Below are 144,179 nucleotides of genomic sequence, written 5' to 3'. Positions count from 1 at the left end.
TTCTATTTCTTTGGAGGACATAGGGCTGTTTAGATCACTAACCTGATCTTAATTCAACTTTATTACCTGGTATCTGTCTAGAAAATTCTCCATTTCATTCAAGTTCTCCAGTTTTGTTGAGTATAGCCTTTTGTAGAAGGATCTGATGGTGTTTTGAATTTCTTCAGGATCTGTTGTTATGTCTCCATTTTCATTTCTGATTTTGTTAATTAGAATGCTTTCCCTGTGCCCTCTAGTGAGTCTGCCTATGGGTTTGTCTAGCTTGTTGATTTTCTCAAAGAACCAGCTCCTCGATTGGTTGATTCTTTGAATAGTTCTTCTTGTTTCTACTTGGTTGATTTTACCCCTGAGTTTGATTATTTCCTGCCCTCTACTCGTCTTGGGTGAATTTGCTTCCTTTCGTTCTAGAGCTTTTAGGTGTGTTGTCAAGCTGCTCATGTGTGCTCTCTCTAGTTTCTTTTTGGAGGCAATCAGAGCTATGAGTTTTCCTCTTAGAAATTCTTTCATTGTGTCCCATAAGTTTGGGTATGTTGTGTCTTCATTTTCATTGAACTCCAGAAAGTCCTTAATTTCTTTCTTTATTCCTTCCTTGACCAAGGTATCATTGAGAAGAGTATTGTTTAGTTTCCACGTGTGTGTTGGCTTTCTATTATTTATTTTGTTATTGAAGATCAGTCTTAGTCCATGGTGATCTGATAGGGTGCATGGGACATTTTTGTATATATTGAGGCTTGTTTTGTGACCAATTATGTGGTCAATTTTGGAGAAGGTACCTTGAGGTGCTGAGAAAAAGGTATATCCTTTCGTTTTAGGATAAAATGTTCTGTAGATATCTGTCAGATCCATTTGTTTCATAACCTCTGTTAGTTTCACTGTGTCCCTGTTTAGTTTCTGTTTCCATGATCTGTCCATTGGTGAAAGTGGTGTGTTGAAGTCTCCCACTATTATTGTGTGAGGTGCAATGTGTGCTTTGAGCTTTACTAAAGTATCTTTAATGAATGAGGCTGCCCTTTTATTTGGCGCATAGATATTCAGAATTGATAGTTCCTCTTGGAGGATTTTACCTTTGATGAGAATGAAGTGCCCTTCCTTGTCTTTTTTGATGACTTTGGGTTGGAAGTCAATCTTATCAGATATTATAATGGCTACTCCAGCTTGTTTCTTCCTACCATTTGGTTGGAAAATTGTTTTCCAGCCTTTTATTCTGAGGTAGTGTCTATCTTTTTCTCTGAGATGAGTTTCCTGTAAGCAGCAAAATGTTGGGTCCTGTTTCTGTAGCCAGTCTGTTAGTCTATGTCTTTTTATTGGGGAGTTGAGTCCATTGATATTAAGAGATATTAGGGAGAAGTAATTGTTGCTTCCTTTTATTTTTGTTGTTAGAGTTGGTGTTCTGTTTTTGTGGCTGTCTTCTTTTAGGTTTGTTGAGGGATTACCTTCTTGCTTTTTCTATGACGTGGTTTCCGTCCTTGTATTTTTTTTTTTTCTGTTAGTATCCTTTGAAGTGCTGGATTCGTGGAAAGATAATGTGTGAATTTGGTTTTGTCGTGGAATACTTTGGTTTCTCCATCTATGGTAATTGAGAGTTTCGCTGGGTATAGTAGCCTGGGCTGGAAATTGTGTTCTCTTAGTTTCTGTATAACATCTGTCCAGGCCCTTCTGGCTTTCATAGTCTCTGGTGAAAAATCCGGTGTAATTCTGATAGGCTTGCCTTTATATGTTACTTGACCTTTTTCCCTTACTGCTTTTAGTATTCTATCTTTATTTAGTGCATTTGTTGTTCTGATTATTATGTGTCGGGAGGAATTTCTTTTCTGGTCCAGTCTATTTGGAGTTCTGTAAGCTTCTTGTATGTTCATGGGCATCTCTTTCTTTAGGTTTGGGAAGTTTTCTTCTATAATTTTGTTGAATATATTTGCTGGTCCTTTGAGTTGAAAATCTTCATTCTCATCTACTCCTATTATCCGTAGGTTTGGTCTTCTCATTTTTCCTGGATTTCCTGGATATTTTGAGTTAGGATCTTTTTGGATTTTGTATTTTCTTTGATTGTCGTGCCGATGTTCTCTATGGAGTCTTCTACCTGAGATTCTCTCTTCCATCTCTTGTATTCTGTTGCTGATGCTGGTATCTATGGTTCCAGATTTCTTTCCTAGTGTTTCTATCTCCAGTGTTGCCTCAATTTGGGTTTTCTTCATTGTTTCTACTTCCCTTTTTAGGTCTTGGATGGTTTTATTCAATTCCATCACCTGTTTGGTCTGGTTTTCCTGCAATTCTTTAATGGATTTTTGTGCTTCCTCTTTAATGTCTTCTACCTGTTTAGCAGTGTTCTCCTGCAATTCTTTAAGGGATTTTTGTGCTTCCTCTTTAATGTCTTCTACCTGTTTAGCAGTGTTCTCCTGCAATTCTTTAATGGATTTTTGTACTTCCTCTTTAATGTCTTCTACCTATTTAGCAGTGTTCTCCTGCAATTCTTTAAGGGATTTTTGTGCTTCCTCTTTAATGTCTTCTACCTGTTTACCAGTGTTCTTTTGTATTTCTTTAAGTGTGTTATTAAAGTCCTTCTTGATGTCCTCTACCATCATCGCGAGATATGCTTTTAGAACCGGGTCTAGCTTTTCTGGTGTGTTGGGGTGCCCTGGACTGGGCGAAGTTGGAGTGCTGGGTTCTGATGATGGTGAGTGGTCTTGGTTTCTGTTAGTAAGATTCTTACGTTTACCTTTCGCCATCTGGTAATCTCTGGGATTAGTTGTTATTGTTGTCACTGTTTAAAGATTGGAGCAGACTCTGTGTTCCACTCACCAGAAGTCTTAAGATCCTGTGGCGGGTGTTGTGGGTAGCTGGCGAGTGTCAGCCGACCCTGCACCCTAGCTACCCTGGTGCTGGTCTGACCGGAAGAGGCTTGTGGCCCTACTCAGGCTGGATTTCTGCCTCCCCAACCAAAGCAGTCTCAGGTCCCGCGCGATTGGACTGGAGCAGAAGCTGTGTACCACTCACCACAAGTCTCAAAATCCTGTGGCGGGTGTTGTGGGTAGCTGGCGGGTGTCAGCGAACCCTGCGCTCTAGCTACCCAGGTGCTGGTCAGACCCAAAGAGGCTTGTGGCCCTACTCAGGCCGGTTTTCCGCTTCCCTAACTAATGCAGTCTCCCAGCATGATTCCTAACTGCATGCTAAATACTATTCCTATACACACAGATAGCTATGCACAAAGAAGCTTTCTTTTGCAGCAAAAGACTGTTATGGAAAGCTACAACTAGTCAAAGAACAAAGAACAGCTGACCGTGAGGTATCCAGCCCCATTGGACACAGTTAAAATACAACCCCTGCTCCCAAATTACAGTAGACTGCACAAAGAGATTGTAAGAGACAGGAGACCAGGGAATCTGCTGCAAGATAGTAGAAGACAGTAACTTCTAGCTATGACAAGGAAGTCACCTTCAAGGAATTCTAACAGCATGACTTCTTAAAAAAGATTTGAACATCTGGGCAGTGATGGTGCACGCCTTCAATCCCAGCACTTGGGAGACAGAGATAGGCAGATTTCTGAGTTTAAGGCCAGCCTGGTCTACAAAGTGAGTTCCAGGACAGCCAGGGTTATACAGAGAAACCCTGTCTCAAAAAACAAACAAACAAACAAACAAACAAACAAACAAACAGGTTTGAACAATTCCAACAGTTGGCACTCTAGTCAGATGCAGGGAATCTCACAGAAACCCATGCCAAGGGAAGAACTACAAGCCATCAGCATCTGTTGAGAGAGGAAAAATTCCTATTCCCCAGGGATGAGGCCCAGAATTGTTTGTCTAACACCAAGTAGGCAGTCCTGGAAGCATTCACACCCAGGCAACATGGAACAGAGTCAACATGCTGCATTTATGCTTTCTTTTCTCTTTTAAAAAGTTTTCTTTCTGAAAATTTCATATGATATATTTTAATCTTATTTCTTTCTCTCCCTTAACACCTGTCAGATACTGCCTACTACTCACCTAACATCAAATTTTTTTCTAGTTCTTAATAAAATAAAATAAAAATGCCAAAATGCAGTCTGTTTTATATTTTAGATTGTATTTTAGATTGTGCAACTAATCCTGAACATGAGGCCTTACCTAAAGTATGGTTGATATATCTAGTGTTACTCCACTGAAGAAAAGTCAGTTGAATAAAAATGATTCTCATGGGCTCATCTATTTGAATGCTCAGTTCCCAGCTGAGGGAACTGTTTAGGGAGAGTTTGGAGGTGTGCCTTGTTGCAGGACATGTGTCACTGGAGCTGGGTTTTTAGATTTAAAACCTCCATGACAGGCTTAGTCTCATTCTCTTTGCATATAACTTGAGGATCACTATGCATCTCTTAGCTATTGCTCCAACACCATTCCTGACTACCAGCTACCATGTTCTCCCCCATGATGGTCATGAACTAACCTTCTAGAACCATGAGCCCACCATTAAATACATACATGCATGCATACATACATACATACATACACACACACACACACACACACACACACAGAGAGAGAGAGAGAGAGAGAGAGAGAGAGAGAGAGAGAGAGAGAGAGAGAGAGAGAACAGTAACTAACATACTCTCCTGGAAACTATCACCTGCAATAGCTTCAAGGCCAGTGGATGAACTTTGTGTTTAGAGCTTCTGTTCTCAGAGCTTGAACGTGTGTAGATTTTGTGCATGCTATCTATCATAGTTTCTGTGAATTTTTATGTACAAAGGTCCTGTTGTGTCTGGAAGATTCTGTTTTCTTAAAGTCATCTACCACCTCTGGCTTTTACAATTTTTCTGCCCCTTTTCTCCATAGATACTCAAGGTTTGCAGGGAGAGATATGATAAAAACATTCCACTTAGAACTCGGTGCTCCAAAAATCACTCTTTATACATTGTACAGTTGTGAGTCTCTGTGCTAATCACCACATTCTTTGAGAAGAAGCTTTGCTGGGGAAGTTAACCAATGTACTGATCTGAAGTTCTGGTTGGAACTTTGAGCTCAGACATCAAGGAGTCCCAGATTGGCACCTATATCTATTCATTTAAATCTTTATATATCTACAATGGTTAAAGATGAGGAGGCTGTAAATGCAGGAGATCAGACTTTTATGGGAGGCATAGGAATGAAGAGAGGGAAGAGAGAAATTGTGTCATAATATTTTAATTAAATTTTTAAAAGACATTTACACCCTATAGTGTTATTTTTCAATATGAAGCACAAAGTAGTAGGTTTAGCACTCTTCATTTTGTAAGCTAGAAATAATACTAGTAGTTTCAAATTTAGTTTTTTTCCTATTTCCAAAATTCCCCTTATTATGTAAACATTGTTGTAAGGATGAGGTCATCCTTAGACACAGTGGAGAAGTTCTTATTCTGCCTCCAATGATATGTGTTCCCCAGTCATTCCTTTTTAAAAACACCCTCTTCCTTCCTCACAGGTTATGAATCAACTTGACAGATTTCTTTAAAAAATTTTTTTATTTCATGTATGTGAGTACATTCTTGCTGTCTTTAGACATACCAGGAGAGGGCGTTGGATCCCCATTATAGATTGTTGTGAGCCACCATGTGGTTACTGGAAATTGAACTCAGGACCTCTGGAAGAGCAGTCAGTGCTCTTAACTGCTGAGCCAACTCTGCAGCCCAAGTACAGTGAATTTCTATACTTGGATTTCAGTATTTTTTCATAGACGTCATCAACTTTTTAATGAAATATAAGTTTACCAATGTTGCAAGCTTAGAGAACATTTTGAGACCATCTTTAGCAGATGACACTTTCTTATTCATCCTGTGTCATCTTCTTTATTTTTGGTTCCATCTTCCTTTCCTTCATGTTTTTGTTTATCTCATCTTTTCATAAGTTTGAGATTGTGTTTATTCTGCTACTCAGTATGAGCTCTGAGTATCTGAAACTCTATGGAACAAAGCATCCAACTGACTGTGGTTTTTCAATGTTATTAATCTTTTAATTCTGGATATCTGACTTGTAAAACTAAGAGACCTCTTGTTGCTTTGATTCATACAGTGCAGCTATACTTATGGCTCTTGAAATCTATATGTTGTTCAAGAATATGAGTAGCAAATAAAACCCAAGATGATAAAGAGCTCATGCAGAAATCCTTAAGTATGTTTCTCTACCCATTGGCTTCTATATTATTTGAAGAAATTGGAGGAATAAAATAATAGATTCTTTCTACTGATCATTGAAATTAATAGAAATGGCTATAGTCATTATACCACAGAAAAGAATGTTCTTCTCAAAACTAGATGGACTGAAAGCCCCAAGACTCTAAGAATGCTCTCACTCATAAATCAAATGGTTATTTAATGATTCTGCTTAGGAAGAAAATCATTCCTTAACATAATACTTTAGTCTCTTACAAAACATTTATTTAAAATATTTCAAATAGTGTCATCCAACTGCCTTCTCTTTTCACTGACCTCCTACCCAGAACCTTTAAATTGGGCAGCAGGAAATGTTGTACTGAACATATTATCTTTATAATTTCACAGGCCCCTCAGCTGGAGTTCAGGATCAATTCTCGTACTTTAATCCTGTCTGCCAAAGAATTTTTAAACTATATAACTGACAAATAACTGGAACTGTAATTTATGGATCTTTCCTCCACAGGAAATAGTCAAAGCTGGTTCTTAAGACAAATCACCTTGCAATATTGTAAAAAAAAAAAATGCATAATCTTATTATGCACAATGATTTAAAAAACAACAAAATAACAAAAAATAAACAAGAAACACTACAAAGTAGCTGGCTAAATTTTAGTTCTAAAAAGCCTTGTCTGGAATTAGACCTACTACATCTATTTATCATCAGTCTAATTTTATGTTCCTTTTTGTAAAAAAAAAAAAAAAAAAATCTTTGCTAATTTTTACAGTTCCTCTCAGGAAAAATTTTCTGGCTCCATCACTGTCTTAGTTCCTTTTCTATTGCTGGTAAGAGAGATCATGACCAAGGCAACCTATAAAAGACAGCATTTAATTTGGGGGCTCATGGTTCTGGAGGGTTTCATTCCTTGAAATCATGGTGGACAACATTGCAACAGGCAGACAGGCATGGTGCTAGAGCCTTAGCTGAGACCTTCCTTCCTAACCTAAAGTTGGAGGCAGCCTAAGAGACTGAGCTTTGAGTGGACTGTTTAAACTTCACAGCACACTCCAAAAATCATACTGCTTCCAACAAGGCCATACCTCCTAATGCTTCCCATACTATTCTACCAACTGGGAACCACACATTCAGATATATCAGATTACGACGTGCACTCTCATTCAAATAACCACAATCACATATCTTTGATTACAACATTATTTCCTTAAGATGCATATGCTGTTTAAATTTTTATTGTTAACTTGATACAAACTAGAATCCCCTAAGAAAATGGAACCTAAATTGAGAAATTTTCATCCATCAGATTGACATGTGTAAATGTATGGAGAGAGCTGTTTTGATTGGTGGTTAATGTAGGAGAGGATCCATCCTACTATAGATAGGACCATGTTCAGGCAAGTGAGTTATATAAGAAAGCAATCTGAACATACCTGATGATCTAAGTCAGTAAGTAGCATTACTTTCTGGTCTCTCCTTCAGTTCCTGCTTCCAAGTTCCTGCCTTGAATTCCCTCAATGAAGAATTGTTGCTAGAACATGCAAGCTGAAATAAACTCTTTCCTTCTCAGCTGCTTCTTGTCTTTGTGTTTACAGGATCGATAGGAAACAAAGACAAGCCCTAAGTCGTAACACTCAGAGAGTGGTACTCACTCAGTTGCATATGTTTAGAAAGAATTACAAAATATTTTTCAGCTGTATACCAAACTCCATGATATCTACTCATATTTTCTGTGCATATACTTGCTTATCTAGAATCAAAAGGAATGAGTAAGCCACAACATTATGACAGTTTTTGAAATCATGAAGGTCTGAATCTAGATCCTGACATCCCTGAAAAAAGAAGGGGAAGGGGACTCTTGTCCATGTAACCCCAGTAGTGTGTAGAAAGGTTCACTGAGAGACCCTGTCTTCAAGGAATAAGTCACAGAGTAAAAATAAGGACAGTGACAGCACCCTTTGGCTTCATCATGTAAACATGAATCATGGGGAGGGGGCATTTATTTAAAAATATCCAGGTTTTACGATATATAGGGAATATATATAAAGTTATATTTGCCATTTTATGTTCCTACAATTGGTACTCTGCAAGTTCGTATATCAGCGAATTCCAGGACCACCGTGTTTTCGTTCACAGAGCTCCTTCAATCAGTTACCTCCTGAACTGCTCCCAATTCGTCTTGCCTACTTCCTCAGTGTGCTGTAGTTTCTCACTTAGAATAATAGCACAGAAGGACTGACTCCTTCTCCAGAATCTCCTCTTTTAGCCTTTGCATTTGTTCTCTAAGTGCAACCACATTGGTCATCCCAGAATGTCAATGTGATCTTGTTAGTCATGTGATAACCGTGAACCCATTCAGAACCCTTCTGGCTTTTACTTTATCCTTTATCCTTTCTGTTTTGAAGTCCTCAGCACTGTTTCAGGGCTGTTGCACAACTTTGGTCTCCTTCAGCTTCACCTTTCACTTTCTCAATCCCAATGTTCAAGTCATGGCGAGCATCTTCATATGTCCAGTGGGCTCTTTTGACTCACTGTCACATTCTGTTCAAAAAGATGTCCTATCCAAAGACCTCTTTGCCAAACCATGGGTTTTCTTGCTTCTGGGTACTCAGCTACAATAGCCTGTATTGCTTCTTGCATATAGCATTTTAATTGTTCAAGTGATCTCTTCATGTTTTCTACAGGATTGAAACAATCTGTGTCTTATTGGGAACACTCAGCACAATGTCAGTGTCTCTCATACTCAACTTTTTATATATTTTTCCAGGGAAATTTATGTTATAGTTCCATTGTTTAAATGATATTTACAATGCACATAATCATATTAATAGGTTTACTAAATATGGAAACGAAAATATACTAAATGACTTCTCAATTCTTTGGGGAAAACCCAGTGTAAAGGACACACATACAGAAAGCCTTTAATTTGTTAATCCATTTTTGTATTACTAAAAATCAATATCTTTTAATATCTGAAAGTATTTCTATATGCTAATATTTAATTTATTTTTTCTTTCTCAGAAAAAGTTTTTAAGTGGAAAAAAATCAAAGCAGCTATTACTAGTTTTATTTATATGTTAAAATTATAAAGTTTGTTTCTAACATTTTTCCAGAGATAAATCTATTTGCTCTCAGAACAACTTCAGGTGATATATTTCAAGAACAATATTCATGGGCATTCATTACAACTAATATTTATTCAATGACAGAATGCAGTTCCTTCCAAAATTTCACTTTGTCAATAGTGAATACAGTTAATATTGCAAGATACTGCAATGCGTTTTATTGTAGACTCCCAGATAACTTTGCTTAAATGCTGAAATATTTATGTATACATTCAGATGGCAAAGATAAAATATCAGTCACATTTTTCCATTTGGGGAACTTCAGTGTTTCTTTGAGCAACATGATAAAAATCTAAGTTTAACAAATAGAGTAAGTTTGTAGGTCACCCCCAGCTCTGTGACCCCTCGCTTGTCTTTTCCTGTTTAGTTTTTAGCTTACGTGGTTACATAACCATTGCTTTTGCTTAAAGGTCAGCCAAGAGTAAAGTTATATCTTGCTGGAGGTGAGATGTAAACAGTGTCTGATCTTGCCCTGCCATTCTTCTTAAATCTTCCACAGAGCTGGGTGAACTTGTGCCAGTATTCATAAAAGAAGATTATGTTTTAGAATCTGTATTGTATTATTCAATAAATATTTCAAAGTGTCTGCAAACAGGGATTAATGTGTATTATATTTCAGGAAACCAGAAAGGTATCAACCCAAAGAATTAAATAAAACACTCATGTTTGATGCTCCTATAAACTGTAACTTAAAATAAAATGTGTGTAAACTTCCCCTTTCTTTTGTTTCATTTTCTTGTCATAAAATACTACAGAATAAAATGAAATGAGACAAAAATGAGCAGGAATAAAAACAATTTAAAATTGACCTTCACTCAGAAAAGCTGGTCCCTTTTTTCAGTCACCAGTGTTAATAGCTAATGATTGTCTCTGCATGCAATTAAAACATCTGGATGAAAAACGTTTCCAGGTCACTAATACTGCACCACACAGTGGTACAATTGGAGACATCTGGACACAAGAGAACAGAGCTATAAGGCACTTCAAGTAAATTCTGTTATATCATGTATTCAAATCATGTAGGTGTGCTTAGTGCAGCCCTGTAACTCGGCACTTAGGATGGTGAGGCAAGAAGATTTCAAGTTCAAGGCCAGACTCGGTTCAGCAGTGAGTTAAGCCTAGCCTAGGCTGCACAATAAGACTGTCTCAAGAAAATGGGCAAACAGAACAAAATTGACTATTTAAAAACATTTCACTTATGTTATTGTTATCTAAACTTTATTCATCTCAAAAGGCTTAACTTATCATGTTTTCCTTAACCTGGTGTATGTAAAATGGTTACCACCTTCTGGTTTTTGAGTTTATAAATGTAGCAGACAGTAAGCAAGTTATTTACATACATTATCATTTTGAGAAATAAAATAAGCTGGAGATTTGAGACTACTAAAATTTGACCTATTTTGCCATTCTACTCAAAAAGAATTGAAAGCATATAAAAGTTAATCACATTTGGATTCCTGGATGAGATTATTTAAGACCTATGCTTGGGGAAAAATAGGCTAAAAGAATAAACAACCCAACAACCTAGGTCAACCTGTTCTCTCATTAATCACTTGAACAATATGCTAAAATCAGATTGCCTGGACTATTCTTTCTCTCCATTGGATTAAAACTGTTGGGAAAAAAGTTTGCCAGTCTATATTTTTAGTATTCTAAAATACCAAAATACACATGAGATTCATATTAGAAACCAAAACAACATATTCTTTGGATTATTGAGAATGGTTGTAAGAAATGGCAACATGAATAGCATCTTGGGGCACATCTCATACAACTAGACTGAGGATAGTGCCCATAAATATTCATTGGCAAGGAGTCCTGTGATCTGGATGTTTCCTCTGAATGGAACCTAAAAGGTAAAGGCCAAAAGATAGAAAGGTCACCAATGCTTTTACTTTGGCATTTCATTCCAAGTTCACTGAAAGGGTTACACACAAATAAAGCATTTTAAACATGGCAAAAGTATATATTCCAGGCTTCTTTCTTGGATTAGATTAAAAACATACTGGTTTTTGAAACATTGATGTGGCTTAAATGAGAACACAGGTCCGTTCACTTACTGTGCATGGGAACTTGGGTTTTCCCACTACTACTAAATCACACACACACAAAAAGCATGATTGACGATATTTCATGCATCTTTCCTGCTTTTGTATGAATCTAGATAGTTACATATAATTTCATTACAGTCTTCTAGAACAAACTTTAATTTAGAATTAGATAGAAAAGGCCATATTTTCTCTCCTGATAAACTATGAGACACAGAACATGAATGCTGGTTCAGTTTGAAATTGACAACAGGCCTTGGGACAAAGACTTATACATCCTTAGTTTATACCATGATCCAGCCAACGAAAAAGATAGAAATTCAATGAGATAGGCTGAGTTTTCATCTTGGTGAGTGTGAAACCAAAACTTGTTTAACCTGGAAAGACATTAATGAAGAACGAACTTTCACCAGCAGCACGGATATTACTTAAAAGCAATGCATTGCTTAAACTAACAAATTAAGGTGATTTTATTTGGAGAACCTATATATATATTCATTTAGGAAAGCACATTTTAAGGTGGGAGCATTCATGAACATTCATTCCTGAGTGTGACCAATTCAAGGTCTTAGCTCAAGAATAAAGATAGTGGACACATGTTTGGTTGGCTGTGTTCAGCTCATGGTAATGAATGAAGTGTACTACTTAAAGGTAAAAACTGTGGATGGGACCATAGGAGGGGATGCTTGGAATAGAGGTAGCCAGAAGGGATACCTCTGAGAATTCTCTGTACTAATAATCCACAAAGTCTCAGCAAAAGAGAGGGATAATTTAAATATGGATTGATATGAGTTTGACTATAGGGGTACCCATTTTACTTACTGTCTAAAGGAGCCATAGACATAGATAGATATCTTTCTGTTTTCTCTTCTGCTTATAGTACCAAGATCTCAACCAAGAAGGACTTTATAGGGTTAGTTTAAAACAAAGAGGCTACCAGAAACTTTTATTTAGAATTTATTTATGAATTTCAATAATAGTAGATGGATAGTGGTGGGCATTGATTGTCAAGGTCTTCCTTGATTGTCACAGTGTAGCTGTGTACATTTGCATACATTTCAACATTTCTGATTTTTCTCTGGAACTAAAACAGATGTGGCCAAGGCCATCAGAGGTGTCCCATCATGGCACCATGGTTCTCTTGTTTTGGAACTTTAATACAGTTTTTATGCTCCATTTGCACTATAAATATCAGGAGTGAAGGTCCTTCATCTTGTCTACCTTTAACCTCCTAGTTTCTTTAACCAAACTGTACAAGTGAATAAATGAATGCAGAAGCTTCTCATATCCTTATCTTCTTCTAACTGCTGGTGAGTATACAAACCAAGGAACTTCAGTGTGACATTGTCATACATGTACTTCAGAATACATTGTTCATACTTTCCCCCACAATACGCCCTCATTCATTTTCTTTCATTTCCTTTTATTCATCCCTTTTTTCCACCAAAGATTGACCTCATTGCATAATGCATTAGTTCCATTACTCATGATTGTTGATTTTGCCTCTCTCTCTCTCTCTCTCTCGCCCCCTGTGTTTGTGTGTGTGTGTGTGTGTGTGTGTGTGTGTGCGCACGCGTGTGTTTGTTTCCATGCATATTTATGCAGATACCAGGGATAGACATCAGGTATTTCAGGTATTTTCTTCTTCCAGGCAGTCTCCCATCTATTCTTTTGTTTGTTTTGTTTTGTTTTGTTTTGTTTTGTTTTGTTTTGTTTTGTTTTGTTTGGCTTTTCAAGACAGGGTTTCTCTGTGTAACCCTGGCTGTCCTGAAACTTACTCTATAGACCAGGCCTCAAACTCAGAAATCCACCTGTCTCTGCCTCCCAAGTTCTGGGCTTAAAAGGAGTGCACCACCACTGCCCGACCCATATATTCTTTTTTTAAATTATTGGGTATTTATTTCATTTACATTTCCAGTGCTATCCCAGAAGTCTCCCACCCCCTCCCACACCCACTCCCCCACCCACCCACTCCCACCTCTTGGCCCTGGCTTTCCCCTGTACTGAGGCATATAAGGTCTGCATGACCAATGAGCCTCTCTTTCCACTGATGGCCGATCAGGCCATCTTCTGATACATATGCAGCTAGAGACATGAGCTCTGGGGGTGGGGGTGGGGTACTGGTTAGTTCATATTATTGTTCCACCTATAGGATTGCAGATTCCCCCCCCCCCCCAGCTCCCTGGGTACTTCCTCCAGCTCCTCCATTGGGGGCCCTGTGATCCATCCAATAGCTGACTGTGAGCATCCACTTCTGTGTTTGCTAGGCCCCGGCATAGTCTCACAAGAGACAGCTATATCAGGGTCCTTTCAGCAAAATCTTGCTAGTGTATGCAATGGTGTCAGCTTTTGGAGACTGATTATGGGATGGATACCCATGTATGGCAGCCTCTAGATGGTCCATCCTTTCGTCTCAGCTGCAAACTCTGTCTCTGTAGCTCCTTCCATGGGTGCCTTGCTCCTAATTCTAAGAAGGGGCAAAGTATCCATCCCATAATCAGCCTCCAAACGATGACACCATTCCATACACTAGCAAGCGTCTGCTGAAAGGACCCTGATATAGCTATCTCTTGTGAGACTAGGCCGGGGTCTAGCAAAAACATAAGTGAATGCTCACAGTCAGCTATTGGATGGATCACAGGGCCCCAATGGAGGAGCTAGAGAAAGTATCCAAGGAGCTAAAGAGATCTGCAACCCTGTAGGTGTACACTATGCATTATTTAGTTTCTTGTCTCTGGGACAAAACACTTGATAAAAGTGACTTAAGGGAAGACATTTCCCTTGCTCTTAATAGTTCAGATATATCAGAGCCTCAAGGAAAGGGAAGGTTTACAACTGGAGTAGTCAAAGTGTCCTGGAAGTATGGAAATATTGATTAGGCTTGTGGCTTGGTTTACTTACATCTTGATGGGTCAGAGAATACAGAAAATTTGCTTGGGATCTGGGAATGATAAAAATAAAATACCTACTCTGTCCATCAATGTTCCATCTACTAAAGGTCTCACAGCCTTCTCAAAGTTCCACAAGGTAGGGACCAAATATTCAAACATAGGAGACCACGATGAACAGTTTACATCTAAACCATGGCATATCATATATACCCCTACAAATAAATATATCCCAAAATAATTTTGCAGTTAAGGTTTGGTACTTGCTAAAATTGTGTGACTGTGAAAGTCATAAGAGAGGTTTTTTTCAATATAAAATATATAGAAAAAATCCATGAAAATGTGGAAACGTTACATTTTCATTGCAATTTTATTTAGCAATTAACTATCCCTGAGATATTGTCAGAACAAGCAAAAAAATGTCATATAGACTTGCCTACAGGCCAATGGGATGGAGGCAGATCCTCAACTGACACATTCTCTTCATATATATATATATATATATATATATATATATATAGTCTCTTCATTATTTTATGGATTAACTTATTTTTCAGCATACCACTACACTATGTTCCACATTGTTGGGAAGCTACTTAGGTGACTTCATTTTGGGAACTTGAAGAACTTATTTATAGAAATTTTACTTATGGAATTTTATGCCTTTAGTTAAATATTGAAACTTGCGAGTTTATCAGTTTTCTATGCTGAAAAATAAATTATGGTTCTTTTTTCTATATTTACAGAAGAGAGTCTACTTATCATGTAGGGGAATTTCTGTTTCTCCTTTTGCTGAGACTCTTCCACCATATATCTTGTGTTATTTGTAAATTAAATGATTCTGCATGAGGGCTTAAAATCAAAGGAGCATGTTATTAAAAATCAAAAAAAAAAGAGAGACAAAAAAATAAAAGCATATCATACAAAAAAAAAAGCAATTGCTTATTTAAAGAAACTATGAAAGATTCACATAAGCCCTGTAGCAGTTGCTAGAAGAAAGAATTAGTTTTTTGTATGTTTTAGATAGTGTTTTCTCAGCTTCTTTCTTTCTCACTTCAATAGATAAGCTATAATAAATTTAGCCATGTATTTTCTTAATAAGAAATCAAATCAGGCATCTTGCTGTCAGAGATACATGTCTTTAAACACAAATTCCCAGTGACTAGTAAACTCATTGCTAACATTGTAGTCATCTAATAAAACTCAATCAAAATGTATTATGTCTAAAAGCACAATAAAAAATGGAATGAACAATGAAAAACTATTCTTTCTGGCTCTGAAATGGAGTTTTCCATGCGCAAGGTACACAACCTGGAGAAAATTACCAGAGAATATAAATATTCCATGGTCCCAGGGACTCTCTCATAGAGGTCACTAACCGGGATGACAATCATTAGCTCTCATTTACAAAATGCAAGCCTACTGTGCCCCCTGATTCAGATTTGGATCCAGGCTACAAAGTATTACATTAGAAGATATTATTACATTTGAACATTAGCCTAGTTTTGAGTCATCAGTTTCTTAAGGAAAAATAAAAATGTCCTAAGTGTGATAAAGGAATTCCTGCTTAGCCCCAGAGAGTAATGCACTGATTAATTGTAACACCTCCAGCAAAAGAACTCATAGGAAAAAAAAAATATCTGCCTATTAAATGACAATCTTAAAAGAGTAAAAGAGTTGCCAAGTAGTTTTAATATATGTTAAAATATGTTTCTTTCTTACAATGCATAAGACTCCTAACCTTTTTGTTGCTATAGGTTATACCTTTCCCATTTAGGGTGCCTTTCAAATCTTAGTTAGTGTTAACTTTGTCATTCATCACCATGGGACTTAGTTCACTGTTGTTTCGTCTATGAGAAACAGTTTTATGATGCATGTTTCCCATATTCTGATTATATACAACTTTAATTCACTAGTCAGTACTGCTTCCTAGTCACTGAATAGTCAGGCTTAACCTAAACTAAATCCGCCTTGTAGTTTATATTTACCATCATCTTTCTAAATTTTAAATAATATTGGCTATAATACTGGGAATTTGGTTTGTTCCTTACACACAAAGTATTAGCCATATCTCACTGATGTTGTGGTATCATTAGAAACAAGAATAAGTCCTCGAGAAGACTTTTCTCATCCTAGTCATTATTCAATACATCATTTGAACTGGATTTTCTTCTTAGTTATGCTTTCAGAAATTCTTTGTACAGTTCAATGGCAACAGGCTCCTTTCTATCTTTTATTGCCTGTTTCCTGTAACATACATTGTTGCCATTGAGTTCCTGTATCAACCATGACTAGTGGAACCGATGACTAAAAGCCCAACTCAGACTTGCTTAAGCAAAACGAGAATTTGTTGGCTCTGGCGTCTGAGACCTCAGAGATATTTCTTAGGTGAATTGAGTCTATATGCTTAAACCATCAACCCAGCTCATCTGTCAGTTTTATTCAAAGGCAGGCATTAGGCTCTTCCTGTCTTACTATGCTTTAGCTGGCACACAATATGACCACCTGAAGCCTCAGCATATTCTTACCATCTTGACTCAAAGAGAAGGAGACTATCTGTGAATGACTGTAACTGAGGTCAGTCTTTCTCCACTGAGTCCTGTGGCCAAGTCCACGTTCCCAAGGCTTTCTCAGGAGTATAATTTAGAATATGAAAATGTCAACATGATCTTTATGATGACTGGTCAAAATAAAAGATTTGGAATTTGGAAAAGAGTAGAGAGGAAGAGGCAGAGATGTTTCATGAGCCTGCTACCACCAGGCAAGGAGCAGAATGCCAGTGCAAAGACAGAAAACATCCTGGGCTAGAGAGAACCGAAACACAAGTGAATGAGCACAGTGAGATTGGGGGCTTAAATGACAGATTGAAGGGTTTGAAATCTATCTTGAATGAACCATTAGACAGGATAATACTAAATGGACTTGCCACACTTTGAAGTATCAAGAAGACTTAAGTATTTGATGCTCTAGTTGCTTGACAAAGGAAAAACACACAGGGAACCTCGACTAATGCAATAGTCAAAGTATTCAATAACAAGTGCTTGGCACTGGCTGGTAGAAGGGAGAATGAAAAAGAAACTATGTTCATTTATAGATCTGAGCTCTTGGGCAGCTTCTCTTTTCCTTCCTAGGAGGTGATAAGTCATAGATTACTCAAGACCATTGGGAAAGTCCATGACTCATATTCTTCCTCATTGTCAAATCAGTATGCTCTCTTGAAGTCAATTTCTTTTCACTTAACACTAAGAACTGAAAATTAAAAACTGGACAATTTTGCAATTTCATTGCCCATGACATCACATCAAAACCTATGGTATAAAACTTCCCTAGTGAGGTGATGTGACAGTGCCCAGTTTTGTGTTCATACCATCCTTACTGTCCAGTTTTACAAACTAGAGAATAGAGAACTCTGGGTTGCTTCCATTTGGATTTTTCAAACCTTTCTGCTCTTCCATGGCTCTTTGGTGAGGAAATAGGAAATAGATAAAGAGAACTGTGGGGTGTCATGGATCATTTGAATAATTTCTTATGAGGAAAAGAATCTGTAAAGATGGCATGTGCCTTGGGAAGGCACAGTACCAGTGTGGACTTGAATCATCTTCACTTGCCCTAGCAAAACTATGATCTTTCCTCAACTATTTTCTGATATTATTTATTTATTCAAGGATTACCCACATTTTGCTGTAGTTTTATTCCAAATTAACATTTCTCACATCGAGATCTGAGTTTTTAGAAAGGAGACATATACTAGAGCCCAGATGTTTATGGCAGCTTCTCAGATTCTCCTTTAGGAGAACGGTTAGAAGATAGGAGACAAAGAGAAAAGGGCCTGGTATGTAGGAGAAAGGATATATTATCAATATATCATTTATAAGTCTCTTTAGAAAAATAAGTTATCATCTTGTTTCATTTTGGGGTGCAGAATGGGACAAATCCTCATTATGTAGGCCATAAGTTCTTAAACTCGTGATAACATCCTCTTTTCTCCACCTCCAAGGGCTAACATTATGAATGTACTATGCTCCATTAATCTTTCTGTTGGCGATTAGCCATAGGCAGCATGAGGAGCTTCTCCCTGGAAGAATGTAAAGCAGATTAGCAGGAGTGAATCAGGTGACAAAATAAAACTCATTTTCTCTGAAACTAAATGATTGAGCCAAGAGACAATGGCAAGATGGAAAAAAGCGTTTGAGTAAAACATAGCTGCATCTCACAGCACAGCAGGCTCCCTGTTTTGTTTTTGCATGGTTGTTTCTGAGATATCTCAGTATGCTATATGCTTGCACAGACCATTTCATATTGTCAGCTTTATCTCTCTTACAACCCCTACTTCTGGTTAGTTTTAATTTATTGTTAAGATATTTAAGGCATAATCATCTTGTTTGAAATTCTACCTACTGCTTAGCTCTTTCCCCAAATTATAGCATGCATTTTTGTAGATGTTTAATGAATCAAGTTATTTGAATTAATGCTGTGTATAAATACATTTTATATGAAATAATGGAAACATATATTATGAAAGTTAAATTGTTTTCTGATTTTTAAAATCATGTTTTATGTGAAAACATTGGCTCAATACTAAAATAATTTTTAGAAATGACTGAAAGAAATTCAAAAGTCCTACTTACTCTTAAGAACTAACTTTCATGTCACATAATGTCGACCTGATCTTAATTCTCATTTGCCTGGTGGGTTTCAATTTTCAAAGACCATTTGTCTCTCTGTAGTTTTTAGAATGTCATCATTCTTCATTGAGAGGGGAAACTTGACAATTTTTAGGAGTTGGGAGACATGCTTCTCTCTCTTTGTCATTTCTACTTTCTTCCTTCCCTTTGTCTCTTCATCTCTGTTGAAAGGAAGAAGAAATTCAATGATATATTTAAATACTAAAATGACAAGAGAATGATGAAATCATAGGAAGCTATATGACTGGAATGTTTGTTTTGTGGGTCCACACAGCCAATACACATCAACACTGTGATTAGTTTGAAAAAAGTAGCTTGGGTATGTGTTTTATCATCAACTAAGAGAGACTTTGCAACATTTAAGGCTTGGCCATTATATAAATTTTATTATTAGAGAGAACTTTAGAGTTAAAGGATTCAGTATGGGGAGGTTTTCAGATTAGGTGATGCTGGCACAGTAGTGACAACATTCCAAGGTGAGGAGAGGACACTGAATTTGTTCTAAATTTGTGACTTCAATCTAGATAGGAAGCTTTGTCTGATACCATTCTTCTGGGAAAGAATTTATTCTACAGTTTTATTCTGAATGTGTATCTTTATTTTTACAGCTTTCCTAATATGTGAGATTATCTACACAAAGGGTAACATAATGAACACTTTAAGGACATTCACTGGTTTTCCAATCAAAAATGTTTAGTGTTTCTGTTACGGACCAGGTACCTTTCATGGAACAGAAATAACTCCAAGATGTAAGACCTGTATGGGTCCCAATCCCTAAAGGCTGACTAACTTGTGCCTTGTATTTCAGAGTGCTTCTTTAAGCCCTCCAGCTTCATAGATGGACAATGTAAAAAGCTGAAGTAGATTTCTGCAAATCAGTATGAAATGTCAAAAGAAGTTACTCTTTACTTACATTTTGTACCTAGCCTGGAAAAATATTTTATTTAAAGAAAAAGTCTAGAAATGGTCTAATAAAATTGAGTAACATATAGAATCAGAACATTTGGAGTAAAGAAAAAATATGTCACCAACCATTTGTAATTATGAACACTTTTCTTTAAAACACAAACTGAATACAAACCATTTCTTATTCTTTGTCTTTTTTTCTCCACATAATACACATGAGCATTTCAAATAATTTTGCAAGGAGTCAGATAGCTTGTTAAAGAAAGAGCTCCTTTCCTCGGATGTAAGTTTCCCTTAACAGAATCAGCATTTTCTCTTAGAATAATGTCATAGGTTTATTTCACATTGGTACCGTTTTACATTTGCATGAGAATTAAATATATAGTACTTCTATATTTCTTAATCACACGAATAATATGAATGACAACTAGTAATGAAAACTTGGTAGTGAAGTGACTTTAGAATGCAGTGATAGAGCACATGTGTAGTATAATTTATGCCCTGGGATCAATCACCAGCCCAAGGAAAGAAGACTAACAAGAAAAGGAAGAAGAAGGAGGAGGAGATAAAGAGGTAGGAAGAGTATAAGGAAGAGAAAGAGCAGGCAAGGACAATGAGGACTGTACACCGTAGAGTAGATGCTATTGAAATACTAATCATATTAACTCTAAGTCTTGAGTATAAAAGTCAGTGGTTTTTATTTCACTCAGTTGTAAAACTTGATTCAAATATGCCAATGGACCCTAGACACTCTGTTTTTCTAAAGAAGTTCTGTTTTTTTTTTAAAGATTTATTTATTTTTATTATATATAAGTACACTGTAGCTGTCTTCAGATACTCCAGAAGAGGGAGTCAGATCTCATTACGGATGGTTGTAAGCCACCATGTGGTTGCTGGGATTTGAACTTCGGACCTTCAGAAGAGCAGTCGGGTGTTCTTACCCACTGAGCCATCTCACCAGCCCCAGAAGTTCTGCTTTTAAAAATATGACAAAACCACAAAAATGAAAATCAAACAAATAGGCAAAAGAGCAGTAAGACAAAACAAACAAACAACAATGACAAAAAACCCAAAGTCCAAACACAGAAATAATCAAAGAAAACATTCACAAAAAGAATCATTAAGATCATTTGTACCAGCCAGCTATACCTAGGCATGGAGTGTGGTCTAGAGTGTGGTTGATAAACCCATAGAAATCCATTAGTAAAAATGGATTTATGTTCTCTCTGTCAGTGGGTATCAATTGCAGATAGCTTCTTGATTAGGAGGTCAAGCCCTCTGTCTACCTCCCCTTCTCAGTGCTGGGACCCTGTCTGGCTTAAAACTGTGCAGGACTTCTGCATGTTGCTGGAGTCAGAGACACTGCTGCATATCTTCATATCATACACATTTTGTTAATAGCTCTGTAATAATGCTAAAACATATAAAATAACACAAACTTCTGATTTTTTTAGTAAGAAACTGATCTGCATTATTTTTCTTAGAAAAATGTAGGATATGTTGTGTTCCCATTTGTGAGTTTAGATCATTTTGGATTCTCATAGTTGATGGAACTCTGATTCCATCTACTTGGTTAAATATCTAAAAATTCATTTATATCTTGCAGAACTTAGGAAATTTATTCTAGCTTTGACTAGAATAAAAAAATCTTTAACTCATACTGTGAATGTCTTTATTTAAAACTTTAATGTACACCCAGGAACTCTGCCCAACCAATGGCATGGTTTCCTTCTGATCTGGGCTGGTGCCTTGAGCAGACCTTAAGTGAACTCCACAGCCAGTCCCACAACACCCAGAGGAAGCTTCACTCCAAGGTGTTCTAACATGCCTAAGATCATAGGAACAGAGGTGCCCTGAGCAAACCTTGAGCACTAAATCAATAGCTAGTCCAAGAACAACCAAAAAACCTCTACTACCAGGCACTTTAACATGCCCAGGTTCACAGGATCACAGGGCCACAGGATCACAGGATCTTGGTCATACCAGGATCTCAGGATCCCAGAGGCAGATTGACTCCCAAGAGCTCTGACACACCCGGGATCTCAGAAACACAGGATCCCAGAATCACAGGATCACAGAGACAGCTGAACTCTGAGGAATTCCGACAACCAGGATCACAGGAAGGACAGGCTCCAGTCAGATATATCAAGGGCAGGTAGCACTAGAGATAAACAAATGTCAGGAGGCAAGCATAAGAACATAATCAACAGAAACCAAGATTACTTGGCATCATCAGAACACAACTCTCCCACCATAGCAAATTCAGGATACACCATCACACCAGAAAAGCAAGATTCAGATCTAAAATCACTTCTGATGATGGCAATAGAGGTCTTTAAGAAGGACATAAATAATTGCCTTAAATAAATACAGGAGAACACAGGTAAATAGCTAGAAGCCCTTAAAGAGGAAACACAAAAATCCCTTAAAGAATTACAGGAAAACACAGTCAAACATGCACAGGAAATGAACAAAATCATCCAAGAACTAAAAATAAGAATAGAAACAATAAAGAAATCACAAAGGGAAAAACCTGGATTTAGAAAACCTAGGAAAGAGATTAGGAGTCATAGATGCAAGCATCACCAACAGAATACAAGAGATAGAAGAGAGGATCTCAGGTGCAGAAGATACCATAGGAAACACGAATAAACTGTCAAAGAAAATGCAAAAAGCAAAAAACTTCTAACACAAAACATCCAGGAAAACCAGGACACAATGAGAAGACAAAGCATAAGGATGATAGGTATAGAAGAGAGCAAAGATTCTCAATTCAAAGGCCAGTAAATATCTTCAACAAAATTATGAAGAAAATTTCCCTAACCTAAAGAAATAGATGACCATGAATATAAAAGAAGCCTACAGAACTCCAAATAGACTGGACCAGAAAAGAAATTCCTCCTGTTATATAATAATCAAAACACTAAATGCACTAAACAAAGATAAAAATATCAAAAGCAGTAAGGGAAAAGGTCAAGTAACATATAAAGGCAGACATATCAGAATTATATTTGACTTCTCAACAAAGAGTATGAAACCTAGAAGATCTGGGGCAGATGTCATACAGACCCTAAGAGAACAAAAATGCCAGCCCAGGCTACTATACTCAGCAAAACTCTCAGTTACCATAGATGGAGAAACCAAGATATTCCATGACAAAACCAAATTTACACAATATCTTTCCATAAATACAGCTCTACAAAGGATAACAGATGGAAATCACCAACATAAGGAGGGAAACTACACCCTAGATAAAAAAGAACATAATCTTTCAAGAAAACCAAAAGAAGATAGCCACACAAACATAATTCCATCTCTAACAACAAAAATAACAGGAAGTAACAATCACTTTTCCTTAATATCTCTTAACATCAATGGACTCAATTCCCCAAAAACAGATGTATACTAACAGTCTGGATACATAAACAGAACCCAGCATTTTGCTGCCTACAGGAAACCCACCTCAGTGACAAAGGCAGACACTATCTCAGAGTAAAAGTTTGGAAAACAATTTTGCAAGCAAATGGTCCCAAGAAACAAGCTAGAGTAGCCATTTTAGTATTGAATAAAATCAACTGTCAATCAAAAGTTATCAAAAACAAACAAACAAACAAACAAACAAACAAACAAAGATAAGAAAGGACACTTCATACTGGTCAAAGGAAAAATTTACCAAGATGAACTCTCAATTCTGAACATCTGTGCTCCAAATGCAAGGGTACTCACCTTCATAAGAGAAACTTTACTAAAGCTCAAAGCCACATCGTACCCCACACAATAATAGTGGGAGACTTCAACACCCCACTATCAGCAGTTGACAGATCATGTAAACAGAAACTAAACAGAGACACAATGAAACTAACAGAAGTTATGAACCAAATGGTTCTAAAAGATATTTGTAGAACATTTCAGCCTAGCACTTCATGCTACCCCCTACAAAATTGAACATATAGTTGGTCACAAAACAAGCCTCAAGAATATTGAAATAATCTCAAGCACCCTATCAGATCACCACAATCTAAGACTGGTCTTAAATAGAATAAATAAATAAATAAATAAATAAATAAATAAATAAATAAATAAATAAATGGAAAGCACACATATACAAGGAAGCTGAACAGAACTCTACTCAATGATAACTTGGTCAAGGCACCAATAAAGAAAGAAATTAAAGGAATTTTAGAATGTAATGAAAATGAAGACACATCATACCAAAACTGATGGGACACAAAGAAAGCAGTGGTAGGAGGAAATCTCATAGCTCTAAGTGCCTCCAAGAAGAAACTGAAGAGAGATTAGACTAATAGAGTGATGGCACACCTCAAATCTCTAGAACAAAAAGAGGAAAATACTCCGTAGAGGAGTAGAAGGCAAGAAATAATCAAACCAAATAGAAACAAAAAGAACTATACAAAGATTCAACAAAACCAGGAACTGGTTCTTTCAGAAATCAGTAAGATAGATAAACCCTTAGCCAGACAAACCAGAGGGCACAGAGACATTATCCAAATTAACAAAATCAGAAATGAAAAGGGAGACATAACTAAGAAGTATATCTTAAAATAACTATTCTGATTGTTGAATATCAACAGCTGAAAATATTAAGATTATGCTCTACAAACGTCATGGAAATATTGATAATTTTTCTCACTGTTCTTGAAATTAGCATTTTCTTAATGGTTGACTTCAAAGAGTTTTTGCTATTTTGAAATTTTAAAAATATACTTATTGATAAAATAATTTCTCTCCAAGAAACACTGATAATCTTTTTAAAGTAAATTGATTGATAGACAATGGACACAGATATATAATCTGTTCTAAATACTCTCTCACTATGCCAGGTAGTATCATATAAGGGCTTTTGAATATACTTCTTAATGATTCATTTTTAATATTTTATGCTCTTTTTCTATGCTTAACTCCCAAAGAATATTTTGTATGTTTTCAAACAATTTAGTATTCACCATTAGATATAGGATCCTCAGTTACAGATAGCATTAAATATTCAATAATGATATTTTTATGGTATAAAAGAATATGAACATAAAATTTGAACAAATTTTTATGTATTATTTGATTCTCAAAATACTCAATATTATTAATATGTTTGAAGTATAAAATGCATTTAAATAATAAAAAATTTAAAGAAGAAAACCTTTAATGTAATTTAGCTTGTATTATGTGTATATATACAAATATGTATGCAGGTATCCATGGAGCTAAGAAGGGTGTGTCAGATATCCTGAGCTGTGGGGACAATTTAATTTAAAGTAGAAAGGTAAAACTCCAAGGGATCACATGGTCTTTCTAATTTGGGAACTCAGAACATAGGGCTCACAATGTTTTCCCATAATCTCCTAGAGGCCACCTTCCTGTCCTTTCTACTTGGACTATTATGTGGCTTCTTATAGAATCAAGAATTGATAGAATTAAGAGAAGAAACAAATAACTCCATCACTATGGAATAAAAATATAGTGTCTGTAATTTAACTTTCCCCCTCTACAGAACATTAAATTGCCAGATATTGTTTTTCCAAATGCTAGTTGAAAATATAGGATTCCTTGTTCAGATCAAAAGGACTTTATATTTCATAGCAAAGCCCACAAGGCATTGAATTCTTAAATTATTTCACCTTGCCCCAAGTCTCATAGACAGACCTTAAGGCATGAGTAAAGATATCAGAATATTGACTTTGAACAATCCCGTGTTTCTGTAACAAGTAGTGAACATGGAAATGCTGACTTTCTGGAGTCTAGGATCAGTACTTCTCCTCAAAAGTTTAACAATGGACCTAGCAATCAAAGAGACGACTAAGGTTTGTAAAAGGGACTTCAGAGTTGTGCTGCATCCAGCTAAGTATAGGAATATAGAAGAACTGCATTCACTAATGAGGGTAATGCTTCAGAAAAACTAAGCAAAAGACAAACACAACAATATTGGAAGAATAATGCAAATTTAAGCAACTGATAGTTTCAGAACATTATGTTAGAGAAAGTATATTTTTACCAAGGCAGTTATACAATATTCCATATGTTTAAAAAATGAATAATGTATAATTATTATAAGCTTAAAATAACAGACCTTGGAGGCTGATTATGGGATGGATCCCTCGGTATGGCAGTCTCTAGATGGTCCATCCTTTCGTCTCAGCTCCAAACTTTGTCTCTGTAACTCCTTCCATGGATGTTTTGTTCCCAATTCTAAGAAGGGGCAAAATGTCCACACTTTGGTCATCATTCTTGAGTTTCATGTGTTTTGCAAGTTGTATCTTGTGTATTCTAAGTTTCTGGGCTAATATCCACTTATCAGTGAGTATATATCATGTGAGTTCTTTTGTGATTGGGTTACCTCACTCAGGATGATGCCCTCCAGGTCCATCCATTTGCCTAGGAATTTCATAAATTCATTCCTTTTAATAGCTGAGTAGTACTCCATTGTGTAAATGTACCACATTTTCTGTATCCATTCCTCTGTTGAAGGATATCTGGGTTCTTTCCAGCTTCTGGTTATTATAAATAAGACTGCTATGAACATAGTGGAGCATGTGTCCTTCTTACCAGTTGGAACATCTTCTGGACATATGCCCAGGAGAGGTTATGCCGAGGCCTGGCAAACACAGAAGTGCATGCTCACAGTCAGTTATTGGATGGAACACAGGGCCCCCAATGGAGGAGCTAGAGAAAGTACCCAAGGAGCTAAAGGGGTCTGCAAACCTATAGGTGGAACAACAATATGAACTAACCAGTACCCCCAGAGCTCGTGTCTCTAGCTGCATATGTAGCAGAAGATGGCCTAGTTGGCCATCATTGGGAAGAGAGGCCCCTTGGTCTTGCAAACTTTATATGCCTCAGTACGGGGGAACACCAGGACCAAGAAGTGGGAGTGGGTGGGTAGGGGAGTGGGGGGTTTCTGGGGGACTTTTGGGATAGCATATGAAATGTAAATGAAGAAAATACCTAATTTAAAAAATAAATTAAAAAAATAGCATATCTTAGAGATAGTAAACATTGGTAATCCAACAGGTTACTATTAAATCATTTACACAATGATTGATTCATTTCAATATTCATTGAAATGAAAAGAGAAAATAAATTAACTGAATAATATATACATATATAATAAAAATAATATATACCATGATAAGAAGCTAAAGCAGAGTTTTGAGAAAAGGCAATTTCTTGGAGTGTTTATATGTATAAGAGGAGAACTTGAGGGCAGAGGAAGGAACAGGAATTTAAGGCAGGAGATCATGTTGGGGGAGGGAGAGAGAGAGAGTGAGGGGGGGGCAAAAATAAATGAAAGAATGAGTATAAAATAATAACAAAGAAGAAAGTTCTGAGGCATCAATGTAATTTAGAAACCTAGAAAAGTAGAGAAAAGTAACTCCAATATTCACAGAAAAAAAATACTAAAAATGACTCAATCAGACAAACATATATTTTAATGAAACATTGATTCTTTAAAAGCATAAAAATAACTCATATGATTTTAGATATATGGATCATGAAAAGCAAGACAGAAAATTAGTGATAGATTGTCAAAGCATATCTTCCAGGTATTAACAAAATAACAAAAAATTAAAAATATTCATATGTTTTATTAAAATACAATTTACTCAAAATTAACAGACAAAACGGAAAGTCTGTGATCTGGGTTAAGCAGAGATTTTTGTCAAAGGAATACACACAAAGCAACTCCATCACAATAAAGTTGTTAAGGTACAAATTTGGGAAACTTGTTACTGCTGTTTTCTAAAATCAGAGCTGCAGAGTCCTGAAGCATTGGCCAAAGGCAAATAGTGAAGGTGAAGAGTACCACATCCCTGTCACAACAGCTCAAACACACTCTCCACAAGCTTCTAAGGAGCCTCCCAGTCGACTCTGGAAGCTCACTCCCTGGGGTCTTTCATGGTCTCCAGGGCAGCATTGATCCACTAAAGTGATGATTCCACCAAACAGAGTACAGACTATTGTACTGTTGTAATTAGGTTCCATAAGACTATGCTCTCCTGAACTCTGTCCACCTGGCAGTCTCTGTTGTCCCCTTGCTGCCTGTTGGTTAGGCATCATACTATGACACAACTTACCGAGAGAGCCTCAGCCCCAGCACACACCAGGTACTGAAGTCACTTGTTTACACCTTGAGTTAGGAACTGAGTTCCGCCCTGCAGGGAGCGCCATCTTGGCTCCGGGACTCCACCGAACTTAGTCTGTACAGGTTAGAGTGAGGACCACAGAGGCAGACAGCTTCTGGGACAGGCGGGAGCCACAGAGCCGCTGAGGCAGCACCCTTTTGGGGCCACAGACATCCGGCACCCTCCTAGCTGGAAGACAGTGGTCTGCCCTGCACAGGAGCCCTCTGCCTCAGGAGCAGGGAGCACATCTTGGATCCAGGACTCCACTGAACTTAGGAAGTTAGTCTGCACAGCTGAGAGAGTGCACCACAGAAGCCTACAGCTTCTGTGACCTGACAAAGCAACACAGCATCTAGGAAAGGTCCTGTTTTCTGCCTTCTTCTTCGGCCAGGAGGAGGTCCAAACGCCAGATATCTGTACACCTTCCCTTTAAGAGGAAAGCTTGTCAGCAGGGAGTGCTCTAACCACTGAAACTCAGAGGAGAGAGCCTGTCTCCCAGGTCTGCTGACAGACGATACTCAGAATCACCAGAAGAACAACCTCTGAACAGAGACAACTATAACAACTCCAGAGATTACCAGATGGCGAGAGGTAAACGTAAGAATCCTACTAACAGAAACCAAGACCACTCACCATCATCAGGACCCAGCACTCCCACTTCCCCCAGTCCAGGGCACCCCAACACACCTGAAAAGCTAGACCTGGATTTAAAAGCATATCTCATGATGATGGTAGAGGACATCAAGAAGGACTTTAAAGAACTACAGGAGAACATGGCTAAAGAGTTACAAGTCCTTAAAGAAAAACAGGAAAACACAACCAAACTGGTAGAAGTCCTTAAAGAGAAGCAGGAAAACACATCCAATCAGATGATGGAAATGAACAAAACCATACTAGACCTAAAAAGGGAAGTAGACACAATAAAGAAAACCCAAAATGAGGCAACACTGGAGATAGAAACCCTAGGAAAGAAATCTGGAACCATAGATGCAAGCATCAGCAACAGAATACAAGAGATGGAAGAGAGAATCTCAGGTGCAGAAGATTCCATAGAGAACATCGGCACAACAATCAAGGAAAATGGAAAATGCAAAAAGATCCTAACTCAAAACATCCAGGAAATACAGGACACAATGAGAAGACCAAACCTACGGATAATAGGAGTGGATGAGAATGAAGATTTTCAACTCAAAGGACCAGCAAACATCTTCAACAAAATTATAGAAGAAAACTTCCCAAATCTAAAGAAAGAGATGCCCATAAACATACAAGAAGCCTACAGAACTCCAAATAGGCTGGACCAGAAAAGAAATACCTCCCGACACATAATAATCAGAACAACAAATGCACTAAATAAAGATAGAATACTAAAAGCAGTAAGAGAAAAAGGCCAAGTAACATATAAAGGCAAGCCTATCAGAATTACACCAGATTTTTCACCAGAGACTATGAAAGCCAGAAGATCCTGGACAGATGTTATACAGACAGAAAAGATCACAAATTCCAGCCCAGGCTACTATACCCAGCCAAACTCTCAATTAACATAGATGGGGAAACCAAAGTATTCCACGACAAAACCAAATTCACACATTATCTCTCCACGAACCCAGCCCTTCAAAGGATAATAACAGAAAAAAAACAATACAAGGACGGGAACCACGCCCTAGAAACAACAAGAAGGTAATCCCTCAACAAACCTAAAAGAAGACAGCCACAAGAACAGAATGCCAACTTTAACAACAAAAATAACAGGAAACAACAATTACTTTTCCTTAATATCTCTTAATATCAATGGACTCAACTCCCCAATAAAAAGACATAGACTAACAAACTGGCTACACAAACAAGACCAAACATTTTGCTGCTTGCAGGAAACTCATCTCAGAGAAAAAGATAGACACTACCTCAGAATGAAAGGCTGGAAAACAATTTTCCAAGCAAATGGTATGAAGAAACAAGCTGGAGTAGCCATTCTAATATCTGATAAGATTGACTTCCAACCCAAAGTCATCAAAATAGACAGGGAGGGGCACTTCATACTCATCAAAGGTAAAATCCTCCAAGAGGAACTATCAATCCTGAATATCTATGCTCCAAATACAAAGGCAGCCTCATTCATTAAAGAAACTTTAGTAAATCTCAAAGCACACATTGCACCTCATACAATAATAGTGGGAGACTTCAACACACCACTTTCACCAATGGACAGATCATGGAAACAGAAACTAAACAGGGACACAGTGAAACTAACAGAAGTTATGGATCAAATGGATCTGGCAGATATCTACAGAACATTTTACCCTAAAACAAAAGGATACACCTTCTTCTCAGCACCTCATGGTACCTTCTCCAAAATTGACCACGTAATTGGGCACAAAACAGGACTCAACAGATACAAAAATATTGAAATTGTCCCATGCATCCTATCAGATCACCATGGACTAAGGCTGATCTTCAATAACAAAATAAATAATAGAAAGCCAACCTTCACGTGGAAACTGAACAACACTCTTCTCAATGATACCTTGGTCAAGGAAGGAATAAAGAAAGAAATTAAGGACTTTTTAGAGTTCAATGAAAATGAAGCCACAACATACCCAAACTTATGGGACACAATGAAAGCATTTCTAAGAGGAAAACTCATAGCTCTGAGTGCCTCCAAAAAGAAACTAGAAAGAGCACACATTAGCAGCTTGACAACACACCTAAAAGCACTAGAACAAAAGGAAGCAAATTCACCCAAGAGGAGTAGACTGCAGGAAATAATCAAACTCAGGGGTGAAATCAATCAAGTGGAAACAAAAAGAACTATTCAAAGAATCAACCAATCAAGGAGCTGGTTCTTTGAGAAAATCAACAAGATAGATAAACCCTTAGCCATACTCACTAGAGGGTACAGGGAAAACATCCTAATTAACAAAATCAGAAATGAAAAAGGAGACATAACAACAGATCCTGAAGACATCCAAAACACCATCAGATCCTTCTACCAAAGGCTATACTCAACAAAACTGGAGAACCTGGATGAAATGGACAAGTTTCTAGACAGATACCAGGTACCAAAGTTGAACCAAGATCAGGTTAATGATCTAAACAGCCCTATATCCCCCAAAGAAATAGAAGCAGTCATTAATAGTCTCCCAACCAAAAAAAGCCCAGGACCAGATGGGTTTAGTGCAGAGTTCTATCAGACCTTCAAAGAAGATCTAATCCCAGTTCTTCACAAACTATTCCACAAAATAGAAACAGAAGGTACTCTACCCAACTCATTCTATGAAGCCACAATTACTCTGATACCTAAACCACAAAAAGACCCAACAAAGATAGAAAACTTCAGACCAATATCCCTTATGAATGTTGATGCAAAAATACTCAATAAAGTTCTTGCTAACCGAATCCAAGAACACATTAAAACAATCATCCATCCTGACCAAGTAGGTTTCATCCCAGGGATGCAGGAATGGTTCAATATACGGAAATCCATCAACGTAATCCAGTATATAAACAAACTCAAAGACAAAAACCACATGGTCATCTCGTTAGATGCAGAAAAAGCATTTGACAAAATCCAACACCCATTCATGATAAAAGTCTTGGAAAGATCAGGAATTCAAGGCCCATACCTAAACATGATAAAAGCAATCTACAGCAAACCAGTAGCCAACATCAAAGCAAATGGTGAGAAGCTTGAAGCAATCCCTCTAAAATCAGGGACTAGACAAGGCTGTCCACTTTCTCCATACCTATTCAACATAGTACTTGAAGTCCTAGCCAGAGCAATTAGACAACAAAAGGAGATCAAAGGGATACAAATTGGAAAAGATGAAGTCAAAATATCACTTTTTGCAGATGATATGATAGTATATATAAGTGACCCTAAAAATTCTACCAGAGAACTCCTAAACCTGATAAACAGCTTCAGTGAAGTAGCTGGATATAAAATTAACTCAAAAAAATCAATGGCCTTTCTCTACACAAAGAATAAACAGGCTGAGAAAGAAATTAGGGAAACAACACCCTTCTCAATAGTCACAAATAATATCAAATATCTTGGCATGACTCTAACTAAGGAAGTGAAAGATCTGTATAATAAGAACTTCAAGTCTCTGAAGAAAGAAATTCTAGAAGATCTCAGAAGATGGAAAGATCTTCCATGCTCATGGATTGGCAGGATCAACATTTTAAAAATGGCTTTCTTGCCAAAAGCAATCTTCAGATTCAATGCATCCCCATCAAAATTCCAACTCAATTCTTCAACGAATTAGAAAGTGCAATCTGCAATTTCATCTGGAATAACAAAAAACCTAGGATAGCAAAAACTCTTCTCAAGGATAAAAGAACCTCTGGTGGAATCACCATGCCAGACCTAAAGCTTTACTACAGAGCAATTGTGATAAAAACTGTGTGGTACTGGTATAGTGACAGACAAATAGACCAATGGAATAGAATTGAAGACCCAGAAATGAACCCACACACCTACGGTCACTTGATCTTCAACAAGGGAGCTAAAAACATCCAGTGGAAGAAAGACAGCATTTTCAACAAATGGTGCTGGCACAACTGGTTGTTAACATGTAGAAGAATGCGAATCGATCCATTCCTATCTCCTTGTACTAAGGTCAAGTCTAAGTGGATCAAGGAACTTCACATAAAACCAGAGACACTGAAACTTATAGAGGAGAAAGTGGGGAAAAGCCTTGAAGATATGGGCACAGGGGAAAAATTCTTGAATAGAACAGCAATGGCTTGTGCTGTAAGATGGAGAATTGACAAGTGGGACCTCATGAAACTGCAAAGCTTCTGCAAGGCAAAAGACACCATCAATAAGACAAAAAAACCACCAACAGATTGGGAAAGGATCTTTACCTATCCTAAATCAGATAAGGGTCTAATATCCAATATATATAAGGAACTCAAGAAGGTGGACTCCAGAAAGTCAAATAACCCCATTAAAAAATGGGGCTCAGAATTGAATAAAGAATTCTCACCTGAAGAATACAAAATGGCAGAGAAGCACCTGAAAAAATGTTCAACATCCTTAATCATCAGGGAAATGCAAATCAAAACAACCCTGAGATTCCACCTCACACCAGTCAGAATTGCTAAGATCAAAAATTCAGGTGACAGCAGATGCTGGCGGGGATGTGGAGAAAGAGGAACACTCCTCCATTGTTGGTGGGATTGCAAGCTTGTACAACCACTCTGGAAATCAGTCTGGCGGTTCCTCAGAAAATTGGACATAGTACTACCGGAGGATCCAGCAATACCTCTTCTGGGCATATATCCAGAAAATGTCCCAACCGGTAAGAAGGACACATGCTCCACTATGTTCATAGCAGCCCTATTTATAATAGCCAGAAGCTGGAAAGAACCCAGATGTCCCTCAATAGAGGAATGGATACAGAAATTATGGTACATTTACACAATGGAGTACTACTCAGCTATTAAAAAGAATGAATTTATGAAATTCCTAGCCAAATGGATGGACCTGGAGGGCATCATCTTGAGTGAGGTAACACAATCACAAAGGAACTCACACAATATGTATTCACTGATAAGTGGATATTAGCCCAAAACTTAGGATACCCAAGATATAAGATACAATTTGTTAAACGCATGAAACTCAAGAAGAATGAAGACCAAAATGTGGACACTGTGCCCCTTCTTAGAATTGGGAACAAAACACCCATGGAAGGAGTTACAGAGACAAAGTTTGGAGCTGTGATGAAAGGATGGACCATCTAGAGACTGCCATATCCAGGGATCCATCCCATAATCAGCTTCTAAAGGCTGACACCATTGCATACACTAGCAAGATTTTGCTGAAAGGACCCAAAGATAGCTGTCTCTTGTGAGACTATGCAGGGGCCTAGCAAACACAGGAGTGGATGCTCACAGTCAGCTATTGGATGTATCACAGGGCTCCCAATGGAGAAGCTAGAGAAAGTACCCAAGGAGCTAAAGGGATCTGCAAGCCTATAGTTGGAACAACATGATGAACTAACCAGTACCCCGGAGCTCTTGTCTCTAGCTGCATATGTATTGAAAGATGGCCTAGTCGGCCATCACTGGAAAGAGAGGCCCATTGGACTTGCAAACTTTATATGCCCCAATATAGGGGAATGCCAGGGCCAAAAGAATGGGAATGGGAGGGTAGGGAAGTGGGGGGCGCTATGGGGGACTTTTGGGATAGCATTGGAAATGTAATTGAGGAAAATATGTAATAAAAAAAAAAAAGGAACTGAGTTCCTTCCTTTGATCTCAGAGAGGATTGCTGACTGTTATCTTGGAAGAAACCTAGACACATGTGCATCACATGCTGTTTCTTAACCTACTGGCAAGATCTTTGTAAATGTTAATGTCTTTACATCATCAAAATTAGAATAATTGAGTCTATGTTAAAAAGTCGGGTAAATAGAAAAGTATGTAGACTCTGCTACAATAATCAAGAAATGAATGCCATCCATACGGAAACGAATAAATGACCAATAAACAAACTAACACTCCAATTTTTAAGAAACATTGAGGAGACTTGAGAAAAGAAAAAAGAATCTTATGAATTAAATTTGCATAGACAGTCAGGATCACGCCCATGATTTGTTCCGGGTGAAGTGATAAGGAAATAATAGGCATGAAATAAAAAAGCTCAATAAATATTACTAGTCAGATTTATTTTAGAAATGGCTAATGTGCAATTATTTAGTATTTATATATGGCTGGCACACCTCTTAGGTGTTAATACATTTATTTATAGTCATTTTCTGTTTCTTTTTCTCCCCCTTTCCATTATTCTTTCACTAAAGCGTTTTCTTGCCTATGATTCTTGCTGCCTAGAGTAACCAATGCCAGTAACTTGGACTATACATATCTGTGTTTTTACCTACATCCAGTCATACTTAAGTTTATTTTTATCTTTGTGTATATTTGGATCTGCGTTTACACCCCAAAGCACATCCCATCCGTGTTGCAAACAACTGCACAAGCATATCTCACTGGCATATTGTTAACTGTTTCCCTTGGGTAACTGGAGCCCCTGAAGTTACATAATACACAAGCATGAGCATTTACTCACATCTGTACCTAATATTCTCTTGTTTGTTTTGGTCTATGTTCTGTAAAATGCTATGCTAGATGCATGTCTTTGCATTTTGTTTTTGTAGCTTAACAACATCCATGGGAATTGTTTCAACTGAACTTTAATTCTTTTTCTTTAATGACTGCATACTAATATGTAATGTGGACTGTGATATAATACGTTTTACTGAATTATTAGCCACATTATTTCCAGTTCTGTTCTTTATGTACAATAGTGGCATAAACAACATGGTACATGTAACCTCATTTATTCATAGGAATTATATTTTGATAGAAAGTTATAGTTGGCAGAAAGTTATAAATAAAAGCATTCTAGTTCTAGAAGTTTCTACTTATTTCTGTTATGCTTAAAGTTACTGGACCGTCTTAGTTTGCAATCAAATGTTTACTTTTACATTTAAATTGCAGGCCATTACTGAACAAAGTCACAGCAGAAACTCAATTATGGAGGTAGTAGCTGATGCAGAAGCCATGGGGCAATGTTACTTAATAGATTGCTCCTGAAGATTTGCTCAACCTGCTTTCTTATACCACCCAGGACCACCAGGCCAGGTATAATGCTGTGCAATTGGGTTTGTCCCTCCCACGTACGTAGGTAAATTCACTACAGGCTTGCCCACAATCTTGGGGGGGGGGCATTTTCTCAGTTGTAGTTCCACTTCCCAAATGGCTCTAGCTTTTTTCTGTAGTTTAAAGAATAATATGTTTACTATTTTCCAGATGTAAAAATTTTCCTGTCTATTTTCTTAGTACTGTGATAAAATATTTTGAAAAAAGCAACTTCAGAGAGACAAGTTTTATATTGTGTGATGGCTGAGTGGGTAGCAATGACCACTGAGGGCAAATAGTAGTGACAGGGCCTGGAGGAAGCTGGTCTCAGTGCATCTGAGTCAGGAAGCAGTGGAGAGTTGCTCATTCAGAGCTTGCTTTCTGCTATCTATACAGTCCAGGACATGAGCTCAGGGGATGGTGCTGCTCACTTTTAATTTCCTTAATTTTTCAATACATTTTTTAAAGATTCTAGACTCATTTTATCACATATATATGATGATATGTAATATATACTATATTAACATTATATTAATTAATAACATATCAATATACATTATATTAATATATCATATTAAAAATAATATATTGATATTAATTAATAGTGATTGATTAATTAATATTTATGTGTTATATATTATATATATTACCTTTTGGAATTATATATTGCATAATTTTACCCACTTGCAATCCCATTTTGGAATTATCATATATTGCATAATTTCCCCCTTCCAATTCCTCTCATGTACTCTTACTTGTTTTTAATTTTATGGCCTCTTTTAAAAAATTGCTGTTATTTAAATATACAAACAACATTTATATTTATATTTGTATTAATACTCACATTTACAACCATATTAATTACATTTATGTTATTTAAATGTTTATATTTATATTCCTAAACACAATCTCCATTTGATACTGTATTTCTCTGTAGGAGGGGGTCATCCACATGACACAGCATGCACTTGTTTGTAGGACTAGTTTGGGGAGTCAGTTCATTCTTGCCACCACATGGGTTCTGTGAATTGGACTCGGGTTCCATTGCATGGCCTTGGTGGCAGGTGCCTTACTAACCCAGCCTTTTCACTTTCACTGGATCACCATACACTGTTAATGTGGGTTCTTCCAGGTTAATTCATTAAATCAAGATAATTCCTCACCGAAGGCTTGTCTTTTTGCCAACTCCAAGTCTTATCAAGTTGACAACTAATCATCACAATAGTTTATTACATCAGAATCATTTATTTAGTAAATAACTGTTTCAGATGGAAACACAAAGAGAAAACACTTGAAAATGCATATGTGCTTTTATATACACATAATTTCTTAAACTTTTGCATTTTTTCCTTGTCAATATTATGTTGATTTAATAAGTATGACTGTGAGAAATAGTCACTAACTAATGAGGCAGCTCAACATCAGTAAACACCAAAGTTATTTTTATCTTACACTTTTTGGAGTGAAGCAGGGGTTGACAGGTGCGGCTATTCTTAGGAAGTCCATCCGTCACATTAATTTACAGATGATTTTCCCCCAAACAAGAGAAAACGAAAAAACCTAAATTGTAAGTGTTACAACATTTAATGTAGTAATCACTTTTAACAGAAATGCTATTACCATAGTGTAACTTCTCATCTAAGGTCATAAACCCATTGCTAGATCACTTTATGACTTTTAAACAAAATTTCTTCCCAGGACACTTATATCATTGAGTTTATTTCTAGCAACTGAATAACCCTGGACACTCTAGAGGAAGGAGCAGAAATGCTCTTTGTGATAGCTTATCTTGATTTTCATCTTGACTAGATTTAGAACACCTAGGAGAGAGACCTCTGGATGTATCTCTGAGGATGTTGCCAGACCAGCAATGCTTACATATATATACATATACATATACATATACATATACATATACATATACATATACATATACATATACATATACATATACATATACATATACATATATTGGACGAGAAGTCAGTGCTCTTAACTGTGGAGTCATCTCTTCAGCCCCTCACCTTGGATTCTAATGGAACAGTTCCCTAGCCGGAATCTCAGACTGAATAAAAAGAAGAACAGGAAGAAATGAGCAGGCTGCAGAGTCTGTCTCTCTCTTATTCCTGACCCAGAATGAAATATGAAGGAATACCTTCAGTTCTCATTGCCACACCTTCCCATTGTCATGGCCTGTATTATTTTAAGCCGCAACCCAAACCAACCAACCAAACAAACAAACAAACAAACAACCAAACAACCCCTTTCTCCTCTAAGGTGCTATGGCCAGAGGTTGGCACAGAAAGGAGAAAAAGTAACTGAGGAACTGATATATTCTCATTTTCATTTCTAGTGTCTTATTGCCAATTTAGAGAAAAGTTACATATTAAAAAATTATCTTCTTCCCTTCAACATGACTGTGATGGAAACTACTGGGGTATGTGTTTTCTAGTTCCTCACGAACCACCTAATTAAAGTAAAAGAGGAGATTTTCACACTGACATAATGTGTGAAGTTATCCTTTAACTTCCATTTTATTACATTTGCTAGACTTCATGGTCATTAATAAACAATTATTTATATATTGGCTCAACTAGGTTTAGTGTTGGCTAGTTTGAGTCATATTTGTTTTTGAATTTTACTAAGAAGACTCGTACATCTCAATGTAGTTCTGTGAATTTTTGAAATCTAATAATACTGCACCACTTCATTTGAATTGTTTTTCATAGAGTTTATCAAGTCAATACACCTCCCAGTATGGATTCGTGTTTGGTCTATTAGAGCAGGAGCTGAAGGGGTTGCAGAGGAAGGACTCTGTGTCCCCAAAGGACCAAAATGGAGAAGGGCAATGGAGGACTCTGTGAGGCTACTTAGGTCCCTGCTGAGTATGGTGGCTCTTGTGTTCTGAGAAGAGAGCAGGTCTGGAGTCAGTAGGGAGTCATTGACATTGGTGGCATGACTGCCTGAGAAGGGCTACAGTGGAAAAAAGGAGGGAGGAGAATAATGAGTCACTTCATGTGTATGGATATATATAAGAATGCTTTAATCCCAGCGGCTATGGCTATTAGGGTGGTTTCCTTACCTGTTGCTCTGCTTGCAGTGGAACTCCTGGGAGGCCTTCAGACTGTGCTGTCTTCAGAGGGGAGACAAGGTGGTGTTCCCTCTTGGGAGGGAGAAAAAAAGCAATCACTAGGGTGCAGAGAGAGGGAGGGACCTGATGGTAAAGGGGAAGGGAGGAAAAGCAAGGAACATAATCAGGTATTGGGGGTGGGGAGGACAGGACTGAAGCCCTGAGGGCCAGCAGAAAGAAAGGAAAAAGGCAACCTCGAGAGGTAGGAGGTGGGGGAACCCTCTAGAATATACCCAAAACCTGGGAAGGCAGAGAGAATCTCAGGACTTAAAAGGGAGGGACCATAGATGAAGTGCTCTACAGTGGGGAGGGGCAAGTTGTAGAGTCCTTCTCCTATAGAAAGTCAGAACATAAAGTAGAGGAATGGGGTTGCCATTCCACAGTCAAAAGCTCTGACTCAGAATTGTTCCTGTCTGAAGGAATTTCAGGGACAAAAATGGAGAAGAACCTGAGGGAAAGGAGATCCAATGACTGGTCCAAATTGGGATCCAGCTCAAGTGGAGCCCCTGGGACCTGAATGATACTGTGGTGTGCTTGCAGACAGAAGCCTAACATGGCTGCCCAACAAGCAGTTGAAAAAGTCAGATGCATATACTTTCACCCAACCAATAGACAGAAGCTGGAGAAGGCTGTGGTTGAATTTGGGAAAACCTGGAAGAAGCTGAGGAGGAGGGTGACCCCATGGGAAGACCAGCAGTCTCAACTGACCTGGACCACCGAGATCTCTCAGACACTGAGCCACCAACTAGGCAGCATACACCAGTTAACATGAGGTCTCTGACACACATACAGCACAGGACTGCCTGGTCTGGCCTCAGTGAGAGAAGATGCACCTAACCCTCAAGAGACTTGAGGCCCCAGGGAGAGGGGAGGTTTGCTGTGGTGGGGGTGGGGGGTTATGAACATCCTCTTGGGGGGGTAGGAAGTATGGGAGGGGGAGCTGTCAAGGCACAGATCAGGAAGGGCATGAAGACTGGGGATTAAAGAATAAAAAAATAAAGTAAAATAAAAATAAAATAAAAAATACGCAAAATAAAAAAGAATGCTTTAATCCTAACATTGTTGATAACTTTATACAATGTTATAGAGAAATATAAAAAAATTAAATAAGCCTTCATCACATAAAGTATATGATATAAACACAGATTAAAAGTTGGACAAAAAAAACCCTAACTTTGTTATAGTTTTTAAAATCACTTTATAGAGCCTAACTCACAAATTATTTTTAAAATCACACAATTAAGATAGCTACTCAAACATTTTCATTAAATATTTACATTTGAACTATATTTTGTAAAATCGAATTCTAAAGAGAATATATCATAGCATTCATAAGGTTAATCTATTTTTTTTAACTAGCTGGTTTGTTTTCAGAAATAGCAGTCTGTACATGTTGTACATTAGTAGTTTATGTTTACAATGCATACCTGTAACTTAGTTACAGGAGCAATCCATTACTTGTTAGCTGGATATTTCAAGGAACAAAAAGACATACAAATGCCTAAAATGACTATTGAATTTTAAAGTTGTTTCTTTCCAACCATGAATGTGTAAAGGGGTCTGGAGGAAGATGCTCAGTGGTTCATCTGCAGTGTCAGCACATGGAAGGCTGTGTCTGGAGGACCACTAAGTGGAGGCTACATAAGGAGTTCAAAGGCAGCTGGATCACACCAGGAAAATGTCTTTAAAAAAACAGAAAAAAGAAAAGAAGGCAGACATTTTTAATTTACAAGGATTCATTTTAACCATACCCTTTTCTTACAGTCTTTGGTACTAATGGCCCCATTTTACCTAGTTTGGGGTATTTTATTTTTCCATTGTTCAATAGTTGAAACTTTAGAATCTCCAAACATATTCTTTTGCTTGCAAACTATCTTTCAATAGGGTTTCCACATTCCATTCTCTTGAGCATATAGCAACAGAGATGTTCTCTGCTCTTCAAAACCAATAAGATGAAGCCTAAAAAATGTAAAAGAGACAGCTGACACTAACCCTTGTGGCACTCTATCAAAACCATGTGACCTATGGAGTGAAGCAAGAGTCTGTGATACTGATGGCCCACCTCAAGTTGTAAGTATAAAGTTTGTTCTAAGAATTCTTCCTTCCGATTTCCCGTCCTTCCTTTCTCCCTTCTTTTTCAAGTGGGTTTGAGATAGGCGTTTAAGGCCATCAAATGGCTACTAGCTTCTTTATGTACATTTCAAATGGATAGTCTTGTTATAAATGATCATATTGTTAGAATGAAGAAAGGTTAGTCTAGAGAGTCCTCTAATAGAGCTCTGAGCTAATCCAAGCCTGTGGCTGTACACGCCATGCACAGAAGCTGTGAGACAGACCATGGGGTAGGCCTGAAGTCTGGGGGCTGCCAATGGGCTTTCTTTGAGAGTAGTGTCTTTGTCTATAATTATATGATCACATTATAGCATTATAGATTCATATTATTTTATCATTTTTCATCATACATCATTATTTCTACTTATATCTGTTTACCTGTATTTGCTTTATTATTATATGTACAAAGTCTAAGCTTTATAAGGCCAAGTGTTCATGTTTTTAATTTTCCATTTTATTTGATGTTCAGAAAATCATCTAACATCTTGTGTCCAAAACACAAATTGTATTTTTCCAGGAACTAACACGAGGTCTGATGTAGAATATACTCTTAATAATATCTGAATACTAATTAGCTAGCTACTAATTTCAGATAAAACCCAAGAGTTTTCAGACTTTTAGAATGTGGATAGCGATTCATTAATATCTAATATACAGTGATATACAGTGGTAAAATAAAAATATGAGTAGAAAAATACATGTACTTTAAAGCACATTATACATATCACTATAACTCATGTTAATAGCTGCTAAGGTGAGGGAAGGCACACGTCAGACTGGGAAAATGAGTTGGACTGGAAGTTTGAGGACCTTCACAAATTTAGCTTATAGCTTTTTTACTTTAATGATAAGAGAATAGCCAATTTTAAATAATTCAATTGAAATCAATAATTCAAACACACTTAACCCAAATAGCCTCAATTTAGTATTTCCAAAAACGTTTGTGTTTATTTCTTTGGCTACTGTAACAAATTACCCTCAAGTCAGTAGATTAAAACAACAATGTTTTACATCTCAATGTTTAAGGCCAGAGTTTAAAATGAAGGTGATGACAGGGCCTCACTGTATTTAGGGTCTCTAGGGACATCGGCCTCTGTCTTTTCTAGCTTCTGATGGTTGCCAGATTCCTTGGCTTGGGGCCATTTAGCTTCAGTCTCTATTCCCATCGTCACAATTTCTCCACTATCACTGTTATGTCTGTGTGTCTATTACAAGGATACTTGCCAATGAAATCTAGATCTGTGTGTCTTAGGGTTACTATGACGGTGATGGAACATCGCAACCAAAAGCAGCTTATGCATCCATATCACTATTCATCTCCAAAGAAAGTCAAGGCAAGAACTAGAACAGGGCAGGAACATGGAGGGAGGAACTGATACAAGGGGCATGGAGGGATGCTGCTTACAGGCTTGCTCTGTGTGGCATGCTTGGATTACTTTCTCACAGCATTCAGGACCGCAAGCAAGGGTTGAACCACCCACAAGAGGTTAGGTCCTCCCGCATCCATCACTAATTAAGACATTTTCCTTACAGGCCAGGCATATGAAATGATTTCTGAATTGAAGTTTCCTATTCTTGTATGACTCTACCTTGTATCAGATTGACATAAAGCTCCCTAGTATAACATGACTAATACAGGGTGTTCTCTACATCTCAACATAACCAACTTAGTTACACTTGCAAGGACTCTTACTAAATGATGTGATATGCACAGCTTCTAGCATTAAGAGGCCGGCTATCTTTTAAGGGGTACCATTCAGCTAGTTACAATGCTCTATATATCTTGGATAAGGGGAATTATGCCTTTTCATAGACCAGATCAATTTGAATGGTCTGCTGTTGCTGATCTAAGAGAAACAAAATATGTTATGATGATCTCTCTGGTAATTGTTGGGATGTGTATAAGGTACCTTCTCCCATATACCGTCACAATATCCTTTCTTCTTATAAACGTATTGCATTGTCTGAAACTGAAGAAATGTTCTTGTTGTGATTGTTATTAGTAGTAGTGTTAATATTAACACTGAAGTTAATAGTACATGTCCCATTGTGAGCTCAAATCATTTCGAAGGGGCCATGAGTACAGAGGTGAAATTGTGTCTCCCAGGGTAAAGAGGACTGCACTGATCATACCTGCAATGAATGTGTGCAGTCAAATTCATTTTATGTAAAGCTTGGCATGAATTTTCTCAGAGTTTGGAATGGAGAGCATAGGATAAGCCTCTATGGCTGTCAGTTCTCTCCTGTTGTGATACAATTCTGGAGCAAACAACTTTAAAAGGATTTGGTTCAGAGCTCATTGATTTAGAGGCCTCAAGCCAATATTGTCTGACTTCATAAGTTTGAGCCATGATGTAGTACCTCGTAGGGCCAAAAGGTATGGAGAAGCACCACTGCTCACCTCACTATGGGCAGAAAGCACAGAGAAAGGGCTTTTCTTATGTTGTTCTTCTATTACAGAGATAAAACACCATGACCAGGGCAGAACATATTTAATTTAGCCAAGGTTAGCATCCATGATGGTGGAGGAAAGGTGTCAGAACATGGTCCAAGAATGTAGTCCTATGAGGAGAATTCTGAGTGCTTGCAAGAGCAAGAAAACACCAAGAAAATAGACGGGTCTTATGACCTCAGTTTTTTCAAAAACCATGGAGGTGTTCTTAGATTGTGGTTTTGTGCTCCTTGAAGGAGTTGTTTGGATTGAATTTAGTTTAGATTATTCATGACACCTTGCTGTGGTTATTTCTTTACATGTCTCTATGAAAAAACAGATTTTTGCCAGTAGCCTGCCCTGGTGTACAGTTTACTTTGTACAGTTTACTTATGTGACTGCTCTTAATTCTCCAAGTATAAATTGTCTTATGCTCTGAGTAAAGTTGGCTATTGCATCTGACTCTTGTCCACCTCATTTAAGGGCTCCATTCTCCCCAGGTTCCACTGCCTCTAGAGAGGTACACAGAAAGGAACAGTGGAGAGCTCACACCGTAATTCACAAGCATGAGTCAGAGAGAGAGCATTGGAAATCACATAAATCTTTGGAAACCTTCAACCCCTCCCCCAGTGACATACCTCTTCCATATCTCCTAATCCTTTTCAAATTATGTCATCAATTGGGGACCAAGTATTCAAACATGGGAGAAAGGGGACTATTCTCACTCAAATTATCAAAGTCAAAACCAAGGGCATGTCTCCAAGCATCTGCTTCCTCCAGCCATCTACTTCCACACCAGTCTCTTCCCTGGCTCACTTTCTGTGTATGAATCAAAGATCTGTTTACTGTTCACTGCATCTATTAGGCCCATTTTTGTTTTTTGTCATTAATGTGACAAGTACCACCATAGGCTTCCTACCTCTTTCCAGGGGACACAAGCAAGAATGTAACGCAAGTAGAGACCATGAAAGCCAATGCTCCAATCCAGAGAAGTTACTCAGGGAAGAGACTGTAGCTGAGAGCCTAGTGTGCGAGGAGGACAAGTCAGGCTAGCTAACTAGAGAAGATTTTGTCTTCTGCAGTCTCTGCCCACGTAGTCACCATAACAACAACAAACTCTTTGAAACTCTGATCTATACTGTCAGGTGAGTGTTTGCTTCACCATTGCATGGAAATCATGGATTCATTTATGTGTGTTCTAGGAGAACAGGAGGAAGCCTGCATGGGGAGAAATGGGGCCTCTAGTTCTGGTATCTGAATGCCTTTGCTAAGTCATTCGGCTTCTCTGGGGCTTCCTCCTGTCTGTGCTTTTGGGCTGTTTTCTCTTCTAACTGGAATTCCCTGACCTCTTTGATAGGCACGTTTTACTCATCAGAAGTACTGGCTTGGTGTCTTTTCCTCTCAGACACATCCCCTGAGACCCCCCACCCACGGCTGAGCATTTAGGTGCCACTTTCTGTGACTTTCTGTGGTACCTTAATGACACGACTTTACTCTCCTTCTCTATTGCTTTCCCCTGCCTTTGCCTAGAAGTTCCAGGAAATAAATTAAAAAAAAAAAAAAAGGGGTTTTCTCTCTATATCTGCACCTGCTATGGGATCTCTGAATGAAGTTTGCATCTTCTATTGTTCTACTTGGGAAAAGAAAAAAATTGTCAACATTGGTGATTTTGATCTTTTAAAATCTGGAAAAAAGCATTACTTCTGTTTTTAATTTAAACTTTTGTTTTGTTCCAATGGATGATTTTCTCAAATATAAAAACAATGACCCGATTTCCTGAACAATGGAGTAAAACACTCCTCTCAGCGACTCCTTCCTTAATGACTCTGGGCCTCGTTAGGAGCTCTGCCTCCACCATGCTGAATTCACTAAGGCGTAGACATGACATGTTTATTTGCCTGTGTCTTCCCTGTCTGTCTGCTGCCATTCTTCCCGCTGTCATTTCACTGACCTAATAAATCCCTCAGCTACTCCCTCCTCAAAGTCCCCACATCCTAAATTTCCCTCTTCCAAAATACTGGGAGTGAGTGAAAACGGTAGATAATAAAGTTGGTTTGATTGGTCTGTCCTCACAAAAGAAGCAGCAGAACTTGTGAATGTATGTGGCCTGTTCTGATAGTTTGTGACAGCTGTGAAAAGGATTGTGGGTGTTCATTTCTAGTTTCTACATCCTTAGGTTTGGAGATTTCTTAAGTCCTGGGTTTGCATAAACCTGATTCATACATTTTCTGAGCAAAACCACATTCGTACAATCTGGGGATAACTCACTGAGTGCTCCTGAAAGGATTTAAAATATTTAAGTCACTTATTTGAAAACATGTGTATGATAACAATAGTAATCATTATTATTTAACAGAGAGGGAGTCCACACACATGCCATGTCATGCATGTAGGATAAGAGATAATTTACAGGACTCACTTCTCTTTTGGTTGTAGAGATTGAATTCAGATCAATATGGCTGTGTAGCAGCATTACCTACTAAGTCATCTCGAGTGCCCCCAGTCATTTGATTTTAAAAAGCAACTCATGAAATACTAGAATGTGAACCCTTATTGTGTCTTCATTCATAAATTATACACAAGTGATTATAGTAGTTTATACATCTTGTACTCTTAATATTCAATATATTATCATGTGAAAACAAGCACACATGCAATATTTTAAGATCGTTCTGTTCATATTGCACTCCCCTGGAATACATATGCAAGTAAAACACCCTATTTACAGAACTCTGGTTTAGATAGATATGTGAGGTGTATAACTTAGATATGAGGGCAACAGACTAAACTCTGTGCCAGAACTGATTTTCAAACTGATTTCCAGAGTCTAACATATAACCTGGGTGTAGAGAAATGCCTCATACACATGTAAGGAATAAATGGCGAGGATTAAGTTGTCCATAGGAGGTTTTATAGTGCCATTGTCCTAACTCAAGAACACCTCTTCACATATATCTTTAGATGTTTGCATCACTCAGGGGGAATGGTTACGGAGCACACTGGGATGTCTATGGCAAAGGGCTTTGATCTAGGGTTAAAACATTCAATTCTACTGGAAGGCTGACTGCCACAGAATGCTTCTTCCCATTTAGATTACTGTGAAATACAAAAACTCTGGCATAAGGATCAACCTGAGATATTTAGAAGAGCAAGTGGGGCAGTGGTACCAGGGGTGCCTAGCTACTTATGGATTTCTAAGCCAGTCAATAAAGGGTGGAGGTGGGGATGGAGAAACAAACAAGCAAAACAGCAGGGACACAATTCAAATTGAAAGCACATCTCTGTAGGCCCTCTGGTATGAGTCTGCATAGTAATTTTGGGCACCCTTATAACTGTCCAGCTAGTAAAGCACCAAAGGTGTTCTGGAATTGCAGATGCACACCCAACAGCCCCCTGCAGAGTTCCCACTGAATGCCTTGTAGATCCTATGTTATTCATGTTCTTAACTGACTAAGTGCTTCTCTGGATAAGGTTTCATCTCTGTAGGTGTTGTGTTCCACCCCTTTCTCTTGGACACAGAAACCTTTGAATCCTCTAGTCTTCATCTTTACCTCTGATTCTTTGGCTCCATTCTTATTGCCTGCATCCCTTCTGATCTCCTAATTGAGCATTCCAGTGCTTCCAAACTATTTTATACAGCACACCAGGGTAGTTTTTCAAACACTCTAAGGCCAGTGAGAGGGCTCAGAAGCTAAAAGACCTTGACACCAAGTTTTGACACCTGAATTTCACTCCACAGCCCCACATGGTTGAACAGGTCCTCGGACCTCCACAAGGCTCTTTGAATATGTGAATGCACACACCACTACACCCCCAAACACAGAAATGTCATAAAGTCATAGTTTACATAGTGCAAGCCAGTGTGCTCTAGTCTGAATGCTTGTGTTATCCCCAGTTTCTTTTACTGAATGCTAATCATCAAGGCATTAGATGACGGGGTGGGGGTGGGGTGACTTGAGAAGGTGATTAGTTATTGCCATGACAAAACAAGCTGCCATGTCTTTTTATAAGGGCACTAATGTCATGACCTAATTGCTTCTGATAATACTGTCCTACTGGAAATTAGGATTTCAACACATGAACTGTAAGGGAAACATAAACACCCCATGACACAGAATGAAAGAATGAAATGTAGGCATTGGGTGGCTCACCAGGAGCCAAGCTAAGTAGTCAGAATGAGCCAATGCAGCAAGAAGAGGGAGATGGGATCCTAGGGACATCTCAGGAGCACACATCTAACTCCTATTCAGATACCAGGTTTATATATGCTTGGCCTAGCAAGTGGCACCATTAGAGGGTGTGGCCCTGTTGGAGTAGGTGTGTCTCTGATTTAAGACCTTTATCTGTTGCCTCCCCCAGCCTTGAGTAGGCTGGCTTTGACCTTGCTGCCACTGAGTATGAGACCACCCGGGTTTAACCTTCTGACTTAGATGGCTCTATTGTTCTGTCACTTGCTGCTGCTCTGAGCTTTGTATGGCTGTATGGCCACAGAGAGCTGTATTAGCACTCTCATAAGATGATTACTCTTATAATTATTCTAATTACAATATATAGGTGAATTAAAGATCTTAAATTTACAAAGCTGCAGTCAATGGAACATTGGCAATTTTAACTATAATTTAAGTTTTTTAATGCAACGTTAGAATATATATATATATATATATATATATATATATATATATATATATGTATGTATAACCTGCTCCTGGCTACAGTGCAGGGCAAATTAAGTCAGCATCTGCTGTGTAAACTGACTAAATCAAGAGATGGAAGGCCAGCAGATAAACTTTTAACCATTTTTCTTTTTCAACATGAAACATAAAACAACAGTCATCCATACAACGAAACAAAGGCAGACATGAATTGACACATGGACATATATTGGTGTACCAAACACAAACAACACAAAGAAGGTAGAGAACTTGACGTAACCAAATCTAAGAGTGTCTCCTGTAGGGGCCAGAGAGAAGGCCAGACATCTCCGGATTTCCCTGTGTCCCTGGGAGAGTTCTGAAATCCATTTTCCTTCTCTCTCTCTCTCTCTCTCTCTCTCTCTCTCTCTCTCTCTCTCTCTCTCTCTCTCTCTCTTTCTCTCTCTCTCGCTGTGTGGTTTGTTTTGTTTTTGTTTTTTGAATTTTACTATTTTTATTTTATTATTTTAAGCCCTACTCCTCTTGCCTGATTGCAGTTCTTGACTGCGGACAAATGCCTGTTTTCTTTTTCACCTCCATTTTCCACTGCAACCCCTAGCTGATATCAGCGCTGGGCCAACGCTGACTCAGTCTAACCTGTATCCCTTTGCACTTACCACAACAATTTTGAAAAGATGAAGTTTAAAGCCAGCACTAGCATGAATACAAAGTGTTGCTCACTGTGTCGGATACATCTTCTTCTTAATCTTTCTTGTAGAGCTCTACCAAGACAGTGTTCTCTCGGTTGATCCACTGGTACCCAGGTCCCTGTTTAGGCGCCACCTGTAGCTGCCTGCGGCCACACTAACTGGGTTCCTGAGTGGGAGGCAGGTGCTGTATGGGAGAGAAGGATGAGAGAAATAATGGAGGCCAAGACATGTTTCTGTCCAAAGCCCCCAAAGTTTACTAAGAGTCTGTGCTTATAAAGAGGGGAGGCCCATCCCCTGCCAATCCATTCTTGGTGCCTGTTGCCAGCTTGTAGGTGATCTGTTGGATGCTGTCTCTGGAATATCTCAAGGGCCTCTCAGCAGGTAGAAGTGTCTTAGAGAAGAGCAGCAGCAGATGACAGAACAATAGAGCAATCTAAGTAGGAACCCCAGGTGGTCTCACACTCAGTGGCAGCAAGGTCAAAGCCAGCCTACTCAAGGCTGGGGGAGGCTACACTTATCCTAGCTGCCTGGAAGTCTGTATTCTACTAGCAGCCTTCAGATGAAGATGAGAAGCTCTTACCTCCTCCTGCATCATGCCTGCCTGGATGCTGCCATGTACCCACCTTGATGATAATGGACTGAACCTTTGAACCTGTAAGCCAGCCCCAATTAAATATTGTCCTTTATAAGGACAATCGATGCCCACGTCTATCCATCTACTACTATTGAGACTCATAAATAAACTCTAAATAGAAGTTTCTGGCTCTGGCCTCTTTGTTTTAAACTAAAGCTATAAAGTTCTTCTTGGTTGAGATTTTGGTGCTATGAGCAAAAGAGACAACAGAAAGATATACATCTATGTCTATGGCTCTTTTAGACAATAAGTAAAATGGGTACTTCTACAGTCAAACTCATATGTCAAACCATATTCAAAGTATCCTTCTCTTTCTCTGCGACTTTGTGGATTATTCCCACAGAGAATTCTCAAAGATATCTCTTCTGCCTACCTCTATGCCAAACATCCCCACATGTGGTTCCATTCACAGTTTTTATTATTTATTTATTTATTTATTTATTTATTTACTTTTTCGTATAGAATAGAGTTTATTCAGGGCATGGGAGGAGAGTTAAGAGGGTAGTAGAGACAGAGAAAGCAGAGAGAGGGAGAGAGTAGAGAAGTAGAGGCTCGCTGTGACCACCTGTTGAGGGGGAAGAAAAGCAGGGAGAGAGCAAGAGAGGAACAGGAGACCAAGAACAGTTTTTATCTTTAAGTAGTACCTTTATAAGATTTGCCTTGGTCATGGCATTGGTTCACAGTAGTAAAAACCTTAAGTAAGATAAGTTTCATGGCATGAGATCTAAGGAGAGAGTTTACAAAGCTGAGCTTGTACCACAGCTAGGCTAGTATAAGAAGTTTTCTCTATAACTTGCTTAAAGTACATGACATCATTACTTTGAGTGTGTATGTGTACAAAAAACAGACCAGAGGCCCCAACCACTATCCTCTGCCCCAACACACACACCCTGATTTTGAGATAGAGTTTCTCATTGATCAGGATCTCCTGTAATTAGGCTGTGTTGTCTATTCAGTATGCAGCAAGGGTCTGCCTCCATAGCACTGGGATTACAAGCACATGTCCTCATGAATGTCCTTTAAACATGTGTTCTGATGATCGAACTCACCGACTGAGTCATTACCCATTGTTTTGATGTGGGCCTGATGATAGCTGTTTGGTTTGAGACTCTCGGACAAAGGATTGAGATGAATAATTTTCCTACTAAAGCAGACTTGGCCTACAGGTTCTCCTCAGTCCCTACCTGGTGTACCCTACTCCTAACTGTGAACTTCCCAGCCTTGGGGCTGGGCTATCCTTTCCCCAGAGGCTCTTTCCTATATAATTCACACATTTTGGGCTCCCCCCCTTCTTCTCATTCTCTTCTCCCCCCACCACCCCTTTCCCTTCCCATGGTGACTCTCCTAGCCTCAGTCCTTGGGGCCAGTGAACTCTCCTGAAAACAGCTTCCCAATAACCTGTGTTTAATCTAATCTAATCTAATCTAATCTAATCTAATCTAATCTGGCTTGAATTGGCTCATGTTTTTTAATACGTAAAATGCTTCTGCTGCTCCAGAGAGGTAAATTAATATTGAAAGTGTTAGTTTTTATTTAATGCATAGTATTTGTGCATTTTCATTCCTTTCCTTTGGAACAACCTCTGTATCTGCTCTTTCCCACCTATAAGAGACTGTTGTCGACCCTATTTGCTGTAGTGAGATTTACAGCTTTTAAAAGTTACTCCTCCTATCTAGATGCACTTCTACAGCCACTAGCCACTCCCTCTCCCTGCTCTCCCTCATCCGACTCTCTGGTACTCCTTACCAATAGTCAATGATTTGGAGCATTTCTCACACACCCGGCACTTTCCCACCTGCTCTCGGGATATAACCTTACTGAGTCCTCCTGGAGAAGCTTCCTCTTCCTCCCTTTGTGAGGCAACCACAGCACAGAGCATTTGACCCCAAGTCAAAAGGGAGCAAGATGCAGCTTTTGACCAACTTGGTGACTCTCCAACACAGTGTCCTGGTTGCTTCCTAATATTTTTACTTGAATTTTATTCCTCCCCCCACTAGAGTAAGATGCTTATATTTAATTCAAGGAACAGTGGAATATGGAGAAACCCTACTGATTAAGGCTGAAGTCTATCTACTATGACCAGACAGCTTCTCTGAGCTCAGCACAAAATGGAGGACTCCCAATTCTCTGACCTTGTCTGGGAAGTCTGATTGCCCACAACTTCTACCTAGGGGAAGGACCATCCAGTAGTCCTTGGCAGACCTACAAGTTCAGTTTCCTCTTTTCCTCTTGCTCTTTTCCCAATAAGAATCCACCCAGCAAGTACCTGGGGATTCCTGGAATGTCTCTCCATGCAAATGAGCTATTCACAGAACTTTAAAACTCTAGTCAATGATTTTCACTTACCATGAAAGTGCCTTACCACTCCCCAAAGTCCATATATACCCTTGGTTCACCCCAATAGAGGTATTCACCCAAGCTAAGATTGGCAAAAGAGCTGTTTCATTGGAGATACTCAGAGAAGGCCTTTGCTCAAATGATCTGTAACACTGAGATCCTCAGAGATGGTCTTTCTCCTTTATCCCAGTTCCCTGACCTCACCCTCCACCCCTCACTCCTGCAGAACTCCACCCACTTGGGAAACTGGCTGGCTGTCCAACATTCATACCATAGTGAAAGAGGATCAAGATGTTTTATGCTCATCTTAATAGAAAAGTTAGGTATCTTATGTCATGTGTAAAAGTGAAATATGGTATGCAATTCAGTGAAAAAATATTTATTGGGGGTGATGGCTCTGTGGAAGAATGGCTTGTGTGCAAGCCTGAGAAGGTGTGTTGGGAGAGATAGAAGTGTAGACTTATAATTCTGGTGTTCCTACAGGGAGATGGGTGTTAGAGACATGTAAATTGCTGTAAATTCAGGAGTCTACCTGCTAACCTGGTGTGTGTAGCTAGGGACAATAAGGGCACCCTGTTCAAACAAGGTGAAAGGTAAGGACTGGAGGCCATCCTCTGACCTCCACAAGGGTACCATGTGCTTGTGACAGAATGAACAAACTGAACAAGGAGATAAACAGTAAGGGGACAAAGAAGAACTTTCCAGAACTTTCTCACTAAGTCTTGTAAGCAAAGACTGTGCCTTGTAGAGCACAAGTTTCCTGTGTGTTCTTTAATGCTGACAAGCCTTCCCCACAACTGACCTGGTCCCAAGAGGTAGGTGTTGGTATTCTGTCTGGACTCCACCCCCACAGTTACCTGGCAATAGCCAGGTAGGCCTGACCCACTATAAAAGAGGCTGCTTGGCCCCTCCTCCCTCTCTTGTGCTCTTGCATCTCTTGCCTCTCTCTTGCTCATTGCTCCCTTGCTTCCCCCCCCCCCCCCCGCTCCATTCCCTTCCCCTCTCTCTCCTTATGGTCTCTACTATTCTACTCTCTCCTTCTCTTTGCCTTTCTCTGCCTCTACTACTCTCTTAACTCCCCTCCCCCTGCCCTGAATAAACTCTATTCTATACTATAGGGTCCTGTGACTGGTCCCTCAGGGAGAAGGGATGGCTTGACATGGGCCCCACCAAGACACCCCCTTCCCCACACCCCACCAGCTAGAACATATCTTTATAGCTCTTTCTCTTTTTATGATCACAACAGTAGGTTCTATGTAGTCCAGACTCTTGACACGTTCTTAAGAGACTTAAGGCACTTTTTACAATGCCATCAATGAATCTACAACATTTATTTAAAAAACGGGGCCATATCTATTAGCTATAGGTCACCGAGAAAAATGCCATTTTCTATGGAATCCAAATATCTGCCTTCAGAACCTTTGAAGATTGATTTCTGAGAGTAGTTGAAATCAAGTTCTGGCTTCTTTAGAGGTAAGAAATAGACCTTTTCCGTCAGTTGAAAAGAACTTAAATGGTCACTTTTGGAAGATAAACATTCCTGATGTATTATTAGTAATGACGGGGGTGAGTGAGAAGAGAATCCATTAAGTTTCTTCAGTTTTGATATGTACCTCCACTGAACTCTGCATTTCACTGAAACAAAGAACAAAAATTAACCAGATGTATAAAAGTTCTTAACAGCCAGTTCCACTTGCTCTTGGCCCTTTAGAGTCTGCCACAATCGGAACATTTCATTTAAAGAGCCACCGCCGATGAACCTTTTACGTCTGAGCACAGTTTAGCTTCCCACAGACGTCACACAGTCAGAGAGGCACTCAGCTTGGGGTAGAACAGATGTGCTCAAGAATGTTCACCTTGCACTCCTGGGTGGCTTCTGTGGCTCTGTGCAACTGGTTTAACCAGATCAGGAATCCGGTCTGACAGAAGTAAAGTAATAAAAAAGGAAAAGATGAAGAGATTAGACAAGTACTTGGGACCTGTGAACAAGGTTTTAAATACACATTTACGTCTTCATAGTACCAGGAAAGTCAGTGTGTGTGTTTGAACACACGTGTACATAAATCTCTCTCTCTCTCACACACACAACACACACACACACACACACACACACACACACACACACACACACACACACACACACCGTTCCCTGTTTTCAAAGGTTGCTTCCCTGGGGCATTCCTCAAGATTTAATAGTCTATTGGAGGGCAGGATTGAAAGTGGTTTGAGGGGGACTTTCCCAGAAAGGTTGAAGATTTCTGAGCTGCCAAGGTTAGCTCCCTCCCTGTTTTCCCTAACCTTGGTGGGCCTGGGCTAGGGAGCCTGCATCTGGCCTGTCCGGCTCTGGCCTCCTGACCCAGACAGCTCCCTCCACAAGGGAGCTCAGGGCCAAACCTAGGTCGCGCCGCCCCCAACCTCGGGGCTGTCTGCCAAGAGTTCGAGGCCACCCCAATCCGGATATGATGAAAGGGAGCCACAGAGAGAGAAGTGTTTGAAGAGTGTAGGAGTGGCAGCGCGAGGGTGAAAGAGACGCACAAGTGGATCCTAAAGTCCTTCCCGGAGGAGAGGGGCTGCCCGGAGGGAAGGGACGGAGTGCGCGGAGTCAGCGCAAGCGGCTGCCACTGTCGCCGCCACTCCCCGGGCCGGCGGGACGTGGTCAGGCTGCCGGGGCGTGATGGGGCCGCGGCCGGAGCCTCGCTGACTACCGGTGGCGGGAGGAAAGGACCCGGAACAGCCCACGGGGGGGATGCCAAGGTAGGTGGAGGTCCCTTAGGTCGCTCTGCCGCCGAGTCCCCGCGGGTCCCCTCCCAGCGCGCGCGTCCCGTTCGCAGCGTCCCCCCCAGGCTGCTTTCAAATCCTAACTTCCCTGGGGTGGAGTTGGAGGAGGGACGCGGAGGGGGAGGGAATGGCCCCGGCACTGCGGCGTGCTGCGCTCTAAAAACAGTTGATCCTGCTATCCCTTTGCTTTTCCCGCCAGAGGCAGGCCGTTTCCTGCACCCAGCACCTAAGCAGCCGGGGTCCGTGCACCCCGCGGGGACGGCGCGGGCTCGGAGTGTGGCCCATGTCCGGCGCGGGTGAAGCCCTCGCTCCCGGGCCCGCGGGGCAGCAGTGCCCGGTCGAGGCGGGCGGTGGCCGGCTGGGCTCCCCGGCCCATGGTGAGTAACGAGTGCTTGCGAGTTGCGAATTTCTGGGACGTGCTTGCACACTTAGGGATGGGGTGGTGGTGGTGGTGGGAGTGGGGTACTGAGAGGACGGGCTTCAACTTCGTAGTTGTGAACTTTTGCACACTTGTGTTACTTAAACAAGTCTGCCGGAGGATCACTGCCCCAGATCAACAACCGGATAGGAGGGCGGGATCCTAGGTCCCTCTACTCCCCTTTCTTGCTAGAAGCTGGTTGACTAGATGGCTTTTACCTTCTGCCTAAGCACTTCTTGGCCTGGGACTCAGGAGGGGTGTGAAGTCTCCAACCCTTGTCTAGTTCTCTTAAGTTCTTATGTTCTTTTCTCATGCAGGGCAGTCTCTGCTCTCTGAGCAAGCATGGGCTCTCCTCATCTTTCTGGCTCTTGTGGGGTACTCTGACCCCCAGGTTAAGCATCTAGGTTTCTGAGACCAGTTTCTTTTGGAATGGCTCATGCATATGTTTTCAATAACGTTTGTTTTGGAATAAACATGTTCCAAGAATGAATTAACTCTTTTGAGTTCTTCCAAAGGGAAAACAAAATCTTTTGCTTCTGGGAAGCTTCCACAACCACATTTTAAAATTCTTTGAAGGTAATAGACTTCAGGTGCTCTTTGGTGGCAGAACCAAACTGTTAACATTTCTCTTCCCTTTTCCAGTAAGGACAATTCAAATGAGAACAGTTCTGACTGGCAGATACCAGATAACTTTCCAGGTCTCCAAAACTCTTGATTTTAAGCATGTCTAAAATCTTGTCTCCCAGTACCCAAATATATATTGCCTTAAGTTTCTTTCTTCTCTTTTTAATGCACGGGGGGGGGGGGGGTGATGCAGGGGGGGGGGGGAGGGGAGGAAAGGAGTTGCTGTTCTAGCCAGAGTAGATAGTAGCAGAAAACATCCAAGCTTAAATTGAAATGTTATGTTTATCATTTTGTTTTAGAAGAGTGACTCATTTCTTTTCCTAAACAGAGAGAATCCAAGTGATTAGCTGTAGAGAAGCACAGAACCAGACTGATAAACACGTTTTCTCAGAAGCAGCCCGTCTTACACACACTGTATTGTCAACATTGTCATCTCCCTGCCATTAGCCAGGCCCGCCCACCCGCCACAGTCATAGACACTCTTTGATAGGCTCTTTACACTCCCACTTCAGTCATTAATCACTGCTGGTAAACAATGCTAACGCCAAAAATCAACTGCAAATACTCCAGGTAAAACTATTGGGCGGGGTGTGGTTGCACACGCCTTTAATCCCAGCACTAGGGAGGCAGAGACAGGCAGATTTCTGAGTTCCAGGTCAGCCTGGTCTACAAAGTGAGTTCCAGGACAGCCAGGGCTACACAGAGAAACCCTGTCTTGAAAAAACCAAAAAAACAAACCAAAACAAAAAAGATTGGATTTGAAAATAGCCAAAACGCACAACATCTAGTGTTAACGCTAGGGATGGTTAAAATCTCCTGGAAGAACTTGCCATAGCACCTCCTATGTACAAAGCTGCTTGGTGTCAGGTGATCTGAGCACAAAGAGGAAGACATCTCAAAGGGCCTGAGGTTGATGCTAGCTACAAACAACGTGTATATCTCTCTATGGAAAATCAATGTCCTCTTACATGTGAACATTGCCTTCCTCCAATAGTCCCACCTGCTTACCCTATCGCTGGGCAACAAAACATAGTGTCTGAGCAGAGTAGGACATTAGTGTTCAGTTAATCAAAGTTTAGTTTTAAAATTCTGCACACTAAATTCAGTAAGGAAAATATAACACTTGAGGGACATTTACAGAAGATATTTGCAAAAAAAAAAAAAAAAAAGAACGTGATCTATGTCTTCTGCCGTGTTAAACACACCTATTATTACATGTGCACTTAATACATGAAAAAAGCACATTTAGTATGTTGTGATGAACTATTCACTATGTTAACCCAAGGTGTAATTCTTAAAAATGGGAAGTAATCTTAGGGATTTTTAAAATCTAGTTTGAACCTCCTAATCAGATTCTGGGCTCAGTTCTATAACCTGTAATGTGGTGTTGAGAAACGTAACAGAATAGCCTGTTGCATTTCAACACTGAGTTTGCAAGGTTTTCTCTACTGAGAGGACAGTCCTGGACGCTGACCTTTCTGCTGTGCTTCTGTGAACTTTTCTGTTGCTTTGAAAGCATGGATATTATAGTGCTAATACCTACAATGTTGCCACAGAGGAAGGTGCTTGCATGCTACATGCTATAAATGGGGACCAGGAAAGTGACAGGCAAGGTATTTGTGGGATTCAGTGTCCAGGAAAGGAAGTGGGCCAGGAGATAACACGACTAAGTTCTAGTTAAGTACTGTCATGTGGGTTCATGTCTTCTGATGTCCTCAGGGTTACTGGAAATCTAGATGCATATGTGTATTGTTCCATCACTTTATAGTAACAAATTGAGTCAGTTTCTGTGTGTGTGTGTGCGTGTTTGTTTATTTTCCCCTGTGGCAAAGAACCAACCACATCTGGAGGTTGGATCTGACCTCTGGGCTTCTGATTTGTTGTCTCTGCTTTTGCAAACAGAAAGTAAATGAGTTTTAAATGATTTTCCTGTTTATAACCAACTTCTGAAATATTGAGTTATGCTCTCATGCAAAATTCCTGTAGAAATACCTTGGTAGGTGAAAGGCCATTTGGGCCTCACTTGTTCTCATAAGAAAATGGGTTTGTAGATATGATTCCTTGCGTTGTCCTTTCCTTTTCTTTTGGATTAAGCACTTGGATGCTCTTTCTGCTGTCATGCAGTACTGTAAATGAGAGTCTTTTCTCTAAGCGCTACGTTCAGAAGTTTGTAATTTATATATAGTGGAATCTTTAGAAATATTTTATTCCAATTGGTTATATTTTTAGATGAGGGGAAGGACTCCCAAAGAATTTTAAGTGGCTTGCTCAATACAGCAATTGCCCTACATACATCGACAAACAAGAAATCAGGTGGAGCACAAATAGTAAAATGTACGCCATAGTGATAAATGCTGTTACAGTAGTGAATCGATTCTACCTTGTCACATGGGGAGGTTCACTGAAGTTAATAGGTACCGGGTAGTGTGAATCACTGGAGCCTGTTTCCATCCCAACCCCCACCCAGTGCACTTGCCAAGGCGAACGCTGTTGGACTCAGTGCTGGTATATACTTTAATGTGATAATGTGTGATTTAATGTACTCCTGTCTCTAGGGAGAGTCCTCTGAGACTATTAGGCGGACTTTTCATAGCAGGATGCAAAATGCCAGTGAAGTTAATTAAAAATAATCTAAAATAGAAGTGAGGGAGAGGCTCTTCAAGTTTAAACTGCTTAAGAGGAGCTCTGTCTTAGAAGCTTAGCTGAGTTGTCAGGAGTTTTTAGAGCTAATCAGATTTCCTTTTGGGGAAGCCTGTTTGTTTCAATGTATATACTGTAAGCTTTACATATCTGAATGTCTTCACTTTTGTCATGCTGTTTTATCTCTTTTAAAGATGGCAGTTCTCAAAATTTATTATCTATGGACAGCTTCTGTCATTGGTTCTAAACCGGAGAAGATTTTTGGCCCCAGGAAGATTTTTGACTACATCTGGAGACATGTTAGGTGGTCCCAACATGGCAGGGTATGTCACCAACATTTGGCGACCAGAGGGCAGGGATACTGCTCAGTGCCCTGCATGGCACATGATAGCACAGTCCCAAATTAATAAATAGCCTGGCCCCAAAAGTCAGTATCACTTAGACAGAACAAAACCTTCTGTCCTCATTTCTTGGGCACCAACAGGAACTCATCCTTACTATGGTACATAATAAGATTCTCTGGGCTGAAAATCAGGGAATCTACATCTGCACAAGTTCCAGGGGTACTTGATTCTGTCTAAGGTTTATTAATTTAGAGCCTTTATCCACAAAACATACCCCTTTTATTGACTTTTAAATAGAGAGTAGTCCTTTCTTTTTATGCTGGGAGGGGGAGAAGGGAGTCAGAGTGCAACAGAGACTCTTCAAAAAGCCATAAAAACAACTCTAAATTTTATTAACCCATGAAAACTCTCTACTGATGGCCCCCTCCAATTTTGGTTTTATATTTTCAATTCAATCTTAAAGTACTTCTGAGCTTCGAAAGTATACATACATTCTAAAATAAAGTATGTCTTAAACAATGTAAAAGAGTCATGGGGGGGGGGGGGAAAATTGAAGGCATGCCACAATGAATAGGTTCGGACATTTCCTTTGCCACCTTAGTAGAGATTCTTGTCCTGCATCCTTTTATAGCTTCTTGGAGATGCTACTGTAGAGCAAGACACAGGGACAGCTCTCACCTTTCACAGGGGTCCTGTTCATTTGTATGTTGGACTCTTGGTGCCTGGATTACATTTTTGCCTAGAAATAGTAGTAAATTATATTTAGAGCCTTAAAAAGAAATCTCACAAGATTGTTGGAAATCAATTTTATTGAAACTTTCAGGGTTTTCTTTTTGCTTTTTGCTTTTTGTTTTTTGTTTTTTTAAATGATAAATCCCAGACAATATACTGTTACAACTCTGGCGGCCACATCCAAGTAAGAAAGAATAAAACAAAAACAAAACAAAACAAAACAAAATATTAGAAGCTGTCTTAAAACACTTCTCCCATATATATGCTTGAGGAAGGACAGAGATAATTTGGAAAATAGTTGGAGAGCTGCTGGGATTTAAAGGGGATGTGGGAACATTTTTAGGCACATTGAAAGCCAAAGTCCTAACCCTTTCATCAGCATGAGGGGAGTAATGTTCAGTTTATAAGACTGGCTCTGCGAGGGCAAGACTGGTTGTCACAGGATTGTTTCTCCCTTTGCTAAGAGTTAAATAAGTTGCAGAATGCAAACTAGAAAGTTTTAATAACAAAAGAAAGGGAAGGAAGGAAGGAAGGAAGGAAGGAAGGAAGGAAGGAAGGAAGGAAGGAAGGAAGGAAGGAAAACAAGACTGGGATTGAGCTAAAACTGATCAACCTATGCATTGATTTAAGTATTTCGAGAGTTTGAGTGGCCTGGATTGAATGGTAGGAAAAATCAGTTTTATGGTTTAGTCTGGAAGAACAGGGCAAATAACTAGCATGTTAAATATGGTTACATACATGTATATGTATACATATAAACACACACACACACACACACACTATTAAGTACCATAATAGAGGCACGAAGAAAGTTCAGTGACAGAAATCGGAAGACGCCAATCATCTTTAGTTTGGCAAAGTCTTCAGGAAGATGTAATATGACGTGGGCTAGAAAGCATGGTTGTAGGACTTACTGCTGAGAGAGTAGGAAGCATGACTCACAGGGGAGGGTAGATTACAGAAGGTCGGGTACTCCAGACAGATAATTGTGTGGGTTTCAAAAAAGAGCAGAAAATGACAATGGAAACAATCAAGACTTTGTGGCAATTGTCTAGAGGGTTACTACAGTAGTCTGGAAAAAGAGCAGATCCAGGACTGTGCCAGTGCAGGGGACACTGAGGAAACAGATTTAAGAACAGCAGTAAAAATAGGACAACCCTTGCCTAAGAGGGCCCATTGATATTTACTAATCTTTGATTCTTTTGAGGTCAAGTGCAGTTTTCACACCTGTTGATGAATTAAATGGGCATTGTTATGTAAAATATATATTATTTGAAGCTATTGCAAAGGTAGGAATTTAAGGCCAGCTATAGATTTGCTCTGTCACTAGCATGGTAACATGCAGGAGCCTTCAAGTCTTGTTTTGAGTATGTTGAGTCCAGGGAGCTTTCCATTAGTCATAGTCACCAGTAAGTAGCTGAAAACTGGCTTTGTAACTATGTGGAGGTGAATGTCACCATCAGGGAGGTAGACAGTAGGCTCCAGAGTCAGGGAGGGGATGAAATCTTGAGGGAAGGGCTGTACCTTGTATTGAAGTACAAAAAACAAAACAACAAAACAAAACAAAACCCAAAACAAACAAACCTACAGAAGAGGAGTATAATGGCTCTCCAGAAGTATTGAATATTTTAGTGATATTTAGTGGTTACAAGAGGTAAGAATCGTTATTTGTAAAGGATGAACGATGTGCATAGAAGACTTCTCCCAGAATGGCTGGTTGAGAATTCTCACCTTGCTGTGAAGAATACTCAGGAAAGAGGCATCAAAATATAACATGGGTTGATTTGGGTGTCTGTGTTGTATCTCGAGCACTTCTAGCACAAAAAGTCAATTTCTAGAAAGGGTTTAGAGAGTTGGGATAGCTTCCCTTTGAAAGGGTGTGGGAGAAAAGGATTAAACGATAATCTGGAGAAAATTAGATAAAAAGAGACTATTGAAGGCCCAGCTCCTCTCGCTGAAGTAGATGGTAGTATTTGTAAAGAGCAAGGGAGGTCAGGATGAGTCAAGACATTGGAGATTTGTGGTAAATGCTGAAAGAGGAACGTATTCAAGAGGGAATCAAACTGATGCAAACCCTGGGGCTTCTCAGTGAGGCTGAGGGCTTAGCTAAGAATGAGAGGCATGAATTCTGCTGGACAGGGATCAGCATGGCTGACTGCCTTTCTCAGAAGGGATCATGTGGGAGCTTGGGAATAGAAGCAGAGAGAATGGATTGTGGAATTGGCATCGGACTGGGAATTGGCAGGGTTTCAGAAAGCCATGGAAGAAAGAGGGACAAAGGACAAATATCCTGCAGATGTGGCTGGCGTGTCTTTGTACTCATTGGACATCATTTCAGGTTGGTAGAGGAGGAGGGAGGAAGGGAGGAGGAGGAAGATAGTGAAGGAAAGCTCACCAGCTAGCAAACATTGCCACAGGCAGGTGAAGAGCCCAGCAGAGGTAGGGCTGCTTTGTTTGGTCAGTCTGCCTTCAAGGACTTGATATATATGATCCAGTGACCTTTATAGAGCTGTGAGGGAAGCTGTGGAATTTTGGGGTGTGTTAGAGCTTTTCCTGTTTCTTTCAACCTTATTTCCTGGATCTGGTTGAGATGATTTCATGGAAAGAAAGCCAAATAACAGTGCCTTTTACCAGTATTATATTTTCATAGTATTAAAAGGGTGGGGGAAAAATGAGGAAACATAAATTGACCTAGTCTACAGTTATGCCAGTTGAAAATGGAAAGTTGTTTAGAACAACAAACAACAGGGGAAAAATTCCATCTAACTGCATGAGGTAATGTAGATAGTGTCTTGTGTGAAGGCAGAGGCTAAAGTGGGTGATTTCTGTTTCTGTCCCTAAGTATCTGTGTTCGGCTTTTGTTAAAAGGCAACTGTGTGCATCGCCCAATTCTAGACTTTGGGATGATTTTCATGTTGGTGATTCCCTGGGGGCAGACTGAAGAGGTTGTAGTCCTTCTATTTCGGAGAGAGGTTGTATATATGAACTAGTATTTTAGATCTGTCTCCCTCCTTTTTTCCTCCTCCTCCCTCTCCCTTCCTTCTCCGTTCTTCTTGCCAGTAACAGTAGCTCTTCCTGAAAGGATTTAAAAGTCCAGCTCTTCTTTTTACCTTAGCTTACATACCTGGGAGGAGTAAAGCTCTTTAACTGTAAGATTCTGCAGCAGGAGTTCCAGTTCATAATTCTAATTCTGATCACCCAAACTCCAGTAAGCAGGAACTTGCTATTTTAACTCGAAAATGTTAATTTTGCTTGTGGTTTCTACTTGCAGTCTACTTCTGTTTTCAGATTCACGCCCACATGATCTGAACAAAGATGATTCACATACATGTGCCTTTTGGCTCTGTCTTTTTGCAGTCTCAGGAATGAAGCTGGAAATGAGGTTTTATGCTAGCACATACATTTTAGTATTGACATTTGAAAGGGAAGACCCTATTCTCAAGTGTTTTGTGTACCTGCTATATACATGGTCCCTTGAAGATTAGGAATGCTTATGTGCATAGCTGTACCAATAAGGCATATAGCCATATGCACATTGGTGAGGGAGGATGTGAGATCTGCTAAAGGGAATTGCAATCCTTGTTTACATACCACTGGAAGATTACAACAAGAATATGTGGCAGATTAGTTAGTGCCAGTTTTCACTATGGTGGTTGTGGTCTAGTTTTGGAGCTTCTCAGAAATTATAGTGATTGGGACAGACTCTCAGGGTGATGGGAAGCGTTTGGTTTTGTTGGGCTTGTATTGCTGGTGACATCAGTTGAAGAATGCATGACCACAGATCTTATGCTTTATTTCTTTACTCCTTTATGTTGGTTTGAATTTGTGCAGAGTTGACACTCAAAATGAGGTAACTCGTGGTAGAGCAGGTGTCAGAAACTCTGTTTTTGTTTTTGTTTTTCGAGACAGGGTTTCTTTGTATAGCCCTGGCTGTCCTGGAACTCACTTTGTAGACCAGGCTGGCCTCGAACTCAGAAATCTGCCTGCCTCTGTCTCCCGAGTGCTGGGATTAAAGGCGTGCACCCCCACGAGTCAGGTGGCAGAGTATCAGGAGCCAGCTCTGCCTTCCTTCCCCAAAGCATAGCTCTCCTCATCTGTTTCATGATGGGGCAGCTTCTGACCTTTAGAGTGTTTATGAATATAAACCTAGTTTCTTATTTTACTCAAGTTATAAGCACAATCCTTAGTAAGTCCTTTTTTTCATCAAAGGTTTCATATCACTTCTCAGTAAGAAGTAAGATAAATTATCAAGCACAGGAATACAGCAAAGGAGCTCTTGGCCAGAGAACAATGTGAAAAGCATTTCTTTTTGTTTGTTTGCTTAGCAAACAAGTGTTTAATATAATTTTCATATGAAACATATAAACCCAAATAGCATATCTGAGAACAGAAAATACAGTTTCTGGGTAATTATTGATCTAAAGAACATTGTGTTGAGTTTTTCTGAAAGGAAAGTACTCCTTGGGAAGGAAACAGATAGGCAGTCTGTCCGTGAATGGAGATTTATAAGAAGGTGGGAGGGAACTCCTAATGAGCAGAAATGGTAACTGATTAATGTTTAAGACACAAGGAAAACCGGAAAATAAAAGTTGCTCATGGTTCTGTTTCTACCGTTGCCCAAGATGTGGACTTCAGTAGGGAAATAGGCAGGAAGCACTGAAGACTGTGAGGGACTTGGGAAATCACTGTATTTCCTTTGTAAGGATGTTAGGCCTATCAGGATATCTAAGATAAGGGAGCTGTTCAGGGTCATCCTGCAGCTGCAGAATGGGTGAAAGGGAAAGAGATGACAAAGATGGTAGAAATACATCAAACTGGGATGTGGGCTTAAAGGAGAATTGAACAAATGTCGCATCCCAGAGGTAGGGCTGAGAGTGTCCCAAAGCTGAGTTAGGGGATTATTTGAGAGGCTTCTTGTTTAGGTTTCTGAGAACTAGGAGAGGCTCTACCTTCTGACTTGAAATCAAATCTCTTATCAATCATTCGGCAGTGTAAGAAATCAATGTCAATATAATTTTAATTCATACATCATTATTCTGTTTGTGTCCTTACAACAACTTGTAGTGGCCTGCTCTGCTTCTCTTTTTTATTTACTTCAAAGTCAGAGTCTTGAGCTTTGCAATGCTGTTACAGATTAAACAACCCCCTTGGCTCATTATTGAGTCCCGGTGCCCTTCATTCTTGTAAAAGTGCCAAAGAAGGGTTCATTGCTTGGCCAGAGAACCAGAAAAGGAATTTGGTCCTGATCAAATCACTGAGAGCTAACAGAAAAGTGTTTAAGGCTGAGACCACTGAAAGAAGGCTTCTAAAGTACATTATGTATGTGAACAAAAATGTCACAACTAAACCCATGATGGAGTCTGAACACTACACACTAATAATTTTAAAAGGAGGAGGTAAAGAAAAGAAAGGGGAACTAGACAAGATTAAAGATGAGGGCATCATCCTTCTGGCATAGGGGAAGGTGGAAGAGTTCATTCTACACAGTGTTCAGAGACAACTAAGTAAGGAAGCTACTGTGGACACCGTGTGTGGACTTCAGCAATCAGTTATACAGAATGCTTTCCAAACAGTCAATCTTCTAGGTAAGGTTAAGTGGTTTTTTGTTTTTTTTTTTTTTTTTTGGTCTTTTTGAGACAGGGTTTCTCTGTGTAGCCCTGGCTGTCCTGGAACTCACTTTGTAGACCAAGCTGGCCTCGAACTCAGAAATCCACCTGCCTCTGCCTCCGGAGTGCTAGGATTAAAGGCGTGCGCCACCACGCCCGGCTCCTAGGTAAGGTTAAGTAAGACTACTTTGTCCACAGTCAACTAGAGTGCAAATCCAGAGAATGAATCGAGGTAGTTATCACAGGGGAGAGAGAAAAGGAGACATTTTAAAAGACATGGCAGTCACATAAGTCAAGGATAAACATTTATGTAGATTTGTTTGCTTGTCAACTTTGTAAAAAAAACAAACTAAAGCAAATCAATCAAAGTGATCTGAGTAGTGATGTTAGCTAGACATAGTGGAGCTCTTTGAATAAAAGTGATTCCTAGCTGTAGCTTTGCTGGAGTTCTGCTCTAGCAGATTCCTTTCTCCTGGAGGACCAATGTCTGTGTCTCTTGCCAGTTCTTGGGGGATGGTGAGTATTGGATGTTTTCGTCTGAGTAACTCTGGAAGACAAGAATGCTACATTCCATGAATCTTTGAATGTTTGGCTATAGGGTGAGTGTTCCTGGTTGAGAAAATACTGCTAACCTTGAGAATTCCAAGACTCGGGATCAGGTGACTTAAAAGTACATTCACCAGATTAGGAGCGTAAAGGTACTAGAGATTAAGATGTTCTCTTTCCCTTCCCAAATTTCTCTTTCTAATCCTCCTATCCCCCCGCCCTTCCCCACTCTCGCCTCTTTTAAACAAGGACAGTGTGGTATCCTTCTCTCCCTCTCTGATTTACTACAATGTATTTTAAACCACCAATGCATTTTATACCTTTCTTAATGTTCATGCTCAATCATGTACTTCTGTTTTTGTAAATATTTCCGTTTTGCTTATGCATATTTTCCTTTGGCTCCCTCAATAGATAAGCTGGTTCATTTATAGTTGCTTTGTTTATTTTTTGTTTGTTTCTTTTTTTTTTTTTCACTTTGAATCCAATCAGACCTTCCTCTTGAAGGAATTCATTTCAGAGCTTGCTGAAAAGTCTCATCTTAACGCAGGTAACAGTGACTTAACTGAATTGATTTAAGCATTCAATTCAATCCATAAACACATAAATTTATCTGTGATTACATGCTTTTTTCTATTTATAAAATCATGAACGTTTATCTCTATGCCTGTTTGTCTACCAATGCGTGTTACCATGGTTATTTATATGATCTTACATGCTTTTTGGAAAAGGAGATTGTAGTCCGCTGGGAAGAGAAGACAAAGGAAGTTAGATTTGCATGGTTCTGTAAAGGTCATTAGGCTTCGGGGTTGTTGTTTTGTTTTGTTTTGTTTTCCTTTTGGATCAGTGAAAAAGTGAAATTCCAGGCCCCGGGTCTTCCTGAGAGCTGGCTTAATTTTGTTTTTGGTTTTAAAGGTTATATTTGCAGAATTTCCACATTGTTCGGAGCTGCTGGGAAAAGATAGTCACAGGTTTTTTTTTTTTTTTTCATGTTTCTTAGGGATTTTTCACCTTAGATTTCCTTGGATGTTGTCAACTAGAATACAATTGTCTGGGTTTTGAATGGATAATGAAATGACATTGTAGGAGACAAGTTTTATAGATAGAGGATGTAGGGAGGGATAGAGGTTAGTAAAGTCTGACAATATTGATATTTTGGAAACTGTGTCTGTTAATGATTACTGAGCACTTAATTGGTGTATATGAGGCGTAACTTGTATAAGTCCCTAAATTTAAACACAGAGATTTGTATTTTCTTTTCTGTAAAAGATAAGTGCATTGAACAGTTACTAAGGTTTAGGAGGGATTGCGAGGAGAGTTTCTGAGCTCTATCATTGTTTATACATCCACTAAGGAAGCAGCTACCACATAGACAACAAGAGGACAACATATTGTGAGTTTACCCTTGCCTTTTTCAGGAGAATAGTTGAGGGGGCATGATAGTATGTTAAAAAAGAAAAAATAATAAAGAGAATACTAGAAAAGGCTGGGGAAACCCAGCCTCTGTGGCCACAGACTGCTAAGTCAGATGCAGGCATACAAACTTCTTCATGGACTTGACTTGAAAGTATTCTCCCCCTCTTGGAACTGCCTAGTCCACAACAGAAAACAGAAACAAAACCAAAAAACAAAAGACAAAACAAAACCCCACAGCCTCCCATAGGACAGTACTTTTCCTTAGTCTATCTACGGACATGTCGCTTGTGTGGTGTTTCAGAAAGGGATTCCCAAGTGGTTATTGACCTCAACAGCTTACCTCATGATATTTTTATAGCAGGACTTTGAAAGATGGCTATCTAAAAGAACAGTAATAATCACCGTGGGTGAGCTTACTATGAACAAGACATTGCTTTCTAGATATGAGTTCATATACTTGATATAACCTATGTTCTAGTTACATTATTTTTCTCATTTTAAAGATAAGAAAAATCTTACCCAAAAGTAGTTTTTATAGCATTCACATAATTAGTAGCGGTCCCGTTGGTGTGGCAAACTGTTCTCAAACTTGTGCTAGTAAGCATTTCTCTGGTGCAGAGTACAAACTAGGGATCATATGTCTGTCCTGGAGATCGTAAAGGTAATCTTTGTTTACTATCAGGGAAGGATGTACACATCTAGGATGTAAAACGACAGCATTATCCTCTCTTCTTGGAAGGCTGTTTATGTTCAGAACTTTATAGTGTCTCAAAGTTTAACCAAGCATCCTTGCCCAATAACATTGCTAATCCTAGCTCACTGTGAAGCAACAGTCTGTACTCCTTTGGCACTATGGTTTGTTGGAAACATTCAGTTATTAGAGCTGGAGAGATGGGTCAGTGGGTAAAGTGATTGCTGTACAAGTGTGAGGGCCCGAGTTCAGATACACAGAACTCACACTAAAGCTAGGTATGTAACACATTTGTCCCAGCACTGCAGGGGTAGACAGCGGAACATCCCTGGGATCCAAGGCAGCCAAGATGGTAAGCTTCCGGTTCAGTGAGAGAACTTGCCTCAAACAAACAAACAAGTAGTGGAGGAACAATGTAGAAAAAGTGTCAGCTTCCCAACTTCACATCCACACACATGGGTGAGCGTGAGTGCAAACACACACACACACATACACACACACACACACACACACATTCAAGTACACACATGAATATAGCACACACATATTTTGGCTATTAGAATGATACATTTGTGTCTAAACTGGTGGACACATTCTTGTTTAATATTTGAGTAATTTGTCTAATAGAGGGATTGAGTTTACTGGTTTTTTTGTGTACCAAAGAGAGAACTATATAGATTACCTGATGACAGGTTCAAAGCAAAGAACACCTAACTGACATACCAGACTAAGAGCAGACCATGTTCTCCTGTGGTGTTATTCCAGACAGTTTGAGAGAAGGGCTGAGTGATTAAGGAGTTTTCTCTGCTAAAATCAGCTGGGTCACAAGATTCTTCCATTCCCTCACCCAGCCATCCCCTCCATTATCATTGTGTTTCTACTTCCATATTTTACTCTGAGACACCATGTGTCTCCCATCTGTAAAACTGGTCTGTTTTCTTCCTAATTATATCACTGATGGTTGTGAAGATCAACTAAATACTATATATTAAAGTCTTTTGGAAATTTCCACGACAGAACTCTAATTGTGAAATTCATTAGCGTTTTCTTTCAACAAAGCAAAGCATTTTTATCTTTCTCTCAAATAATATTACTGAACAACTACATATCAACTTAATGGCTGTTATATGGCATATATACATTTTATGTAAATTATCCAATTTATTTAATGTTTTTAAATTTTTCTTGCTTGTTACTGACTTTTCTTTCTTGTAGTAAATCAATTACTTGATTTCCCCAAGTGTCTGAGATAAGTAACTAGCATTATCAAGGTTTGAAATTTGGATAATGCCAGCTAGGTAAAATAGTATAGAATTTTAACTGAAATAGAAATTCTATTTACTTGAAATTTCCTATACTTCCTCAGCAGGAGCAATCAAGATTATTGGTGAAGACTGCCTCTCATTATTGATGCTGAACTTCGATCATGTTAGTCATTTTGGAGGAAAAAATAATGAACTTAAATTGATCATTTTGAACCTTTATTTTTTTTTTACCCCTTTGAGTTTTCTTTAGCATAATTCATGCTTGTCACTTCTCTAAGAATGAACTCAAGTCCTATGCCTACAAAGTATTTATTTTAATGTTTTCTTCCATTCTGAACATCCTTTAGTGTGTATGGGAATTTGAGTTCTACTGTTTACCCTTATGCAGAGTCAGTTACATTGTCAGCATGTGACATGGCCTTGGCAGTCCAACATCTCTGTTTTCCCGTGTAGAGGAGGAGGAGGAGGAGCTGAGGGCCGTTCTCTGCTCACACAGCTCTCAGTCTTGGAGTCAGAAGGCTGACCCTGGACCGGTTCCACCTCTATTCTGTTTTGTTGGGTCTTGATTGTTTCATCTGTGTATGTTCAGTCTTCCTGGCTGAGAGATTTATTTTGTAGGACATGGTCTCCTTGCTTATCTGCAATTTGTTTTCCACTTCTCTGTATTGAAGAGGCACACAGGAAAGCTTTGTACACCTGCAAGTACACCCCAATCCTTTGGCCCTGTGGTAATTTTAAAAGACTTTCAAGTTTGGGGTAGCTAAAATGTATTTATTTCACCCCATGTATTGGTAGAACAGGTTAGTACTATATACCATTCAGATTTTTGAGCTTTCATATTTGTCCTGACAAGGAAGTGTAACAAAATATAGATGTGTTCATTAGATGATTAGGTAAACTTTCATTTTTCGATTCCTTAGAATCCTGTATGGAGGAGGTGAATATTAAGATATGGATCTTACTACCTGTCCTGCTTGGACACATTTTTTTCTTGACATCACTCTTCCATTCACAAAGCCATGTGCACTAGATCCTCTAAGGTTAGGGTCTGTGCATGTAGATGTGGCAAGTGTTCTCATCATGGTTCTGACTCATCAGCAAAACCAAGAAGCATGGCTTATAGTAATTCACTACAGAGAGGAGAAGAACCCATTGGCCGCATGTGTAATCTCTTACCGTTTGGTTCATAGTGATGTCCTATGCTAGGGAAATCACTTGGTGCTGGAGATCTCCACCCTAGGCCTACACATAGTAAGTGAATTGCAACCTCAAGTCTTCATATATCCGGAATGAATGCAATGGCTTGAAAAGCAATCCTTAGTTTCCCAATGCACATGTTACACTGCAAACATATGTTGATAATGACCATCTGTTATTAAGCATTGTACCATTCCTACATTTATAATGGTCATGTGATAAATATCTAATATCTAAGTCCTCTGAAGAAGTAGACAGCTTGTTGATACCTGTTGCCAGGGTTGATTCTGTTTGGATGTTGTCCATAACATGAATGATTGTCTATCACTGAAATCCCTCTTTCTCCTTTCCTTCCATTTCTTCAGCGATGAGTGTAAATACTATTTAAGAATCTAATATCTGATATTCCTTTAAGATGAGGAGATGTAAAATAATACAAGTAAAGTGGTGTCCATGCCTTAGCTTTTCCTAGCACTGTTAAATGGCCACGGAAGCTTAGTTTATACAAGTAACGAATTAGCCCAAGGCCATTTCAGTTTTTACTGGGAGCCTTTACTGAGCCTTGCCTTGGGCTGGGTGCAGGAGATTATCACAGGACAAACTAGTGACCAGCTTTCAAGCCAAGACATTTAGTTTTCAAAGGAGGCAAAGTTGGACACCCTGGTGATTGTGATGTCGTAGGACTCTCACATGACTTATTTCCCTTTGAATCTAATGAGAAATGGAGCGGTAGTTTTTTCTTTTCCTCTTTTGACTTCAGGATACTGGGGATCATCTAATTCTAGAGTTTGCAGATAAGCAAATTCATTTTAAAAAGCATGATAAACTGTCTCTTAATAAGAATTTGGGGTAGAAGGAACTCCATCTCCCCTTAGGAGTAGGTTATATCATCATAAATCCATGAGTATATGGAGCACGTGTCATTGCCATTTATTCTGTGAGGATTGGAGTGGGTCTGTGCTTAGCACTCGAATATTGGACATGATTCAAATATGCGTCAAGTGTGTCTAGAGGGTTTATTCATACCTATTTTCTTTTAGTCAGCAATGCCTCATAATGCCTCGGTTTCATGAATTAATTTTAATGGAATTAAACTTGAACAGCTCAAAATTATATAATTAATTTCATTCAGCTTCAATTAAAGTTACTAATTGAATCAAGCCTACTAGCATGACACCTGGCGGCAGTCAGCTTCGTAACAGTGAGAGCACGGAGGACTGCTGATAAGTCAGTTCCTGTGAACTGGTGAGGTCGGAGAAAGTCTTTCTTACTGATAATCTCCAAAAGGCTGGATTTGACTATAGCAGTAAAGAATTCTGGAACTGTTTAAGAAAGTTAAGATTTCAATTGAAACTAACACATCATTTGAAGATTACATTTTCACCTCTGATAATGCTGAATAGATGTTACATAAATCTAGAACATATTGGTTTAGTATACTTTCCTTTATATTTCACTGATGTTTGAATATGGTTTTGCAGTCTAAAAATGCTTAAAACCATCCCCTGCCCTGCTTTTTGTCATAATCTTAGCCTCTGGGTTTCAACCTGAGTTTACACCCAACTATTTCTCATGTGTTGAAATGTGCTTTGTGGACCCTGATATAGCTGTCTCTTGTGAGGCTATGCCGGGGCCTAGCAAACACAGAAGTGGATGCTCACAGTCAGCTAGTGGATGGATCACAGGGCTCCCAATGGAGGAGCTGGAGAAAGTACCCAAGGAGCTAAAGGGACCTGCAACCCTATAGGTGGTACAACATTATGAACTAACCAGTACCCTGGAGCTCTTGACTCTAGCTGCATATGTATCAAAAGATGGCCTAGTCGGCCATCACTTGAAAGAGAGGCCCATTGGACACACAGACTTTATATGCCCCAGTACAGGGGAACACCGGGGCCAAAAAAAAAAAAAATGGGAATGGGTGGGTAGGGAAATGGGGGAGAGGGGGGGTGTGGGGAACTTTTGGGATAGCATTGGAAATGTAATTGAGGAAAATACATAATAAAATATATTAAAAAAAAAGAAATGTGCTTTGTGACAGAATTGTTAATTTGTTGTGAAATCTCTGTGATACATGAAACTTTTTTGCATGTGCAGAAATTTCTTCTCCCTTCTACTGGAAATGTTAACGAGATTGGCTAACAACTTCTGTCTGAGTTGCATCTCCTTCATTTCTTTTGCCTCCGTATCTTGATATCATGGAATTTCTTGACTTCCCCCTAATGGTGCAGACTCCATTCTTTCTGCCAATGAGCTCAGTAATTGGAAATGCTTCAGCAGTGGAATTTGAGGATGATAAATGGTGTGTGTCCAGCAAGATGCCAGAGACTGACCTGACTGGGCCAGCAAGAGAGTGAAGAGAAGACAAAACTCATGGACACACACACAGTAGGGATCAGATGTACTGGGCTCTCTGATGGAGAAGCCTGCAGCATGCTGGAAGCTCATGTTTGTTTTACACAGTGGAACATGAAGGCAGTGTTTACAGTGTTCAGCTGAGTCATGGAGGGTTTACAGATACTGGTGAGTCAAAGAGGCAGATTTAGCTAATATCAGCAGAAGCAGTCTCTACAGGTTAGCTCTTTTTCAGGTTGTAAGGGAGGAGAGCATGGCCTATATTTTCTGCATGCACCATGATTATTCACTCTTGGACGAGAGGAAGGTTTTGCAATCTATCTGAGACTCACATGGTGTGGAATGTGCCAAGTCTCCAAGGGTCTTAGGCTTTGGTCCTTGACGTGGCTGACTCATGTCCAATGATACACATTTACTCAGGACCTTCACCCACTCCCTGCAGACTAGCTCACTATACCTTTGTTACTGGTTTGTACACTCACATACTCAGTTTTCAACTCATCTCCCAGACTATGAACTGCACGAAGGTTGGGTAATATGTTATCTTTCAAGATATGGACACCACCCAGTGAAATGAATAAATGTTTGTATACACCATATGTTTCTGTGTATATCATCTATAAGTTATTCTCCCATTCTTTGGATCTTTTACCATCAAATCTAGATGAGAAGATTGGTCATTTCAACCCCATCTTCTTATCTCTTTAACCTTACTTAGTTTCTCACATCTGCCACTGTTGTCACTCAGCTAAACTCTCCTTGGTGTCTATTTGAACTTGGCTAACTCTCCACTTCAGTGCCTGTATGAGCTCCTTTTCTGTTGCTAAGGTAAAACAACCCGACAAAACCATCTTAGGGAGACAAGGTTTACTGTGGAGACATGCAGTTCCTCGTGGCTTAGAAGACAAGGCCTCAGGAAGAGAAGGCACTGTGGCAGGAACAGGAAGTGGCCTGGTTACATTTTTTCTGTACTTAGGGAGCCCAGAGTGAATGGAAGGTGGAGCATGCTATGATACCTCAAGGCCTACCTACCCCAAGTGACCCATTTCTTCCACTGAGGCTTGACCTCATAACATTTCCACAACCTTTTCAAATAGCCCCATCAGCCTGGACCAGCTGTTCACATATGCAAGCACATGTGGGTAGTCTCAGTCTCTTTCTCTCCCTGAGTCTGTCTCTCCTCTCCTCTTCTTGTTCTTCCTCTCTCTGTCTCTGTCTTTTTCTGTCTCTTTCTATGTCTCTTTCTCTCTGACTCTCTCATATCCAGTGAATATATAAAGGATATAGGAAAAGTGCATCTCCTGAGGATAGCTCCTTGTCTGTTACATAAAATAGAATTATTCACTATGGCCCCCCAATCAATTAGGATTGAGATTGTTTATTGCTCCCCTTAATATGTAGCCTTACTTAGTCATTTCACAAAGCTTCCATAGCTTCTTTGATTTGACCCCCTCGCTTTTGAATTAAGTCCAGTTTTCCTCTGTTGACATTTAGATATCCACATTCTATCTTCATCAGAACTTCACAGCCTCACCTCCTGTCCTTCTGAAAGAGCTTCCTAGCCTGGAGCTGGGACCTTTGCCCAAGTGTCTGCTTTTGGAGTTTTCCCATGCTGTTCTTCTCCCTTTCTCCCATGTGACTTTTTGAAGTTCTTCTAATCTTTTAGAAACCATCCAACGCGCTCCCTTCTCTATAGTGTCTTTCTTGATCTCTGAATCCTGATGAGATTTTTTTTTCCTGGTCCTTTGAACTCCTTTAGTGCTCTGGACCTTTCATAGCATGCATTTTACCTTGTGTTATAGGTTGTGTGTTGTTTGACTTATGCTCCCAACAAGACCTTCCATTTCCTTACATGTTGTCTTTCCACCCGAGAACTCATAATCCTACACACCAACCTCTCATCCTAAACACGTGCCTCTCCGAGGAGGCACTGCACACTCTTTGACTTTTTCCTTCGCTTTCTATAGAGAGACCTCTGTATCTGTTTCCTAGATCCTCACTGCCCAGTTACTTCTCATTCAGCTGGGCTCTGCCTTTCATGTCCATCAATCATTTGTAGTCTCTTCTCTTTTGATACTTTTTCTGTCTCACCTGCCTCCTACCTGTATGGACTCACTCGCTCTCATCCTTGATGTAACCTTTCTACATTCCTCTGTTATGACAGATCACCTGCTGTGCTAAAACTTATTTACTGCTGTCTTGATAGGTTGTATTTTCTTGTGAGCATGTTTCCTTAATGATGAAAAGATAGTAGGTGCACAAATGTTAATGGGCCAACAATATGTGCAACAGTCAATAATGGTATATTATATATTTCCTTAACCTATGGCAGACTTGGAAGCAGTAAGAAAAACTTAAGTCATGTGTGGTGCTACACACCTATGATTCCAGTACTTGAGAGGTGCTGGTAGGAAAATCAGAAATTCATGGTCATCAGCTGCATGGAGAGTTCCAGGTCTATGTTCTATGAGATACTTGTTTCAGAAAAATCCTCAAACAAACAGCAACCCTCCCTGAAATACAGAAAGACAGGTAGCATTCACCAAATGATAATACGTTTCATCTTTTTCAGAAGCATGTAATGAGGACAATACTGAGAAAGATAAAAGGCCAGCTACCAGTGGCCATACCAGGTGTGGGCTGATGCGGGACCAGTCCATTTGGCCAAATCCTTCAGCTGGTGAACTTGTCAGAAGTAAGTATTTCTTAAACAAGAACTTCCGAGACACAGAGATATGACTATGAAAGCATACCTAGTTACCTTCCCAAGTAATTTTGCTACACATCTCTAAGTCTGAAAGTGTTTCTATTGATGCTATAACCATCAGAGCTAAAATTAGGATGTAAGTCACTATGAGCATTCATATCTTCTTTAGAATGGAACAACTGGCCTGTAAAAATTATACCCTATGTTAGATTTAATCAGCTCTTTTTTGAGTGAGGACCCATTGGAAATCAGATGTCGTCCTTAAATACCCGTTGTACACAATATCAGATCTAAAGGACAAAATGCTCTTGTGGTTGCTATTCTTTTGGTAATTGATACCTAACTTGTTTTTATATTGCTATTTGTGTCTTTTTGATGCTTCTCTTGCCCCTGAGGTGGCTTTATAGAGTATTTATAAAGCATTGGTGTAATTATTTCACTCTGAGAATAGTAGAAATTATTGTATCTTTCAGGGGATGTTCAAAATTCAATGTGAGGCTTTAGATGTGGAACTTATGTCTCTGAGTCTCTGAGTCTCTCTAGGTAGCTCAAATTACATTTGCCATTGAAAAGAATTTAGTACAGGGAAGAGTATATATGGCCATATTTGAAAAAGCATAGAAGGAAATCTTCTGAATTCTTGTTCATGGTTACTTTGTCTGCTAGAGTGCAGAGAGAATGCATTTCTCACATTCAAGTGTTGTACTATCTAATTTAATTTTCACTCGTCATTTCAGAGAATTTATAATATAGATTCCCTCTTGTGTTATATTCTTTTTCTTCAAAACTTTTGGCGTTACTTTCTTTTGAAGAATGCTCAGTTCCTGGCCCTCACTGAATACTAAGAAAACATCAACTTGGCAGAAAATTAGCAACAATAGTAAAAATACTGTCGAGATATTTATAGTTTTCCTTTCTAAAACGGCTCTCCAAGCATGTTCTCTTAACTTTAGGTTTGAGATACTTTTGTCTCAGAGAACGGAATAGGAAGGAAGGAAATGTAACATAGAAATTAGTGACAAACAGGATTTATATAGCCTTTTCCAAAGAATCAAAGAAACAGCATTTGAAGAAAAGTTGTCCCTCAATATATATTGATCCTCTTTTATTGAAATATCAACTCTAAAATTGGGAAAAACAAGAGGTTTGGTGAAATGCTGGCATATTTTGCATGTGATTTCCTAAAAACTAGACTTGGAGCTAAGGTATACAGGAGAGAATTTAAACTCCACTCACTGGGGGGGACACATGTAAGCCCCTCCCAATCTCTCTCTCTCTCTCTCTCTCTCTCCCTCTCTCTCTCTCTTACTCTCTGTAGAAGCAGAATTGTAAGAGTTTCATTTAATTAATTCATTTCTCCAGTTTTCTTTCCCAAGCCCATAGTAGAATAATGTAAATAAGATCACCTAAGGCAAAACTCCAAATACACTGTGGCACAAGGATTTGGAGATTTGGATTAATGTGTTACAAAGCTTTTTTGCTACTTGATGGCGCTCATCCTAGACACAGAATTCATCTTGCTAAAAGACAGGATTTAAAGTGAATTGTTCTTTCCATTGTCTTTACTGGTTAAGTGGACACGAATCAAAAATATTGCAGGGAACAGTTTCCTTACTGAGCTAATGATGCAATGTGTACCATGTGAGCATTTGGGAACAAGTGTTTAGGTCTCTACTAATGTTCCCAGAAAGAATATAGAGATAGGGAGGTCTATCACCTCCTATGGGAGTGCTGCGGTGACTATTGGCAGTTAAATAGACTTGTGAAAATAATAGCCACAGCCTGTAATAGCACTGGAAACCTGAGCTGGCAAGCATTTTCAAATACTTGTGAGTGAACATCTGACTCAGAATGAGGATTAAAAATTCCAAAGCCTCTTACTTCTGCTAGTTTCCCAGTCATGCTTTTGTAGATGAAGGCTATCTTGTTGGATGTATAAGAAACATTCGAAGTGGAAGAACTTAGAGCATACTAAATGTGACTCCATCACAGCCACATCAAGAAGTCTCCTCCTGTCATAGCAAAAGCCAGTCTATCTCTCTGAGTTAGGACTCCATGAAGCTGTCTGTCTGCCTTTGCTTCTTGAACTTTTCCAATAGCATCCTCAGTCATTTCTTTTTAAGTCAATGTCTGCTTCCCACATTAGGTGAGTTGGGTGTTTTCTTCTTGCTTTACTGTTCAGGGCCTTATGGAGGCTCAGCAGATCTTTTAATAACAATAGGCCTTGGAAAGGGAGCTGGTGGCTCAATTCTCCACAAGGCTGGAAGTGAACATAAGCCATGAGTCAGTTCTGGCTCGCTCCGGTTCCAGGAGCCCTGTGTGGCTCCCTGAGTGCCATGGAAGAACAGGACAGCTGGCTTCTACAGAATTGATGTGAGTGTTCCCACTGAGGCACTAGGTTGGCTGGCCGGATGGAGAGAGCATCAGAAAAAGAAAAGAAAAAGACGGCTGGGGTGTGGGAACAGTTTCAAACGCACAGCCCACTCTTTTTTCCAGTCCTGCATGGGATAGCTCAGCTGCATAAGTCAAAAGTGCAAAGGACAACTGTTGAATCTGACTGTGTTTTCTTTATCTGCTCTTGAGAGGAGTTTCTGTGGGCTGGTGACTCACTGGCTGTCTCCACTGACCAGGATGCCTGTTGCCTTCTCTATTGGACATTTAGGGGGTAATTTATAACGGACCGATATCTGGCAATGTGAAGTGGCTGTTTGCACTTTTCTTCACTGAGAATAAAACAGCCCTGGAAAATGAAGGGAGTGGCTGCTTTGGAAATTACATTCTAGTTAGAGGGTGTATTCTCAGGCTTCCTAGATGAGATCTAAGCAGAGAACTATTTCCAAATTATTCCATGAACTGACCTCTGTGGACCACCTGCTTATGGCTCACACCGAGTTGGCTCCTGTGCTGGGTGGATGTTTGACTTTTTCTCATTTCTGTAGTCCTTCTAGAAGAAACATGGCAGGTGGCCCACCAGGGATTGTGATTTGAAGGCTTGTATTTCAAATCTGTTGTCCCTGAGTTCCTAACTTATTAGAGGAAAAAAAAATCCTTTCTGGAAGTAATAAATAAAAGAAGAAATCCATATGGAATGAAACACTTTGAATAAATAGGCCACACAGAGTCTAGTGCAGGAATGTGCCGTGTGAATATCTTTCTTACAAAATTTAAATGCAAAAAAAAAAAAAAAAAAGACAGCTCGAGCTACTTATGTTTGTTATTTTTTTTTAAGTCTTAAATTAGCAAAGAATTAAAAGCACAATAGCCGTTTTCTGGGGAAATTTTAAAGTTGGAAAGCTTTCTTTCTATTTTATTATTTTTAAAAAGAGACACTTAAATGCTTAAGAACCATTCATATTCTGAGAAAATACTTTTGAGTATAATTTAATTTGGAGGGATTTATTTCAGATTCTAGAATTTATATAAATATTTTGTTTTCCCTGAGAGCATGGACTAAGACCTCGGTTTTTCTCCTTAGAGGAGGATATATGGTGTGCTGCATAATTTGAACCTATACTTTTTAGTAGTGCTTTGTTTTAATAAGCTCCAGTTTTCTGAGTTCATAAAATAGACATTGCAATGAAGTGACACCCTAGTTAATATTCATTTTTCTATTTAATCTGTAATACACGCAAATCCATAAAAAGTAATTGGCAACATAACATGTTTTAATTATAATTGAAAAGAAATGATCATGGGATGGTTTCTAAGATAGGAGAAGATGTTTCTATGTCTACATGCAGATGCATACATGCGTGTTCACATGCATGCTTGTGCATGTGCATTTACGTGTGAATGTACATTATGTACACACGTACCTCTATTGACAGGCAGATAGCATGTGTCAACAATGTTTTGGTTTAATTTAGGTCAAATTCTAATATCCTGGTTATTTCCTATGAAGCGCTTACATTTTTCTTTGTTCCTCTTCTTAAGTGCCTGAGGTCTCTATTGCAGAATTTTCTAGGTCTTTCCGAACATTCCTGTTACTTAACTTTATCCATGGACACTGCTTTGTATGTAAATGCCTCTAATTCTAAATGCCATTACTTAACTCCAGAAATTTTTCTCAGCTTCTCTTCTAAAATAAATTTCCCATTAAATTAAAACTGTTTGGTTCAGCTAATTCTCTCCTTTGTGATTTTTATAGAATTCCCAGGATCTGAAGCAAAGTTAGAATGCTCTACTTAAATGGTAATCCCCATTCTGTTTAACCCATTTATTCATTTTGAAGAGTTTTTAGCTCTCATAATAGTAAGCACTTAATTGGCAGGAGAATGCAAGCCGCTCTCTAATTCACACTTGCCCGCCCTTACCGAGCCACGGCTCCTTCCATTGCCACTCACCCTCCTACTTGAAGCCTTCCTCTTGGCATCCTCTGAATCTCCTCTCCATATCAACAGGCTCTGCTGTTAGCAACTCTATTATGTCTTTTCTGAGCCTCTGCCAGCTTAGAGCTGATCACCCTTAATGAACACCATTCCATCACTCCAGGGGATTCTGCCTGTGTGGAAAACACAGAAAGAAAGGCAGGTGCTCGGGCATACTGTCATATACTTAGAACATTTCTTATTTCGATGGGGGGGGGAGAGAGAGAGAGAGAGAGAGAGAGAGAGAGAGAGAGAGAGAGCATGAAGTGGTTTTGATTTAAGAGTTTTCCACAGCTCTCTTGTTTGAATGCTCATTTCAACAACTATTATTTGCTTTTCTTTGGAGTTCGGTTTATATGAAATTAAAAATTATACCCCATTGATGTAGCACCTTGAGAGGACTGGTAGATGTTGCCTATTAAAAATCATGCTTCTTATTAATTTCAGGCATTGCCTGACACTTCATGCTCATTCATGTCTCGGAGAAGTACTAGGAGCAAGTTGTTCTGACTTCTGAGCTCCTCAGTGGCCTTTCCTGCTCTAGGCAGCTATCAGGAAATTCTTTGTCTTCACTCTGCTGACCAAGTGTTTACACCCACTCGCACAGTTGCTCTGCTTATTGTCCCAGAGCACACCATGTGATCATCAGTTAGTACAAATCAAGCGAACAGCTTGGTTTCCAGTGGGGTGTGTGTAGTGGTGAGCCATTTTTGGATGTTCTTCTACATTTACCTCCTCTGTTAATTGTAACCATCTAGACCCCTATTCTAGAGCAGAGGTGAAGTTTCCTGACACAATTCTCTTTCATGGTAGATTGTTCCATGCTTACCCTGGGTTCTTTCCCTTAATTGGATGGAAATATTGTTCATCTTTTTTGTTGAACATCTTAATATTAGGTATGGGAAGGCCAGAGGAAATGAACTGCTAGGGAAAAGGTCCTGACTGAGTGATTACTTACTACTGGTGTTGAATAAGTTATCTAACATCAGTGAACTCCTATTTCTTAGTCCCCAAATGGAGCCTAATACCAGGAGGCTCATTGTGTCAGTTTGAGGATTCTACCAGGAACTTTGTGTTCCATTGCAGGAATGGATGGTACGTTAGTTCATCAGTGTGCATTAGTATTATCCTTGAGCTGAGCTATGAATTTTAAGATATTTTTCTTTTCATTATGGTGCATTGAGCCAGATGCTTGGAAGCACTACGATATATAGATTATGTTTTCTAAGACCTCCTGATATCATGGCCACAGGTTTGCTGCATTCAGTTGATTAAGAGCTTTAATGTGTTATAAAGTAGCAAGATGTTTATAAACCAATATACAGAACGTAAAAACATATTGTGTTGCACTTATGGGAATAGGTGATTGTATGCATGCCTCTTCATCTTTCTCCAAACCACATTTTTCTTTTCTTTTTCTAGATAAGGGTTCTCAACCTGTGGGGCAAACACTCCTCAGAGGTCAAACAATCCTTTCGCAGGGGTCTCCTGTCAGATATCCTGCATATCACACATTTGAATTATGAATCACAATAGTATCAAACTACAGTTATGAAGCAGCAATGGAATAATGTTATGGGTGGGGGTTGGTACAGCACGAGGAACTGTATTAAAGGGTTGCAGCGTTAGGAAGGTTGAGAACCCCTGCTTTAGATCAATTCCAGGTTAAGAACTCACGGTTGTTTCTGTGAAGACTGTGTGGCTGTAGGTTAAAGTTTCCTGGGTTATGCATGAGACAACAAATGTTGTTATTATTGCGCTTATGCCTCTGTTTTTGTTCTAATTTATTTGTATATGTTCGTCATCATATGCTAGGTCACTTGCCTTTTAATCTACATCATATATTTGTCTGCCACAGATTTTCAAGTTCTTCCTGGTTATCCTAAAGTCTTTTGGTCCTTCCTTGCCAGCTATGTCATTGAGCTGGGGGACAGGTAGGGGATAGGGCTTAGCACTGACCTGAGATTTAGCTTCTCATTTGTAAATTTTTCAGGCCTCTAAGAAGAACTGAGGCCTGGGAATTATCATAGAGATCATCTCAAAAAATGTTAACCTCTGAAGAAATGAATAGCATTTAATTATCAAGACCACAAGTGCTGTGGTCTAGATAATTTCAGTTCTCCAACCTCAAACTTCCTGCATCTGAAAATTCTGAGAACTTGTACAGATATTAATCATTTGTTTATAGACTGGTTTTATATGAAACTTTTGGGATTAGGACTTGACCTAAAACTTTGAAAGAGCACATTATGATGGTTTTGTTTACTACTGAGTTACGTTGGGGATCCAGTCATGATCTATGCAGGTGTAGCTTTTGCATGTGAAATTTATGATCTTGTGAGAGAGACAGTTTTTCCTGAGATGATTGCTTGTGTTAGCAATACCTTAGGGAAAAGTGCAGGGCTACTGTATGTTTACATGGGAGAAGTCCAAGTCCTGACATGGGAAGAGCATCAGAGAGAGCTTTGCAGAGGGAAGCCATGAGGAAGCCATGCCTGTGATTCTACCAAAATGGTTTAGATAACTAAAACAGGGTGTGTGTGTGTGTGTGTGTGTGTGTGTGTGTGTGTGTGTGTGGTGGTACAAGTCAAAAGCACAGCACATTTTTGGTTCTAGAATTAAAAGAGGGAAGAGTTGACTGGAGTCCCAGTTTTGCATATACTGGGATATAACGTGTGGGATTTAGCGGAAGAGAGTGATGGCAGGGAAAGACTTCCTTAGGTGAAGACTGATGGTGTTGGAGTTTTGACCTGATAAGGTTTATGCTATTTTAATCTGAACTTATTTTTGGAAGACTGTTTTTGTAATGCTTTGGGAAGTAAATAGAAATGAAAAGGACTGAATTCCATAAATTGTGATAAGACTGTTGAGTTAATTGAGATAAGAAAGGAAGGTGTTTTGTCAAGATTAGGTCACAGAGGATTGCAGGAAGGAAGAAACAGGAAGTGGGTTTTGCTCTTAGATCTTTCAATAGGGTCTCACTCTAGGCAAGACTAGCCAGGCTAGACTCGTGGCAACCCTCCTGCCTCAGCCTCTGGAGCTCAGATGTGAACCATTTGGTATTATTCACGAGGTTCATTATTTGGTAAGGTGAAGGCAGGCAGATGAAATAAGTGCTGGGAACAAGGCCAAGGATTTTGGTTCGAATAAATGTTAATTGTTATGCAAGGACAATGGGGCCCAGCATTTAAGGTCCTGTCATCAGAGGGTTTAAAATGATGAGCTGTGGGTATAGGGGAGAGAAGACATGAAGAGGTTTATAACCAAAAGAACAAAAAAACAAATACTCCAGAAAAGTTTCTGTTGTTTCAGAGTCAAGGTAAAGGACTAGTTGTGATTGCTCGATAGGAAATGTGGAAAGAGAAGCTCAAATATAATAACAGAAAATAAGGATTTACAATATGTAAGTGGAACCATTTTAGGTGAGATCAGGGCTAAGGGTGGTCATGGGGATGAACAACTGAAATGGTTCATGTCAAACTCAGAGGGATAACTTCAACAAAAGCTTTGGAGGTTTTTGAAAAAGTCCCCTGTTGCCTAGCAGGGTAGCAGAGAGATGCAGGTGTTTCTTCCTGTTAACAGACCTAGTGGGGGAGAAAGCTGGGGCCTTAGCTGCCTGTATGCTACACCTGGGTTCTCTGAGGAACTGTCCTGCAGTAGTGCCCATACTCAATAGATTATACAGCTGTTTCTCTTTGTGTGCTTGTATGTGCTTGTGTGCAGATAGGACAGTAGTAGCTTGATATCACCACACTAAGCCGCTGAAAAGGTGGGAAATGATGCAGGCCATTTGAAGCTGCTGCCCTTGATTATTATAGGACTCTAAGAGGTTTTTTCATCTAGTACAGTAAACACACAACATTTGAATGAAAAAATACATATGTCATGATGAGTATTCCCTTCGTGATATAGATGTGTATAGCTATCTGTATCCTGTATATATAGCATTACATATATATTTTCTTACTACAAGGTATGTGGCTACTTATTTACAGTAGTTCTACTGGAGAGTTTGGTGAAATTGAGTGTAGACATATAGGTGAAAGGTATCCACCTAATATTGTGTGTACCTAGTCTGCATTTCTGATCACTTTCTTAAGTGAGTTATTTTATTATATTAAATGTAATTTGATAATATTAAAACAAAACAAAACAAAACAAACAAACAAAATAACCCAAGTGCTCCTACATAGCAAAAATAAAAGAGTAGAGACAGAGTCCACCCAAGCATACATAGGGCAAGCTTCAGGTTATAGCCAGGCTAGGAAAGTTTAACTTTTTTTCTTCAGGTTCTGAAAACAGCAGAAACCACCACACAATTTGGGGGATGGACGATAGTAGAAATGGAGAGGGATGAAGGGAGAAAGAGACAGACAGAGAGAGACACAAAGAAAGAGATAGACAGAGAGACAGAGACAAAGACACAAGAGACACAGAAAGAAAGACAGAGTGAGACACACACAGAGGAGGGAGAGAGAAATTTTTATTCCAAAACCACTATGAATTTTAAGCAAACAGAGAAAGCATTAAACTCAGTGCTGGGCTATTTTAAGAACTGGGCTCTCTGTAGCTATCTATACAGGTTACATGTCAGTAAAGCAGGGTGTAGATGGAGAGGTAGTCATGAAGTAGCAGGGATTTAGTTTTGCTAAGCATGAAGCACTACTGTATCTTAATTTTATAAGTTACTTCTCTCTGCATTCTTGCAATGCATGGTGAATGGGGTTTTCTGGATTTCGGCAAATCTGTTGATCTCTTAGTTAACACCACTGAGTAGCTGATATAGCTGAGGAAGAAGGAACTATGAGAATCTCTGCACAGGGAAGCGTCTCCATCTACACCAACCACAGCCTATAGGAGGGTGAGACTTGCTTTCAGCTCAGTCCATGGCTTGAAACGGAGGATGAGGGTGTACACGGTGAGAGAGGTTGTGGAAACCCCTTTTAACCCCTTTCAGAAGCTCTGTTCCCTTCTCGACACAGCAGAGGGAAGAATCAATGCTATAACTTCTCCCGTTTCTTTCAACTAGTCCTCAGGAATCAGCAGCAAATCACTGCTACACAGTTCTCCATTAAGAGCCGAACTCTTCCCAAGTTTCTTGGTTTCAGCAGCAAGATACACAAAAACCAGGGGAAATCGCTCTAAAGCTCTCCAATGATGCTATTAGAGGGTGAAAATTGCATTAAGTGAAACAGAGACAGGAGCGGATACAGAATGTGTTCTGCCTTGGAACATTATTTAATTAAATACATTTGCCATGGCTCTTGAGAACTTGTGAGAACTTGGCCTGGAAAATTTAAGAAATAGAGATTCCCACCATCTGAAATTGTTATGAATAATTGATTCAGCCAGAAAATGGCAGTTCGTCTCATCTCTGGATGCTGCCTGCCATTCCTTGTCCCCTTTCCCACTTTGCAGATTGTCCTGTCACTATTCCTTTGACATTACAAAGCTACTGTCCCAGCCACAGAGAGTGACAAGAGCAACAAGTCCCATTTCTTTTATGAAGTCAAACATTTCTAAATCTAATAATTTACCATTGGGAACAAAGCTAAATCCATTTTCCTATAAATTCAAATTTTAAATACTTGAAGTAAGGTGGCTGATGTTTGTGTTGACAATTTCTTTTAAAGATCAATAATATACTTATATTGACATAACTGACATTCTAAATAACTTTAGATAACTTAGTTAATTTTTAAATGACTTAAATTTCTACGCTAATGATCCAATGAAATAAAACACGTATAACTATTAAAATATCCGTTTAAAAGATACCTTGAATAATACTGCCTTTTCTCTAAGTTCCAAACTTGTTTAAAGTTACTAGAGACTTATTGAGTAAAATCTTATTGTTTGAATGCTTTTGAATGTTAAATTGGTGGTGCGTCTCAGTCCTGAATTCTTAGTGTTTGAGATTCCCGGGTGACAATGGAAAGGAGAGAGCAGATGCTTAGTGAATCAAAGTGTGCGTTCTGTGACTGTGACCCTTTACCCAGCATGCATACCTCTGGCTTAACCCGAAGGGGACATCTGAACTCTGACTAGAATCCTGACTTGTGAGTCATGGCTCCGCAGTGTTTGGTTAACCCAGGGCTTCTTTTAACATCATCAATTGACATAGCTCTTCCCTTTGAAGAGCTGACTTCGTTTCTGCTATTTTGCAAATATGGAAAAAAAAAAAAAACCTTTGTCTTTATTTGCACCAAAATCTGTTCTGCTTAAGATTTTCAAATCCAGAATTCACTTTCCTGTTTTTCCACAACTTGGCCTTAGAAGTAAATATGGCTTCCAGGGCTGTAGATGATAGAGGAAGAAAATGATATAGGTACCATTCAAGAGTCTTCTGTACTTGATGGTTACACTCCAGTAGACTAATTTTCTTCTTTATCCTTTCTGTAGTATTTGATGGAACACAACTTCTGATGACATTTCCTCCCTATTCATATCTAGTTCCACTGTCTGCCTCTGTAGTGAGCCTGGGTTTCTCTTCTCTGAGACATACCATTCCTTCTAAGGTTGTGTCAACGTTGTTGTCTTCCCAGATACCCACATTTGCGACACTCAATGCTCTTTCCTTTTTAGCCAGTGCAACGATTTGTGATTTTGGTCAAGTCCGTGCCTACAGTCACCTAGCTTGATGACATAGACATAAGCCCAATTCCAGGACCCCAGGAAACTTTCAGGCAATGAACCTGGGTGATTGAATCTGGGACTAACATCAGGCCTGCTTTTGATCTCACCACTTCCTTTCATGAACCCGTTCATGCTCTTCCTCCTTTGTCCTTCAGGGCAGGCCTTCCTTTGTGCTTCTTCTATTTGTCCAGCCAACGGCAAGAACAGTACCTTTGCTCTCATCAGGACAGGGCCAGCCTGCCTCCCTCAGAACAAACTTACTGTTTTTGAGGTTGCAGTCCACTTGTGTGTGACCTGCTCATCCACTGTGGGGCTGAAGTCTCCTCAAGGCAAAGTTGGCATCTCAAAGAATTTTGGGGCACCCTTTGTACACATAGAACAGGCAGGACCATTCTCAGGTTGTTTCATCTATTCTGTGTTCATTGTTGGATAAAGGGAAGTTTTAATCAGAGGGGAGGGATTTTGTGATGTCTTGGGTGCTCTAGTGCTTATTTATTTATTTATTTATTTATTTATTTATTTTCTCTAACATGTAAGTATTTCAAGCCCAAATTGATGAAAATGCCTGTTGCTTCACTATCATTAACCATGAGGCCATAGCCTATCTTACTGTTGAGTTGTGGGAAAAAGTTAGAATAATTGCAATATCCTATATGCCTTCCATATTTCATATTTTTCTGTAATAAATTCAAGACAATTTCTGGTTTTAATATAAGTGTGACATCTTAGAAAAGTAACTGCTTTGGTTTTCATAACTTTGAGCTTGGTATCATTCCAAGGGAGAGATAAGGACCTTGGCATATGCCATTCTTTTTTAAAACACCATTTCTTTTTCAATAAGAAGAAATCTAAAAGACTGAAGTTGAAGACGTGGGTGGGGCAGGGACAAGATGCTGTGGTCACATCCCTCTGTGGGGAGCAATGGGTCCCACTCTTCATGTTAGCTTAACAAACAGTTTTCCAGGTCCCGCCCAAACCAATTAACTTGGAATCTTGTGGGAGTGGAACTTAGCCATCCTTGAGTTCCCTGGATAATTTCAGTCTGCAGAGAAACCAGTAAGGTTTGCACTTGAACATACTGCCCCAGAACAGATGCATTTGTAGAATAATCTGAGCATTAGTTATCAGCTAAACATTTGCCTTAAAGGAAAAGAAAACGAAAAAAAAAAAGCAGTTTCTTATGATTAATAAAACCACTAAAACCCCATCTGTGTGACTAGCAGAGCAGGTACCAGCTTCTTCTTTTTTTAATCCCATAGTCCTTTGGGGAAATTGTTTTCTCAAACATTGTTCAGATGTGTTTCTTACTTTTAGTTTCACTATGCATGGCTTGTCAGTCTCATTATATTAAAACAGAACTATTTAATTTGCACATGTAGCCTTGTTACATGGCAGAATGAAAGGACTTCAGAGTCTTTTAGATGTAATCTTAAGGAATTATTTGATTGTCTTAGTATTCTTGATACCTTAAATAAAAATCAAAGTTTATCTTATATATGAGTGAAGTTCTAAAGACGAAAATCATGTTATCTTATTTTATGAAGAATTACACACACCTGCCTCTTTCATCTTCCTTTGATACTGTGTCTTGAATTGGAGTAAGCTTTCTCTTTCAGTTAAAAACGCCTAGAATAAGCAGTCTCTAATCAAGTGTTTGTAGATAACTTGGAAAGAATATCTTAACTATTACATCTAGAGCTTGTTCTTGGAGGAAAGTGAGGTCTTCTGTAATAGAGATACGGTTTACCGAAGAGCCATATTAATAAGAGGAAAAAAATCAGCTTTTTGAATAATATATGAATCCATATGGTATCAGTGGTATCAAGGCATTTGGGACAATACATAATTAGTTTCAATTCCCTTTGAGGGGGAGATGTGGATGTTAAAATAAATTGCTGATGAAGCACATACTTTGGAGAACAGTGTATTTCAAAACTTTATGCAATATCAGCTATTTCTTTCAATGGTATGGAAATACAGAGGAAGTCTGAGAAGATTTATTAGGTGCGATTTTAAACCATTCTTATGATATAAAGGCTCATAGTTTGCTTATTTAAGACAGAAAGTAAAACAAGAATGATAGCCAGTGCTTCGAGCCTCGTGAAGAACACAACTTCAATACACTGGCGCCTTTGTTTGTAGTCAATGAACTCATAACAACCACGTGTTTGTATGTGAGCTATCGCATGACAATATGTAACACTACATAGGACTTGAGTACTTAAATTACAATGAGTTTTTCTTTGCTAATGAGCAACTCTGAAAAGTCAGCATTCATAGAATAAGAAATTGTGGAATCATGAAATAAACAATGGGTAAGAAAGAAGAATAGAGGTTGTAATGTGCAGGATGTCTTAGGTGAAAGAGAAAGTAGAGTCTCCCTGCAAGGAACTGATTGGTTGCACAGATTTCGTATACTAAACTAGAATTTGCTTGTCTGGTAGATTTTCCAGTCATCCTTATGTGGAATATGAGCATTGCACCTTCATCATGGAAGATGAGGCTACAGTATGTATAATGCACAGTACTACATGTATGCAGTTTTCTGCTTGTTCCTTCTTTTAAAAGAAACTCACAAAGAAAATATCATACTTCCTCACATTGGCTGCAACTTTTATTCTATGCATTTAAAGCAGCATCCTTAATAACTGACAAAACTTAAAATGACTTAAAGGCACCTTAGTGTAAAATGATTTATGGTATAAGCATGACATAGTCATATCATAGTCATAATACATAATAAATACTACCTAGCAAAAAAAAATACGTAATATATAGCACAGTGTCACAAATGCTCACATTTCTGCACTCTCTATAGAAATAATAAAAATCCACAAAAATGAAATCTATACTTCTTGATGTTCTTTTTAGACAGGGTCTCAGTATGTAGCCCTAGCTGCCCTGGAATTTCCTATTTAGATCAGGCTGGCTTTGAGCTCATAGAGATCAGACTGTCTCTGATTCCTAAGTGGTGGGATTAAAGGTCTGTGTCACCACATTAAGCCTTAGTGCTTTGAGGGTTTTTTTTGTTGTTGTTGTTGTTTTGTTTTTTGTTTTTTGTTTTGTTTTGTTTTAATTTTTCGAGACAGGGTTTCTCTGTATAGCCCTGTCTGTCCTGGAACTCACTTTTTAGACCAGGCTGGCCTCGAACTCAGAAATCTGTCTGCCTCTGCCTCCAGAGTGCTGGGATTAAAGGCATGCACCACCACCGCCTGGCTGCTTTGAGTTTTTGAAGTATATATCCTGCAGGTGGTGTGGTGATCATCATGATTTTAAATAATGCAACCTTTCTTCTTGAACAGTGAAGCCCATGACATTGCTCTACCCACCACCCTTCCATTCACATTTTGCACAGACTTGCTTGTTTTGATAAGCCTTGAGTTCATTGCAGTTGTATGAAACAGGGGCATAGTATACCACTGCTTGGGAAGAGGACTCTAATTTAGCCTGTTTTCCTCATGTTATCTACTATGTTAAGGTAACAACATTTGAATTGTACAGTTCCCAGGGTATTTATTTAATGTGCAATGACCATGTGGGAGTGCTCATTTTCTGCAGGTTTTTTTTTTTTTTAAACTAAAACAAGGGCTAACCACACCATTTTGAGCCTAAACACCCAAGCTCTCAGAGTCAGAATCTAGAGCTCTGGTAGGACTGGGAGGGAACAATTACAGCCTGGTCAGTAATAATGACAGATTTTAGTGTCCAAAACATTAAATTACAGTGAATTGAAAAATGGGCAGTTTGTAGTTTTCGAATAGCACTTCTCAGCGTTGGAGGCATCCTTTATGGATGGACTTTCTTCTTCTTCTTCTTCTTCTTCTTCTTCTTCTTCTTCTTCTTCTTCTTCTTCTTCTTCTTCTTCTTCTTCTTCTTCTTCTTCTTCTTCTTCTTCTTCTTCTTCTTCTCCTTCTCCTTCTCCTTCTCCTTCTCCTTCTCCTTCTCCTTCTCCTCCTCCTCCTCCTCCTCCTCCTCCTCCTCCTCCTTCTCCTCTTCTCCTTCTTCTCCTTCTTCCTCTTTACTGTGCTATCATTTTTGTTTCTTTGTGTATGAGTAAGAAAAGTGACAATATGTATGGGCAGTCTCTTTAGGTGATCAGCTTGTTACCATATGTATCTCTATCCTAAAAGTACCTCTGTGATACCCATTTGCCACACCACATTAAATTACAGTCCTTTGACTGTTACATGCTACAATGATGGTTTCTTACACAGGCCCTACTTTTATAAATCTTTCTAAAGAGTCATTTCAGCTCAGATAATTTCCATCCATTGTCCACCTGATGGGTGTGCTGGTAGCGCCCATAGTCTAAGGTTAACATATGAAGACTTTGAAAGAACTGGAGATGCTACCATTGACAGATACATGCAGCATAGTATTTATGTAAAAGAGAAAATGCCATTAGTCATTTAGCTTGGAAATGCAGTAATGGCCCAAATTTAATTTGCTAATAGCAAGCTTTGTTTTTGACAAGAGTAGGACACAGAGCGGGTTCAGGCAGCATACAATGCCAAGATTCAGAGAAAGATTTTATGTACCTAGAAAAGCTGAGGCCTGGGGAGGGGGAGGGTCCTGCGGTTTAGATTTCTCTCTCTCTCTCTCTCTCTCTCTCTCTCTCTCTCTCTCTCTCTCTCTCTCTCTCTCTCTCTCTCTCTCTCTCTCTGTATTTGTAAGGCTCTGGCAGGACTTTTCAGGAGATAGCCTTATCAGGCTCCTTTCAGCGTGCACTTCTTGGCATCTACAATAGTGTCTGGGTTTGGTGATGTATATGGGATGGATCCTCAGGTGAGACACTTTCTGGGTGGTGCTGGTTCATCTGTTGGTAATCATGTAGAAGAACGAAAATCGACCCATTCCTATCCCCTTGTACAAAGCTTAGTTCCAAGTGGATCAAGGAGCTCCACATAAAACCAGATACACTGAAACTTAAATAGGTGAAAGTGGGAAAGAGCCTAAAACAAATGGGCACAGGGGAAAAATTCCTGAACAGAACACCAATGGCCTGTGCTGTAAGATCAAGAATCAATAAATGCAACCTCATAAAATTACAAAGTTTCTGTAAGGAAAAAAGGCAACCAACAAATTGGGAAAAGATCTTTACCAATCCTAAATCTGATAGAGGGCTAATATCCAATATATACAAAGAACTCAAGAAGTTAGATTACAGAGAACCAAATAACCCTATCAAAAAATGGGGAGCAGAGCCAAAAAAAGAATTTTCAACTGAGGAATATCAAATGGCTAAGAAGCACCTAGAAAATATTCAACATTTTTAGTCATTGGCAAATGCAAATCAAAACAACCCTGAGATTCTACCTCACACCAGTCAGAAAGGCTAAGATCAAAAACTCAGGTGACAACAGATGCTGGCGAGGATGTGGAGAAAGAGGAACACTCCTCCATTGTTGGTGGGATTGCAAGCTGGTACAACCACTCTGAAAATCAATTTGGCGGTTCCTCAGAAAACTGGACATAGTATTACCTGAGGACCCAGCTATACCACTCCTGGGCACACACCCATAAGATGCTCCAACATGTAATATGGACACATGCTCTACTATGTTCATAGCAACCTTATTTATAATAGCCAGGAGCTGGAAAGAACCCAGATATCCTTCAACAGAGGAACGGATAGAGAAAATGTGGTACATTTACACAATGGAGTACTCCTCGGCTATTAAAAGAGAAGAATTCATGAAATTCTTAGGCAAATGGATGGAACTAGATTTTATTTCTAAACAGAGCTTACTTGTCATGGGATGTTGGGCAAGTCATTCTGTCTTTCAACTCTAAGTCCAGCCATCTTTGGTCTACACTTAGAGGTAATTCCTTTCTCGTTATTCAGTTGATTGGTCAAGCAAGATAATCTAAATACACTCTTCAATGTCCAAGTCCTCAATTAAGGGGCTAGAGGGAGAAGTATGAGTACACTGTAGATTATGCTGCTCTGGAAATATTGCATTTTCAGGCACAAGTAAAGATTTAAAGTGGAAGCAAGGGACAAAAGCAGAGTATGACTCCACATCTCATTCTTCACTCAGCCTTTTGGGAGAAGAGAGCAGATCTAATGTGGCTTCTATTGTATGATCGTAAAATACTTATAGAAATGTTTCTGACCAGATTGTATATGATCAGAAAATATTGACAAAAAACCTATCTGACCAGATTTTGTGCAATGTGTCAAATAGGAAGGCATTACAGTGAGCACAGTCTAATTAAGGTTAACTTTGAGTTTGAATTCATGGCATACCTTATCAGATAAAAAAGGGGGATAGTGCAAGCATGGATGTATTGCCACTCATACTTGTGGGCTAACATTTTGTCATATTACATGAGCTTAACATTTTTTTAAAGAAGCTTGGTATGGTGGCACATGCCTTTACTTTCAGCACTTGGGAGATGAAGCCAAGCAGATCTGTGAGTTGCAAGGCCAGCTTGCTCTATTTATCTATAACTGAGTATCGAAACCAGACAGAGCCACATAGTAACATGTATACTATTCACTATTCTACCCACTTCCTCCTTAAGCATTTACTCATGTGGACCAGATGCTATGAATCAGACATAGAAAATGTTTATTTTCATACTCCCCCCGTCCCCTTTTTTGAGACAGTGTTTCTCTGTATAGACCTGGCTGTCCTGGAGCTCACTTTGTAGATCAGGCTGGCCTCAAACTCAGAAATCTGCCTGCCTCTGCCTCTGCCTCTGCCTCTGCTGGGATTAAAGGTGTTCACCACCACACCCTGCTTCATGTCCCCTTTTGTTCAGTGGATTTCTAATTGGAAGAGCAACAACCAAAAGAGGCGGGAATGTAACCTTACCTCCTGCTGATTGCTCTGGTTGTTATTGCAGCCTGGAGAGTAAGGGACTTGGTACTTGCTCAGTTGATGTTTGTTGGTGGATGTAGAAAAGTACTCGATTGCCCCTTTACATGCAGGCTGGTGTTGCTCCCAAACTCTTTTTTTTTTTTCTAGAAGAGATATTATACTTACCCCTTTTTCTTCTTTCTCTGGGAAAAGCTAAGTAATGTCATTGACAGACATCATTTATTTTTAAGCTTATGTATTTTATTATCTTATGTGTATGAGTGTTTTACTTGCATTTATGTGAGTATGTACTACATCTGTGCCTGGTGTCCCAGGCGGTCAGAAGAGGGCATCGGATCCCCTTGAGCTAGAGTTATAGAGATTGAGACTGCCACGTGTGTCCTGGGAATTGAACCCTAGTCATTGGCAAAAGCAACAACTGTTTTAACTGCTGAGTCAATTCTCCAACAAGGTAGATATGTGGATGATGCAGTTTTCAAAAATGTGTCAGTATAATCACACATATTATGTACCTACCTGCTGACAATGGACATCCGACCCATGGTTTTGGAATATTATGGATCAACGAGATGCCATGAGAATTGGTGTGTATAACCTGTGCTTCTCAGGTGACAGAGTGAGGTTAAATGAAATAGTCAAGGAATTTCTCAAGGATACCTAAAATGGGGGTTGTATATAATTCTTGATAATGAGCTTTGTTTATAGACTAGAATATGTGCTGATCACTTGTAATTTGTAACCCACAATTCAGGATATGAAAAGCTATATTAATAGGAAACAGTTAGTCAAGGATAACAGGAATTTTTTTAAAACCCTGTGAAGGCAAATGTACTCAGTTCACTGTCACATTGTCTAGTTACTCTCTGGTAGTTTGTCTTTCTGAGGAAATACTGATGCTCAGCAGTCTACCTATGGTCCTGTGATCACATGCTGGAAAAGATGAAATCCTTCCCAGAGAAGAAATAACATGTGATAAATATGTTGCTCAGTTCTCTGAAGCTGGACAAAGCTTGAGAATTATTGCCTGAGGCTTATGTACTTTAACTGATCAAGGAAGCAGGGTTAGGAACAAATATGGTAAAAACAAACTGGAGGAATGGCCTCAGTTCTAAGATCTGTTGAACAGCATTGTGATTCTTGAAACCCTTTTCTCTGTTGAAAGAGCACCAAGCCATTCCTCCTCCATGGCTCTGGAGCCCTAGATCAGTTTTCACCAAATGGCAGCATAAACTGGTTAGCCCATTTCAGAGGCATGGGGTATATCTCTTTTGTTCTTGCAAGATAATTACAGTGTAAAATTTCTGTAAATGTTTCCTAATATTCTAAGTTGTGGTTTTATGTTACATTTGTATACAGTTGATGACTGTGCTTGGTAACTTCCTAAGAGCCCTTTTGTTGGGAGTGTCTTGAATCACATCAAACTATTTACTCCAGCTTCTTTTGGTCAATGGAAATTGAGAATGGTCTCATAAATGAATAATGCATTGTAGTCATGGGCTTATGGTAAGGAAACACAGGATCTAGAACAGTATTTCCTGGAAGAGTTACGAAAGCACATCCTATGTTTTTCCAGCATATTCATTATTGTTTATAGTTTTAACTGTGTGATAAATGGATTATCCAAAGGGCAGTGTATGATCTCCCTAGGGAGGCTGGCTTCTTCTCATGTCAGCAAAAGCCCTGAGGTCTATCGGCTTCCAGGCTTTGCCAAGTTGTTAGGCTGACCAGATTCCCCTTCCTTCTCCTTGCGAGGTCTTTTTCCTTTCAGATCTTTGTTGAGATGGCCTTTATGGCCTTCCAATATGGAAAAGTTTTTTTTCCCCCTGTTATTTGGAAAATACTCTTTTGAGTAGTTTATTATTTTTTCTTTTACTTTGTAATAGTTAAACATACTTTGTCAATTTTGCACTATTGGTGCTCTTCACCACCGTTTCACTAGCCTGTGCTTTGTGTCTGATACTTAAAGTACACTCAGCAAGTGCGTGATAATAGGCAGCAGAGCACCCAAAACAAAGCAAGACAAAAAACCAACCTCACCGGCAACAAACCCAGTTCTCTGCACAACAGCTGTTTGCACCAACTGTTCACCTCAAGTTCTAAAACATTTTGTTGCTTTAGCTTTTTATTATCTCTAATTATTTACAATTTCTTGTCCACTGTTGGAATAATTGGTAATATTATACTAATGTGAAATTAATATGAAGTTCATGATAATCCATAAATTTGACATTTTTCCCCTAATTCATTTGAATGAGAAATCATGATAGGCCTAATGAATTACAGGCTATGCTGGGTGGTTGGGGATTTAGAGGATCTGGATACTTGACACACGTTATAAACATCACCAAGGGAAAGAAAGAAGCCAGATTCTATTAGGGAAAGGCAATTCTGCTTAGAGTGTCCATGAGAGCACTATATCGTTATCAGTGCTTCATTTAAAAAATGAAACCGGACGCTGAGGAACAAGACCTACTGCTTCCATCTTTCTCTTTCTGCCATTTTTGTAGTGTTTGTTGCTCTAGGTGCTGGAGCAGGTACCATGTGGAGCTTTGTAGGCATATGACACATGGGTATCATAATAAACATAAACAAGATGCCTGATGTAAAGGAATACAGCGTTTGGTGAAGAGGGCAGTGTTTTATACATGTTTCTTCTTCATTCCAAAAGGAGGGAGCTACAGATGTCTCAGGTAGAACCGTTTAACAAAGATGAAGAGCTGATGAATTTGTGGTGTAGGTTTGAAGTAAGAGGCAGTGGAGGGCATTCCATGGCAGTGAATAGAAGAGACTGTCACAATGGCCTGGGGAGACTGACAAATTTGAGAAATGGGACAAGTTTCATATAACTGGGGACTAGGGAAATGCTGGGGTCTGAGATGAAGGCATCACCGAGAATGCTTCAGTAAAGTACTGATTTTATCCTAAAGATGGAAAAATAAACATGGAATTCTTTATCAGGACAGTAAGGCAAATAGAGCCTGGGTTGGTTCTGTTTGTGTTAGTTTGAAAGTGGGCTGGAGGTAGAGAGTTCTTATTAGGTGGCCTTGATGACTTTATGCAAGAAATGACATGGACTGGTGGGGCCCAGGCAGAAGGTAGAATGCTAAGCACGGGCGGCATGAGCCACAGGGTTGTGTGAGCGGAGGCTTGGTTGAGATCCGCAGGGAGCCTGCTTGTGGAATTGGGGTTCTTTTGGATGTGCTCTTGCTCATCCCTCAACACCGCCTTCATCTGTCTCTTCCATTCTCCTGCATCCCTCTTTCATCTCCCATTCTGCCGTATTTTTCCTTTATTGTTTTGTTTTATCCTTGCTTTCTGATATTGTATCTCAGTTTTGTCTTTGCCTTTCCTTCTTCCAGAACACTGTGATTTAAACATATTCCGTGCAAACAAAACAGCATGTGTCTGTGCACTGTGCTTCTGCAGGGTGTTGTTTATACACACCCTCGCAAAGGATGCTGTCGCTTAGGAAAATGTGCCAAGCTGTATAGATAAAAGTGATTTTATTTTTGTTTTGTTTTGTTTTGTTTTGTTTTTTTTTCTTTCCTATAACAAAAGCAAACTCAACATACTGTACAAGTGAAGCTAGTGTGTCCTTGAGCACAGGACAGCAGAAATGTAAATCATGTAACCATTGAAGGAACTGTAGTTAGTGAGAGGATGCCACGCGTTTTTCACTCTGATGTCTGGCACACCAGAAAACTGTGATGTCATTTTGATAGCTACTCTCCCTACTTTTGAATCCTTGCCTTTAATGACAATAATGTGAAATTAACACTCATAGGGATGTCCTCTGGATTTATTGTTACTTGAGATCATAAATATCCATAAGCTCTATGGTGGTAGATGACTTCTTTTGTAAATTTGTTCCCTGTTAGATCCCTTGTCCCTAGAATAGTACATAACAAATATTTTATAATGACTTATTTCAGCCGTTTTGCAGGCAAAGTGACCTTGATAGATTTAGTGTATTTTAATGGAGAAATTAGGAGAGGAACCATTTATGTAAATGGTCTCAGTCTGTGACTCCTCAAGTGTGGTTAATGGCTCTGTCCCTCTATATGTAGCCACTTGTTGATGCTTTTGTTTTAAGTAATATTTTATTCTGTCAAGTAATACTGTAATTTGATGACTCCAATAATCTAAATCAGAATCTGGAAAGTTAAAGCAACCGTATTAAAGAGAAGTTAAGATTTTAACCTTGGGGTTGTGAAAGAGAAAACAGTGTTTGGTTTCCTTATTCACGTACATATTTATTTTTCCTATTATGTATCGATTAGAATCTGCTATATATATATCTGCTGTGTATGTGCATATTTAAGTGTGCAAATGAGACTCTACTTGTGAATCTAGTGATCCTTTGCATCACTTCCTTATAGAGGCATGTCGCCAGGATCCTCTGTAGGAGTCAAACACGATGATTAGGGCCTGATTAGCGTTTGAGTCAACTTTTCGAACTTTACTTTCAGTCTTGAATTTTCACATTATTTCAGCAGGAATGTCATTTGTAACAAGAAGTGTTACTAAGCCTAAAGAACAGAGGTTTCTTAGTCTCAGGCCACTTATTGAAGTTGCTCCCATCGCAGCTGCTCACCAGTGAACTTAGGATCATGTGCTTGGTTGAAACTGGGGGCGTTTCTTTTGGAAATTTTTTTTCTTTTGGTTTACTTTATTTAAGCTATCAGAAATACCTTTTCCTTGTTATGCAGTAAGTTACTTGGTTAGCATTTTAGGTTAGCATTCTACCTGACTCCATCCCTTTTACCTGTGATGTCATCTGTACATCCATTGCCCCGTGCTCAAAGATGCCCAGTCTTTGCTTGCCCACTAAGTTGAGTTTGCTTTTGTTATGGGAAGGTCCACTTAGATATATAATTTGGCAATGACTTTTTGCATGCTACTTTTGGAAAGGTTACTTGGTGAGCATTTTTGATGCATTTCTCCACACATCCTATGATATCGGTAACTGAATCTTTAATTCCCTTGTTATAACAGACAGAGTTTCTTGAATCTTCACTACAGTTCTACTCTCCTTCTATTATGCTTTTACAGCAATTCCCTAGGCCCAGGAAGGTGAAGGATGAAGTTTATAATGGTACTGAATACCAAACTGTTGCTTGATTTATTCAGGAAGGTTATTATATTCAGGGATCAAGTGACAGCTTAAAAGCTAGTATCATTCATCATCATCAGCTAATTTTCACTGGGTGTCCACTGGGTGCTGAGCATCATACAAGGCTCTTTGTCAGCATGCATGTGCCTGATAAGGTTGATGGGATTCTAGGAATACAGGATCCTGTCCTCAAGGAACGTTCTGCTGTCAATGTGAGTCACTGAAGACTCAGGATTGTCAAGTTCTGTGTACAAATGCATGGAACTAAAAACACTTCATTGCTGCAGAAATTACTGTCAGCAAACCTAGGTCCTATTCTCATTAATATCTACACTGTTGCCAGGGAAATAGAGAGATGTTGAATAGACAAGCATAGGTGTCTGCTCTAGTGACCTGAGCTCAGCAGCATACATTTATACTTTGGGCCTGCAGCAGATCCTTTCTGTCCTATACACATAATTTCGCTCCGTTTTTTACTTAATGAGATCCAATTGCCCCCCTCCTCCCAAACACCTATGCACTTCATCTTTCCTTGTGAGAAACTAGTCACGTAGATCTTGTCATCTAGATCTAGTGCCTGTTCCTTTCTAGATTGCTGGGTGATATGTATCCCTCTTCTGAAATTATTTGGAAGACCAACCTAGATCAAATTTGCTTCAACTTGTTGTCATCAATATGTAGATTAAGACAGTGAAGGTGATGCAGAGCAGCCCCTGTATGGGTGGATAAGGAACAGGGTGGGTCTCTGGAATACTTGGTAATGAGAATAGTATGAGCTGAGCCTGTGCACAGCATTTCCTTGTTGAGTTTCTTCCCTGCCTTAGGCCTGTGTCCTGCTGTGTGCAGTGAGTTTGTTTACTGGAGGACTCTGCTAAGATTTCCTTGTTTGATATCCATCACAGCCATGGCAGAGAGGATTCCCTTGGAGAAGACTTAGCAGTTCTTCTCCAGTTGATAACAAACATTTAGGTTCGGGGATTACCACAAGAGTGGAAAGGCCTCAGGAGAGTTTTATGTAGCAGTCCAATTTCTCCCCCTTCTCTCTTCCTCCCCTCAACCCGTTTCCTTATGGAGAACCTCATCTTTATGGTACTTTGCCCCTTTTACTTTTGAGATCTGGCCTTCTCTGTTTTCTTTTCGTTACCACTTAACTGCTTCTTGTCACCAGCCTGTATCAGTAGTGGGGCTTGCTCCAGGCAATATGTGCTTCTGTTCCTTGGGCTTTCTCCACTGGAGAGCCTCCAATCTCTGCTGTACTCCTGTGCAGGATATGGAAAGATATTTGCTGTGGTCTAACGTTTCAGGTTTCCAGTGCTGTTCTTCCCCCTGCTTAGTATCTTCTATTCCCCTTTGTAGTGTTTTTAATTCCAACACTAAATTGAGACAATAAAAAATAATTAGCCTGCTGCAACTTAGCTAACACACATGCTTATTTGAACTTCGGTGCATCCAGATCTCTGGCTGTTCCTTGCAATCCTATATCTCATGAAAGGTTGCTTGATCTCTGGTTTCAGAGGCTTTTCGAAATTTGTCTGTATAGAGGGGTACAATGGTCTAGATTTATTTGCATATGGCTAAAATTTATTTGCATATGACTAAAAATGACTGTTGCTTTTAGGAAAATCATCTCTTCCTAAAGCTTCCCGAGTTTTCTGGTTGGTGTGCACAGCCCAATACCACTTTGGTGTTTTAACTATAGAATGCCCAGAGTCCAGTGCCTATTAGCAAATCAGGAATGATTCCTTTGAAGAGATGAATTCATTGCTACTCTTAAAGCTCTCTGCCATCTTATACAAATGTCAGTATCTAAAAAAAATAGCTTTTAGAAGGATCATACCTTAATGGTAATTGTTTCATTGAGTTATTGTTTCTATAATATAAGGCATATTTAGTAATTTCCTTTTCTGTAAATTATGTATAAATGCATACACATTTACTTTTAGGTGTATCCATAATATAATAAGTATTAATAATTATAGATGGCAATCATTTTTATCAGTTGATTCAGTGGTAGAAAGGTATAGAAGTATCTCTTGAGTCAGGAAACAAAGAGATACCATAGCAAATTCTATAATGCTGTGAGATTACCCAGTAAGAATACTATTTTATCATATACATAAAGCTTGTAGATGATGCTTTATAAGCAAACCTGGAAATATAAACTTTTCAAGTCCATGAATAAAATCTTCTCTACCCAGATAAGTTATCTAGAGACTAAGAAACATCATAAGGCCAGACTTTTCATTCATTTGAATAATCAAGCAGTATGTGCGTGCATATCTCCTGTGTCTGGAGAGAGAAAAGTAGTGGGATTTTGCTTTTCACTGACTTATAGTTTGAGGATGTTTTAGAGAAATTTATACATCTTAACTGAAAAAATGTTCTATGTTCCTTAATTTTTTTCTGAATTTATTCATTTTTATTATATTTCTCCTACAAAATGCAAGATTATGTTTGCATATTTATTTGACAGAAGTTTTTCAATAGAAGATTGGAAAACAAAAAATTAGTAGCGTTATCACAGAATGTAAAAACAGGAGGCAAACGAGAAAAAATTAAAATGTGGGTAAACTCAGCAAGGGAAATTAAGGGAAGGACCAAAAACTGGGACTGGGAAGTCGGTCTTCTCATTGCTGCCATGAAGACTTCTGGTATTTGAATCTTTCAACATCCCTGAGTTACGCTTCTCAACTGTGATTAAAGCCTGGTGGCTCCCAGGGTAGGTCACACCCAAAGCCTCAGGGCCAGGCCTGGAAGGAGGGTGTAGAAACAAGTCTATCTCTGAGAACCTGGACCAATGGTTGAATCTGCCTTCAAGGCAAGATTCAGCACATGATTAGATACCAGCCTTGAACAACATGGAACTGCATTTGCCAGAATTTATGTGCCTCCAGGTGTTAAATATGTTTAATTATGTGATAGTGTTCTTTATGAAATATGGTAGCCATATTCCAGTTACTTCTCCCAGCAATTTTGAACAGTTGGTCTCTTTTATTTTGGATAGTACTACTTCCTATTGTCATCTTTTAATTTCCTTCACATTTGATTTAATCTTTTAACATAAACTTCAGTGTTCCAGACTCAAGAATTGTTTCCGTCTTGTGAACTCACATCCAAGGAGCCATAGCACCTGATTGGGATCGCAATTTAATGAATGTTCCAAAACACATAAGAATTCCAAAATATAACAATATGTTAAAGGTTCACATTAGATGCAGTGAAGATAGAAAATAGGATATGTGACCAAAAGAGTCCAGAGACTCTTTGTAGGTAAATAAAATCAGGAGGTAAATAAATGAGTTCCAGAAGCTCTTGGAAGGTAATGTAGAGATTCTGGCAGGGCAGAGTTTAGCAGAAATGTGCACCTAGCCTCTGCACATAGAGTCTTGACCCTGGCTGATAAAAAAGAGAGGATTGTCACCTTTGGAGTTTACCTAAATTCACATTATGTAGTAAAAAGAAAAACCAATGTAGCAAACAAACCAAAAACTAGTATAGATTTATCATGGGTCATATTGAAAAACATTTCATCTCCCACTTAAGGATACCAATGCATAGAAAGTGTCAGGATTAGAGCTCTATCTTAATAACATATTTAGTACTCTATTTTATACACATATATCCATGTAGTATATTGCATACATAACATCTCTACCATTACTCTCTGTGTGTGTTTGTCTGTTTTTCCATCTGTTCTATAGTCACCATGTGGTCCTGCATACCCACTAAGAACCCTAAAGCTATTTCTAAGAAAGCAACTTGGGATTTAGTGAGATTTTTATGTGTACATCAACCGTTTAAATTAACTAAGTGCACGAAAACTCTTGTAATTTTATTAAATATAGCTTTGATGGAGACCAGCAATAAAGATGATTTGCTCCTGTTAATAGATTATACCCTGGAATAAAACATGGCTTTCTATTGCTATTCCAGCAGCTGCAGTTTCAAGTGTACTTATTGCTAGCTACGATATCACCAAGGGTTTTTTTTTTTTTTTAATTATCAAAAGAAGTTCATGCTATCGACTCCTTTACCCTCATGTTTTTATCCCCATTGAGACCTGCTAGACCTAAGTCTACTGGTTTCCTCCCTGATTGAAAACATTTGAACCTAGAAAGTACAGTATTTCTTAAGACATTTGTAACTATTCATCATGGATATTAAAATTACAATCATGCTGCATTGTATGAGTCGTGGTTAAAAAAGAAAAATCCCTACACATATGGTGATCAGGTGACCAGTGCTATCCAGGTTTGAAGATGCTGACTGTTCTAATACCTGGTATTTGAAATTTTGACATGTATTGCATTCGTTTCTGAATATGGAGAATACATTTTTGCTCATAGAGAGTAAATTTAAAATGGGGTCTTTTGTAGCAGCACCCGTCCTGTTTGGAGTGATATAGCAGATGCTGAATGTTCACATATCAAACAAAATGCCAGCCTTCTGTAGAAAAGAGGTGTCAAAAAGTTTCTTTGTACCTTTAACGCATGTGATTATGTAGTACAAAATGCAGAGTTTGTAAAAAAATTTCTTGAATATACAGGCAAAAAAAATGAATAATTCAAAACAACCCCTAAGTTCTACATTCTATTGTCTCTTTATAACACAGGCAGAAGATAGCGGTGTACTCCCAATAGGGCTGAACTTGCACAAGTTATACCTCGGAAAATGCCAGATGGTCTATGGTCTACTTTTGAGAGCTGTCACATATGTAAAGATTTGAAAAAAGAGAGACAGCTGAATGAGAGCAGTGCATCATTAAAGCTGGAGCGAGGGTCCCCAGGCGTTGCCTGTGTTTTAAAAAGCATTGTGTCATCTCCGTATTAGCATGCGTGGGTTTTTTTTTTTTTTTTGAGCTATACATGATTTGTACACAATAAGAGGAAATCTATTATAAACCAAATAGTTGTGGTAAAATCAGGCAGGCAGTTTCGCTCTTCATTTGAAAATAAAATACTGTTTTCCTGTTTAGTTTTAATTGAATCTTGACCGTACGATTAAAATCATAGCCATGAAAAATGAGTGAAGTTACACTTCCTTTCTACTGAGATGAGTAAGAGAAAGCTTATCCCGTTTTGATTTCGTGTACGGCACACATGCGGCAAAATCAGTCAATGAAAAAAACTGTTTTAATGTTTAAACAATGTGGAAGTGAGGAGTTAATATTTGCTTATTTCATTGTAATTCAGAAACCACAGAAAAATAATCAGGTGACAGTGAAACAAAAAATAAAAGTACTATCATTTTACTGCCCTCAGAAATAGATATGGTTTGAAGATTGAAATGTAGATAAATCATTATCGATGCATTAAACTATCACTTGAACAGTAACCCATAATTTCCAGAGTTGGTTCTGTTAGGCGGGGAAAAAAGGGTCAAATCTCTCATTGTTTAGAATTTGGAGGCAGGACAGTCATCGTCTACCACTGTCTTTTTATTTAATGAGACTGACAAACTGTTACATAGTAATTCTTAGGTTCTCTTGGCCTAGAGCATGAGAAGACATTTTTGACTGCTTGATGAGGCCTTGTCCAGCCGTGGCCAATGACATTTCACCTTCATCAAACTCTCAGGTTGCTTGACGTGCTAGTTGTAGAGATGTAGCTCAAACATTCCATTTATTTGGAGAGATTACTAGAAAGTGCTCTGTAAAGGATCCTGAATCCAGTTTAGTTGTCTTTTTTGGCCTCTCCTGAAATGCATCGGCATCACTAGCAGTGGGTTCAGTAGCTGCCATTAGGATGTCATTCTGGTTTGCTCCACGAATCAGGAACAGATGATTCTCTAAATCACAAGATTGCATGTTCCTAGGAAGTGGATCTCCCTTTAGGAGGCTGGGCTGTAGATACTGGTCCTGGGGTCGCATGCAGCTGTTTAGAAATGCTGGTCAACAAAGATTATCACTATTCACCGAATGGTTCAAGGATGCATTGTCCAAACTATTAAATTCATTAACCCCTCTTAGTACAATTAATATATTCTATCTTTCCACTTTAAACTAAAATGGGTTTCTTTCTATCCTTTCCCTTTCTTTTTTCTTGTTAGTGGGAAAGAGTTACCAAACTGATATAACAGGACTCACTTTCTTATGCCCTTTATGTATTTGGACTCCTCCACACTTTTCAGTAATATTTTCAAGTTTTTGACACCTGTACGCATGTCTGCTCGTCTTCCTGCTTTAGCTCTGGGCCTCTATTATTGCTTTACAGGGTGGGTTAGGATTTTGATTTTTACCCTATGATGAAAATCTAAATTTTCCTTATTCATCTCTTAACTAGTTACCATTGATATTCTAGAATTCTGTTAATTTTGTGCAGTTTATCCTGTACACATCTTCTCAGTTCTTGCCCTTTAGTAACTTAGATTATTCATTCATGTTACAACTCCACAAGTTTGTGTCCTCCTTTCTAGAACTTTGACATTTTTCTTAATTTTTCTCACTTTTTTCTTTTCTTGGGGCTTCAGATGTAGCATTGTCTAAGAGGGATGAATGAAGGTGAGCTCTTTTTTTGGTCAGACTCAAATGGGGTTTGTTCTGAAGTGTGCACATTTGCCTTTGACAGCTACATTAGATCAGAGTGAAGTTGTTTTTCCTTAAAATGAAATTGAAATAATGGACACAGAAAAGATTTTCTCCCAGATTTAAAATTATTTTGAAGAAAACTGTGTTTGATTACTCTCCAGATTTGAATGTCTGAATTCATTCATCTTTTCGTTATAAAATGTAATTGGTGTGTTTAATGATGAGATCCTGGTATTTTGTGTATAGTATTTAGGAGAAAAACAAAAGCAAAAACAAAATAAAAAACCAAAAAACAAACAACAAAAAACAAAAAAACCAAGAGCAGCTTTCACTGAACCAGTGTGGAATTACTGTTTTTTTTTTTTAACATATTTTATCTTAAGCATTATTTTAAGTTACCAAATAGTTCATTGTATTTCTCTAATTTTATATTTTTGTACGAATTTTTTAAATTTATTTACATTTTCCTTTCCAAATTTTCTGAGCTATATCTACCTTCCTTCTTCCCTTCCTTCCTCCTTCCTTTTTCCTTCTGGAACATTCCTTTTCTACCTTTTCTTCTTTTTCTTCTTCCTCTCCCTTTCCATAAGCTCCCCTTTTCTTTAGTTTTATCATCATGGGTTAGATCTCAAGTCTGTATTTTTTTTATTTATATTTTCAAATCTATATTTTCATTATTGTAAAATATTAGCTTCTCTGCTTAACTAAATTAATTTTGTTTGTTTGTGTGTTTACCTCAGCCCAACCTGAACGTCTGCCTCAACTCCAGACATCAGCACAGGAACCCAGCAAGGAGGAAACAGGCAAGATAAAGAATGGCGGCCACACAAGGATGAGCAATGGGAATGGAATTCCTCATGGAGCCAAACATGTGTCTGTGGAGAATCACAAAATGTCAGCTCCTGTTTCTCAGAAGATGCACAGAAAAATCCAGTCCAGCTTGTCTGTAAACAATGACATCAGTAAGAAGAGTAAAGCAAATGCTGTCTTTTCCCAAAAAGCAGCTTCCTCACCCGAAGGTAAGTGTGACATAGATGTGCATCTTAAAAAAAAAAAGCCTTATATGAAATTATTTAGTCACAGTAAATCAATCAAGAAAACACCAGGAACATTTTTGCCTTTCCATCAGACAAAGAGAAATTTTGGTAAAATCCACTTAACTTTCTCCAATAAAAGTCCAGGATAAAAAAAGGGAGATTGGGCAGCCAGCACTGCTTTTAGATTGCCACCTTAGAGTGACTACTCATTACTTTAAATATAACAGGTGCTGGTTGTTTTTTTTTTTTTTAAATGCCACAGTTAAAAATATAAATATTCCATTTGGGGGCGTATCACAGTGCCTCTATTCTTTCCCTCCTTGGTGCAACATGTTACTCTGTTCAGTAGAGATAAGATTACCTGCTTGCATTTTTTTGTCTTGCAAATTCATTCATAATAAGCAAAGCTGAAATAGGGAAAAGATCATGTAATTTCCCTGGTCTTGCTGGAGAATGGACTAGGTGATGGGTATCCACTTTGTGAGCCATCTTCCAGTTCCCTTGCTGCCAGCACATAGCACTCGCCCACTCCAGCCCTGCCCAATCCTTTTACTCCGCTCTCAGAAACTCTTGCCAATGCTCTGTGACCTCAAGAAAGCTAGTTATTATTTCTTCTTCAATGGTACCTCATCTGCCCTTAGCCAACTTGAAGTTAGGCTAAATACTATGAACCCAGGGCAGTTTTTCTTTATTATAAAACAAACTCAATATGATGAAACCTGCAGATGCCCTTTGAATGGTTCGTTGTGTCATATTAAAAGAAAGAAGAAAACCCCAATCTGTGTAATTAAGGTTGTAAATTATTCCCAGCCTATGTATAGCCTTCTGTTCTTCCTCCTGCCCCTATTTGCAAATCCTTACCTAAAATCCTGAATCTCCCATATATATATTTGGTACTAGTAAAAATCTGTATTATGTATATAGACACATATATTTCATTATCTATGCATATTTTCTTTACCTTTCTATTTTAATTTCCCAGAAATCTTAGAGAAGAGGCTCAGGAATGCATCTGTAAAGTTAGCTATGCCTCCTCACAGTGATAGATTGAACTGTAAGTAGGGAATTTTGTTGCGAGTTCTCAGTAATGAGTAGGAGAAAGGATATTATGTTTGGGCTACAGATGTCTTAAACTCAACTGAGGCAAAGTGTTAGGTTGATCAAATGATATGATAATAAATGGTCTGCATAGTTCCAGGTCAGTGACCCTACTTTCCAAACTAATTAGATTGAAAAGGACATGACTGACATTTGAAAATGAGTTTGACATGTAAGCTGCATGGTCATCTCTGAAGTATAGGTAGGCTGTTAACTAAACTGGCTCTCCAAGGAGTTGAGAAGGCAATGCAATTTTCTTTGGAGGATCTTTACTTTGAGGTGATTGGGTGGAATAATTGAATGCAATTGAAATCTACTTGTTTTATACATATGAATTTATTTATTATGTTCCTAAGCCCTTGTTTTCCAGTTGGCATTTACTGGTTTTAATATTAAAAATGATAACACGGGCATATCAACCAAACTAGAAATAGCCTATGGAGCTTTTCAGTAGTTTTTGCTTTTTAATTGTGTTTGAATTCATTTGAAATGCAAGAATGCAGCTGTGGAAGAAACACAGAGGAGAAAAGGCAATGTGTATGAATGAAACATGTAGCCCTCTCCCATGGTTTTCTTCTCATTTCTTCATTTTGTCATCCTTTTCTCTGCCCTCCAATCTCTACTTAGGATTGACCCCATATATTTGGATATGGGTAGTCTATATACTATAAACTACAGTTCTTATAAAATAGCATTTGAGATCAAATTGTGCATATGGGGAGAATGAAACACCAAGGAAAGTATCAAGCGTGTTGCAGAGACCCATCCATGTCTTTTCTCTTAGCTTCTAGAATTGAGGTAGCTGAATATTTTCTAATCTGTTTTTGATTCTTGATTAATATTTCATTGTCTTATTTCTTATGTTCTCACCATTAGAGATTTTCATGAATTCAACTCTCATTTAAGGTTATGCCCTTAAACTTTGCCTCACATTTACAGTCACGCACCTCCTTTTTTGACCTCGGAGAAGGTGAATACAGCAAACCGCATATAGGCCAAGCTGTGGAAAGAGAGCGTCTAGTCTTGAAGCTCAGTTTTACCTTGACCCTGTTGACTGTGGTGTCGCATCTGACCTCCTCTCTACCTGTTTCCTCATTTCTATTTTGATAATTGTATGCAATTTACAGACGAATAGTCTGGCTGTCAGGAATAGGAGTCCCCATGCAGGAAGCAGGTAGACTGTTTATGGTACATAGCAGGTAGGCTCTATCTAGATGAGACAACACAGATGGAAGAGGATGATAGACTGCCTCTGGTTTGCAGTCAGCTCTGCCTCAGAACTCCACACACTCAGCCATATTGAAGTCCAGGCCTCACTTTTGTATAACAATGCTCTATCCCTAAAAGTGTTTTCCATACTGGGTCAGTGCAAGTTGTTCATCTTTGCAATGAATCACTGTGTATTAGCAATGAATCACTGTGTATTAGCAATATATTAATTCTTTCATTTAAGCCAGAAAGATGTCTCCCAAGTTGTCAATATTATTTATACTCAAGGTAAAAATTGCAACCAAATGAGAGGATAGTGTCAAAGTGGGTAAGCAGAGCTGGTTTTGAAGTTTTCAGATAATATTATTTTGTACTTTATTGTTAGATTGCTGAATGTAGAACAAACATAGATGATGAAGGCTGAAGTAAATATGAAATAAACAAAAGACTGCACACCTATAATATACAAACAGCATCATAATTCTGGCACCAGTGGTACCTACAAAGCTAGTTTTAGACAATCCAGGGCTAAATCATAGTAAGGCCCTGTCTACCAAAATTAAAAAAAAAAAAAAAAAAAAAAAAAAAAAAAAAAAAGAAGAAGATAGAAGGAAAGAAAAAGAAAATATCCCTCAAACAAAGAAACAGAGGCAGCTTTTTTTGGGGGGTGGGGTGGGGAAGTCTATTGATTAAAATTTTCCATTGCAATTGTTTTAAAAAACAAATCCCATGCATGTTAATTCACACGAGTAACCAAACCAATTCGACCCCCACTGTTGTATAGTTGCATGTACTATGGGCCTTCTGTAGCCAGGGACAATTCCAGCAGAGCCAATCCATTCCTGCTGTGGCCCTGTCCTTTGAGGAATGCATCAATTTTCTCCACCTTTCACAAAGAGGACTGTCCTGCGTTTAAAGTAGCTTGGCTGTAAAAAGGCACTCAAAACTTAAAGACAAATCTGCCTTCTAAAATGATGTAATCAAGACAGTGGAGAGGTGGCCCAGCAGTTAAGAGCATCGGCTGTTGTGCCATGTGACCTAGGTGCAGTTCATAGCCCACAATTGTGTGGGCTTAAAATTGTCTGTCAGTCCAGTTCCTGAGAATCCAATGCCCAATTCTGGCCCCTGAGGACACCGGGCATAATTCAAGACCAGTTTACTCTGCATAGTGAGATATGACCTCAAAGAATCAAGCTAACTAACCAACCAAATAACTAACTAGTCTGATCTAAAGACCGTTTACCCAACATTCCCACATCACTTAGTGTGAATGGCAATCCGCCTGCGGTGGAGGCATGGGGTTCCATTTCAGTGAACAGGTATCTACTTAAATCCTTTCCTTTCTTACTTTGAGGAGGAGCTATCACACCTGTGCTCTGTACTGGTTTTCCTCCCCTAAGAGATTGAATTCTCAAGACTTGTGGGAGGTGCTGACTCTGTAATGTTTTCCCTGGTGCCTGCAGTCTTACAGTTTTCCAAGTATTCATGAGTGGTGTGTTGATTTATTTCAAACCATGGTGTCTCACTCTTCCTTGAAACTAGCATAGCTCATATATTCTTCTAAATTGTTCATTTTTGCAGCGGAGAGAGAAAAGTACTTATGTGGAAAGACAGCACATTTTACTTAAAGGTTATTAAATTAGTAGATTTCTTCCTGTTTTGTATAATTAAATATTTTCATACATTCTTAAATTTTCTGATTGCATCACCCAGGTGGAGAGTTTTAAGACTAAATGTGTAAGATTCTTGACCTTTGAAATAATTATAGTGTAATTTAGTATCATCTAATATTCAAATTGCCAAGGGTTTTCATTAGTCTTGAAGACACTTTTCCTTTCCTAGAGATGGTAAATGGTAATATGTTTTAGGTGTGCCAGTTATAGCTATATTTTTTGTAAAAATTAGGTTTCCACAAAAATATTGTTAAAGAATTTCTATTCTCTTTAGGGATGTTTGGTAATTTATTTGCACTCCACACCTGATACTCAAGAGTCAAGTATTTGTAAGAGGTACACATTGGATTTCAGCATCTCACTGAACATCAGTGCTTGGAAAGACTGAAAAGCACTGGCTCTATGGCAATAGCTGGAGCTATCTCACGTTTAATCATATGGAAGTGGTGTAGTCTGATATGTAGAATATACATTATGGAACCTGTCTGCCTGGGTTTGCTTATCAGCTCTACTTGACAGTTATTCATCAGGATGAGGTAGCAGCCTGTTGTACTGCAGCATCTTCTCTGGAATAAGGGGGTGTTATATGTACCTACATTTTAGGATTATTATAAGTACTCAGTGAGGTTGAGCAGCTTTGTGGTCATCATTACTGAGGCGTATGAGGTTACTGGCATGAAAGTATGCTTCCTGGAAAGGGTGCTAGATGGAGACTTAAGAGATAAGGTGGAGTTGAGTTAAATGGTTGAAGGTAAGACTGTCCTAGGATTTTTTTTAAAATTTATTTTTTATTCTATTGCTGTGGTCAAATATTCTGATAAGAGCAACTGAAGAGGAAAAAGGTTTATTTTAGCTCACCATTTACAATTAGATTCCATCATAGCAAGGAAGTCAAGGCAGCTGGAACTTTAAAAAGTCATGTCACATCAATAGTCAAGGCCAAAGAGGCACAAATGCATGCTTGCTTAACACTCAGCTCGTTTTCTCTACCATGATACTATTTAGAATGCAAACCCAGGGAACGTTGTTGCCCACATGGACTCAGTTTTCCCACATCTACTAACGTAATCAAGACTCTCCCCCGCCTACTGGCCCTTCTGATCCAAACATTTCCTCATGAAGACTCTCGTCAGGTGATTTCATACTGTGTCAAGCTGACGGTTTAAAGTAACCGTCAAATAGGAGGAGGAGGAGGCATTGGAAAGGTACAAGAAGCTTTATGAATTAGTTTACATGAACAATTTGATCTTGTGGATAAGCTGACATAGAAGAGATGATACTGAATGAATAGGAAGGCATCATTCCACTGGCAGCCGGGATGTCTTTTCTGAAGATGGATCTCCATTCTCTATGACTTGCTGAAGGACATCATTGTGTCAGCTACAATAATTCGTGTTGTATTTTCATTCCATTGTTGAGAACTCCCTTGGTTGTTCTTGTATATGTCTAGGCACCGTCTTACTTGGCACCTGCACTGCAGTCTGTGCAGTGTCTTTACTCTGACTCTATTACAGCCTTCCTGCTCTTTAGTGAGGAACTATCACGGTTAAGTCAGAGAGTAAAAGGCTTGAGACATGTTGGATTTCAGAGGCTAAGAGGATCTAGTTGAGTTCTCTGGGCCTGCGGAATGATTAAAACCCAATCTCTTTGGTCTTTTCTTCTGCCGCCCTTTTTTATATTGTCCTATGACATTCTGACTCTGTGATCTTCTCTTTGCTCCTTTTAAGGCTCTTCCTCTTCCTTCTTTTCTGTGCATTTTCCTGAGCATTCATGCTGGTGTTTTGTTTGTTTGTTTTGTTTTGTTGTTTTGTTTTTAATAATATACTAGAGAGTTGAGTATCCTCTTGACAACAACAAGTCCTCCAGGAAACTGCTGCCAGCCTTACCAGTTTATTAATTATTATTATTATTATTATTATTACCACTACTACTATTATTATTATTACAATTGCTATTATTATTTTATTTTTTTCTGTATAGTTTTAGATGACTTACACATCCAAAATTTAAAAGCCAGGTGTAAAGTGTTAACATTTAGGTTAAGTTACTCAGTCTAAATTTTATAACACTTTAAAAGCTTTGTTTTTCCCCATGAGAAGATTTTGCCTATAAGTGTAGAAGTAGCAGACCAGTATCTTGGTATGGATGGATAATGATCAGGATATGTGGTGTCAGCACAGTGTTCCAGTTGGAGTTTCCAGAGGCACATTTTCGATGACTTGTGGAAAATATGTCATGGCATTCCTCAAAGAACTTAATTTGCCTGGGTAACATTGTGATTGCTTGGGTTCTGTTTTCTCAGGCACAGTGTTTTCCAGTGCATGGCAGAATAACATTCAGCGTGAGTGGTTTAGAATTGTGCTTTCCAGTGCAATATTTGCCAGTACTCTGGAGAATAGGGGTTCGCTGCACATCCAGTGCACTAGGTAGAACAGCAAGTACTGTGTGTGGGTGCTGTCAAGTAAGTCTTTATGTTTTACTTACTTGAAATAAATAAATGTTTAAAAATTGTAACAATTATCAGTAACTTTACAGCAAATAAATATCTAAATAAATTTATTTAGAAGTTAGGAAAAATAGAAAAGATTTAACAAAGTTTTGAAATACTAAAGCACACACACACTAACAGAGATATTGAAAACATGCCTCAGTCCTCAGAGTTCACCCATGAATCCTTTGTTAAAATAATCAACATCTTTGTCGGTTATCTGGAATGGTGTTAAAGGCTGTCAGCTACGTATGAACTCTACCACTGGAATTTCTGGCTTTTAGTTTTGTAGTGAATTTCTGTCATGCAACTGATCCAACCATTTAAATTAGCTCAGCATCCACTCAGGAGATGGGTGGGGAGGAAATCAAACAATGGGGATACAGATAGATTGGCCAGGAAGCTTTAGGGTGTGGGGTGCTTGGGAGAAGAGGCTATTCAGAGCCAACTGAAATCGAATGAACTGAGTAGACCTATGTCCCTGTTTGCACAGATGCTTTTTAGCATTTTTTTTAGTACAAAAAAATAGTTTTTGTTTAAAATTATAGGTGTGTGTGTGTGTGCGCGCGTGTGTGCATGTGTGTGTCTTGTGTCTCTATCTTTTGCTTGCTTTTGTTTTGAGACCAATTTTTATTCTATAGGAGAAGTGGGCAAGGATATAGGAAGGTCTATTCTCAAACCCAAGTTGTGCCATGCCATGTGTGGACAGTAGAAGCCCTGAAGTTTTGTTGCATGTGTTTCAGACAGATGGACAGATCTTGATCTTGGTCTGAGACTACCCCTAAGTAGAATAAGAACAGAAGTCACATGATCATTCTAAGGTCTCCCATTACTTCCCTAGTCTACTCATTGGGAAAATAACTAGAAATTACAAAGTCAAGAGGAATAACTGAATGTAGTTGGCAGCTGCTTATGGCTGGTCTTATAAGGGATCAGTCTGAAATAATTCAAGTGGGAAGTTCCAAAACACATCTGCAAACACATTCATGAGTCTTGAGAGAAAGTTTAAGACCAAGGATGCCTACTAATATTTATTCTCACTAGAAGTTATGTGAAACTCTGAATGGTCTGTTCTTAAGTAGAGTTTTCCAACTGAAAGACAGGTGGTTGGGATCAGATTCCTGGAGGCTGGCCAAGTTAGTGCCATAGGTATGTAAGTGCTGGAGTCTTAGGAGACAAATATAGAGCAATGTCAGACATTTTCCAGATACAAAATCAGATGGAAACCAAGTCTGAGTGATGCCACACCTACAAGATAGCCTGGAAGAATTTGGAGTCAGAGAGAAGCAGAAGACCATTCCATTGGGAGGAATTAAGAAAGGCAAGTATACATCCTCTGTGGTCTATTTTCAAGAGTACAGAGAACAAAGGCTCTAAGACCATGAAGGTGACCATATCTGGTTGTACCAAGTTTTGTTTGCAGGTAAAATAAGATGAGCCCCCAAAATAATAGATTTAGTAACTAGGAAAACACAAAGTAAAACCCTTGTAATATCTCTCTCTCTCTCTCTCTCTCTCTCTCTCTCTCTCTCTCTCTCTCTCTCTCTCTCACACACACACACACACACACACACACACACACACACACACACACATGAAAAATATCCAAAACAAAACAACAAACATAAAGGCTGGAGCCAAAGTACATATGGAAGGAACTGATTCTCTTAAGTTTATATTTTTGTTTGTTTGTTTGTTTGTTTGTTTGTTTGTTTTTCTGAGATGGGAAAGATTTGAGTATGTTTACCTTTGGGTGAAAAAGATCTATGAGAAGAAAAGGTTGAAGCTATGAGAAGGTAATTATCATGGCTTCTTCACAAACTAGCTCGTAGTTTCCTTAGAGTTTAGATCTGAGTTCCGTACACTAGATTAAATGAATATACAAACAGTATCAAAGCAAGAGCACTGAGTAGCTAGAGAAGCATTTGATGAGGCACTGACCGCAGGGGCTCTGCTCTGTATGTAATGTGTGCTTGGTTAATCCTGCAAGTCTTCTCAGGTAACTTTTATGGAATGACATGATGTGAAGCTTTGCTGATTAAAAAGTGCCTCTTCTCAAGTCCATACTCCTATTTTCAAATACCAATACCATTTGAACAGAAGGCATTAAAAGAGTCTTATGGTTATGAGTCTCAAATTCCTGAATTTTGTGTCTTGGTTCAGAGATCCATGGGACTTAATAGCTTCTTGTAACCAACACTCACGAGGCCCTGAGTTCAATTTAGTCAAAGGTTTTGTTTGTTTGTTTGTTCTTGTTTTGTTTGTTTGTTTTAAATAATAGTTAGCAATAAAACAAGGCACAAAGTAGTAAACAAAGAGTTATGGCATTAGAGCATGTGTACAAGAGGGATGAGTTAGGAAACCACTGAAGTTCAGACAAGCAAAACTCAATATGGTGATTTTAATCTATGTTTAAAGATGTGGTGTAGCCAGGCGTGGTGGCACACGACTTTAATCCCAGCACTCAGGAGGCAGAGGCAGGTAGATTTCTGAGTTCGAGGCCAGCCTGGTCTACAAAGTGAGTTCCAGGACAGTCAGGGCTACACAGAGAAACACTGTCTCGAAAAACAAACAAACAAACAAACAAAACAAAACAAAACAAAACAAAAAAAACCCAAAACCAAAACCAAAAAGATGTTGTATGATTCCTAGGGAGGTATGAACATTTATTACTCATCCCAGATAGGGAATCAATGACAAACCAAAGCCCAACTTAGTGAACTGGTAAGTTTTATTGGAGTTACTTACAAGAATATGTGTGAAGGGTTACTTTTAGGAGGACAAATATCTTAAAGGCATTTGTACTGCTGAAGTCCATCCCAGCATGATAGGTGACAGATCACACACACACACACACACACACACACACACACACAGCTGAAGACTTTGTCTCAAGAGAGTTCTTTCCAGGCAGCTCAGTTTGTGTTCTATATCCTCTACTTAACTTAGATGCTCTCTGCTGTTTCTCAGCAATCCCTGCAGCTTTACATACACTTGGGAAGGAGGGTCCTAGTGAATTTAGTCAGTTTCACTATTAGGATCTTCTTTGAAGTGTGGGTATTTTAATCTGGAGGAAAAGGGTTACCCAGGAAAGCAAAGGTGTGGTTTCGTATGGTCTGCTCTTCATAAACTAATGTCCTAGCAGAGGTCTGAAAAGTGTTATATTTAAAGTATAATTGTGAGTTGTAATTAATTGTGAGTTGTAATTAATTGTGATTGTGTCTTACACAGTCACTGATCATGTTTGGTTTAATGAATTAATTTGAGAATCTTATAAAACTTGTTACTTTTTTTCCTAAGACTTTAAAAAAGGTCAAAAAAATCTTGTTAGTTTTTGTGGCATTCTTGAGGTAACTAAAGATGTTAGATATAAGTAGATACGTTATTTAAAAATCAAGTGGTTCTAAGAACTGAACTGATTGTAGGATTTAATGAACCACTGTGGCTGGTTTTAATTTTGAGACAGGAAGTCTGGAGCAGGTATTGTGCTGACATGATCTAGATTTACTGCTTTTAAACATCATCTTGTCTTATCTGATGAGTATAGGTTACTAGTATGAAATTACTAGCAAATGAAAGGCTTTTTTAAATAGCTCTTGCTATTTTTAAATAGCTCTTGCTATTCAGAGGGTAAGTGATGAGTTAGAATGTGTATGGCATTTCAGGAGGCCATGAGATGTAGTTGCATGTGAATATTCACTGACTGTAGAATACAGTTTGATGAAGAATATGATTTCAACAGGAAAGAAAAAAGGATTAAAGGATGACTCCCATTGTTTCAGCCAGAGGAAGGATGAAGTTGCCACTAACTAAATGTGATACTAGAGATAGAAGAAAATTTAGTTTTGGTGGTGTTGGACTTGAGTTCCCATAATGTATATGACTGGTGGTTTGCAATGTGTGGTAGTTTAGAACGACGGAGTTCAGAAGAAAGGCCTGCAGTTTGAGATATTTTCTATGTGACATGAGGGTGTAGTGTATATAATGCCTGAGTCATCACACTCTAAGATGATGCGAACATGAAACAGGCTATAAGTGTGGGATTCTTATGATTCATTTTGTCCAAGGAGCCAGCATCCTTTGGACACTTTCCATATAAGTCTAATATGAATTCTGCCAAGAAGGAAAAAGTACAGAAATATCTCAAGAACACAGCCTTGAGCGGCGACTTCATTATGTAGAAGACAGCAAATGAAAAAGAACTGGGGAAAAAGTACAGCTGAGTGGAAATTTATCAAAAAATAATAGAGAGCCAGTTTGGCAGCTAAATGAAGAAAGTATTTTAAAATGGAATAAGTATTTACATGTCACATGCAACCGACACTCCAATAGGATGAATGAGAATTATTCGTGGAGGGCATCTGTGGTGCTTGTATCATTTGCTCTTCTAGTTGCTATTACAACATACCCGACAAAAGCAAATAAGCACTGATTTCTTTTGGCTCACAGTTCAAGGATTCATTCTGGGATGGTGCCTGACAATGAAGTTACATGAGTGTATGTGTGGGGAGTCATAACATAGCACAGTTCTATAAGCGTGTGTGTGTGTGTGTGTTTGTGTGTGTACACTATCAGAGTTTAGATCATTATAAAAGGAATGGTCATGTTTTGAGAACAGAGAAGTTATGGTGTGACAGGAATGTGTGGTAGGTGGGCACATTCCATATTCAGTAAGCAATATAAAAGATTAATGCTGGTGTTCAACCAATTTCCCCCTTTTATTCAGCAGGATTCCACTCCACTGGTGGACTGTCCACATTGACTCTGAGTCTTCCCTGCTCATATATAAACCTTTCTGGAAACATCCTCATAGGCATAGTCAGAAGTGTGCTTTTTCAATCATTCTAAGTCCACTCAAATTGACAGAGAAGATGAACCACCATCACAGTGATGTTCATATTTTTGGTCTCTTTTGGGGGGCAGTGTGCATGTCTTGCTGATTCTAGACAGAAAAATAAAAGGCTGAAGATTAGTCATTTCTTTGCAAGGAGGTTTCTTAAAGAAACATAGTGAAAGAACTGGAGGCTAGAGATGAAAGTTTTAGGAATGGAATGTATTGATTGGCAAAGTCATTTAATACAGGGAGACATTGATGATGCATAATGTTGAGTCTGGGAGAGTCAAAGGGGAGGAGGTTCATGACACACTGTGTTAATAGTCTCTCTCTCTCTCTCTCTCTCTCTCTCTCTCTCTCTCTCTCTCTCTCTCTGTGTTTGTCTGAGTATGTGTGTGTGTGAGTGTGTTAGTGTTAGTACCTATCAGATTTTAGATCATTAGAAAATTGTCCTGTTTTGAGAACACTATTATAATACCTACATTATTTCATTCCTTAAACCTGAGGCATTTCTTTAACTGGAAATCTTTCGAATGGCCTATAGATTATTCCATACTAAACATGTAGTTTGGAGACCATCTACCTAAGAAAATATATTATGTTTTGGCACCAAGTCAAATGTGCTAAATGATTCTGTGTTTTGGGAAATATTAAAAAAAAAAAAAACAAAGAACAAAAAACTAAACAAAACAAACAAAAAACCTGAACTGACATGTTCCTGCACTTGTGCCCCGTGGCCTGGCCAGCCATGCACTGGTGTGCAATGGCTAACCTGTTTTTATCTCATGGAGACTCTGACTCAGAACTCCACAATTTCCCCACCCAGCTCGCTAGGTCCCCACTGGTATGTCACTACCACACCAGCTCCATGCTTCAAATCCTCCATGGCCTTTGTGGTGCACATCAGGCAAACTCATGCTTTGCAGAGGTACCTTTCTCTTGTGAACCCAGACGAGCTGCTGTGTGAAAGAAAACACAACACAAACTTAGTTCAGAAACAATGCTAACTCAATCTCTGGGTACAACAAGTAAAACGAAATCTTGTAGCCTTATTAAAACCTGATTCCTCCAGTGGCAAATCCTTGCTGATCTGCCATGATACTGGGAAACTCTGTGAGCTACATCTTTCCCTTAAGCTGTCCCCATTCCAAAAAGGACCTAACTCTCTCCCACTTCCTCTCTTCCTCGATCCAACCCAGAAGTCCTGCCTACTTGCCCAGTGATTGGCTCCTTTATTCACTAGGGAACTGGTTCACAAGAAGCCACCTGAGTTCATGGCTCATTCCTCATTCCAGATAGCCCTTCCCAGGAAACCGGAATTTACATAAAAGTACAAGCAGCACAGAGCCATCCACAACAACTCTGATTGTGAACATTGTAGAAGGAGTTCTGAGTTGTTTCATAGTGGTATCAATAGCAGTGGATGCAAAGACATTTAGGGAGGAAGGAATTTTAGAGGTGATACAGGATATGCAAGATGTATTGAATCTTCTTACAAAAACTGGTTGGTGACTCATGAGTGTTCTACTATTTGTAAAACATAGAGAGAAAAAGGGCATCAAAGTATTGCTCATAGACTACTTCATGATGTATTGGTGTGTGTGTGTGTGTGTGTGTGTGTGTGTGTGTGTGTGTGTGTGTGTGTTTGGTACTAAGATGAGTGTATTAGAAAACTATTTGGAAGTGTCACCCATACACCCTTAGTGAGGGGATGTTAAGCCTTGCTGGTTGTGGTGATAATGGTGGTGAAAAGATCATTACTTAGATGGGGCACAGGGAAGCAGCAGCTTCCTCAACCTCTAAAATTTACATGAATTGAATATTTTTCTCATTTATAAATTCTTTAATAAACGTCTGTAGCACTTGTAGTATTCTGTGCCTTATCAGTAGAATTTTTATTTTGCATTACAGTTGTATAAATCATGAATATTGCTTACCTTAATTAATTACTCTGGAATTACAGTAGTCATTTGATTACTGCTAGATGTTCCGAGTGTATTGACAAAATAACATACATTTGCTCTACCTTCACTTTTAATAGTCTAAATAATTCAACATCATTGATTATCTCTAAAATTCTGTATATTTTCATTCCCAAATTTGAAAATGTTTTCCCATGGCCCATCAAAAACAAAGAGCAATCAGGAAACAATATAGACCATATGCTTTTACCTCCTTACTGTCCTAAATATCCTTTGTAATTACAATTATTTGTTTTAGGACATCCACGTATTATAAATTTGTATAACCTGTGTGCTTGGGCAGTGGAAAAACAGACTTTTCAAATAGCTTTTGAGGGGACTCCCAGGATACTGCAGTGATACTAAAGGACACACGCGGATGGTCCCCTTAACACTACAGTAAATAAAAAATTTCTAAGTAAGTGTTACCTTTATGTCTATGTTTTCTAGCCATATCTTTATGAACACATAGTTAGCAATGCCAGGTCATAGCAGAAGGGAGAAACTGAGTATGTTACGTTTATATGATATGTTTTGAGTTATCATTATTTAAATGTCTATAGATAGGTACAAGAGAAAATAGGGAAAGCTTCACGTCAACAATGTGGATATATATTCATTTTTGAGCTGTTTGACAAATCTTCACATGTGATATCAACTGGTGTGTGTGACCTTAAGCCCTTAAGGAGTGTGGGGGAGTTGGTATTGACATCCCTTGCACTCTGGGAAGTGCACTGGAGGGAAACTGAGAAGGTGGTCAGAAGAGGGGTGGGAGGCAATCAGAGGAGTGAGGTAGGATCATTAGAAAACAATCCACTCATTTTGAAGGGAAATGAAAACACACACATAAATAGTATTGTTGCTTAGAAGATTCAAAAATCAAGAGTTTGGGGAAACGTGAAGATAATTGAGAGAAAAGTATAAAATGGATTAATGCACAGTTTTCCAGAGACATATTAAGCCTGCCTAAGTTTCTTCTGTGGCTTCTCTGGGGAAATCAGCCTGAAGGATGCAGACCTCCTGGGGAATAATAGCCCAATAGCATAACATCATTTAAACTTGACACAAGAAGTTGAAGTTTATTTTTTTTCCTAATAATTATGCTCAGTAAGTGAGGCAGAAATTGCATTTTGGAATGACAATAGAGTGGTTATTTTAAAAAGAACATTTCAATATCAGTGGTAGATAACTCCTGAGGCCCGGTGTTTGTGGACTCTTGGGAGACTTTGCAGTGAAACTGCAAGGCAACTTTACCGTAGGCCACTTAGATGGCTGCCTTTGAGTAAATGGGTATTATCCAAAAGTTAGCCTGTGTGCTAGACTCTGAAGGGGAGTATCAACTAATTTCTTAATCAAGTGATTCTCCTCTTATGATGTTTATAAAAGGGAAAAAAACATTTTTAGAAATCTATGTGAGAACTGAAGGAATAAATAGCTCAATGATTAAGACCACTTCCTGCTCTTGCAGAGAACAGAAGTTCAAATCCCGGTGCCTATAGGGAACAGTTAGCCACTGGCAACTCCAGGTCAAGGGTAGCTGGCACCTTCTTCTGCTTTCCAGGGGCATCCTCACACACGTGCACATATACTTGTACAAATACACACTTAATCACATGAATAAAAATAAAAACTATACCCTAAAATGATAAATCTGGAGCTCTTGTCTCTTGAACCCAATTATCTATAAAGATAAAAATCTATCAGCTATTGGCATAGCATCTATTGTCATCATTATCTACACATCTAATATAATTCACCATCCATCCATATGTCTGTCATCATCATTTTGTCATCTATCACCTACCTATCATCCACCTATATATATCTACCTACCTACTGAAAACTGTTTGTTCTCTATGCTTCTCTATTCTTTCCTTGTTCACGGTAGCCATCTTTAGGGAAATGCCAGTCTTACTTGTGACAGTATCTGGTGAAACTGCTTGCTAAACCAGAGATCCATATTGTCCTTTCAACTTCTATCTATTCCAGGGGTCACACTACTGAAGAAATCTTGATGGACTTAAAATTGTTCTCGTTACACACATGTGGTCTTGGGTCTAAGCAGGATTCTTACAGTCTCAGCAGAGCATCTGTGCCCCAGACTCATCTGACACAGTTTTGAGTTCTGTGGAATTCAGTGTTCCTAATGTAACAACGAGCTAGGAAGACAAGCAGACCTGTCTGCTCCCGTTTTACAGAGTAGCTCTCTCATTCTGTCATTCTACAAAGACAGAAAAGGCCACCAGCTTTTCCTCAAGGTCTTTCTACCCTGTACTCCCTTCAGGCTCACCTGAACCTCAGCCTCAGCAGGTTCCCTCTACTTCAAAGCAGGAGATGCCGGTCTTTCCGTGGTAGCCCACTTCTTGTCAGTGAATGCTTTCCATACACTCCAGGAGAAGTTACTGTGATGCTATCTGAACTCTTCCAGAATATAGTGACCAGAGATGAGTTCCTACTTCGAAATATGTGTATGTGTGTGCCTGGAAGTAGGTGTGTTCCGAGCATTTGCATGTGAACATGTGTGTGCATATGATAGTGTGTGTTGTGTGTGTATACATGGATATGAATTGTGTGTGTGCATGAGAGTATGTGTGTTTGTGTTCATGCAAATGAACACATGTATTGTGTATGTGTGCATGTGAACATGTGTGTGCATGCATATATGTGTGCATGCATGTGAGTGTTTAAGATCTTTTCTTAGTTGCTCATTCTTGTTCCATAGGCAGATAGATTTCTTACATTTGTGGCCTCTGTTTTGTCTGTTTTTAGTCATTCTCTATGTCTTGACTATTCACCTACGTCCCCATTATATCCCTGGAATTTCCCTGGCCAGAGTACCTGACATACCGACATACCTCTTCAAACATTTTTTTCCTCCTTCTTTTCCTTTCATGGTACCTCTCTTTTCCTGTTTTCTTTTCTTTTCTTTTCTTTTTTTTTTCTTATTAACTGCTCTTGTGTGAGTTTTACTTTGGAAACTTATATAAATTTCTGCTCATTCCAGATAGAGCACCATGACAGATCAAATAACTAATTGCATTCAAGTTACCTTGATTAATAGTGATTTTCACTGAGGTTGCTTACAGGACCCTCACTGAAGATTATGGGCAATTTATATGTGGTGACATATAGGAAGAACCATCCTCCCAAACATCAACTGTTTATGGTCCCACGAGAGCAACTTCATACACCTCCTCTCCACAAGGGAATGTTAGTGGGTTCCATCTTTTCAGGGTTTTATGTGGATAATTGCAGCTGTTGTGAATTCAACAGATGTGAGTAGCCATGGCAGAGTTAAAGGACAGCATTCCACAGCAACTCTCCAGATTGGACAGCTCAGTTCTTCCTCAGCTCCTTTCTTGTCACCCGGTATTTTTTCCCTGGGAAACTGCACAATGTCATTCACTCTGAAAGCTGCAGTACCTTCCACTCCCTACAGATCTGTCTGCTCCCCAGGCTTCAGGCCAGCATCTGCTCCTTTTGAATACCCGCATTTGAGTATCTTCAGGATTAACATGTCTCATATCGATGACATGTCATACTGAAAATCAATTTTATAGCAAATCTAGATTTCTCCATTGGTAAATGGCTCCAGAGGCCAGGAAGTGACACTCGACTCTTTTCTTTTTATTTCTTCCTCAACCAGTGTCATGTCAACTTATATCACTCTAATGCCTCATATCTCTTTAAAGTCACCTGTTTGACCCCACTGATCCTGTGATTGTGACTGCGTGTCCTCTGTGACTCCTTGTCTCTGACATGGAAAATTGAAGGATTTCTTCTTGATTAATCTAGCTCCAACAAAATTGAGTCATCATATTATTTAAAGGGAAAAAAAATCCTACCCCACATCCTTGCTGTATTCCTTTGCTGGGTGGAACATTTCCCTACTTCTGTCTCAATTAGCATGTTCTTCTTTAAGACATAGTTCATAGACCTGTCTGATTTCCTCATCAACCCTTTGCACAATGCTCTCGTCCTTCACAGCTCCACCCTGCAAATCTGAATCGACAGGGACTCCTCTCTTCATTTCACTTTGAAGGATAACCGTAACAGCTGTCTTTTACACTTCTGTGTTTAATAAAGAGGTATTTGTAAACTCTTACTAGCAGGGCCTGGGAAATAGGAAGCAAGGTGGTATGTAGGTGTGTAGGTGTGTAGGTGGCAGCCAGCTTTACCAGCACCCCATAGCACGATGGCTCTAGCTGAACATTGACAGTTGTCACACTCTAGTGGCACTATGTTCTTCTTAACATCATGTTCTTGGGGTTTGTCTATGTCCTTAAAGCATTGTCTATTAAGCCAATGCTCAGTAAGTTTTTGTTGAATTTAACCATCAAAGCCTTGTCCCTGGGTTCCTCTGCTGAGAAAAAAATGGTGAGAGTATTTTGTCCCTGGGGTTACTTTTCACATTTCCTACTATCTTGCCAATTTCAAAAGTCTTCTCTGACTGATACTACCTGCCTTCTGTGTCCTGTGGTCAAAGAATGTAGTGTTTGTGTTGATAATTGCCCAACATTTTTACAAAACCCCATCCTCTGCCTGAAGGCTCTGGTACTTTAAGGCTCATGTACATTATGGCTATCCAGTCCGCAGGCTTATCCAAATTTTATACTACTTTTATTCAGCCTTAGTTAGTTTTCCATTGTACTCTATTTCAGTAAGGATGGAGACAAACATTAGCTGGTAAGACAATGTCTGGGGACATTGATCAGTGCTTGCTGTCCATGCAACTTGAGTTTGGTCCACTAGCACCCATGTCAAAGCTGAGTCTGGTGATGTAACAGAGGAACATTAAGGGTAGAGATATTAGGGGGTTCAGCAGTGCTGTCACCAGCCAGACCAGTTCCAGCCTGCCCTCTGAGCTCCAAGTTCATAGAGAGATTCTGTATTGAGGGGATGAAGGGGAGAGTGATTTAACAAGACACTTGATGTCCCCTTCTGGCTTCAGTGTGCATCCATGGGTACCCACAGCCACTCATTTGTGTACACACACACACACACACACACAGAGAGAGAGAGAGAGAGAGACAGAGACAGAGACAGACAGAGAGACAGAGAGACAGAGACAGACAGAGAGAGACAGAGAAACAAACAGACACACACAGGCACATATGCACACACACTGACACACAAACAGACATATGCAGGCACACATGCTCACACACACACACACACACTGGTATGAACGCACATAAGTGAACATGTATATTGGGAACTTGTTGGAGACACAGCTCAAAGGTTTAAAACACTTGCTGCTCTTCCAGAGTGCTTGTACTTAGTTCTCATCGGCCACAGCAGGAGACACTCATCCACCTGTAAACCTAGCTCTGGGAGACCTGGCACTATGGACTTGTGGAGTACCTGCACACACCGTGGCAGAGTCTCTTTCTCTGTCTCTGTCTGTCTCTATTTCTCTGTCTCTCTCTGTCTCTGTTGTCTCTGTCTGTGTGTGTGTGTCTGTGTTTCTCATAAATAAAAATAAATTCTTTTTTTAAAAAAAGAAATGAATATTACAATAAATATAAAAATGGCTCTAAAAGGTCAAGAGAAGACCCCTAGCTAGATTTAAAAATCTATTCTTCTGGATAACAGGTTCCATGGTGATGGAGTCTTAGTGCTTAAAAAGAGCTCAGCAGTTATTAGCCCTCTGCTGTATGCCTACCAACACAGAGACAAATGACTTGCTTAAGATTTCTTAATCCATTAGTGAGAGAGCCAGACTGGAAAAGCCAGTCTAAGCTTCCTAGCATCACAGTCCTCCTAAATAATGTGACATTTCCCAACTGTGACACTTGGGGAGGACAGGAGGATGATTCCTCTCTGCAGTCCTTTTGTCTGTGTGCCCCCAAGTAGGGTTTCCCCTGTTGTGCTTGTTCAAACAAACACAAACAGCCTTCGCCACCTGGAAACTTACAGCCTTGCCTTTTGTAGTGTGAATGGCAGTGGTAAGTAATGAGCTGTGACTGAGAGAAGGCTCAGCTGGGGGGTGGCAGGGATGAAGTGTGGAGGGGACTGTGAAGCGGCTCAGGGAGAGGGTTTTTATTTTTATCTCCTCTCCCACAATTTAAAGTAGTCGACACGCCTACAGAATGTCTTGTTTAGCAGGCCAGAAACCACGGCTGTCACATTTAGGACACTCGCCAACCCGTCCTTAGGTTGTTTTGCCTTCAGAATTGTTGGGGGACTAAATTCAAGTGGCGATACGTATAGCTTGTAATTTTAGTGTCATGCTGTCTTGCTCATCTGAAGCTTGCGATGATGCCTTTGAAAAACATCACATTACATGAATGGATGAGACAGGCTGAGAAAGGGTGATGTGGAAAGACTAACAACCATCCTTTAGTCACAAATTAATTCCATAAATAATAGGATTTACCTCCTGTGCACAGCTTTGAATGGTGCTTTGGTGTCTTGTCCCGGGGTAGCTGCTCACTCTGCCTGTCTCTTCATCTTGCCTGGTGTGTGTGTGTTAGACTGCTGTGACTCTTTGCTTGGGGCCTGTCCCTTCTGTCAAGGCTAGAGAACACATCCTGGGCCTTCCCTAGACCAGACATCTCCTGCCTGTAGGACATAGTGCCCCCTGCTGGACAAGCTGTCCTGCCTCTGCAGGAGAGGACCCTGCTGCAGTGACAGCTTTGTTTGGGGCTTTTATGTAATTTGGATGGCAGACGCACCCTTTGTATACCTGCTAAGCCCTGGCAAGTCAAGTGTCCAGAGAACTGTGCGTGATCCCTGTCCTGTGAAATTCTTAGCCTGACTCATGCCTTCTCTTGCCATGTTTTTACTTCTATCTGCCAGGGGATTTTGGATATAGGCAACCTGGCCAACTCCATGAGTGTCTGTAATAGACTACTCTCACTGACTGGCCAGTATATTAGTTTACTCGTCGTCATCATCATCATCATCACTTCATAGAGTATAGTGGGCACATCATTGTGAGCCTTTTGCCATTTAAAAAGCCCAGTTGTTTTGAAATATGCCCTGCACAATTCTTAAACCAAAGACATAAGTAACAAGAGGCGAGCCAAAATTTTAGCTGTGAAATAAATGTAGCTTGGAAAATAAAATTGGGGAAAATGTTAAATTAAGCATCTGGAAAGAAGTTTTCCATCATTTTTATTCAAATACTTATTTTCATTAAAACTAGAGGACTTTTTCACATTTGTTTTGTCCTGACCATAAAAGGCATTATTACCAACGTATGCAGACTGCTGGCTAGTGAGTGCTCTTACAAACAAAACAATGCTTTCTTAATAAATGCTATATTTATTTACTTATGGGGTAGTGTGTGTGTGTGTGTGTGTGTGTGTGTGTGTGTGTGTGTGTGTGCGCGCGTGCACTTGTGAAGTACAAAACTTATGAGAGTCAGTTCTCTCTTACCACATGGCTCCTGGGGATCAAACTTAGGTCAACTACTTTGGTGGCAAGTACCTTTACCTTCTGAGCTTTATAGAAGAAACTCTTCAAAATGCTTTTTGTGACTAAATAAAGTATTATAGATTTTATTATTCAAAGCTATACTCAACCTTACATTACATATTTTACCAATGATCAACTTAAAAAAATAGCACCAAATACATTTAAAAAAAACCATGTAATATTAACCGATTTTTTTCTCCCAGCTTTCTTGCTTCTGAAGAAAACAGATAATCATTGCAATATGGAAAACTAGACGATTATTTTTAAAGCTTCTGCTATAGCCAGACACAGATTACTGTTTTTGGCTGGGTTTCTGTTCCATTCTTCTGCAATGTCTGTCTCGTAGAATTAGTTACTTTTGGTGCTTTCTCCTCTTTTGTATCTGAGCAGTTTTCCCAAGCCTTCCTGAATTTGAGCAGAATGGTCCCTAGCACTATACTACAGCGTCTGGCTGGACATAGGAGGAGAGTTATAGCCCTCCGGGAACCATATTTTAACACCATCACCCCCCCCACACACACACACACACACAACGGGCACTACTACCACAACTCCCACCACTCCACAATCAACACACCACTATCATCACAGCCATCACAACCACCACCACCACCACAACCATCACACGGCTAGTACTTAGCAAGTGTCATCTGTTAATTCCATATTCGTTTAGTGTTCATCATGTCTCCGGGGGCAGTGGCATTCTATCAGATTTGCCATCTTAAATATCTTGCTATAATTTGCATCGCTGATGTTTTAGCCACTCTCAACTCAGATATTGACTTAACTTGACATGTAAAATATTCTAGGCAAGTGCCTGTGAGGCAGAAACACGGCTCAAGGCCCAAAGGTGGGTTGCCTCTGAGCCTGGTGACCTTAGTTTAACACCCAGAACCCACATGCTAAAAGGAGAGAAAGATCCCAGTAAGCTGCCCTCTGACCTCAGTGCACACTGTGCCAAAATGAGAGAGAGAGAGAGAGAGAGGAGAGAGAGAGCCTTTACTCTAATGCACATCACATATTGTACTCAATAAATAGAAAATGAAAATGTAGTGATTTATAGAGACTATCTAACACTTGAAATGCCATTGCCTCTTCAGATTTCTGTGTTAAACTTCTATGAAACAATAGTTTCTCTGATATAAATACTGCCTTCCTAGACTGTAAAATGACCCTTCAAACAGACTTCTTGGACTAGTGCTGTAGTTGAGACCAAGTTCTGGATCAAATCTAGCAGTTTGGAATACTTGATGCATTAGCTGTGTACAATGCTGGCAACAGAATAAAGAGAGGGTGTGGGGGGGGAACGACAGGTCAGGCTATCTGTCTTTGACGTACAGTAGCCTTTCCATTGGATCATGTGGGTTCCAGGGCTTGGGTATGGGGCAGGGAAGCTACTGAGGTGTCCCTTCGTGGGTGCAGGAGGTCAGGGTGTTTCTTTTTCTAATACTCTTCTGAATTTGTAAAGGAGAAAGATGATAATGAAGACGATTGTTCATTTCCCCAAAGTCAGCTCTGCATGGAAAATCTAACTGTTCTCAAACTTTCTTTTGAAAAACCTCCTGTCCTAGCTCTCTTTCCTCTCCATTAGGAAAATGTTGCCTCTGTTTTCTAGCCATGGCCCAGAGCCTTAGGGACTGCCATGAGCCAGAGGCTCTGTGTAGGCGGTGACCTCTGGGCCTGTTTCTCAGACAGGTGGTCAGTCAACGGCTGGGGGCCAGGAGTGCTGCACAGCCCCTGTCTTGAGTCAGGCATTTGCCTGCAGCTGAGCTACTGTGCAGAATTCATAAATATGCCTCACCCACCCACACTAGATACACTTGAAAAGCAGAACTCCTGGGGAGATACTTGTGTCAGGCCCTACCACCTGGATTTTTGCAAAGGGTAGACACATTCAGTCATTGTAGCTTCGACTCAGGGTAAGTCAAACGTACATTTGGCCTGCTTTTCCATTCTCTATTAAGAAACAACAAAGGCAGGGATGCAGTTTCTGGGGTCAGTGATGTAATATCGGGAATGCAGTCCCCTGTCAGGCCCTGCCCCTGTGCAGTGTGCACCACCCCTCAGCAGATAGATGGGTGAGTAACTCTGGGTAGTCTTTACCCTGATGGTAAAACTGATCTCAAAGCAGTGTTCTCAAACACTAATGGTGTATCCCTCTGCAAGCTCTCACCCAGCACTGCTTCCCTGGCTTCCTCAAGTGCTAATGGACCTTTTTGCTTCTCACCCTCTCGTTTACATACTCGTTACCCAGAAAGGAAAATAGTGTTCAAGCACTTTAAGTCATAGGAAACGTTACTCCAGATTAGTCAAGATAAGAGGCACACACATCATTCTTCACTCAAAAATGGGTTGTGGGCAATTCTGAGAATTCTCTGCTTTCGGCCTGTTCTTGTATTCTACTTCCTGTATCACATATCTTTGTTCCAAGAAATTAAGAGTACCCGTCGTACCACATCTTATGAGGAAGAAATGAAAGAAAGAAAAAGACTTGTCTATCATAGACCTGAGTGTATCATTCAAATTGTCTCTTGATGGCACTTGATGAAGTCTTGGCTCGAGCAAACTGCCTCACTGATGTCGATATTTCCTAGTAAGTTTGGCAACATACTGGTCACATAAGTCAGTCTGGGATACTTTCATTATAAACTGGCTGTTCTCCCGAACAGAACCTTCAGTTTCATTTTCAACAAAACAGAGTTCCTGAGATCAGTCACAGACAATTCCCCCAGTGGCTAAGGGGTTATTTCTCATTTGGGTTGTTACTTTCAGCATGGGTTGGGGCTGCAAGCCCCTCACATGGGCTGCAGCACAGGCTTACCAGTGTCAACCTCAGCTTGGGACTGTGACAGCAATAATTCCTAAGAGAATGTTTTTCTTTTATTTGCTGATGCTTTTAAAGTCAAACGTCCTGCTAATGATTTATTTTGATGTGTTCTTCTAAGCTCTTTCCTGCTGCCCTGTTCCTTTGTTTTTCCTAAAGTTACAGTAGCTGTTGGTCTTGAGCTGAGTCCTCCTCTCAGTACCCTGAATTGCGCAATTCTTGCTTGGCCCAGTTTAGGCTAGGCATCCTTCCCAGAACCCAGTTGGCTTCTTAAAGGTTAAACAGTTTTGGTAAAAACTACAAATCATGACTAAATAAAACCCATAAAAACTGAAAACCTCAAGGACCTAGGGAAAAGGATTTTTTTTTTTGATAGTGAACCACATACAGGCAGAGAGCTCATCTTTTTAAAACTTTGTTTCTCTACTCTTCTTCCTAAATTTGGTTTGTTTATTTTGGATTTTTGTTTAATTTTGTTTTTTTCTTTTCTTGTCTTGTCTTTCCCTCCCTTCCTTCCTTTCTCTTTTCTCTTCTCTTCTCTTCTCTTCTCTTCTCTTCTCTTCTCTTCTCTTCTCTTCTCTTCTCTTCTCTTCTCTTCTCTTCTCTTCTCTTCTCTTCTTTCTTTAGATAGAGCTTCTCTGTACAGCCTAGCCTGGCTTCAAATTCAGGATGCTCCTTCCTTGGCATAATAATACATACTATCTCACCTGATATTTTCTTCTTTTGCTGTTGATTTTGTTTGTTGGTTTGGGCATTGTTCTCCTAAAGCGAAGGCTGCTCTGGAAACCCTGACTCTAGCTCCTTAGTGTGGTCCTTGCTGGCATGCTCTACCATACTGACATGCAAAACTTATAATCCATTTTGGCTTCACATGTCTCCCCCACCTTAAAGTCGTTTGTGGTCTCTGACTCCTCTAGACAGCGGTAAGCATGGAATCTGTAACAAATCTTTGTGCTCAGTGTCTGTAACCTTTTCATTGTGCTGAGTCAGAATTCTGAAAACAAAACAATACAAAAAAAGCCAAAAAACAACAACAAAAAAAAGAATTTCTTTTGGCAAGTAAGAACACAATTGTATAATTGATGTGATAGAATGTAGGGATCCATTCTTCTATTTCTCTATGGAGAGTAAGTAGAGAATGAACGGACTTGAGTAGATGTCTTCGTAATCATTACAATTTTGGTTTGTGGCTTCTTTAGGTACTTGCTAATAGACTGTTTCTCTTCATTTGTATTTTAGAGGGATTCAAAGTGTTTGGGGGTATTTTGGTTTAGGGTTTTTATTTTCTTAATTCCAGTAGTTCTCTAGTAAACCTTGTAGAACCATGTCTTTCAGATAATGATGAGTTTTTGTGAATTTTAATTTTCCTGTAAAGAGCGTCATCTTCTGAGGAGTCTGTCTTCATCAGGTCTTCCCATTGGTCTTCTCTCATGAAGTCTTTGCTCCTGTGCACATATGTGGACACAGATTTCTACATTTTAGATTTGCGTATTCAATACCTTTAAGTGAGGCATTAACTCAGCATGTCCACTCTCTTATATCTGTTTCAGCAGTGAGACTGGCTGTGTATCAGTCCTCCAACACAATGTAGCTTGAAGGTTCACCTGTACTGTCAACTCTTTAGTAAATCAGAAACACTGAAAGTTACCAGTTTATTTTTCTACCAAGTCTTAGTAATAGTTCCTATTCTTCTGTTTTTTCTTTGTTTTCTCATTTTGTCTGAGGCACTTCACTGCCTTGACCACATAATCCTGTACTTACTGCTACTGTGAGATTAGCCCTCTGCACCTCAAATGCTTGAAGTCTAAAGATTCTGTCATCTTTGTTTTAGCTAAAATATGTTATACACAGAGTGGTCTATCTCATTTCACAATGGGCTTGTAGTTTGAATTTATAAAACATGTATATTAACCAATGAGGAAAAAGTGCAAACGTGGGAACAGTATGAATCCAGTGAAAATACAATTCACTGAAGAGAAAACTTGAACAGTTCACAGAAAGGAAAACAATCTGGATTAGCAAACACAAAAATACACCTCTGCGGTATGTGGGGGAGTGGGGGGAGAACTATGTCAAATTCGATGACTTGTCATGTGGTAAAGTGAGACAGTTTCAATGACTGATAGAGATGTGGACTATCTCTTGCTTTGTTAGAATAAACATTGGAACAGTTGTTTTGGGGAGAAGTTTTCAATTCCATTTCCCAATAATATTAAATATATGCAATACTCTAACCCCAATATCCTACAGCTACTAATTTAGCATGTGTGTTCTCGGGAACTTGCAAGCAGTTTTCTCTAAAAGCAATGTTTAGTCAAGCAGAACTTCAAGAGCAACCACAGTGTTTAGAGATCTGCGAGGGTAAATCAGATCTGGTGTGTTCATCAACTAAGATGCTGCACAGCATGCAAACAAACCATAGGAGTCAAAATGGATAAACATCACACCCTCTGAGAAAGGTGTGCTGCTCACTGGACTTCAGGCATGATGATTCCATTCTGACGGAATGAGTGTTCACAAGTAGAGATTAAAATCCATTATTTTCCCCTCAGTCGATGAATTTCTTTTGTTTTATTTCTTCTTCTTCTTCTTCTTCTTCTTCTTCTTCTTCTTCTTCTTCTTCTTCTTCTTCTTCTTCTTCTTCTTCTTCTTCTTCTTCTTCTCCTTCTTCTTCCTCTTCTTTTTTAAGAAAAAAAGTACTCCTTTAATTAGTAAATAACAAAATATAGTTTCCAGTTTAAAAGAGAATAATTGATAACAATAATACCACAGAAAAACATCAATTGACTATTCTCTGTACTTCAAGGAACATTTCACTTCCTTTTTTTTCAATTTTTTATTAGATATTTTCTTCATTTACATTTCAAATGCTATCCCGAAAGTCTCCTATACCCTCCCCCAGTCCTGCTCCCCTACCCACCTACTCCCACTTCTTGGCCTTGGCGTTCCCCTGTACTGGGGCATATAAAGTTTGTAAGACCAAGGGGTCTGTCTTCCCAGTGATGGCCAACTAGGCCATCTTCTGCTACATATGCAGCTAGAGACATGAACTCTGGGGGTACTGGTTAGTTCATATTGTTGCTCCACCTATAGGGTTGCAGACCCCTTCAGCTCCTTGGGTACTTTCTCTATTTTGCCTTCTATTTGAGAATAGGCCGCACCGTGTAGCCATGTTGGCCTGGAACTCATTGCGACCCACCTACCTCAGTCTCTTAAATACTAAGATTATAGGCAAGGACCCTGCCATGTTTGGCCTAACTTTCTAGTTATAATGCTCAGTGGGACAAACATTGTTTCCTGCTTTCTATTTGATAGATTTATCACACACAAATAGTTCTTCCTGTGACATGTTTTATGACTCATATATAAGGTATCTCGATGTCCAAGCCGTATCCTAGTGTTTAGGAATACTCAGTGAAATGAATAGTGTTTAGAAATTTTCTTTCTCATTCTTGAAATTTAAACATGTTACCTAGCATAGAAATTAGAAATTAAGTTCTCAGTGGAATGTCTTTGAAATTGGTCCACATGGGTAATTGTTTGAAGATTCATTAGATAGGGCTGCAATGCTGCCAATTAAACACTGTGTTAATTTTGAAACAGTTTCTCACTATGTAGCACAGAGTGGCATTTAACTCATGATCCTCCCTCTGGTAAGTGGTGGGACTATAGGCATTCAGCATGACATGGGACCTTCAAAACAATTTTCGTAATGACAAAGTACTTCTTTATAACTTTTCACATGTTTCACAAATCACGATTGTAATATCATCCTGAAAATCTCAAATGAACAAAGAAATATAAAACGGAAATTGCGATGAAGATGTACAGGAAGAATTGTCAGAGTAACCACCCCGTGATGCTCTGTAAACCAGGAAACTTGTAAGACCATGGGCTTCACAGCTTTGTCACAACTTAAAAAAAAAAAAACCTAAAGCATGTGTAATAAATATATTAGATGGCTGTTTAAATTTTTCTTCCCATCAGTTTGTGAAATATGATGAGTGTCATTTAGGAAAACATGAAGAAATGGTAGAGATGGAATGGCTTTGCCACCATCAAGAAGTGGGGAAGCTACGCTGTGTTTCTTGGTGTTTCCTAGCCCTTTTCTTAGAAGTAGGTAAGGCTAGTAACTGTAGCTGGACTCAATTAGAGAGTCTCACTCTTGGTCTATAAATGGTTTTATAACATAAAGAGAAAAGGGGAGAAAGAGAGAGAGATTGAGTTGATTGGAAAAGACAACATGCAGATCACGGTTTAATGAAGTCTACTTTAAGTTCTGAATTAATGATTAATACATCTAATATCTCCTGTTCACTCTTTCCAATTTTGAAGCCTATGTGTGGAGCACATGAATAAACTTTCTATTTATTAAATTTACTCTTAGCACACTGTTTCAGAGAGCAGTAGGTTGCAGGAACAATTGATACGAAACACAGAAAATGGATCCCTGGGATCCAGAGCCGTGACACGGTGAGTAAGAATGGTAATCTACCACCCATGCACAGAAACACATGATCCCAGCTCGTTTTCTAGTCCAGTCTCTCCATCTAGAGATGACTCATCTAGAATTGAACTTGAGCTTCTTGCTGTCCATCTAGCTCACTATCAACAGCAGAAGTGTAGGGCTGAGTGTCTTTTGAGTTGTATTATGGGCCAGCTTTTACCCAGTCTCTGGATAACACGTGTATTTTGTGTCTCTTCTTTCTCTCACTATGTGTTCCCCTCCGGCCTGCGAATGAAGACTGTTGTGTCCACTGTATCCTGGCATGCTTGTTCTGTGAATTCCTGACCCTCTGCAACATTGTCCTGGGACAAGCTTCGTGTGGCATCTGCACCTCCGAAGCCTGCTGCTGTTGCTGTGGCGATGAGATGGGTGATGACTGTAGCTGCCCCTGTGACATGGACTGCGGCATCATGGATGCCTGTTGTGAATCCTCAGACTGTTTAGAAATCTGCATGGAATGCTGTGGCATCTGTTTTCCTTCATAAAAGATTTATCTTTTGTTTGTACTAAAACTGGAGACAACTTTACAATATTTCTTGTAGGGGAAAGAAAGGCGCATGGTAAGACTCCCATGAAACAACTCAGTATTTGCACTGTTTAACCCGTTCCTTCTAAGTAAGCTCTGAAATTCTTCCTTTTGCCAGATGTATGTGATTTAACATGTGAAGTTTTGACTGTCTAACTGGTTTTTTGAAGCTTCTTCGTAGATGACAATAATTGGAAGACATTTTGACACACACAGCCTAAAATGTTAAATGTCTTCTTTCTCTTGACATGTCTGTTTTCCCTAACCATTCTGAGCAGCTCTTTGCTCTAAACACAACATTGCTCAGTATGTATTTAAGCCAGATCACTTTGATGTTTATCTATTGGAGGTTAAAAGCAAACTTTCTTTTTAATTCTAAGTAAGCACAAACATTGGGCAGAGCCGTAAACAAATGTGGGACTCTCTATGTTGGTCTCCTCTGGGCTTTTCACCTCTCCTGTTCTGCCGAAGTGCACTGAGGAAGATCACATTGCTCTCATCCAGAGCAGCAGGAAGTGTAATGGAAGCAAGCAGGATGGGAGCTGTAAAGGATGAACCAGGTTGCAAGGCATGCTGGCTTCAAGACTGTAAAGGCAAGAGGCCATAGGAACGTACAGAAGTGAATAACAGGTTACGGAGGAAGGCCTGGGGGAGGATGTGGCACTGTGGATGCTCTCGGAAGAGCTACTTAAATTTAGGAAAAAGTTGAAGGTATACAGCCTGGACTGTCAGTGCTCTGAACAAGTGAAAAGGATTTGCCTTGTATATCACAGCAACACAGCTTTCTTAGAACTGTAAAATCTGAACTAATGCAAATACACACTTTCCTACATGTAATTTAAGTGTTATAAATTTTAATGAAAACATAATACCTTGTTAACATAACTATATTTTACCAAAAAATGTAGAACACTTTTTAACAACGTTCATTTAAATGAGCTTTTTTTTCCCTTTTTTTTAAGATTAAAAAAATCCCAGTATTCCTTGGGGTTTTTCCAAAGCTGCCTTATATTTGGAAAGACTCGGTTCTTTATCATGCAGGGGCGGGGGGGGGGCCTATTTATTTTCATTGGCTTGTAGTCCTAGCCACGTTGTATTTCATAAGTAGGTGAGTTTTGGATCCACTACAGGAGGACTTCCGACGTCCAACACCATCACCAGATATCAGGATTCCAACTGTGTGTGAAATTATGCCAAGTGACAGGTTATAAAGATACTAAAGTACGAAGAAGTGGGGCTGCAATGAGACTAATTCTACAGTGATGGAGTCAGCTCATGTGGAAAGGAGAGTTTGGATTCACACACACCCTCTCATGGGCGTTTTCCTTTTCTCTCCAGATTTAAAATTTGGTTAAATTGACTGATTCCTTGTAGGCTCTTGAGAGTGTGTTGTTGTTAGTGGTTCTTTCTAGTGCCAGATGAATATTAGATTGTTAGAAATAGTGCATTTTTAAGAAGCCATTAGCCAGCCTAGACCTTTAGGAGACTTAAACTTTTTTTTCTTTTTCGTGAAGAATGGCGACATCACCAGTGTCTTTCCTTTGAAAGTTAGCTTAGCTTATAATTAAATTATTATTTTAAATATTCTTTGAAAAAGAAAAGCCAATACGTCTCCCTTCTAGTGCAATTTCCGCGTGCATACACTTTAAATACGATGCCAATGTACAGCTGCCTTCTTCCTTGTCTTTGAAACAGAGGCTTTGATTCGCTACGTCAAATATCATGGCGACCTTAGTATTTCCATATACCCAATGTTAGTGTGTGCTTATATCATAGGATGAAGAAGTGCCGTCTGTTTATGGATAAGCCTCCTAATGATTGTTAAAATATGTGCCTCGTTATCCTGTAAAACTGTTTAACCAAGAGGCTTGTCTGATGCTTGAATATATCTTGCTATGATTTGCAATGAAAATGTTAGTGCATTAGACATGTTTTTCTGTAATAGAGAGCATTAGTGAATACCAGAATTCAATTTCCATACTTATACAAGGTAGGACTTTTCTTCAGCTCTCTACTCCAGGCAAGCCATTCCTTAAGGCATCTTGTATAATTCAAAAGAAAAATAGGCAAATGTGAAAACAGTTTTAGCATATTTTAGAATTTTGGCATGTAAAGTGTTTTGTTGAACCTTATGGCCGTCAAGACTAATTGCTATAGTTTACACCTAGATATCCCGTCTCTTTTTAAACGTGGCATATTTTCAAACTGGATCCTGACTATTTTAAAATTAAAAAGAATTATGACGACTGATTGTGCTTTAAGATCCTTTTGTATCTAATTAATATATTAATTGCCTTATATTTAAATATTTTCAACAATAATTTAAAACCCGAAGATTTTCATTACTCTTTTATATGTCTTCCTGAAAATTTTTCTAGTCTCCCTTTCTTAGTCTGCCTACAGCACAAGACTCATGTCTGCTAATGAACTGAGAAATATATGGAAATCATTTGTCTGCAAGTCATTGCTGCCCTATGATACCAAAATGCAGTGTTCCTTTAAAATTCACAACATGTAAAAAAATACAAGCTTTTTTCCCTCACTTTCTTCCTTCGTTACTTCTGCCATTCCTCTTTGGTCCTTACCTTCTCCCTTCTTTCTTTCCATCCACCTCTTCTCTTCTTTCCTCTTCACATACTGCACTCCCTATAACAGCATTCAAAGATAGCTTGCACCTCACTATATAATCACAGGGTAACATCAGACTCACATCAGTTGCCCTGTTCATTCACCCAAGACCAGGAATTAATATGAACAGTCTACTAGTTTTCACCTTTTTGAGTAGATTGACTTCATTCATTAACTTAAGGCATTCATTTCAGTTTTCCAAACTAAAACAACTGTTTTGTATGTGCCGACACTGAGTGGCAAACACACAAATTCCAAGTGATAAAATTGGGTGTTACATTTTACATTTAATGAACTTTACATACAACTCCATTGTCAGAACTCTTTCTACTTAAGACAGCGATGACAAATATTTAGAGATGCTTTGAAGTTGAGATTTTACTAAAACAGTGGTATTCATGAGAAGATTTTTGGTTTTTGGGTTTTTTTTTTCTTAGTTTTCTGTTTTGTTTTGTGTTTTATTTTGTCTGTGTTTTAAGAAAAAAATAACTTTTTTCTCTGTCTTCACAGTCAGTTTCTATAACCATTTTCTTCATCTGAAATGCTGGTGTTGTCTGAATACATCAAAGAGTAGTCAGGCAAGCTTGTATAATAACTTGCTATTATCTATCCATAAAATCTCCATCTCTAGACTCTGAAATTCTATCCATTAAACATCACTCCCTAACAGAACCAAGGCTCCATCCAAAGAATGGCTTGCCCTCTACAATGCCACTTAATGTATGTTTTTCTATCCTCCTAATCAATTATTTACTGATAATGATATTTAGTAATATTATTAATAACCTTACTACAAAAATTATTTTTAATTTAACACTATTCAAAACTTTCCTCCATTTCAATTACTTGTGAGGACTAAGATTTTAGCAAATGTTATTTTCCCCTCTTATGCTAATGTAGTAATATACCAATTTTTTGAAACAATGGGTTATGGATTGTTAGGATTGCCTCTACATCTCTAATTTTAAAAAAGAGAGAAAAAAAGGAATGAAAAAAAAAGAATTTGGGACTTGGGCTGAAGGGGCAACTCTTGTTCTTGCAGAGGACCCACATTCCAAAGCATCGGAGTTTGGTTACCAGCACTCACATCACGGGACTTACAACTACCTTTAACTCCAGTTCTGAGGGATCTGACACCTTCTTCTATCCTCCTGGGAAACCTCTATGCACATGTACATCTAAATTCATGGCTCCTCTGGCACACACAGGTAGATAGATAGATAGATAGATAGATAGATAGATAGATAGATAGATAGATAGATAGATCTTTTTTAAAAACAAAGGACTATGACTTGAAATACTACCCATAAGATCAAATTTAAATGATATCAGTAGCTAATCTGGAAGTGAATGTCAAAGCCATGACCAGACCCTAGCTATAGACCAGAATCCTTCAGTGGCCTGTACCCTCCTGCTCTTATCATACTGAGACAGAACATGTTTACCACTAAGGCCATAACTAAACTCAGAATTCTCAAATAAGCAGTTACATGTCTCCCGACTGGACATTAGCTCACATTTCTGGTCGTCTTGGTTGTTTATGCATTATTTATATCTGTTTATGTCCCTTAGCCCATTCGAGGAACACAAACCAAGAATCGTTTACCTGGTTGTAAGGTGCCTGTGAAGAAATCGTTTTAGGAAAGCCATCCTTTGACACATTAGCCCCCTGGAGCTAAAGACACATATATTAAAGGCAAAGTGGAGCCCTACAGTTAGGTATTTATCTCCAAGCAGCCCCCTTTGTGAAATGTAGTTGAGAACATAATTATTATTATTCTTCCTTTTTTTAATAGCGAAAAGCAAATTCAAGCACAGAAATTCTAAGTTTAACTTGAAAAAAATCTGAAACGGTTCTTAAGTTCTGTCTGATGCATAAAGGGGCAGAAGCAAAGGAATCCCATTCCAAAGCCAAGAAAGAGGGGAGGACAAAAGCCTCCGAGCCACTTGACATAGTTCATAGCCTTTTCCAAAGGAATAAAAGTCTGTTGAGCAGGGAACCAAAAGATCTCATTATAGGATGAAGCCAAGCCATATTAAAGCTTGTGCACTAGTAACTATGTCTAAAAACAGCCTGCTGTTTTATATTGAACCCATCCATTTCTTAACTTGGTAGGTTGCAGTGTAAAGATGTACAGAGCCTGTCTGCTGGATGCTACGCCAATTACAGATGTGGCTGAGTTGTGTCGCACACCTACAAACAGGACTGAAAGCAGTCTTGGAGTGAAACAAAAGGGGTTTTGAAATGTCACCTCCAAAACCCGCAAAGCACAGTTCATCATGTGTCTGACTGTTAAGAGTTTTAAAAATCTCCTTTATTATATAATTTAATGTGGCCGTCATATGATCCCTCAAATCAGAGTGCACAGTTCTTTCAAGGACATGAATAGTGCCCGAGAGATACAGAGAATATCTTAGAAGTAGCACGTTCAGGTGACAAGTCTCCTCTGATCAGCTCTGCGGAAAGTGTGTTTTATCAGCATCAAGGTAAGGGACACGTGAAACGCCCTGGAATACTCATTACCTTAGATTTTGTTAGATCATCAGAAAGAATAATTGGGCATATTGACACAATTACATTTTTGTAAACTGTTATGCTAGTTTAACTCTATAATATACATTCTTGTAAAAGTACATTAACTTGCAATCCAAAAGCAATTTAGCTGCTGGGGACATTCTTTTTTTTATCTAATTATTCACAAATTAGTGAATAAAATTAAATTCCAATCACTGAAGAAAAGGAAGCAATGGGGAGAAAGACACACAGATGACTTAAAGCGAAGAGATGCCATGCATTTCTTTTTATTCAGACTTGGTGCTTAAAAAAGAAACAAATCCATCAGCTTGGAATTTGACTTGTAGCTTGACATTCAAAATAATCTGAGTAGAATTTCAGTGAGGTAAGCACAAAACTAGTTCAAGTTGTGTCACTCCCAATTACTGTACTCAGGTGGTGTACCCATTAAAATTCCCACTTGTGGGTTCCGCTCACTATGCAAATGGGGTCATTACCTGGAGAATTTAATTGGTTATGACACTTGGAGTAGGACGTTTCCTTTCAAAATAAACCCACTTACACATATTTTCACTAAAAATTTGATTGCTATATAGACTTCAGATTATTTTGCTTTATAAATATTTACTAACGCTAGACTCTCCTTATTTATTCATTACAAATAATTCAAGCTGGGCCTAAATTACTTTGATGTAGCTTTATTTATTGGTCTGCAAGGTGAATTGGAAAGAATCATTATATGTATCTTTCAGTACAGATATGTTCACCGTGTGAATATATCATTCTCTCTCAGAGTAATTCAATCTGTTTAATTTGAAAGGCTCATTACTTTTCTCCATGTGACACTTGAAAAGATTGTACAGTTGAATATTAACTTGTTCTCTTTGGTGAATTTGTAAACACACAAACACCCACAATATTGCAGAAGCCAGATGCCTGTAGCACTTATCGGATCTTTATATTTACTGATGAAACAGAATGAGGACATTAAGTTGTTTGCCACAGTCAGCCTCAGAGACACTTCCATTCATTAACAGTTATAAGGCTCCTGAATACAGAGTGGATAAACAATGAATTGCTGTAAAAGGCCCAGGGCTCTGTATACACCAAGGGGTTTTCATTGATTCGAAAGATTCTTACCAGAGAAACCTCACTATCTAACAAGAATAGTGATAATGCCTGAATTTACACTGAACCCTGGAATCACACTGGAGTTTAGTGAATGTAATATCGAACTGAGAGTCCAGGAATTTAGAGCCTGGGCTGTGACTTGATAGCATTTCCCAGAGTGAAATGGAAGTTGGAACAGAATTTCTTTGTTTATGAGATAATCTTAAGAAAGCATTAACAATTTCTCAATGCAGTCTAAATTTGGATTATTAGACCGAGTGGTATATCTGCCAAAGACTATCACCAGTTTATATAGATATAAAGAAAATTGGTTTATTTCATTGGAAGAAGATGGTTCGAAAACCATAGGGGGTAAGAAAACAAACTTCAAGGCTATAAAAGGGTGAATACCTCAAATTCAGACCTAGACTGTTGGGAAGGATTTTTAACATCTGTAACGATGGGAAATTTCCCATAGAATATCAAATATGGATCCAAGTCTCTAACACTCATTTTCTATGATATTTCTAATTGTGCCCGGAGGATAAGAAGGAGTTGGCGCATCCAATAAATATAATCATTTACATGCACGGAGCTCCCTTTGAAGTTAATAGAACCTATGGAAAGAGGAGTTATGCATGGGAGAGATGAAGTTCAACAGGAATCTTGTTCTTTCTTTTTAACATGCAGTGGTCTCGCCAACACATTTGGATTTCCTCAGTGCTTATCTTTCCTTTGTGTGTGATGTTTCAGTTGGAGTTGAGTGAAGTGCTCCATGTGTTAAGGGAAGATAGTCCAAAAGACAGGATATGATGATTGGCAAGCACATACCCAGGGACCAGCTTTGAGAGATAGCATCCAGAAGTGATAGGGCCTGACATTTGTAGAGCTTGTTAAGCTTTTCAAAAGCAAACCAAATCCATTTTCTTATTTGATCTTCTCAACGCTACAGTTCTTCTTGGATATACTTTTTTTTTTTTTAACTACCATTTTACAGATGAAAAACAGGGACCTATTACTAGACTTTGTTTCCCAGAGTGATGCTTACTTCAATGGTAAAACAAGAAAACTTAATTTTGTATTCTTGGATCATTTCTTTACATCAGCCCATGTCTTATGAAATCCCATGCATTGTTTAGAAGATAAAAAACCAGATTTGATTGCCACTGTTCTGCTTCAACAAGGAATGAAGACATGAAGGCTTACAGGTCATGGTTCTTGTCTCTCATCTTCCCTACTTTGAATGGATAAATTGCCTTAGATTCTAAACAAGATATAAGATCATTGCTATTTATACTACGTAACTGTCATCTCATGCAGTAACTCTAAACTGAGGCATCCTGCTATAGATTACTGACTTGTGTTTACTATCAATTCTTTTTCTCATAGTCAAGTGTCTGATGTCTTTATGACTATGTTGTTCCTCCTTTGTTTTACTCTTTAGTATCTATGTTAACACCTCTGCCTTTTTTATGCACTTGCTCTCTGGTGGGCATCTGTTGAGGGTTGACACTTAGTAGAAACCAAAAAAAATAGGAAGAGAGGGATTGTTAATAAGTCCCATTCTGGATGTGGGGTCCTTTCTGATAGGCTATGGTTTGAACTTCATATACAAGATTTCTGGCCAGGGATTCCTTTTCTTGGATTCCTAATACTTCATTCTTTATCTCTAGGCTTTGAAAGTAACCATTTCTGACTTTTTGCTTTCTAACACCTCAATCCCTTTATTGATGTTCTTCTTACAACTGATGTTCTTTTGCAAATAGTAGCTTATCAAATTCCTTTCTCTTCTGCCCTTTCTCTTCTGCCGTGAGTGAGCCTTTGATTTCCTGCCAGTGTCCTGACTGATGGATGAGGTTATCTGTTTGTGTGTGTGCAAAAGCACATGTCTGAATCCAGTCATGTTATTGTGTATTTCTTAATTTCTTTTTTTAAATTAGGTATTTCTTTATTTACAATTCAAATGTTATCCCCTTTCCTGGTTTTCCCTCTGAAAGCCCCCTATTCCTTCCTCCCTCCCCCTGCTCACCAACCCACCCACTCCTGCCTCCGGGCCCTGGCATTCCCCTATACAGAGCCTTCACAGGACCAAGGGTCTCTCCTCCCATTGATGACCGACTAGGCTGTCCTCTGCTACATATGAAGCTGGAGCCATGAGTCCCACCATGTGTTTTCTTTGGTTTGTGGTTTAGTCCCTGGGAGCTCTGGGGGTACTGGTTAGTTCATATTGTTGTTCCTACTATGGGACTGCAAACATTCATACTCAGAACACCTCGGATGTTTAAGTATCTTTATTATGGACAGCTAGTGAAATACGGTAGAGTGAGTGCAAAGTGCAACACTGGACACTCCAGATGGTTCCTCAAGAATCTTCTCTCAATGATCACCCACAGGCATTTTATCCTATTACAGCTTGGCTAGAGGAAGCAAGAAGAGCATCGTCACTACTCAGAATGGTCCAGCTTACACCTGGGTTTACAAAGAATGTTGTAGGATCCATACGTGTAATGGAATTTTACTTTTCCTCCACATATTGAAATGGTTATACACTGGAACACATAAACAGATCTATAGCAGAAATCCTACTCTGGAACTTAATCTTTCAGAAGTGGCCTATTGAGGTTATTTAAATAGCCTTACCAATGGTAATAAAATAATCTAATCTAATATGTGTTTGCCTTCTGTGACTATATCCCTCTTGAACTAAAATATGTCCAGTACCAATTCACTGCTATGCCAGAAAATTGTATCAGTTCTAGTGCCATCTCAGTTATTCACAAAGTTTGTTAAGGAACATGTATTGATCATTTTTGTAAGACACTGGGAAGCAAAAAGTAACATGATAGCACCAAGAGACAAATGATTATCTGAGTCACTGGATACCAAAATTAGACTACTTGACATGTTTTATGCCAATAAGAGACCCTGTGTATTAGTCAGGGTTCTCTAGAGTCACATAACTTATGGGTAGTCTCTACATAGTAAGAGAATTTGTTGATGACTTACAGTCTGTAGTTCAACTCCCCAACATGGTCAGCAGCAGGTGTGAATGGAAGTCCAAGGATCTAGCAGTTGTTCAGTCCCACAAGGCAAGCAGGTGAGGAAGAGAAAGAGCCTTCCTCCTTCCAATGTCCTTATGTAGTCTCCAGCAGAAGGTGTAGCCCAGATTAAAGGTGTGTGCCACCATGCCTTTAATCCCAGATGACCTTGGAATTCATAGCTACCATGCCTCAAGATCTCCATGCAAAGATCCAGGTCAGAAACTTGTATCTCCCAGACTCCAGATTAAGATCACAGGTGAGCCTTCCAATTCTGGATTGTAGTTCTTTCCAGATATAGTCAAGTTGACAACCAGGAATACCACTACACCCTATTTCAAAAACACTGTGGATCATGCCTGAAAAACAACACCATTGGTTATGCTCTGGCCTGCACACACAGATATACACACATGACCCTGCGAAGTCAAGTTCTGGGTTTAGAGAGAGGAAAAGAGCATTAATGTAGAGAAGAATGTCCACAGAGTACAGGGATGAGAGTGAAAGGCTTGCTCTGCTTACCAAGATGTTTTGCCAAGGAGAAATATCTCACCTGGGATCTGGAGAAAGTTCAAAATCATTAGTATATTCAGGAAGCATGATTTGGTTGGTTTAGAGAAGGAATAGAGGTGAGAAGCAGAACTGAGCCACACTAGGCCATACTGTGAATGCTTTTCAGAAATGTTTGGATTCCTTCCTGCAAGTTATATGCATAAAGCTTGTGAGAATCCTAAATGAGGACAAATGAGAACAAATTTTTTTTTCCTGAGTTTTATCAAGGAAGCAATATGGATGGTGAATTGGAGGCAGCAATGAAGCACAACTTAGAAAAACTCTGCATTGATTTGCCTAACCAAATGATGGTAAAAACAGGAATCAAGACTTTGCAGAGACACATGCAGGACAGCTTCCATAAAATCCCTTTGAGAAGCGTGATCATTGAAAGCATGTCCCAGGTGGATAAATTTGTTAAGTATTTTTTAAGTTGGGTACTC

General features: G+C 39.1%; 1 protein-coding gene across 3 annotated transcripts; it reads left to right on the top strand.

The window, feature by feature from the left end:
- The first annotated feature begins 53,900 nt into the window (after positions 1-53,900).
- Positions 53,901-136,143, top strand: Mdfic (MyoD family inhibitor domain containing). 3 transcript variants are annotated; one of them, XM_085840812.1, is made up of 5 exons: positions 53,901-54,283; positions 54,507-54,684; positions 74,714-74,833; positions 105,055-105,333; positions 133,605-136,143. In XM_085840812.1, exons 2-5 carry the CDS (start codon positions 54,591-54,593, stop codon positions 133,850-133,852), a joined length of 741 nt encoding a protein of 246 aa, XP_085696938.1. In that variant the 5' UTR covers positions 53,901-54,283; positions 54,507-54,590; the 3' UTR covers positions 133,853-136,143. The 3 variants fall into 3 exon arrangements, with proteins under 3 accessions (XP_085696938.1, XP_021020365.1, XP_085696937.1); XM_021164706.3 differs by having other exon boundaries at positions 53,912-54,283; positions 74,711-74,833; XM_085840811.1 differs by lacking the exon at positions 53,901-54,283 and having other exon boundaries at positions 54,412-54,684; positions 74,711-74,833.
- Positions 136,144-144,179: the final 8,036 nt, after the last annotated feature.

Source organism: Mus caroli, unplaced genomic scaffold, assembly GCF_978045245.1.
Source record: "Mus caroli unplaced genomic scaffold, Mus_caroli_1 scaffold_7, whole genome shotgun sequence".
NCBI lineage: Eukaryota > Metazoa > Chordata > Mammalia > Rodentia > Muridae > Mus > Mus caroli.
Note: the sequence above shows the minus strand (reverse complement) of the source record. Positions and strands in the feature narration are given on the sequence as shown.

What these genes read in the sequence shown, in the direction of transcription:
- Mdfic (XM_021164706.3), top strand. Translation starts at nt 54,591, where the DNA reads ATGTCCGGCGCGGGTGAAGCCCTCGCTCCCGGGCCCGCGGGGCAGCAG. An exon ending in GCTGGGCTCCCCGGCCCATG is followed by an intron (nt 54,685 to 74,710) that starts GTGAGTAACGAG and finishes CATCTTTTTCAG; the next exon opens with AAGCATGTAATGAGGACAAT. An exon ending in AGCAGCTTCCTCACCCGAAG is followed by an intron (nt 105,334 to 133,604) that starts GTAAGTGTGACA and finishes CTGCGAATGAAG; the next exon opens with ACTGTTGTGTCCACTGTATC.